The sequence below is a fragment of the Phalacrocorax aristotelis genome, chromosome 11 (genome assembly GCF_949628215.1).
Source record: "Phalacrocorax aristotelis chromosome 11, bGulAri2.1, whole genome shotgun sequence".
NCBI lineage: Eukaryota > Metazoa > Chordata > Aves > Suliformes > Phalacrocoracidae > Phalacrocorax > Phalacrocorax aristotelis.
The window spans coordinates 20,390,696-20,534,874 of NC_134286.1; the positions used below are offsets into that span (position 1 = coordinate 20,390,696).

General features: G+C 40.2%; 1 protein-coding gene and 1 non-coding gene across 4 annotated transcripts; one reads left to right on the forward strand and one right to left on the reverse strand.

The window, feature by feature from the left end:
* Nucleotides 1–836: 836 nt before the first annotated feature.
* AMMECR1 (AMMECR nuclear protein 1) lies at nucleotides 837–81,341 on the reverse strand. Of its 3 annotated transcripts, XM_075107237.1 has the most exons (6): nucleotides 80,794–81,329; nucleotides 44,938–45,048; nucleotides 18,696–18,810; nucleotides 10,282–10,372; nucleotides 8,424–8,520; nucleotides 837–3,500 (listed from the first exon to the last, which is right to left on the reverse strand). In XM_075107237.1, exons 1-6 carry the CDS (start codon nucleotides 81,252–81,254, stop codon nucleotides 3,386–3,388), a joined length of 990 nt encoding a protein of 329 aa, XP_074963338.1. In that variant the 5' UTR covers nucleotides 81,255–81,329; the 3' UTR covers nucleotides 837–3,385. The 3 variants fall into 3 exon arrangements, 2 of the variants coding, with proteins under 2 accessions (XP_074963338.1, XP_074963339.1); XM_075107238.1 differs by lacking the exon at nucleotides 44,938–45,048 and having other exon boundaries at nucleotides 80,794–81,332; XR_012662767.1 differs by lacking the exon at nucleotides 837–3,500 and having other exon boundaries at nucleotides 8,418–8,520; nucleotides 10,168–10,372; nucleotides 80,794–81,341.
* A 42,557-nt stretch (nucleotides 81,342–123,898) lies between these two features.
* On the forward strand, nucleotides 123,899–123,985 carry TRNASTOP-UCA (transfer RNA opal suppressor (anticodon UCA)). Its single transcript has one exon. It is a non-coding gene; the product is annotated as a tRNA-Sec (tRNA).
* Nucleotides 123,986–144,179: the final 20,194 nt, after the last annotated feature.

Genomic DNA, 144,179 nt, shown 5'->3' on the forward strand with positions numbered 1-144,179 from the left:
GGCAGGCTTTAGGAGCAGCATTTGGGCATGGCTGGAGGCTTCTTTGGTTCGATCTAACACACATAAGAGATGTAACCTACTCCAGACAACAATTTCAAAAACCCGCACATTTGAGACAAGTAAAGAGGTCCGTATACAAACGCCAGGGTGTGCAAATGGGTTGGACTGCCTCGCTCTAACAGCACAGCCGAGGTCAGAACTCCAGCGTGCCTCCCCCTGCCACGACCAGCGCTGGGGTCGAGATGGTGGAAAGTCAGTGCTACAGCAGTCTCGGCAGAAGGAAGGCCACTCGGAGCGTGACTGAAGCTCCGTGTCAGGTCTACGGTTCTGCTGCCTAACGCGCTTTCAGAACAGGGGTTTTACGAAGGTTAAGCAAAAGAATTTTAAAAAAACCCCAACAATCTCTTCAATGAATAAGGCAAACTGAGTAGTGCTTATAAAAGAAAATCAGCATTCCAACTGAAAAAACAGTGAAATAAGCTACTTGGTTGTACCTTAACTTTGTATAAAGTACCCCAAATTTTAAAAAAAGAAATTAAAAAAAAATCTGTATCTAAACCCGGCAATATATCTCAAAGGGTACTAAACAGAGCTACGGGGGAACGACGTTTGTGAAAGCAATTGTTGATCGGCTTTAAGCAAACAGACCTATTCTGTCCCAGCGCATGTCACAGTGAACTGCACGTTTTGTACAAACAAACCCACAATGACACAGAAACAATCCATAGCGTTGTCAGCACTCGCATGCTGAGGAGGTAGGTGCCCTAGAAACACTGTGTATAGACTGATTATTCCAATCTTTTTTAAAAAAATATCATACAATCTGATTGAGCACAGACTCTGTAACAGTTTTTTAATTAGTGATACAAAACTCTGGTCCAGAAGGGCCTGGCCGTAACTCGGTTCAGAAGCACACCTTTACAGTTTGTATAACACCCTTTTGACTATATTTTTAAGCAACAGCTACTAAGAGATAGACAAAAATGCACTGTGCATTATGCTGTATACAAAAAGGAGACAAAACTATCCTTTTCCCCCCCAAGCCATGGTGGGAAGTATTGCTGACCTTGTCCTTAAAAACCTGCAGGATTGTTTATTCATCAGTATATCATTATTACACTGGTAAGAAATTCTGTATAACATCTGCATATATCGAAGATTTTTTAAAAAATCTGATATGATTTTAGATCCGCATGACCAGTCACGTGACCTGCTTGAGGTTGATTAGCACCTTTCAATACATATATATTTCTATATATAATAGATCTTTTTAAAAAACTTCTAGCGATGAGCCCGTGCAGAGGCACGAGCGTGCTGTAACGAGATGACGGGTAAAGATGGGGTTGGATGACATTTTTTTTGCAGCAGAATGATTCGGTTTGTGCTCAGTTTCCCTATAAGGGCAAGAAAAAAAAAACCAACACAACTCTATCAGGTAGCCACTTGTTCACAATTTCCACTTGAAGACTAATCCATTTAAAAGTGTTCCCCAAGTAGAAACAAGACAACAGTATCATCCAAAATAGCCTCTGTATAAACATCTATTAAATTTTGCAGCTTCTGGCTGGCATCTCTTGGCTCCTGAAATTTCAGGCCCTCTGCTTATAAATTAAGGCATCACAACTGAAAATGTTAATATTTGGACATCAAATGCTGTGGATGAAGGAACATCAAAGACCTTCTGCGAGAACCTCCATAGAAATTAAGCGGCAAAGCTAACCTCGCGGAAGAGATGAGCGTAACTTATCCGGATCTGGTTTTGAAACCCTATTTTTACAATTAGCCTGATTTTTCTTTTAACAACTGAATTTTAATTCATTTTATCTATTTGAAGTTTAAATACCTAGATATTTACATTCATTATTCGAAATAACTGCAATTTCTGCTTACTGTGGTTTACTCACTCATATTAGGAAGGTCTTTTCGAAAACAGACGGCGTGAATTGTCCCCTAGAACGTGCAGTGACCTGCAACAGGCGCTGCTGGGAGCTCTGCAGGCACGCGGGCGGGGAGGCAGCTCCCACCGCGTACCGGGCTTGCAAAGACACCACGCATACCTCTTGCTAAATCCTATTTTTACAGCAGGAAAAAGTTCCAATCAGTTTTCTTTCTTCTACCGTGTGGAGGGGTATCAGAATTATTACACAGTACTTAGTCTCAAGTACTATTCCTGTAATAGATGAAAACATGTAAAATTATGGCATATTTGTCCTGTGCTCTTCCACAAGTCTTTTTTAAACAATAGTTAATTTTCTCTAACTATTTATGACTTGATAAAACTCAACAAGTTCAAAAGCAGAAGAAAGAACAAAACAGGGATTTTTCTTTTCCAAAATCGGTGTGCTATAAAAAAAAATTCTCACTTTAAAAAAATCCCCCAAAACCTGACACCAGAGCAGACCCAACGGGGTTTGCTAGAATGTCTGGCGTATTTGCTATATTTTTTACTATGAATTTTATATATAAGTATATAGTAACGTCATAGTCAAAGGCACTAAAATCTAAATCCATTTGCTTCCTAATATGACACGTGCTACTCACCAACCTGTTTTTAAAAACAAATGTCACTCCCAATTTGCGATCATCAGAAAGGCATCGTCTCATTACAAATGCTTTACGACTAGTCTTGACAGGGCTGGATCGCCCTCGATTCCCAGCACAGGATGGGAGACAAAGGTACCTGGGGCCGACTGGATGGTGCCCTGCCCTGTCAGCTAGCCCACTTGATTCTGCAAATGCTGCCAAGTTCACATCGCCTCTCACTGTACGTGTAATCGCTTCTCTTCATCCAAAGAAAGCATTTTGTACGTCAGCCTCCACACAGTGGCTGTACGTGCTGCATCGGAAGATCACGTATATAGCTACATGGAGTCTTTACTGTGGGGGTGAGCTACTGTACCCACAACGTTGTTAAGAACGTTATGAAAATGCAATTCATTGTCTAGTATAATACCTGAATCTGATATGTTTCATTCCCTGTCACACCTATTAATGCAAAAGCCATGAATGCCTTTTTGCTAAGCAAAGCATCCCTACCTGTAATCCTTAAACTCTTCCTTCCATCCACAGTCACAGAAAGCCTTGATTGATATAATTCAATGTTAACGAAGTAGAAATTTAAAATTTCATAAAAAACCCAAGGGCTATATATGCTGCAAAAAAATCTGCAGTGACTCAATAATAAAAAAAGTATGGGATCTTTGTAGTAATGCAGTTTTCCCTCCCGTTGCCATGATGAGCTTAACCAACTAAGAAGCCTCAACATGGCAACGGAAACTATCATCATAAAATGGTACAGTAATAGAGATAGCTAGACCAAGAAGGGGCAGGGTCTCCTGGGAAGAGGTCTGCAGAGAGGTCCAGTGACTGGTCATGCGGCTCAGTGTCAGGAATAATGGTTGTACGGCGGAAGGGGGTGCCCAATACCATTCTGGAAGTGATGATGCTGACGATGGGCAAGGTACTCTGTGTAGCTCATCGTCATCTTCTCACTACGGTACCTAGAAAGCAGCAAAGAAGCAAATTCAAGAACGGTTACCAGGAAGCTGAGAGTAGCACTAAAAATACTGCACTGGTGCCATGTTTAATGGTAACAGCTCTGTACTGATGGCAGGGTCAAGACTAACTTCAGCTGCACAAGGGCAGGGAGGGAACCGCCGTGGTTGTCAGGGTCGTTCTTGAACAACTTATGATAAATAAGTGCTTACAAAAAATATTTTAGGCAAACAGAACTGGTAACAATTGTTGCCTACTATGTTGCTCGAAGCAGAGGGAATAGCAGCTCACAACAATCTATTGAGAATGTCCCATGTCTTCAGCCAACTCCCTATATAAAACCTAGGACAAAAACTGAAAAAGCACTACAGATTTTTGGGCTGTTTTTAAACAATCAGTATCAACTGTCTGCCAAATTCTGCTTTTAAATAATCCCAGCTACATTAAATAGAGTTACATTATTTTTAGACGAGAATCATAGAATATCTCAAGTTGGAAAGGACCCATAAGGATCAGAGTCCAACTCCCTGCTCCTCACAGGAGTACCTAAAACTAAACCATATGACTAAGAGCATCGTCCAGACAGTCCTTGAACTCTGGCAGGCTTGTTGCTGCGACCGCATCCCTGGAGAGCCTGTTCCGGTGACGGACCACCCTCTCAGTGAGGAGCCTTTTCTTAATGTCCAACCTGAACTTCCTGACGCAGCTTCCTTCCATTCCCTCGTGTCCTGTCGCTGGTCACCAGAGAGAGGAGATCAGCACCTCCCCATCCGCCGCCCCCTTGAGGAAGCTGATGACTGCGATGAGGTCCCCCCTCAGCCTTCTCTTCTCCAAGCTGAACAAGCTAAGTGACCTCAGCCGCTCCTCAGAAGTCTTGCCCTCAAGGCCTTTCACCATCTTCGTCACCCTCCTCTGGACACACTCTCATAGTTTCATGTCCTCCTTATATCGAGGCACCCAAAACTGCCCACAGCACTCAAGGTGGGGCCGCAGCGGGGCAGTGCTGAGCGGGACAATCCCCTCCCTCGACCGGCTGGCGATGCTGTGCTTGACGCACCCCAGGACGCAGTTTGCCCTTTTGGCTGCCAGAGCACCCTGTTGGCTCATATTCAACTTGCCGTCAACCCAACCCCCCCAGATCTCCTTCTGCAGGGCTGCTCTCCAGCCTCCCCCAGTTTCCATGTATAACCAGGATTATCCCGTCCCAGGTGGAAAATCCTGCAGTTGCTCTTGTTAAATTTCATATAGTTGATGATTGCCCAGCACTCCAGTGTATCCATATCCCTCTGTAAGGCCTCTCCACCCTCCAGGGAGCCCACAGCTCCTCCTAGTTTAGTATCATGGGCAAACTTCACGTACATTTGACTCCTGCATCCAGGTCATTTATAAATAAATACTAAAGAGCACTAACATCGAGCCCTGGGGAGCCCAACTGGTGACTGGATGCCAGCCTGATGTAACCCCATTTACTAAAACTCTTCGAGCCCGACCTGTCAGCCAATTGCTCACCCGATGTATTATGGACTTGTCCAGCTGTGTGCTGGGCATTTTGTCCAGAAGCATCCCGTGAGAAACAGTATCAAAAGCTTTGCTAAAATTAAACCCACATCTACTGTCTTCCCTACTGACACCCAACTAGATGGGTGACCTTGGCATAAAAGGAAATTAAGTCAGTTAAGCAGGACTTTCCCCTTGTGAACCCGTGCTGGCTCTGATCAATGGCTGCGTTGTCTCTCAAGTGTTTTTCAGTAGCTCCCAGAACAACCTTCCCCATAATTTTACCAGGCACTGAAGTGAGACTGACAGGCCTGTAATTGCCAGGGTCTTCCTTCTTACCCTTCCTGAAAAATGCAACAACGTTTGCCAGCTGCCAGTCGACTCAGACCTCTCCAGACTCCCAAGACCTTGGAAAATAACGGGGACAGGTCCCACCATAACATTGGCCAACTATATGTAAGTAAAAGCAGAATCCAGGCCCAAATATTTTGGATATACTTGCATCAGTACTGTTTGCCAACAAGGAACATATTGCCACATTTACACTTATCCGCAGAAGCATCAGATCTACACAAAACCAACACTATTCCACATTTCCACAAGTTTCACTTAGGAAGACCTTGCATAAGAGATCTGACAGATGAGATTTGGTGAATCCAGCTACAGCGATTTAAAATATTGCCACCTCTTCTTTCTGCCATATTTTTCTTCTGGAGTCGCTCTGGTTGTTCTCTCCTCTTTTAGGTCTGAAAAAACCGCAACAGATGGTTCAACCACTTGCACTCACAACCCAACACAGAAGTTTAAACTACTGCGGAGTTGCCAACTGCAGCAGTTAAGGTGGCAAATGCATTCGCTTCCGTTGCCTCTTTGCCAGAGGAACAGAGCAGAACATCTTACACTTGCAGCTTTTGCTTCGGTGGACGTGTTTCCGAGCACCAAAGGTGCCCACGGTTACTTGATGCGACTGTGTTTGTTAATGATGCACTAATTTAACAAATGGCCACTGGTCCTTGCTGTGAGATTAGCTGCAGCTCGCCTTCAATTGATGCGAATGGTGCGCGGCACCCTGCACTCGAGGGGTAAGCTGGCCTGTGAATGAAATCCCCTGCCGCTACGGCACTAAACCATAAGCGTGGCAGTTAATGAAGCTGGTTGTAAGTGGGTCACAAAGCAGGCCAAAGGCAGCCTGGCTAGAATCACATCTGCTCACTTCAGCAGACGGAAGAGAAGACGCAGTTACTGTCCTTACGCATTCTAGGCCCCCAGAATTGGTACGCTTCTTTCGGCTCCACGAGTTTTTCATTCTCCTCTTCAAAACATGGCTAGAACTGCTGGGTATTAACTTGAAGTGAAGGTAGTTAGCAATTGACTAGTTTTGATCAGCTTAAAGCTTTATTCACACACAGGACATTCACTTTAATTCAGAGACTTGAAGAAGAAGTTAAAAGCACTTACTCCACTTTTCCAAGAGATGTTTTACTGTGTGACAAGAAGTTATTAAAATGAGGCTCTAAGAAAGGTTGTCTGATGTTGGGAAATGGTTACTATTTTAATACTCCTGTTTTATAATATGTCAGCAGAAGCTGAGTTTTTAAGCAAGCAAAACAGACAGCCAAAAAATAAATTCTTCTGAACATTAAAAATTATGCTTTGTTTATTCCACTTATCAGGCCAATGATTTTGGTAGCGGCTTGGACGTAGCTGTAAGAAAATGGGTGCTATGCAGAATTTTTGTTTCTTGGAAAAATATTTTCCTTATTTACTGAGGCGTACAGAAATTGTTGTTTAAAAAACTACAGCGCTGTTACTCTTGCCCTCAGCTATCTCCGTATACTCTTTCTCTGAACAGAAGATAACAAGGTGTACAGCTGAAATAAATTAAAGAGAGATTGGGGTTATGTATTTGGAAATTTAGCTGGACTCTGTAAATCCTTCCTCCCTAATTTAACCTTCAGAACAGCATGTTTTCCTTAGCCACAGCTATGCCACAATAATCAGGTTCCTACAAGAATCCAGAATTCTGAGCAGTCATTAAGACAAAGTCTTTATTCTTCAGCCACAAGATCACTGAACAAGTAATTCCTCTAATACTAAAATATTTATTTTTCTACTAAATGCTTTACCTGGTCTAAACATAAACTACTGCTAAGTAATAGCAAGATTTGTAGATGAAGATGACAATTGTGGAAGCTGAAAAGAACCAAAATCTCAGGTCTTTGTCCTATAAAAGTGCATAAACAATCAGGAGAATCCCAGTATTTTCAAATGTCTGAAATGAAAGGATTGGTTTTTAATGACGGACAAGGAAGTCAAGTCTGCCTTACACCTAGCTGCACTAAGGAGGAAAGAATTTCCAAAGACATAAGGACACAGAAACTTTTTAGAGCTAATCTTGCGAATCGATGCGTCCCTAAAATTTGATAAAACGTAGGAAGGATAACAGTTTTGGTCAAAGGATTCTAACTTTGTTATTTGTATTAATAGTACATCAAGTGTGGCCTCCCTGAAGTGGATGAACAGTCAGTACTTCCTTATGGTGGAGGATTTAAAAAATTCTTATTTCTCCAAGCACGGAATAGATAACTCGAGTTTAGCTGTCACTTTATTCTGGAAGCTTATAAAAATATATAGTTTTAGAGGCGTTCTTATAGACATTTACTCCTCCACCTTTCACCATATAACTATAATATTACGCACAGAATATCTGCTGCTAATTCTAAAATATTTTGGCTCCCACCCACTAAGAAGCCCTCAAGACCACATTAAATTAGCAAAATCAAAATACACTAATGTGCAAGAGTGACAGAGTATGAAGTAAGATATTAAATTCATGACCTCACTCCTGAGAATGCGCTGGCATAGTTGAACGAGTACACTGACGGATCGGCTACCTTGCTTGCATAGCCGACACCTGTTAAGGTAAGGGAAACCTGCACCCCACAGGCGATGAGAAAGACCCAGTGCTTTCCCTGAAAACTGAACAGATCACTAGTAGCGAGGGGCCCCCATGACTTCGCAGCAGCAGACCCACAGTGCGCCATCTGCTCACATACAGATTGACAACGGCAAGTAATCCGCGTTATCAGCAGCCCCTGAAGATCTGTTACAGCCAGCCAACAACCTGCAAAAAGCAAGAGCTAATACACTGCGAAGATTTGTCAGGGTTATGAAACAAAGTATGGGGGTACCCCGATATATATGGAGCCTGATATTGAACAACCTCCTTTTCTTTCTTGCTTAGTGCCACTAATCCCTACGCGAGGCACAGAGCTCTCAGAAGTCCGTACTGCTACTGTGAAAAGAAAGAATTCATTAATAACATATACAGGAAAGCTTATTATTAACATCTGAAATAAGCACTTACCGGGAACGAACACATCACAGTACTACAAAAACAGGACTTATCTGTAGTATCCCATGATGCATACCTCGTTAGCTTTATTGTTTTCCTGAATTCATTAGTAATCGGAGCTTTGTAGCCTCCTTTCCTCAATAAGGAATCTATGGTTTGAATGTGGTCCCATCCTGTGGAATTTTACAGTAGTGAAAATTAGTGAGAAGTACAGCACTAAGAAGAGATGTTGCAAAAGCACAGTACAGTATGTGGTGCTACTGATAGCGCGAGTGCTCTGCTGAAGCTCTGTATGAAACAGAGATCGTTCTTCCCTACTTAACAACAGCTGAGGGAAATACAATGTACAGGGTTTCTTTACACACACAGTTCGCTCTACAAACAACATCTATTTTTCTCTCATAGCTGAAATATTTTAAAAGTGGACCCAGTAGATCCAGGCGTCCTAGGGTGGGGGTGAGATACAAAATTAAACTTTTCTGAAACTTTCAGGTATGATTATGTATCATAATCACTTTATACATTACAAATGGCTATGGCAGTAGGAAAAATTAAAATTTAAATATAAATTTAAAAATATAAAATAAATAAATAAAATTTAAAAGAACTATGAGTTGAGCATGTGCAGAGGAATTCAGAGATTACACTTCTCCATAAATATCACTTTACAGTGATATTTCTAATTTCAGAACTATTATATTGTAGGTGGCTGAGTAATAAAGTGATGGATTAAAAGTACAGATTCATTACTGTTCTGCATAAAATCCACATGGTATTCAAAACTCCTATTTACTGATTTTTAAAAGCCTAATATTTTAAGTAGCTGTAAAACATGTTATTTCCAAAAGCTGCAATTACATTAGTCACATTGTTACATTGAAACAAAAAAAAAAAGGTAGTTTGGGTTACATAAAAATACAAATGGGTAGTTTTGGGTACTTTAAAGAGTCAGATTGCAATGCACGGTCTACTAAAACTATTTAGAAATTTAAACACACCCACCCACCCAATTTCTGATTTTAAAAAAGCTTGTTCAGTGATCACCAAAGGTCTTGACAAAAACCCACCTCTCTAACTAGGCAATCTTATATTAGAAAAGCAAAAAAATTATCTTGAAAGCCTCTAAACTTTTAAGTGACTACTCAGAAACAGAATTATCCATTACAGATGATCCTCAGTAAAGGTTTCATCCTACTCCTTAGTAGACCAACTTCAATATAAAAAGGAAAAAAAAGTCCAGATGTAAATGACTGAGAGACATGGTCAAGCTTTGGGAAAAAAAAAAACAAACCTAAACATAGTGAGTAGTCACAGTCAGCTGCTTCACCCAGAAGATCACTGTTCAACCAAATCTACCACAGTTTTTTAACTCACAAACTTCAAACTGTGCCTCTATTAAAAGGACTTTAACAACATTATTTTGGACTTCTATATTGGAAGTGATTCCCTTCCATCCCTCAAAAACCCCAGGAAGCCAGGGTTTATAAACGGGATTAAGTACCAGCAGAAAGTACCTAGTTAAAAAAAAAAAATAAATGTTTGCAAATTTAGGAATAATCAGCTGTTAGTTGACGAGACATCCCATCGCTTAATAGAATTTCTGCACGTCACTAATATGCCAGCATAACAACTATATGAAAATTGACAGCTTTTACCAACTGTAAAGCTGGCTGACAGCACTGTACCACCCCTCCAGATTTTATTTTCCTACAGCTACACTGCATTTATGACTTATTTAAACGACAGCTACAGTTTACTGAATCCCTATAAGGGGATCGACACAGGCATGTAATTGGCATTTTATATAAGAGTCTTCTTACAATTCAATATTGCTCCATCATCTGACATCAGTGCAAGGTCAAATATTGCATTTTAGATTTATATGTATGTTTACATTCTTCACCAGATCATATGAAATAAAGTGCAACAATGACCTTGCTCCTTTGCAACCTCCGGTAAGTAGGTGGCGGTGCGTTTTGATCCTTTTTCGTTGATGAATTCTATTCTAATGCCATGTACACCCACCTGCAAGAAATCGGCAGCTTTATTAGTACTTCAAAAGAAAAAAGATACAAGAGATTTCTAACATGATAAAACCCCAGATGTGAACCTTTCAGCGGTTAATACCATTTTGTAAAGAGTTTCAAGAGGTGGTACTGAAGTGACTGTAATCTCTTTGACAGGTGTTCACCTGAACAGCCCTGTAAGGTCAGTAGCAGCACAAATACGGTCCTCGGCTCCCCCCCCAGAGAGCTTCACTTCTGGACTGAAGGGAAGCCAGCTGAGATGCAAAACTCCTTCTGTCTCCAAGTCTACTCTCTCCCTCTGACGCTGTCAGCAACGTTGCTGCTGATAAAATCACCTGGTCACCAGATACAATCTGCAGGCAACCAAACAGGTGGCAAATCAAATGACGCTTCAATTCAGAGCATTAATTTTGTTCAAAGTAACAACTGCACAAGGAAAGATTTGTCACACTACGACCTCCAGCCCGTAGCCTTCAAAATTTCTGCTAATGTATGACGAGGAAAAGGAGATACTTCAAATCATTCAGCTTTAAACTCCTATTTGCATGCTACTAAGTACTCTAATAGGACAAAATGCCTGCATGGAAACCAAAATTACTAATGCCAAGGAGTTAGATGTATATAAAGTTGAACTGCCAAAAAAAAAAAAATAAAAATTAAGGAGGCCTGGCACCTTTCCAGGGCATTGTTTAAGCACCCGTTTTCAAGGCACAGTAATTCTGTTGATAGTACCTGCACTTGGATCAGGCATGCCATAAAAGATATTCCATTGCCAGTAAGCTTTCAGTTGCTTTTGAGTTCTGTGTGTAAACACAAAGCATTAGTAGACGGACATTTTTATTTGCATGCCCACATAACTAAGACGTTATTTCCATTTAAACCTCAAGTTCCCAACATTGTATGTGGAAATGTATAGTTTATGTTTAAAAGGGTATCGTGTTATTTGGGGTGGCGCTTCTTTTTGGACACAAAAGGAATCGAAAAATGCCATAACAGGTTTTCCAGCGACAACCAATTTTACTATAACTGCATGACAGTCAAAAAGCAAACAAGGAATATTTACAGAGCTCTACCGCTTGTTCAATTAACGTATTGCTTAGATTAAGGTTTTCTTTTTTAACCTTTATAATCTTTATATAAAAGCATGGGGAAACAGGAGGAAGAGTCTCTCCCGTGGCTGGCCATGGCCTCAACAATTGTTCCCCATGAATCCAACATTTCTTAAATATGAAAATTTTTGAGACTAACAAATTAATTCACTGCAAATGTTAACGTGACATTTTGTTACCAAACACTCCTAGACCTAACTTTCATAACATGGATATATAATCACTAGAGAGGTCAAATCGGTACGCTCAGATGACGTAATTATGAACCCAAAGGACCTGAAAGTAAAACGAAACAGCGTTAGAAGCTGAAACGAGGCCACCGAGTTTATCCCAAGAACACAGTAAGTTTTTGTAGTTGGTGATTTTGTAACTGTCTGTATTCAATCACCTAAGCAATGAGATCAAATATTTTCAGGTCTTGCACACCTTCAAATCCTGCAGAATATTAGATTCTAAATTCTACACAACTGTTTTGCTTAATAGTGATCATCCAGTATTCATGAGAGACTAACCAGAAGCACTAGTGATGTACCAAGTATGACGCAGCATTCAAGCAGCAGGTAGCTGCGTTGCCCTGCATGCTTCCCGTTAACCATTTTAATGGACTTTTAGGCCCATGTCTGCAGAAGAAGATCTAGAGCAAAATGAATAAGGCAACACAATTGCACCACAATTCCTCTGGTTGGGAAAATTTCACAGCATTCGTGAAGCATGAATTCCGACGGCATAGCTAAGCAGTATTCTTAGTCCAGTACAAACGGCTTTTCATTGTTTAGCTCCAGTTAATCAAAACCAGGCCCGAGTTCAACAAATGGAAGCCACACACAAGCAAAATAAGAATGATCCATGCCACGACTGGCATGGGCACAGCTAGGAATTTATTTTTACTTCTTCACGAGACTGATATCCCTGCATTGATGAAAACTTCTGTGAAATTTCCCAAAATATTCCTCTCTAAGATGGGAGGTAAGGGGTAGGTACATGTCTGGAAGGCATTAACTGGACTGTAACTAGCTTGCCTACCAGGCTCAGCACAGACCTTTATACAAAGCCTGTGGCATGCTTCTCGAACTAAAAACACTGGCGCACTACAGGCAAGTCTTTGGAGAATAACAACATCTGTGCAGTTCAGAAAAACAAACCGACAATCATCTTCTGCAGATGGAGTTTAAGTTCTGTCTTATCTATTACCATTTATATTAGGGAGATGACTACACACAGGCATCCTTCTGAGCTGCAGAAAGACCACACGATGGCCGTATCAGTCTCCCACATGGACAGGAATCTATTTAGGCTGTTGCTTTGGGGAGAGGAAAGTGAGATAAGGAGAGAGATCTAGACAGGCAACAAAGCAATCTCCTCACACAGAAATATTTCTATAGGGTTTTAGGGCACAAAATACTGTGTACTATGCATGCAACACTTGTGGATATAAACTTTTTGGCCAGAGCCTACTTAAAACTAGGTCCAGTGAAAATATTAATTAAAAACCATAGACCTTTCACTAAATCTAAGAATTGCATTAAACTACTTTTTTAATTTTCCTTCTGAAGTGACCTCAACAGAACTTTAGACTTTGTTGCGTATTTATACACATTCATATTCATCTGTATGCATTCTTTTTTTAATGAATCATTTATTTATGTACACCTTGGGATGGGGGAAAACATGCACACAGCACATTTGTTGCTTTGCCAAGCACTCCTGACGCTTGCTACATTACTGCCCGTAACACATCTGTCTCTAGATCTATCTCAGTTGGGCTAAGAAAAAATTGTTCCAAAACCCACCCCGAACCCGAAGTTCGAGCAGCTCTCATGTTTGACTGTTCTGACTCAAAGTTCCAACCACAGTTTACAAATCTGTTCTTCTTGTACTGACTCTCCAACCGTACTGAGAGGAAGAGAACGTTATTCCCGTTAGACTATCAACACAGAATTTGGATAACATCTAAAACATCAGACCTTGTTGAAATTTAAGCTTCTAGTCCACAGTGGAGTAAATTATCATCAAATAATCATTCTGTCAGTTTTATCTACTGCACTGAAATCTGTAAGAGATTTGCATGCAATTACCACTAACTAGTTTAAGATTGATTAATTGTAAACACTTTTTCAGCAACACATTAAAGCGGATAACAAAGAATCTATTACAAAGAATCCACCCGGAAAACCCCAGAGCCGGAGCAATGCGACACCTCCTTGGGGTAAGAAACAAGTGTCTGCCTGTCCCTGAAGCTCACTCCCCATTAGTTGTTCTCCTCCACTCAAGAGGAGCAGCGTGGCTCGACGTACAGCCCTTATTGCCAGTTAAACTGCGACAAACTGCTTCTCTGCCTCTCGGTTCTGCCGGTAAAAGCGTTCACCTAAGTGCACGACGAAGCCGATCAGGCCGTTCTGGGTAACGGCTAATCCTGCTACTCACGGTTTGTCAGCTCAGCCTTTGCACAGCGGCAAGCTATAAACATTGTCAAACAAAAAAGCTGGCCTATAACCTGTAAAGTGTTCCTTATGATACCACATAACGTAGTGACCTACCACTACCCACCGATGTAGTCCTACGGAAATAGCTGCATACCAACTTGGCTGGAAGCAGAACGCTTCAGGTTAAGCAACTATTGCTGCTTATTAGAAGCTGACCCCACTTTTTATTAGCTGAATTCTCCAGCTTTTTAGCCTTGCATCTGTAGCAAATATGCTGGCTTCTTGCTGATCATCTTTAGTAGCGCTTAAATATTACATTCTGATTTAACAGTGGCAAAAGACTACTCGAGAGATATGCTCTCTACTTCATGACAAGCACTCTTTTTTTGAACGAATCCTTTATTTACATACGTGGAATCACTGAATATCATCCAAAGAGAATAAAATATTGACATCAAGACTCTGTTCTCTGTTCTAAGGAATATAAGCTGCAAAAGTTGCTGGTGCTGCTGCTCTTGCAGGAAGGAAAGAATTTCCACAGCTCTTAAATGTACTAACTTTGTCAACAATGAAAAGCCACCTTTTGGTCAGCATCTTTGGCTACAGCTATTTAAGCTAATATTTAAACCAGGACACACAGGCTAAAGGCCTTTTGCATCAACACAGCAAGCATGCACAGTTCTGCGGATTTTACTTCACTGAAGAACAGCAGCTCAGGGCAAAGATCTCTTTCAAGGTATTTTAAGGAAGAGCCACTGGTCAATTCTAGTTATTTATTACCCTGCTGGAATTACAATAATGTTTTCCAAACATAATGTTTATATTGTTTTAATAAAAACATGGGGAGAGGGTCTGAATTAGCAAGATGGACTTTACCTTCTAGCAAAAGCCCCACAGATTCTTAATTAAATTAATGAGAAAAATTAAAAAGGTGTTCATCTGCTATAACATGAAATAAGGAATGAGTAGAGGCACGCTGCTTTTCTCTTCTGTATTCTAGGAAAAAAAAAAGCAGGCAGGGGATACATTCAATAATTTGCCATCGTAACGTACCTCACAGCCACACGCTCTCAAGGAAGCAGAGCCTGTAGCACCAAGGCTGGAATCGCAAGACCTGCGACATGATCACACCTTATATATGTCACTTCTGGGATCTGAATCCACTCACAAGACCTTCAGAGTGTGGGCTTATTTGCCCAAATTGCAGACTTACAAGCTTCACAAACCAAAGAGAAGTTCTCTCCGAAGGACCCAAAGCCATGATACTTCACAGCAATCTATCCAAACTCTTCTGCATTCCTTCTTCAGGGGGCTGCTAACTGCACACACAGTTCCCAGTGCAACATGAGATGCAAGTGTATCTGCATTAAGAATAAACAGCAAAATTGGCGGCATCCCAAGGCAGGAATTCAAACTGGTGCAGGAAAGAAAGGACTTGGTAGAAGGGCCGATCAAAAAGATGAGCTCAAGGAGAATGGAAATATGGACAAAGCTGAGTTTATGCGGGGAAGGGATGACTGCTGTTAACATCAAACGTGTTTAAAAATAATTGGTCTTTATGACTTGTCTCCCAGGTAGTCCTTTCATATCTGATCTTCAATAAAAAAAAGAAAACTATCTTCGAAATTCTCATGTTGCCCATTTCTTTGAGATGGAAAGGTTGTGAAACTCCACCCAGCAGCAGCTGGACCACAGCAACATTTCACGTGTTCTGTCTAGCAGAAACGGAGAAACAGTTCGCACACCCCAGCGTTCATTTCAAAGCCCTACCTCTGTTCCACTACTAACATGCCCTGCGATTCATGTAAAGTCACATGTAAGTTGGAATGCTAAATTACGTTTTAGGAAGCATCCTCATGAACCATGGCACCAAAGCAGCTCTTTAAAGGTTTGTACTTTCTCCTAGTTACTTTTATAAAAGGTGAAAATGGCAGCAATTTGAAAAATCATATGGGAGCTAATAGTCAATTCACTCGTATCTCCTGTTTCCTTCGTTGAAGCTTCTGCTGCAAAAGGATCTCACGTTGCTTTTTAAAACTGAAATATTTATTTAGTTTGGGAAGATAATTCACTAATCAGAGACAAGAAGATCTATCATTCCGCTTCAGGATATAGGAGACACTTCTGACGTGTCTTCAGATGATCTTGTCTCTAAGCTGCCAGAGCACTGCGAGTTGGCTGAATCAGTAATTTTGAAATAGTGTGACCTCTGTCAGCGAATTGCTGAACTGGCTCCCACAAGATCATGAGTAGCACACCTGCAGAGGTAAGGTCTCCTAACCAGGCTCATGTTTTTCAGGATGATCTGGAAATTAGCATTATAAGAGATAAAAGATGCAGAATCTTTCCTTACGTCATACTCTAGATATCCTGAAATGTCTTTTTGCCTTTAATATTGCATAACTGCAGCTCCCTTAAAAGAAACATGGATGACATAAGCTATTCACTGACAGGGGCACAAACAGCAACGAATCTTTTAAGGACTAACAATTACAAATTTTATCTTTCTCATATTTATACACCCTCCCCCGCTCCTTTTGCATGGAAAGCTTGTGGATCATGCACAACTACATGCGATACAATCACTTGAGAAGCATGTTTAACTTCTAGAAAAAAAGAAGAAAAAAAACAAGTCATGGAACCCATTTCTTAAAATTCCTAGGAATTTTTTAAAGGTTTTAGAAACCTATCATTAAAAAACCTTAAATGAAATAGGAGAGAGCAACTAAGCAAGTAGATAACACAAGGATCATGATATTTTTGACCCCTCCTTTCTTCCCTTGTAGGTCAGGGCTTTCCAATGAAAAGAATCGTGAGAATCCATAAAATTAATCAGAACTGAGGAAGACTGCAGTTCTGCATTAAGCTTGTTTACACTGTTGTTGAAGTCTCAAGGATTCTGCAACAAGATGTAGAAAGGACATAGAAAGTAAAAGCCCCCTTTGTTTCATACAAATATTACAGTTACGAATCGGAAGCCTCCCAAGGAGTAAAGTTATAACCAGTCTTTCCAAGGGAGAGTGGATTTTTGAACTCAGGCTTTTGTTTCAGCTTCTCTTCAAGGATTACTAATTTGGTCATCTCAGAAGTTTATTATTGAGACAATTAAAGCAGTATCTAAAAATATTTATAGACTATTGCAGGGAAAGAGCGAAATGCTATTTCATTATGCACTTCACACTTTTAAAGAGACATTTTGGAGTACGTTCATAGTCTGGTTTTTAATAAGTTATAATAAATGAAATTAAAAAGAAAACATCACTACGGTTACTATCAGAAGTCAACCTAGTAAAGCAGAAAAATTCTACCAGTTTTAATTTTGATTTCTAGCTTGGTTTAGTTTTAAAAGTCACTACAGTTTTGGTTACTTGAAAACGTTGTTTCAAGTAGTCTAAGGGCTCAGTGACAAGACAAACTACTGCTCTGAAAAAAGCTTCTTGTTGAGAACGCACACGCAGTTTCAGCTGAGATTTATTTTTTGGTCTGACATCACATTAAAAAAATGAATAGTTCTGTTTATGGTGAAAATGCTGATAAACTCCAAAGGAAAATTACATTCCTCTCATTCAGAATTACATACATCAGAAGTTAAGAAGTCCCTGTTGTTATGAGTTGAACAGGAAATGCATTTTTATTAGATTTTCAGCTACTGTAAAATTCATAATGCTGAGGTTACTGCCGGCTACCACCATTCGATACAGCAGGTCCTCTTACCGTTTTAACAACAAATGAAATTTCTATTCAATATACATTTGTCATGCATAAATACAACAGAAAGCCTCTTTTTCTCTTAAGAAATCCTAAATAATTAGTAGTGCTAAGTCGTTATTAAAGGGAAATACTGTAACTTGTGTGGCGTCTCTGGCGTTATAACGTCTGCTATCATATATGACAATTTCACTTTTTTTTAATGCCCACTCAAATATAGACTCAAAGAGCAACACAAGGGTCATACTGACTGAGATGAGAAGGTCATCTTAAGTTCAGTAACTTGTTTTTTACAAGCGTCTAATACCAAATAATTTGGGAGAAAGCAGAATACAGAATAACATTTCCTTCAGCACGCCTTCCCAGAAAGAACTCTGATTGCAGCATTTGCTTCTTAATCTCTTTTATGCTGCTGTTCCAAGAGAACGCATGCAGGCTTCCTAGAACCTAACAGTTAAAACAGATGCAGCTCCATGCGTAAGTACCTAAGAAAAACAAAAGCAGTGATTTCCTTGGCCTCATTGTATAAGGGCTTTGTGGGGTCTGTGCAGGCCACTCGCTCTGAAAGCAAAGAAAATTTTGGGAAAGATAAATGGCCCTCTCCTGCAAGCGAAATATAACGTCTTGTTTTGGGATTGCAATTTTTTGCAGTACTTACTTCCAGAAGCATACATCAAACCATTAACTTTCATACCGGAACATCCTCTTTCCAGAATCATGGGCTGATCTACCACATTTCTGTAGACAGCTATGCTGCAAAACAGGTCTCAGGACACCATCATTCAGAGAATACCTTGCTTGGTGGGGTCTTAGACATAAACACAGCTGTGCAGACCACTCTTACTTTGAGTGCAGAAGAGGGCAAGAATACCACCTCATTCCATTTTCATGGCTCAGACTTTTAAGGTGATGACAGTCCTACCACAAGGATCTTTTGATTCCACACACAAAACAATGTGTATATGGTGCAAAACAGTGACAGCTACACTAAATATATGCAGACAATTTAAATGGTGTGACTTCTGCTATACATGTTCATGGTATCAAAGTAATTTTCTTAAAAGATATCTGACATCCTTACCTCCCAGTCCATGTAGTCACATACATCTTCGAAGTTAGTGAGTAGAGACACTGAGCAGAAAAGCCGTGGCAGCTCATCCCTCGTCATTGGGGGGAAACGACTATCTTTAAGGGCACTGTTGGAGACAAAAAAAAAATTTCAAAGGATTTTTTTGTTTGGTTTTTTGGTGTGTTTTTTTGTTGTTTTGGTTTTTTAAGTTCAGGGTTTTTAAGTTCTAATGAATCAACTGAAAAGTATAAAGGCAAAAAAAATCCTGATGGAATGATGACCAGTTTGATAATCCAGTTGCCAGTGTAACACACTGACCAACGTTCCCAACTTTTTCCTTGGACATTTGTTTCAGTCCTTGGCTGGCCAGTCGGGTGGTGTTCTGAGGGTCACTCCTTCCTGAGCTGATTTTGCTACTGTGACAATCTTATTAAAGAACCAGCAGAACGTTTTTGGAAGAAGTTCCAAAAGCAATAGCTCTTCTACCTGCAATTTAGTAAATCCCTTTCAAAAAGGATTAAACTATCCACCATAAAGTAGAGGGGGAAATTCTATAGCCTGCAATAATCAAACACATAATACAGTAACCAAACTGTGGAAGTTAATTATTCAGTGAAAAAAAAATCCAAACAAGTAGAATATTCTCCAAAAAAGAATAATATTCATGATTACAGGCAAAGGTGAATATGAAAAGGTAGAAACATCTAAGGGCTCTACAGACCTGTAAACCTACAGGACTTGAGGATGTTCTGCAAAGCAGAGGTAATGATTAGTGACAGGGAAGCTTGCACACGGCTAAGCTAGTCCTCAGGCTAACGTACCATTCTATAGACAAACACACACCTAATGGGGTAAAATTCAATACAGAGAGGAGCTATCTGTGCACATTCCAGCACGCTTTGAACAACAAAGCGGTTAGCAGACAATAAAGCAGTACCACAAGTAAGAACATTTGTAAAAACCTACTTGCATAAGTTTGGTTAAGAACCAGTTAAATTGGAAAAGGGAAGGTTAAAGTGAGTATGGTATCTCATAATTTTTTATTCTCTTAAGATTTGAAACATGACATGTATGAATACAAACCTGCTCATCTCCTACAAAAACAGTGATCTGCTAACTGAGCTTTTTGATGAGTAAAGAGAATTTAAGATTAAGAGACTTCCTAAAGTACTACCAAGCTCTTCACATCTCTCATTGTTTCATCTGACAACTAGGTTATTCTTATTCGTTTTACTTGGCATAGAGCCAGCGGTTGCCATCAGCAGATATAATTGCAGCCATGACCATGGTGCTCAGAATATGGCTGAAGCCTCTGCATCAGATACCACCATTTTGTACAAGGAGTAGCATAACTTTATGAAAGCAGACCAAATAAGGATGCATAACCCCCAAGAAAGTAAAGTTTAGCTATAGGAAATCATTATGTGTATAACCAGAAATAGCTTTTCATCATTAATTAATACCATACCCTGAAGAGTTAAAACAGAACCATTATTTTTCTGGGGCGGGGGGAAGGCAGGCGTTTTTCCCAGATATTATATAATTTAAAAAAAAAAACCAACCCCATAGTATGGGAATTTGCTTTAGTATTTTTACATGACAAAACAGGTCAGAAATTTAGATTTTCATTAAGACGACAAATTCAATATATAATTAAGTAACAGTTAGCGGGCCTACACTACCCATAATTTCGGAGTAATTCCAGGCAACCCCAGGTAAATTTGCCATAGCTGGGAGAGAAGACCTGTGAAGAACTGGGAACACTAAGGAGATTTAAAGCATAATGCCTGTGATATTTAATTACTTTCACTGACGGTGTATCAAAAGATGTTATTCTCCAAGACTTTGTTGATGGGATTTGCAAAGCTAGCTTTGTAACTGCTGGGAAGCAGGCAAAGTTATCATCCTCTGTTGCCTGGTGTTTCAAAGCAACACCAGAGATCAACTCATAGAGCCAGAGCACAACAGCAACGTATGAAAATATAAACAGCTAATTCAGCCATCGATTCCCTCCATGTAGGGGAAAAGAACACATATATGTAAAGGGAGGATACTCTGAACACAGGGAGAGCCGAAACCAGAAGTCCATCTAAGCCTAGTATTAAGTAATAACCAACAGCAGTTAGCAAAATGAATGAATATAGGAGAGTGGTAAATATCCAGGGGTACCTTCCTGGAATACTCTCCAGGAATCCACCTGTTTATAGCTTCGGTATTTGGAGACAGCGATGATATCTCTGCACTTAAAAGCTCTTCAGTGGTTTATTTAATAAGTGCAGGTACACACACTTTTAATATTTTACCCCACCTTTTACTAAAAACTAAAAAATTATGTTCAGAAACCCCAATCCTCTTAATATCCATTGCTACTACAACTTTGCTTATATGCAAATTTCTCATTTCCCTGAGGTGTGCTGTACCTTTATCATATAATCAATCTATTTGAATACACTACTGAAAAGCACCCAGAGAGACAAGCATTATTTAATTAATAAAGAACAAATTCAGTTATCTTAGGAAACAACTGTATGCATGGATATTGCCAATACTTGTTTAAACTTTTCTCATAATTTATGCAAAAAACTTCCCATGCAAAACGCTTCTCACTTGGCAAGAATTTACAACCTTCAAAAAACCTTTTTTTATTTGCACAACTTGATGCCAGGAGTTTATCTAACTTTCAATTCCCCTTCCTAAAGCTGCCAAAATGCACTTGTGAATTTTAGCTTTTTGAAGAAAAGGTTGTCTACTACGGCTGTGAGCCAGATCCCAAATATGTTAGCAGTAGAAGTCTCAGGCAAATTCCCACTCCCTGAAGATCTGCTGCACTGGCATTACTAGATGAGAAACCATCCTTAATTTAACATACTTTAAGTTGTACGGAAACAAACATCGCGCAATGCACACGTAAGCCACATCTCGGCTAGGCTGCTCAAATGCCGAGATAGCAACCTGAAACAAGATGGGTGAATCATGATAAATTTGGATATTCATAAAAAGCTGAGATACGAAACCTTCAGGTGAACACAGCGAAAGCAGAAAGGCACGCAAAGGCACCAAAGCCTCAGGCACACACAGCACAAAGTGGCGCGGTTTTAGTGAAAGCAGAGCAATGGGGTATTGCACACCCATTAGCAGGCTTCGCTGCCGACTCCAGCATTCAACACACTGGCACAAATACCTTACTTTCGCGTAACTACCTCACGATAACTAAAATCCTGTTCATCAGACAGTAGTGCCATTTCAACTCTACCTGCTTCCTTCAGAACTGCTGGGTGCTACTTAATCTGTACAGCCTGCTGAAAAACCGCTCCCCGGCACCCCGATGGCTGCACACACCCGTGCACGCATCCTGCGGCAGCGCTCACGCTGCTGAAGGGAAGGGAGATGCCTGACAGAACACGACCGCAGATCTGAATCCTCTAACACCACTGTGACTGGTCAATACAGAATATTGCTGCTATTCTATTCCTCCTTTCCCCACCTCCAGACCCCATATTGCAAGTTGTTTCCATTTTTCCAAGCAGCTTTGGCTCGGCTGTTACATAAATAAAACCATCATTTACCTGGAGAAATTTGTGTTGACAAACAATCAGCAAGTGGGCCAAAACGTATCGGAGGAGATGCCAACAAGCAAGCGTTTACTGGTCCTGGTTAGCTACACATGAGATAATCTGCTAATGCAAGCTTTATGAAACTAGAATAATCCAGCAATTATATCAGGTACCAGTTTTAGAACTAGTTTAAAACTTAATAATCCTGCCCTAATTGATCTAGGTGCATCATACACTATATAACTAGGAAATGTAACCTTTTAAGTGCTGTATATTACAGTTACAGTCATCTTCTCAATCCTTCTTTTATTACTACTACGGTTGAGACTCTAAAGTAAGTTCCAGGCACCTTTTGAAAACCTAAGAGCAGGCCAGCTTCGTATCATCTCTTCACAGACTACCTGTTTCCATTTTCGCATTTCTTAATGCTCGGTTAGCAGGAGACGTATGTCATTAGAGATGCTTCCCTTCAGAATTCAGCCATCATCCTTACGCCTGAACTTTATCTCTGTGGGTAGTGAATAAATCACCACCTACTGACTGTTCTGATAATGTCAGAAAAACAAGCGCATGGCATCGGCGGAGCTCCTCAGGGGCAGCTGCCCACACTGAACAAAACCTAAGCTCTCAAGGGTTAACAGACTGGCTCACCCTCAGAAATATCAGCAGATCCCAACACTTACTAAGGATAAAAAACCTTGCAAGAGCATTTACTCTTGTCGTTCCCGTTCTGGGAAGAAAGAATATCAGTTCCTAGAGGCAGCAGTTTGGCGCTTCCATACACTTCATGCGCTCCACAAAGATGTGTGTATGTGAATTCAGACGTTTGCCTCGCTTGCCATGTCAGTACGCCTCTCGGTGACCAGTCCAAAGCAAGCATAAAATACAGACAAGATAGTGTATGTTCTCCTCAAAAGCGTGTTCCTGGTCTGAGCTGATCAGAATGAAGAGTCACTGTGTAACCACGCGTCAACATTCTTAGTTATTAGAGGAGACTTTACTCTGTTTATCTGATGGAAGCATTATTTTTGTAGCCTTAAAATGTGATTTTACTATCTTATTCAATGCCATACTCTCTGCTAATTCTTCTGTTAGAAACACAACAGGATTCTTATGGAACAAAATCTGGCATATTAGATATCACGTTTAAAAAAAATATTAACTCCACAGTTTTTCTGTTAAGCTTAGAATTAAGGAAGGGTAAGTGAAAATAATTAGTAAAGTAAGTTGGAAAAATTAGGAAGAGTTCAAAACTATTTTTAAAGAAAAAAAATACAAGTTTTAAAAGCATTTTCTAACCCGTCTGTTCTTTATTCCTTAATGCCCAGCACTAATTTACATATATTGCTGCTGACTAAATGGAAGTACACGATAGCGAAGCGTTTAAAAAAAGCAGTGCCAAGCAAGGGGAATTCTAATGTCCTTTTATTGGCCAGCTAGTTTTTCCACTCAGAGTTCTGCTCCGCGTTAGAAATGATGCAAGCAAAGTCAAAACTGAATCCTGTTCAAAGAAAACTATTTTTAGACACAAAATGCATGCATGCACACGCACAGCCTTTCTAGTTTAATATACTTTATTTATGCAGTCTTGGGTGTCCTACTAAGATCAAGTAACTGCCAGTCAAGAAAAAACAAAACACCACCACCCCCCCCCCACCACCCCCAAACAAAAAACAACCCCAACACCCCGAAGTGTTACTCAGCTACCAGTTTTTCTTCAGCTGAGCCATGCTACACAAATCTCAGCTTCTCCTCAAATGAAGTTTATTTGGCCATAAGTTCTCCAGAAATGTTTTTTCAACAATTTCATTTTCCAGGTACCACTCCTCCTTGTATTTGGGATACAGAAAAACTTGCAAACACTTCAAAGACGCTGCAAATCTTTAAAGAAAAGGAAATTGTTTGAAGTATTTTAAGTCAGCATGAAGTTTAGTACAAAATAAAATTAAGGTTTATATTCCTTAAGACTAAACCTTGTTTTTGTAAAATACCACCAGATAAGCCCTCAGAATCATCTGAAGAGTATGAGCAGGTGAGCCAAAATGCAATACATCATTGTGTTGTCCATCTCTGATTTCTGTAGGGTATAAAAACGTTTTTTAGAAAAAAAAAAAAACCAAAACCCGTCAGCTTCAGCCTTTAAGAACCTATAGCTCTTAAACGTGATGCGGCAGATGGGTAACAAACAGGAGGATACAAATTGGGGAAAGAAGAAATAGTAACGGAGCTACATTACTCAGTTTGGAAATGCCTGAAAAATCTGTGTGATTGAGTTGAAAGGATTCTTTAAAAGTCTGATAGCATAAGCATCAAAAAAAGTAAAGAAGGATTTAGGTGTAGATGAATGATGGTATTAAATGAATTAAATTCTTAATATTTTATTGTTTGTTATTTAATGACAATTATTAATAATGAAATTTCTCACTAAACCTCTTTTTTGGGAGCAGTCACTTCTACAGACCCAAACTGGATAGAGAGTTTAGGCAAAACTGAATACAATTTTGTACATTACTGGAAGTTACTCTGGGGGCTTAAACATGACACAGGGAAAGGAGATGCAAAGGAAACTGTCAAACACCGGGCACGATACAAGGAATACTCACTTTTATAGGAAGTGTAAATGCAGCAGAGACGTTAAGTGACTCATGCAATTTAGGAGCCTCGCACAGTGAGTCCGTGACAGAATCAAGAATAGAATCCAAGATCCCCGACTCCTAAAAATCTTTTTCTGACAGCCTCTCTTTCACAATCTGCTCAGCGTACCATGTAGAAACAGAGCTCCCAGAGGATTAATCAATCTAGATCTGATAAACTTGATCAAATTAATGACATTTTTTAAAAATTTCCCAAGACTTTTTCGGTTGACTCTGCTATAGTCAATTTTCTCTTAACCAGTTTCCGATATTGAATGCAGCTACACCAAACCATCATTTTTTGGCATCTAAGCAACTCTTCAAATATCATCAGTAGAGTTATGAAAAACAGGCTAAAGATCTCATTTTATGAACTATTACCCTCTTCTGATAAAGAGTACACTGGTACTTTTAAATGGTAGGAAAGGACTTAAATTCGATCTGCTCTGAGCACCCCTTTTCATTTAGCTCCATAAGTATAATCCTGAGGTTCTTGATTCTTTCACCGAGAGAAATGTGCTTAGCAGAATGACTTTCAAAAATGCATTGAACAAAAAAACGGCCCCATGTCAATAACCTGAGCCCAAAGGGCCCAGATCACAGAATCATAGATACTGTTCTTCACTTAATTCAAAACATCCTGAAATTAGTGAGCGGCAAACTCACTGGGTGCGAGATAACAGCAAAGAGATGACAGTGACAAGAGACACTTGGTGCCAGGGCTTCAGGAAGGAAAAAAAAAAGTCAATATTCATTGGTTTTTCCATTGCTGGGTTATTGATCAGTGAGGTTCGTTAAGATTTTTACTTTTTCATTCAGTTAACTTCAATAAGAACAACCCTTAAGCAGATCACCAGTATTTTCCTAATGAAAATCAGCTATCATAACTCAGTTTGGCAGAGACCAGAAAAACCCTAGCAGCTTGCAAGTCACAATTTGCAATTAATTTTTAAGCCAGAAAAACAGGGCAGACTGTGCTCTTCTTCAGAAAGTGGAATTATTATGAATCAAATTCTCCTAGCTTTCAGCACAAGAGATCAGGCAGCCTCACACAACCCACATGACAGGCTTCTAACAACTTTTATTTATGACCAGCAGAGCTTTGCCAACCTAAGAGGAGATTTCAAGGAGTGATTTGCATGCATCATCGAATCACTTGAATTCAAGGAAAAAGAATTTATTTATATTGTGGTTTGGGGTTTTTTTTGGGGGTGGGGGGTGGGGGTGTCAGACTGGAAAAATTTCCAGGAAACAAAACAACTATGAATGACGTGGGTTTTCCTGAACCCTCCCTTGCATTTGGGAGACAGAAAGGGAAAGAACAACATTCATGCTTCCTGCACATTATGTTGCTAAGTGGCAGTCACAGGGTAAAAAAAAGAAATACACACTTCTTGACATTTGGCACAGAAATACTTCTCTGAGGTTCTTAGCTTATTTTATTAGCCCAGGGCAGCAGGCAGTGGCAACTGTGTTTCAGGCAGGAGAAAAAATATTGATCTGGCATTTTGGCTCTTGGATCAATAAACTTTTTTTTTTTTTTGAAGTCCAGAAAACTGAAGTAGGCCAGAAAGTTTCTCTCCCAATCTCTGTCTGGATTCAGACATGTAGTTTAACAGGAAAAAGGAATATTCTGATGCTCTATTTTAAACAGTTAAGCTTTGAAAAGAATAGCATTCCTCTAAAAGACGAGTCAGAGCATGTAGATAAATTGTTTAGAAGGGCTCATCAGAAAAGGCAACCTCCATTCATTGACTAGATAAGACAATTACACCTCTATTTTAGGCAGCCAGAGGTGCCTAAAATAAGCCATGCCCTCCGAAATGCCTTAACCCTCTGGTAAGTGTGGAAATCGTTAATTGGTTAGCATCAGCAAGGCTGCAGCAGTTACAGGACATGATACACTAAGCCAGCAAACACACCTCGCTGGTTTGAATTTACCAAGTCATTCAGCTGCCTTTTTTTTTTTTTGCTTGTTTGTTTTTAACAACTCTGCAGGACGGGATATTGTCAGACTTCTCGCAGATGGCATAACAATGCTATAGAAGACATTAATATAACACACTGTTTTTAAAAAAATATATAATAGATACTAAGAGTAGACCCAGGAATGGAGAGATATAACAAAAAGTTTACAGTGTTCTATTTCAAACATTTTCCTAAGAGAACCCTTTGGTTTGTTCACAATATCCTGAAGGACAAACCAATATACCGAGGTTTTATTACCAGTTTCAAACTGCTGAGTGACAAGGAAGAAAAGAACCTCTGGGCAAAAGAGGAACCATCTACCAAAGAGAGAGAAACCATTATTTGCTCACTTCAATAGTTTCCTGAGCTCCTCTCCCAGTCAGATAACAGTGACAATAGGGACAAGAACAACTACATTTCAAAGATTTTTTTGAATTCAGATGTCAAAAGATCTAAAAACATCATCTTTAGAGAGTTTGCTAAAGTCAAGACACCTGAATTTCTTGGTTGGTAAAATTATTCATCTAAGACATGCTAAAAAAAACAGGGCAAGGCTATGAATCAATGCTGCAGCTTCCTGCCGAATAAAGCCGGGGTAACTCGCACGTTCCCCCATGGGATGCCATCGTTTGTGTTCTAGGACACCTAGGTATTTATTGTATGGACATGTATGTATATCTATGTATTCTGGACATCCAGAGATGTCAGCTGTGGTGTGTGTTAATACTAGTGCTGTGCAAGCCATGACTAAGTGGTTCATGGTCTGGAACAGAAGTGGCTGTTGTGGTGGCGACAGAGCCCAGCAGCACCTTCGCAATCCCCACGTGACGGGACTGCTTTCCAGAAGAATGCTGGGGTAAAAAGAGGGTGTAACACAGGTGAAGTTAACAAAAGCTGTACTAAAAGTGGCGTGTATTTATGGCTGTAAATTAGAGATTTTTGTTAACACTTCATAACTGAACTTGAAATTCTTGAAAGATGTATTTATAAAAATATTAAACATTAATGGGGGGGGGGGGGGTGGAGGAGGGAGTAATTCAGGTATTTTGTTTGGAGTCCTCCTCAAACCTGAACAGAGACAGTAAGGATACACTGCATTCACCTGTTTCCTCATCACTGTTTATTTCCATTGTACATGAGGTTAAGGATTTTTTACCACCTGTTCCTTGTGCTATATGAACTAATTGATTTCACATTTGTGCGGAAGCAGTTCCATTGATAGCAGGCAACACAACAGTCACTAGGGCGTCACAGCAGGCAGGCAAAGGGCTATGGAAACCTTAAAGAAATTCTTTAATACCAAGTTTGATATTGACCGCAATCACAAGTGGAAAATGATTTAATGGCTTCAATTACATTCTTAACAATATTTGTGCGTGTACACACACCTGTATTGTGCTGCCCATACACACAATTAAAAAGCAAACCACACTGGTGTTGCTGATAATGTTCTGGGACCTTGTTTTTCCGCAAAGTAGTTCGCCAAACAAATCCTTATTTTAACCTTGATTTCTCACGCTGGCTAGCTTGACTCCTGGTACGTGCACAGATCAACTCCACAGCACATATGGAATGACTAACGTGGTCTGGGATGCTTTTCAGTGAATCTGCAAGTCAGTGTGAGTATCTGTTGAGACATGGAGCTAATGTGCAGCCGCATAATTGAGCGCTGTCTGAAGCTCCTGGCGTTTAACTACTGCTGGTTCTTCAGCTGGGTCAGTCTTACATAAATACCAGATAAAACCAATCAAACTCCTCACTTACCATTACGAAATTTCTCATAAGAAAAGAAAGCTCATACCCATGGAAGCTGTAAAAGCTAAGGCTTCCATAAATTTAAACAGAGCTTTTTAGAAGAAAAAAGAACAAAGATTTTTTTTTTACTGCTTTGACAATTACTGAGAAAAATATTCCACCACGCTCTGGATTCTTCCAAATAAACCCAGCTCATCATTATGCCATAATACCATTAGACTCTGTGGACATAATGCCTGAAATTCATTTCCCTTTCTTACTGCTATAACGCATAAGGAAATAATGAAGGCTTGTATGGCTAGATCCTTAAATTTTAGGAGAATTTTCTGTATGTGCTGTTATGGCCTTCAAGCGGAAAAGTCTGATCACAAAAGTCGCAGCTCCTGCAATCTGCTCCCATCAGAAAATATAATGCAGTTAGAACTGAAAAAAAATCCAGAGTAATATTGTAGTGCCCTGATTACATTAATAAGCATCAAGTTTCTAGGGCTTCAACTTCCTTACTGTTTCCTGAAGCCAGAAATCTTACACTGTATTGCTTTTGTGGTTCTAAAGGACTTACTTTTCTCCTTGAATGTGAAGAAAGAGCAAACAAGTTAAAGGCTCTGCATTTTTCTCATACTGTTTTAATTCTGCAGGGCATGGGCGGATCGTTTTGCATTACTCTATGTCCTATTACAGTGACAAAAAATTCTTAAATGAACCTAACTGGAGGATGTAGCAGGGCTTCAGTACAGAGGTAGGCCTTCACAAAGCTAAGCTAAATCCAAAGTCTTCGCATGACAGGTCATAACTGAGAGGTACCGCTTACAGCAAATTACAACAAAGTGTGCGATTACTGCACATTTGCCCAGGTGTAGGAGAAAGGCTGTACCTGCTATGTTCCATACACTCGATACTTGGGAATACCCATGCGAAACAGTTGTCTGTACTCTGAATTGCTCAGCATGGACCTTGAACAATATTTTCTGCCTACAGGGGAACATACGGTAAAGCAGCTGTATGCAGTAGTTGCTTCGTAGGTGGTGGCTTCTTTTCTGCCTGTTCCTGTATTGTCCCTCACCCCTCCCTGCACTGCTGGGATAAACGAGGACAATGGAATTCAAAAAGGCGTGACAATTTTTGTGTCATACTCATGCAGGAAGCTGAAAGGTGTCAATTGCCATGAAACTGTCCCGGTTTGATACCTAAAAAGCAAATCCACAGCACTTGAAACAATCTCACAACATAACGCAATAAGCTTGTCAGTCATTCCAGATGCTTACTTAAAAATTGAATAACAAAACTGACCAGGGTTCCGCGTGTAGGTTTTTGTTTGGGGAACACACCATAACAGACTAGTCAGAAAACCCTAATTGAGCTCCAACTGGACTAAATTATAATGTCACTAAAAGGCTCTCCAGCAGATGGCAAAGTTTAGATAATTAACAAAAATGAACTGCTCAATTACATTTAGAACTGTGCAGCTTGAGCAACGCTAACCATTCAGAGCCCCAGGAGTGTAAAAAGAAGTCTCTAGAATTCTTTACATCCCCAGCAAGTCTCTCAGTATTGACCTAAAATCACTACTTTACCCCAAAACAGATATTGAAGTGAAGACAAAAATCTGTGAGGCCACTTTATTTCTGAATGCAACCCTCATTTAATCCATTCACAAAATATCACTCCCCTCTAAAGATGTATTCAAGTAATAATTTTTAAAAAGTGCAAATTAATATGAAGTATTTTTAATTCTTTATGAACTTTAAAAAGCCTCATCTTAAAGCACATATGGAAAAATATGTTCCTAAACACCTCAGCGATGCGATGCAATGCCATATAAATACATGAATATAATTTGAACATTTACATGTCTGATTTCTGCAGCTTGTATTTTTGCAGCTTGTATTTCTGCAGCTTATATTGTCAAAAGTCTGGAGCAAAAGAGTACTTGATTTTCTCAATATTCCTTTTGTCACCATAACTACTATATACTATGTTTTTATATAAATATATGACATAGTTGAATTTTTATCAGTTGCCAACATGATCCACTTTAAAAACAACCAAGACCAGTAAATGCTGGGGATGGAATTCTACAATTAAGGTTAGTTTTGATACTGTTTGTCACAAATACAGAAACTGTGTTTCACGGTCAGGACTTTGAAACCACACTGATGGGCAAATTAAATACAGATAATCAGGTTAAGAACAAGGAAAGCAAAAGGCATGGTAGAACATGCAGCAACTGACTTGAGAAGGAAAAAGATCATATTCACTTACTTGAGGTGTTACACTGAATGTTTCATAGAAAAACATCAAGACAATAAAATATTCTCAATTATTAAGGTATTGATGAATCTAGTCTGATAAATGAAATGAAAGGTGACAGAATCCGGTTCTGAAATTCTTGAACAAGTGCATAAGTTGAGAATAACCGAGGGTGTACGCTGTCCTACAGCCTGGAATATGACCACTCAATAACACAGGGCACTGAATACTATCCTGGCTTGTTTCCTAAGATATGCGTTTCATCAGTATCACTACTCAGCTTGGATTATGTTTAAACCAGCTGGTTTTTATCTAAGTGGAATCTCTTACACATACCGTGAGTACATCTGCAAAGAGATGCAAATCTGAGTGCTGTCAGTGCAAATGTTGGTACGGCTCATGGCGTCTCACTAATTCTCAGTGTTTTTATAAATATAGCAAAAAAGACAGGCACAAGATGAATCCCTTGTGGCACGTCGTATGTAACAAGACCTCAGGGAAAGAAACAGCCACTCCTTATTTCATGGGAACTTGCAGGCACAAAGCAACCGTTTTGGTTTCTAGACTCTTACTCCTGCTATCACGAAGCCATCCTATAGTGCAGGTGTGAGAACTGCTGCATCAGGACAAAACTTCATCCCTTCAATTTCTTATTTAAGGCCACAAACAAGGCTTCTCAACATTTCTTTCTGTTAATTTTGTGCATGTGCAGGGTTTTACTTCCTACATGAAGTAAAATAGAGTATGTTTTAGATACATAAACACATTCTATACAGCTGGGAGCTTTGCTTCCTGCATTCCCTCCCTTGATCATCTTCCACACACAAGTTGTCTGTATGCCACCTTCTCGTTCTCCTTTTAGCAACTCTGCCACTCCTCTTTGAAGCGAGCAGGTCGCCATTCCATCCCTTTATTCCTTCTAGTTTTCTGTCATAATTCTGTCTGCTTGGGTTGCACATTCAGTGCCACCAGCAACTTACCCAGCTGACAGAAGTGACTGGATGGGGCATTCACAAATTGCTGTATTTAAGGTCAAGATGCCCAAGCAACAGAACGTTTGCAAGCTCAGCTGAACGGTACGTTCAGTTCCAAGTCTGCCAGCTGTTGCTCTGTACACGTTTTCCACTCTAAAACAGGTTTTGATAGCAAATAAAAACAGTTGAAGTGGAATGAAAAGGAAGTTCTGAAATGAAGAGGCAAAAGGTTCAGGTTAGGCTACATCGTCTATAGTCCCCAAAAGTATAACCTGAATATTCAAGGAATGCATTTAACCCAACAGCATGACATATATTTGAAAATTCTGCTCAGCTACAGAATAAAGTTTTATAATAAATGTGAAAGTATAAACACGAATGCTTGACTGCAAGATTAACTGCAATGTGAAATTTGTGCTTACTAATTAGATATTGTACATCATATCTTCTTAGAGAAGCTACAGATTAAGTTCTTCTCCCTTTGAAGGTAGTAGGAATTTTGCCATTCACTGCAATAAACCTTAAACCAGCAAATGACTCTGTTCTGTTCTTGTGCTAACTTAGCTTTCAACTACCACTAACGCCCTACGTCGCCATGCATGTTTAACTGAGGGAATTACACCAAGAGCAAGTGAAGCCTGATTATTCAATGTTAAATGAGGATATAACGTGGGCTCACACACAAAAATTGGTTTATTCATAATTATATCCATCAGAGCTACAATTCAACACACCTATCTAAAGTGTTCTGATATTAATTGGAAATAGGTTTCATCACCTCTCTAAAAAGCAACTCAGAAATGTTTCACCTCCTGAACCTCAGGAACGCCTTTAGTCAGACTCACTGTTTTGTGAAGTTGCATGTAACAGCTCTTGGAATCCTACATTTTGATTGGGGGGGGGGGGGGGGGGGCGCGCAGGGAATCGCGTATTGTAGATTTCCACAAACCCAAAGACAGTTTTCTGAGCAAGAAAACAGAAAGTCACACTTTCAGTAATAGAAAAAGCAGAACACAGAAAGAGCGGGTTGCGCTAATGAACGAGGCTGCATGCAGCGCAGAGACCTCCACAGACAAAGCACAGCTGCTGCTCTTTGCAATGAGGGATTAGCAGTCTAGGTCAAAGGAAAAAAAGCCTCTCTGTAGCTAAGTGAGCAAACTGCAGAATGCATCCTCAGCACAGATGAGAAAGGGCCATCTAACCAGCTTGCAAACCGTGCAGAAGCTTCTGGGAACAGAAACAAAACCAGCATCAATTTCTTGACAGAACATGTAAAAATATTTCTGGTGAAAAGCAGTGATGCCCTGTCAGAGGACTGAGGTTGCAATGACCTTTCAGTTATTTTAAAATTACATTTCCCCTTTCCCTTCTTTGTGTTCATATATATAACAAGCACTTTTTCTTCATGGCAAAACCAATGTGCAATCTGTGGAGCTTTAACAATAGCACCTGGAAGTAACTGGCCTGGAGATACCAGAAGCAGCTCTTTTAATTGTCTTTCATTAGAACCAAAGCTGTTAAAAATACACATATGCACACAGAACCTTTATTTATTTAATGCAGACATTCAAATCTCTTTCAACCTTCACACAGTTGAGTCAGAATGCATTTTGGCTTTAAACATTTTTGCCTTTACATCGATACTTCAGTTGAATGGGATAAAAGCCAGTATTTGAAGAAAAAGAATAAACTGGTTTTTACATACTAAATGTATCTTTGTCCTAAATCATTCACTTTAGCAACTTTTCTCATAGAGAAAAAAAATGAACAGTCTTCTAAACTGACAAATATTGTTTGAATGTACCAGTGTGAATGTATTTCTTACCTGGTTTTTGTTTGCAAATAAAACACTGAAAATGAAAATGCCACTGAAAAGTGGCAAACTAATTGCATGTTCAGGTAGCCTGGGACCTATTTCAGTTTGTGGTATTATACAACTATAAGTCGTTAAAATTACTTGAACCAAAAGTATCAAAAAGTTGTACTGTTCAAAAAACCAAGAGCTTTTCTTCTTTTCCCCTGTCAAATCAAACCCAATTCAAACTAAATAAAATTTACTCAACTGGAAAATTCAGTTAAAATAGAAAGGCGTTACATTATTCACTTCAGCAAAGTCACATGTGCTTGCTGGTAAGTTTGATATACCTTGTTTCATACACTGACTTACACACGCGTTACTAATTGCCATTATTGCAAAGGCCCCTTCCAGTGAAGCTGCGGTTGCAGCTCCTGACAGATGGGGAAGTTCCCAAGAGCTGTGCCCATGCTCATCAGAGCACTCCTTAACATCTGTACAAGTTCCCTATGTTCTTGGGGGAGTTAGTTATACACCGTGCTTCTCCAGCCTGAGACTGCTCGCCTGACCATTGGCCCCTTATTACAAGTAATCTGCACTAAGAAAAAGGGGAAAAAAAAAATATTATTGCACTGGAAGAGCAAACCTAAACTTAAGCATGTGAGCTAACAGGCTTTGCAGCCTGCATATTATATTTAAAACACAGGCACATGTCACCATTCTCTCCCACTCCCCAATATCCTTGTTTTAAGAATTGAGTGTTATCAATCCTACTGAAATTGGTATTGACAGCCAAACAAAGCTATCCTCTGTGTGTTAATTACAGCTATATTTAGAAAAGTTTTAATCAAAACTTTTGAAAATTCACTTAAGAGTAGGAATCTGAGAGGTTAGAAACATTTTTTGGATCTACATCAAATATTTCTAAAAAACTGTTTATTTACATACTGTCATTGCATTAGATGCTTTGTAAACTATCAATACATTATTATTTACATAGCTAAGAAATCAAAGGACATTCAATTTGTGTTTCTAAAATAAAAGCTATCACCAACGTACACTCATATGGAGTGTATTTTTCACTCCGTACACTTTTACGGAGTACAGTTGAAAATGGCAGAATTTGAAATGTCCTGAAACAGCTCAAAGGGAACAAAGAGACAAACCTGGAATGTTTTTTTCCCTAATATTATATTTTAAAATAATGTTAGAAAAAAAAACCAAACCTGTTATTTTCAGGTAAATATATATATTCCCTCCTGCAATGTATCAAATCGATAGTAAAACTTCAGTCATTTGTAAATGATGAAATTCAAGACAGCTCAACCCCCCCCACTCAGATCACATGCTCACAAATACACACCTTACATGAGTTGGAATAGCACGGAGTGCTGGGGCCTACAGGACTCTCGGACTACCTCAGAATCTGAGCTGTGTTTAAGCTTAGATCTCATCAGATGTTCTTCGGCATTTGATATGGCTGCTCGTGTCCCACCAGAGGTGGATACGCTATTTCTTCTTCCAAGAGCTTTTCCACCATCTCAGCTATACAGGTCTGTAAAGGACACAACTTCTCTCTTCCTGGTGTCAACAGGAATGATTTTTAGAAACAGGTATCTGTTGGTACTACTTAAAAACACCAGAAAACACTGCTACAGTTCACAGGAGCATTTTAGTTCTCACTACTCTGGTCTATGGAAAATGGTAAATTCTATTTGAAAAGTTTCCCCTTCTTTGGGTTAAAGTGACAGAGATAAGGGCTTTTAGAGCCTGGTCCCCCACACCCAGTTCATGCTATTTCTTCTTTATACAGTCTTAAAAGGAAGAAAAAACCTAAATGGAGGAGGTGCTGACAGACTGAAAACTTTAATTGAGACTGCTTTCCCACAGTGCCTCCTACACAAAGCTGCAGAGTTTAAAGATTTTAACAGCTTATAAGCATAAGAGACAATTCTTTTTCCTTTGACCTTGCTTAATCCCTGATAGCTTGTACTGAAACAGCAGATTTCATAAAAAATTAGTTCCTTGAGCCAAAGAAAGCCTTTACGTTTACTTCTACTGGGCGAGGTATCTAATACACCAGTGCTGCACCTCTATTTCCAGCATCTTAGGAAGTCAGGGACAAAGTACGTGAACATTCTTCTCATATCCAGCGCATGTAAGCACTGGCTTGTATGTGCAGTGGGAAGTTTTGTCCGTGACTAACCCTCCCACCCCAGCAATAACGTTGTGGGAAATGTCCCTTACTCTATATTAAAAATAAACATCTACTGCTAAACTGAGAGCAGCCAGAGAAACTTGCCCAGAAGCAGGTACCTTCTACGCCAACTTCTTCCATCCTGTCCTAGCTAAGAGTTTCCAAATACGCAAAACCTTTCTCTGAGATATACTTCACCTAAACCTCTCTCTGCTGTGTGAGCACACAGTCCTATCTTGGATTCTTCAGCACTGGCCCAATACCCAGTATGTTTTTGTAGTGCTTAAGAAACCAACAAGTCACTGAAAATCTCAAATGAAAGCAAATTCCATTCTGAAGGATTCTTTGGAAATGTTTTGAAGACATTCCCTTCAAGAGTATCCTACAACAACATGAAGAAGTTGACCCAAACCCATGGATACCAACAATCAGCCATACTAGTAATGGAAAAGTAAGAGTTATGGCAAGGTAGAGCTTTGCTAGGAAAACTGGGGCGGCCAGTTCCCCTGACTCCACCCTCCCTCCCAAATACGTACGTCAAGTAACATTCAAAGACACACATGAATCTGACTTTCAACCAAACTAGTGTTCCAACTCAGCTAGAACTGTCTTTGAACTTACAAGGGTGTGCACCTTTTTTTTTTGGGTAACAGAAGGCAACTGTGTGGGAAGAACATGAAACAAGAGCATCGTGGGAAAGACTAGAGTCACAAATGACATGGCTCCTCCCTGAAACCCATCCGGAAAGTCTGAGTAACTGCTGGGTTTCCCCAGTTACTCATTCACACTCAATCAAATTTCAGGAACATCTGATTCATTCAAAATACAAGTTACATCAAGTAATGCAAGTTATTTTGCTTGATCATGGCTTTTTCAAAGCATGCAGTTTATGAGAAGCATATTTTTGAAATGCCCAGATTTTAATGCATGTTTTTGAAAATAAGATGATGAAATAAGTATTTTAATTCTGGACAGTTTCCTTAGTTTTACCGAATTCTGCTGCTGAGACCTCAGACTTATGACAGTCCAGCAAAACCCCCTCCAAACTTCATTGAGCCACTTTATACAGATATAGCAATTTTGTAATCATTTTGAATTCTAAGTTCCATTTTTCCTAGATTTCCAGTTACCTTTCATAAACAGTCAATTCGCAGAGTAAGTTTATTCCGAACACAGTACTATATTCCCCTGTGCCAAAGAATTCATATTCTATAATTCAGTTTTCTGAGCAAAACAGTGAAATGGTTATCAATATTTGCTAACCCTGGACCTACATAAAAAGCTTTGGTAGGGGATTGCCATGCACTTCTCCTTTCATAAAGATAATCTAAGGACTGTCTCCCATTTGTAGTGTTTTCCTTTGCTTTCTTTCAGGAAGTGTTGCTAAGGAAACAGATTATTGTCTACCATTAGGTCCAAGGGTCTAGCAAGGTTTTTCTCAGGAAAACTAGACCAACAATTACAAAACCAGTACCCCTTTTTTCTTTTTTTTTTTTTTTTAATAAAAAAAATTAAGGCAGAATGATGACATCCGCGACACACATAATGTGCAAGAAACACATTCACTAGGGCATGCTCCTTCTCCCACCTAAATGACATTATTTTCATTTCATAATGAAATAAGAAGCATTTAACCCATCATTAAAGCAACAGTTTGGGGATTTTTTTTCCACTTTTAGAGCCAGTATGGTATTTAGCTTTGCCCTTTGAGAACAGGCAGTAGACAGTTCTGTTAAGCAACAGTTCCCTGAAATAATGACCTGGCACTGTGCGCACAAAATCATTACAGACCTACTTACCGAATTGACTCACACAGAGTAAAACTAAGCCTGGCTCAATAAATTCAGATTTGTATACTTCATTTAGAGTTTCTGGTATTGCGAGTTTACATCACAATCCATTTTACTGCTAAATAATTAGATTCCACTATAACAGATCTGAGGATTTACCCAAATTAAAGTAGTGTTATTTGTAAAATTAATGTCTACAATAGTTCAGCAACAAGGTTATTCCGGCTTAGATGAAATTTAGAAATATGAACAGCTCCAAGTTTCAGTAAAGTCTCATCTCTGTACAGATGAAATGGCAGACAGAACACATGAGCCTGTACAAAATATCTATTGTTAAAATAGTTTTGCCTCCGTTTCATTAAAGGTAAATAATTTAAAAGTTAAGGTGCTAATACTTTGATTTAATATTTTATCAGAAGCATTCTGGAAAACAAAAAGGGGGTTCTAAGATTATTAATAACCTCTGGAGGTCAACACTACCGTAAATATATACATATCTATACTATCTTCTAATTTGTTAAGCAAAGGGTACTGCTGAACTGTCTTAATATATTTAGGCCCAGTTCTGACTTAGCATTTAAGACAATTCTACTAAGTCAGCTGCAATTCCTATAAAGATATTAATAAATTATTAACATTAACACAGTGTAACTTTTCTTTCCTAAAACTATAAAGTCAAAACTTTAACAGGCTTCTACTGCGTTTAAGATTAACTTGCCTTCTTAAAAAAGGTTTTCTTAAAAACTTATACAAAGCTTGTATGCTAAAAGCTTATCTAATTTTATGTGGCTGCATCAGCCCAACAGAAGAGATTACATCTCTCTATACATCCCACCTTACTTAGAAACTAGAACAACGCAATTAAATTGCTTTTACTCACCAATCTGAGAAACTTAAAGGATGCATTTTCTACCAAATATGATGCCTTACTGTGCTTGACAGAAATAACTTTCAGTATTTCTGCCCCCTATTTCTGTTTTTAATTGAAATGCCCTCATTTGTGATAGAATCCCCCCACCTTTCCTGCACTGCACGTTGTTTGGGGGCAGAGAAAAGGCACGTTGCCAAGATATGACAGCTGTTGAAGACTGAAAAAAAGAACTCATTTAAGCCTGTTAGCAAAAGCGAGAATTATAGCTACCTTTGCAAACGATTACACACAAAGGTATATCAGGTGCAGCACAGGCCAGCAGAGAGCGACAGCAGACGTAGCATTTATGGAAGAGTAAAACCACCAAAGAGAACAGGAGCATCTCAACTATTCTGTATTTTGGCAGCTCACAAATCCTGTGGCCACACAATAAAAAAAAAAACAACCTTAGAGATGCTGTATTTTAGCCCTTGCACTTTATCTCTGAGTGATGATAGAATATGTTATAAAAATAAGCCTGGTAAAATTGGTTTAAATGTATCTATTGCTTTGATATGGCCTGTTGTTTCCTCGGGTCCATTCCCACCTTCTCTCAAACAGCTACTCCCTCCTCCCTTCAGAGCAATAATGCCACAAGGTTATGGTTACAGTGCTTATGTATTTCCAAACCTCTCTCAAACATGGCTTTGGCTCAGATGCCTCTTTCTTTTGCAAAGGAGTTTTGGTGACTGGAAATTGCTACAAAGTGATGAGAATCACTTACACCACTCTCCTGCTGACTACATGATGAGCAGGACCTGCCTTATGCTGGTTGCTGGAAGATGTCCATGTCAAGGCAACTTCCTCAACTACCAATCTTTTGGTGGGGGACATGGTACACGTTAGCAGCAAAGCAGTTCTTCAGTATCCTTGAGCCTTCCTTAGGGCCAGAGAGACCCCACCCTAGGCTGAGGAAGAAACACTCAGTACGCTGTTTTAAGTGTCAGTTTGGTACCCCAATTCCTACCTCCCCAGGAACGTAGGATGCTCTGAAATCACACATAACTGCAGACTCTCTAGGGCAGAGCCTTGTCACTCAGTGATGGGTGTAAGTGATGACAATGTAAGTGAAAGGCATGTGCTGTGACCACCCGAGGAGCCCCAGATGCCTGCAGTCTTACTGGTTCAAAAGGCTTTGACAGCACATACAGCACTCCTATTATTAAAGCTTAGTGGATTTTATAAGTTGAACCCCCACTAAAAACATAACAGCTAACTGGGGTCACTGGGGCTAAGTGGGAGTTAGGAGTTACACATTCCAGATGGCTATTGCCACAGGCTTCTCACGTGCTCAGTGGGACACACTGGTGGTCCGTCCACTCAACTAGACACAGAACCACACTACCACAGATCTCCCTAAGCACCTTGAGACCCTCCCGCTGCTGCTGATCACCCTCTAGTAGGGGCAAAATCTGTGCCCTCTGCCTCCATAAGATGTCCTTGAAAACTCAGAGGCAACCGGCAGACATCTGCTTTTCACAGAAACGTACAAATGAGAAGGAAGCATCGTGTTGCTTCCTGGCTTTAAAGATTATATTAAACATACAAGAATAGCATAACACTGGTGAATTCAGGCTGTCAAGAGTCTACATTGCTCTCTGCAGAGTTTTATTTTGAAAGGGACAGCGTAAGCTTCATCTCACAATTATCAGGCATTTTTCACTGGTGGCCACCAGATGAAGAGTGGTAATAGAATAAAAAGAAAAGCTGACTTTCAGCAGCGGTCTACTACAAATCAAAGCCACAAAATAAGACAGCCTGCGAAGTATTATCAGTGGGCAACCCAGAAGCAACAACATGCTCTGAAATATTACATGAAATGCTATTTGCAGAATTAATGCAGACCGCGACTTCTGTGAACAGTGAAGACCACAACAAATGTCAACAACATAAAAATGTCCCAACTCTACAGTTCAAAAACTGCAGTCAGATACGCGAGTATGCTTTGCCCTGGATCAATGGCAATGACTATCTACACCCATAGCAACACCGCCTGATAGTAAAGGCTTTGGGAAGTTGTAGGGGTTGATTACAGGGAAGTTTGAACAATCCTGTGATTAGAAAAAAGAAACAGGAATTAAACAGAGTAGTAACTTCAGCTAAACACATGGGGGAAGCTGCCCCGTCTGCACAAATACTTGCCTCTAGTCTTTCGTAAATAAGGCCAACATCAATATTGATGTGATCAGTCATTCTGTGTTTTTCAATTTTACCCCTTAAATTTGCCATACTTAAGTTTGCCATACTGTAGCCTTGCAGTTGGACAGTTAACTTCGCTGCGTGGAACAGGAGGAAAGGGCCAGTGTTTTCACAGAGAGCAGACAGGCGTTATGGCAGCAACAAGGACTAAGACTTGAAATTGCTGACAGCGACAGAGCAAGAGTTGATGCCACTGGTAGCCAAATCCTCATAGGGAATCTACGCCCAAATGCAGTTACTAGAAAGTTGGGTTGCAGGTTTCATTTCCCTCAATCCTGTGCGTCTCATCCCAAGCTGCCCTCTTTGTTTTCATTCCTTGATCAACCACATCCAGGCTGACTGTCTGACAGCAGTCACATTTCTCTCAGGTGGAGTGGTAAGTAGAACACGCAACAAAGGCTGATTACATCACGGAGTCAGTAGAGACAGGCCTATGCTAGTTAAGGAAGGTGGGTTACATATTATTTTAAAACTTAAATCCGGTTTTCAGCCATTATGCTAATCCACTTAAGGCTTGGAGTCCTCCAATTTTTCTTCACTGCTTTCTTCTATGAGAGAAGGCTCTGTCATAAAACATTTCCCTTTAACTGCCTCTTCTCTATGTCCCTCCCCAGCTACATATTCTAGCCTTGATAGGATAAACCAACGCAGAGTTAAAACTTATTTTATACACCTATACTTGTTATACCCACTAGGAATAAAGTATGACTGTACATTATATGAAATGGGTAGAAAAACAAAATGAAAATTAATAGATCAAACCATTTCATTCAGTATCTCAAGCATAAGAGAGAGCAAGAGTTTAAAACTTCCATGCCAAAACCTAAGTCTTACTGCTGAACAGAATACATGAAAAAGTAATTCATCAACCTGTTATGAAATTCTGTGGTAACCTGCTTCCAAGTTCAGTGTATTTTCTTGAAGGAGCTGTAAAACAGAAGGTATTTTTCATAATCTGGATTGGTTTATTTTTAGGCATTCAGGTGGGATATTCAATTAACACATTCAGCCTAAAGGACTATTTTACCCATGATAAACTTCTTATGTCCTAATATACAATATTCAATACTGTAAAACTCTTTGGACAAGGGTAGATTTTTATCCAACTAACCTCTTAGTAAAATTATATAAAAATCACTAAATCTGAATCTATCTTTTCATAAAGCTCTGCAGAAGATTTTAATACTACACTTCCTTTCTCTTGTGTTTCACCAATATAACTGCAGAGAAAATTGAATTATAATAAGTACATTTTATTAGGAATACAGTACTAGCATTTTTAACTACGGGTATTCTCATCCCTCCTCACGACTTAGGCAGATGCATCTAATTAATGATGAATCACTCTACATAAATTTCCTGTTTAGAACATACTGGCAATACCAGCATAACAACCTACAGAGCTCAAAACGGGGAAGAGAAACTCACTTGGTCACACATCATCACCATTTCGTTTATAGACCCCAAAAAAGTATTTGTTTATTTGTTTTTAAGGGGGTGGGTGGAGGTGTCCCAAGAAAAACTGTTCATTTTCAGATTCCTAGATAAACTATAATTATGCTATTTCAAAGAAACTATACTATTGTATGCAGGTAGACACGTATACGCTACACACTGTATACAATATACAACTAAAGATCACTACTAGAATTAAAAAAAATTTAATTTATCCTGATTCAAAGCACTACTCAGCATATTCGTAATAAAATCATGCATGAATGAAATTGAGGATATTTTGATCCTTAAGCACCAGGTTATTTAAGAACAGCTGTTCTTCTGTACCATTTTACTCTCTGAAATCCGGGCCACAATTCCACAGAAGGTGCTGAAAAAGATAAGAATGAACTAGACAAACAAACTGGTTCTGCTTATCCACTCTGTATCTTCAGAGTAACTGAAGAAAAGTGACTCCTGGTGACAAAGTAAAATAAAGTCAGAATATCTGCCTGTATCCTCAAGTGAAAATTTTGGTCAAGTTACACTTTCTGAAGTGGACAGCCATTCTCATTCCTACTTTATTAATTTTTGCCTTCCCTGAAGAAGGTTTGGGGTTTTTTTCCCCTCTTTCAACAATTGTCATATCTTCTGCAGGAGCCTATTGCCCACATACTGCTGGATCAAGCTAGAACGCCCTAGTTTCTGATCCCTCCTGGGGAGGCCTGTGGAGCTCCAAATTTGAAAGTTCAGAGACATTTCAAAGGTGCTTCTTTTATTCCTCAAACGCTCTCCTCTAGAAGCTCTGTCATTGAAAAGAGTAATACCGTGAAGGAAACTGATCACAAGTAACCCTCTCTTGCTTTTTTTTAATAACAATTGATAGAAGGGAACAACTTTTTCATACATTCAGTTATGAACTTTACATTTCAGTGGTCATTTCTGAAGTTTGGTTGGCTAGTTTGTTTGTTGGGTTTTGTTTTGGTTTTTGGTTTTGTGAGTTTTGTGGGTGTTTTTTGGTGGTTTTGTCTGGTTGTTTTTTTTAAAACAACAGAAAACATTTTTGGTGCCATAGACATGAAAAAGGTTCTCCATAAACGGTAATAGAATTCAATATGCCACTGAACAATTAAAAAAAAACAACTGATTTCACAAAGATTTTTTAAATATAGGTTGGTATATAGTTTCATTTCTCTCATCTTAAAAATTACTGAACGCTCCTCTGAATAGCCTAGTATAAACTTCCCCAGCACGTGGCCATCGCTTAAATACTGTGCTGAAAATACTTCAGTTCCCTTTGATTTGCATCACTTTTCATATATTTTTACTTCAGCTTTCAGAGTTAGAATGCAGTGACAGGAATCTTACAAGCATTTTTAAAGAGTTCCGCACTATTTGATTTGTGAGAATGGAAAAATCTATGAGCAACAGAGAGTGCTTTTGGGCCATCACCTTCTTCCTAGTCAAAAGGGGTAATTTTCTGTACAAGCTCATTATTCCTGATCAGGCACTGTACAGAGTACACTTAAATGAAACACTCTCCAGTGCAGGGACAAGTTGTTTTTCCTCCAGTCTGGCTCACTAATGGTTAAGATTTTAAAGATTTTACTTTCAGAGAAATTGCTTTGAATTTTATTATAAACTGCTTCTCATTGACCATTTTGATTGCTGAGGTTTTAAAGGACACAACCAGAAACATTCCAGACCACATAATAAATAAAACCAGCACAATAAAGGTAACTAGGTCTTTCAGAAGTTTGAAAGTACTTCAGGAGATGAGCAGTTGATTTCTTCAAGCTGAGCAAAGCAGCATGAAATAAACTTCAGCTTGGACCAAACTAGTGAGACATGTAAGAACATGTCCCATTTTAATATTACTTAATACTGGGCTTGACAAGGGAATCAACAAGGTGTTTTAACAGCAAAGATCCTGCAATGGAGGAAAGCCTCAAATCTAAAGTAATCTGGAGATACCAATTATTTTACGTGATGACAATTTTACAGATCTACATATACCAGAATACAGTTGCTATTTTAAAGCACTATAAACAATCTATTGTAACTGAGTGGAACAAAATTCCATTGATTCTTTAGAAAACAAATTTAAGAAAACTCTTAGAAAAAACAAGTAGAAAGCTTGCAACTAGCTCTAGTGATAAACTTATTAGTTTTCACTCTATGCAAAGGAAATGGAACAATATTAAGGTGAATGAATTTAGGTGTAGATCAAAAAATGAAGGATTATGCTGCCAGGGAGTGAAGGATTATCATCACTTACCTCCCTCATCCAGAAGCTTCCCACTCAGGGGCTGGGATGTATCTGAAGAGTAACATGTAATGGAAATTTGTAGCATTAAATTAACTGCAGCTGATTGGAAGCACCTGATGGAGAAGAGGTGAGAATACCTGCTGTTTTAGAAGTGTGAATAGGATAATCCCCAAATCTGACTTTCTGGTCTTCTGCCCTGACATTAACTATTAAGGTTAAAATTTGTCTGAACACTGGGAAAAATACTGTAACAGTCAGTTACAATAAGCTACTGGGGAGTAGTTTTCCAGACCAATAATAAAAAAAATAAAAGGCTCAAGTTACGGTTTTTAACTGAAACCACAGCCTCATGACACCAGTAGTCAAATAACCAGGCAATATGCTTAGCATCAAAAGGAGATACAATTTTTTATTGATCAGTACAGTGACACAGCCAAAAAACCCAAAACGAACCAAAGCACACCTATCATCTCCTCAGTAGACTATTTAAATACATAAGTCAAGGCTACAGAAAACAAAATCTTACCTAGTAAGTGTGTACTCCCTGAGTCCTGAATGCAGGTTCATGGCAGAAAAAGTACCTATGCATCCACGCAATCGTTTATCTCGACCAATCTTCCACGTTACAAACAGTGGGCTGTTTTAGGGGAGAAAAAAAGACATGATCACAGAAGCAATATTGACAGTCAGTGTGAAATTTCAGCAACAGAGACCTTCCATTTCAGGCATGGGGGGCCAAATCTCTAAAATAACTGTATCTGAGCAGGCCATAGTATTTAGAAGTGTCCCTTGCAGTTCCTTTTGACCATTCTAGAAACGTTGCTCATGCATTATAATAGAAAATAAGATTACTGGAATAGTTAATGATCAGAATGAAACTGCTTGGTAACAGATATGATTTGCTCAGTCTCTCTCACTGTTACCCGTTAGCCTCCTCCTGTGAAAGGGAACAGCCTCGCCTTCAGACATCCGTACATAAGGAACCCTTTACAGAAGAGAAAAATACTGCTGTCACACTAGCCATCCCTCCACCTGAACACAAATACTTTGGTCCTTAACACTGCTGGCAAGAGACTACCAGAAATCCTTGGAAGACAAGAAAATTTAGGAACACTCTCCAGACTTAAAGAACTGCCTGAGAAAAGGATATTTTCCTCTATGAATCCCAAGCTAGTATTTAAGAATCTCAAAAATGACCAAGAGTGGAGCAAAATCTCTAATAAGTTGCACATCTCATTTATATGAGTGTGACAGTTACAAAGAAATACTTCTTCTATAAACAACTTTGTACCAATCTATACACTAAATTAACAAGAAAGAGACTAACCACACAACTTTTTGGGACCAAAGTTGTCCTTGCAGTTCTACAGCACTGCATCAATACACAAGCAACAGAAACCTACACAAACCTGAATTTCTCAAGGAAGTGAACATGGCTCCTGGCTACCCAGTCCTCTCAACTCTAACAGAGACTTCTGATCCTGAGATAAACAGGGACATATAGAGAAGAAAAGCATAGAAAATTTACTTTTTCCAGAAAGGAGACAAATCAAAGTGGATTATACAAACAGGAGTGCACTTTCCCTTACTGTTAGGCTTAAAAAGAAAAAAAAAAAAAAAGGCATTTCAATTAAACAACCTGACACAAGAGTATTCTTGATCACCAATGGGTTCACATTTCTGCAGAACAAGCAACCCCCCCTGCCCCTCCACCCAGCTGCAGAGCACCTCCCCCTTAAATCCTGAAGTAAATCTGGCATTAATTTTTCTGAGAAGTCATAGGCCATTCAGGCACAAAAATGTATCATTCTTGATATGAAGACTGCCACCACGCTGCACTAAAGCTGACCGAAGGTGCATCTCTGACATTCAGAGCACCTGCGACCACCACATCAACACTTAAGGATGTGCAACTGATTTCTCTCCAAAGCTACCGGATCAGGCGCTGCTCCTCAGCATTATACACGTGTACAAACCGCCATCTGAATTCAGCTTGTTTTTCTTTATAGCTGTTTCCTACTCAGTGTCCTTACTACTATACAGTCCATAGCCACTGCTATGAAGATCAAGAAGCCCAACATGAGGTAACCTACCTCAGGCCAGCATCTGGGAAGCAGGAGACTACAAAGCAAACATAACTATCACATATGCCTTTAAGGAGCGGAGCAGATCCAGCACAGATACTGCCAAAAATTCACAAAAAGTCAAGTTGGCTGCATCAAAAGGTAAGAATCTTCTTCGACCACTACCAGCTGCAAATAATGAGCACATTTACAACAGTGCACTGTCACTGCAAAACAACCTGTGGTAACTATGTCCTGTCTGACTCCTGATCTGAAGGATCAGTAAAATTATAATCTAAATTTCTCTATTTTGTGAAACAGAACTTCCCTTTCTAGCTATGCTAAGATTCTTAAACTATATTAAGGCTAAGAGCTTTATTGTATGAGCAGATCAGTCACTGCACAACTGCATGAATCACTGCACTTTGTAACAGAGATGGATGTAACCGTACTGGGGGTATATACATAGGTATGCGTGTGGTTTTGGACTCTCAAGAACAGCCCGTATTCCTCGTCTCCTTCCATCCCATTCGCTTTGTCTCATGTGGCACAAGACATTCATCATGAATGAAAAGGAATGAAAGGTAGAGAAGGATATGCCTCTCAGTCTCTACAGCACCAGCACCCCGTCCTCTCATAACTTTCCAAAACCTGTTACCATCTGCTGGCAAAGCAACTTCTTCCCTGTTTGATTAAACTGGACAAGTTCCCTTCCTTCAATGACGATGAGTAGAAGAGGAAGCTGAAGTCATATCTTTCTTCTGGATTTCCATTTCCTGTCATTTCCTTTTGCTTCCCCCCCCCCCTTTTTTTTTTTTTAAAGTTGTTTGATAAAAACTGTAGAGCATAAAGCCAGAAGGAACTATTACCTAACATTTAGCAGAATGCAGGTCATCACGCTATTCTCCATTCAGATCAACAAGTGGCATTTTACTGGCATTTGCAAGACAGGTATCCCAGTTCCTCTAAGTTCCAACAAAATTATTAGATCACAATGGCACTGGAGACACTCTCTCCCCTTGTACAGAAACAAGCCAGAAGAAGATTCAAATTGGACTTTAGGATTATTCTCTTGACCTTTATCTTTGGATTATGAGATTTATTAGCTGTAAGACACTTAGTGGAGGGCTATAATTCAGGGAAACATATATGCATTTACTTTCTTGTCAAAACGTAATTCTTTCTAGGATGCATCGCTACTGCTATTAGGACGATAGAAGAAAACATCCACACACCATCACTGAATGTCAAATAGGTTACTGAAACATTTGCATATGCTTTGGAGTCCTTGTCAATGAATACCAACAGAAAAAGTAAAGGTTATATATGTATATTTTTGTACTAATGGTGGTGGTAGTAGTATAAACACACTGTTTGGACTAAATTTAAACTCTATCAATTGGGTAAATGAACCACCACTGGTAGCCATACATGCTATAGGCCACAAAATCTGCTGAAAGCTGTTCTTCCAACCTTTCAACTTACGTATTCCCCCACACTTGCCTCCCTGTTCCCCAGGAGCCACTAAAGGTACCACCATGCCTACCCAGAAGATACAAGTCTACTGAACAGAATTACTTTTCTTAATTACCACCACTGATGTCTTCAAAGAATAATACGGACCAAAGGTTCAGAGCAGTCAGCAAGCCAAGAGGATTCTTAAGATCTTAAGATCCAAGAAATAAGGCCAAAAGGGACCTTCAGGGCTCCTGCTATCATAAGGAATAATTATATTATATAATTGTGTTCATAAATGACCCACATTCTCCATCTTAAAAACTACTAGAAATAACGGGGACAAAACCCCCAAAATGAAAAATTAGGAGGTTGCCTCAAAACCTCACTGAAGTTCAGAACCTCTGGAAACATTCTGATTTCCTGCCGAAATGTTTTCCCAGTCAGCTTGTACCTAGCTATTCTTGTGCCAACATTGTGCTTTAGTTTGAATAGTTCTTTTCCCTTCCTGGTTATTATACCCCAAAGTATTTATAGAAAGAATTTGTATGCCTCTTCAGAATTCACTGCGCTGAGCTAAATGGGTTGTGTTTATGCAGTTTCCTCTCAAAGGGGATCTTTTCATCTGACCATCACAGCTCTTCTCTACACCTTTTTCCAGTTTAAATTCACCTTCCTGAACATCAGCGTCCAGAACTATATGCAGAATTACAGAGGAGGGTCTCGCAGCTGCGCTAATGCTTCCACCTCTGAACTCAAAACACTGACTGCTACATTTTAGGATTAATTCTCACAGCCTAATATAAAGTCCAAGTCTGCCATTCAAAACTTTACAGAGCATTTCTAGTTTTACACTAAATGACGACAACAGAAAGCCTGCTCATAGCTTGCTATGCAGAGAAAAGCATTCATTTCTTTTTAGTTATGTTCTTCAGCTTTTTATCGCCATTCTTGGTTTCAGCTGTTTGCGTATTTTCCCCAAGCCTGCAATGCTTGTGTTTTAAAGCCATAAACCCACAAATAAACTTGCCGTCTAACATAACTACAAATCTGAGCTCTGAGGCGAAGTGCCAAACTCCACAGATATCGATGTCAAGAACAGCTACGTAAATTTTCAACTTGAAAAACATCCTTATTTCCATCTGTTATCTGTTTTTCTTAGAATAGAATGGAGGGTTTTTTTATGAACAACATACTGTTAGACCTAAAATGAAAAGCTGCACCTCCAGGCACTTGAAAAAAAAAAAACCAGAAAAAATAACAGAAGATAAAATCTTCAGTAAAAAGCAGAAGAGGGGGCAGATGTGATGCTGGGAGTCCCTTTTTTCCAATGACATACAGCAAGGATATGCATCGCATGCTGGAGATCCGAGTCCTCTTTTTGCCTAAAGAAGTTTGAACCCACATATCCCACAAGAGTGGGAAAGCATATTGGGGCGGAGCACGCTCCCCTTTCTGACTCTGGCTCCCTCTTAATCTAGTATGAAAGCTGGGGCAGGGGGGGTGTTTGGTTGGGGTTTTCTTTTTTTAAAAACCATTCACTGAACCAGATGCTGCACTTCCCTGGGAGGTCTCCAACAACCAGCTTCAAGTCGTTCTCTTACTCAATTTAGGGTGAAGCATCTTATTAAAAAGCAAAACAGCTCTGAGCTTGGGAGTGAGCCCTCTTGAACCAAGAGACTGGGAAATTTCCTTGTCTGATGGGTTATTCAGCTTCACTTCATGGTGCCAGGAATCACTGACATACCCCGCTGACAGTGTTAACAACAGGAGTGATGCAGAGCACCCCAAATACGCAGTAGCTAAGAGTTGGTGGAAGATGTTTCAAACTGTACAGAAGCAGAAGAAGGGACCAAATCCAGACCCTCAGAAGCATCTGTAAATATCTTAATCATTCTTCTTTCGTAAGGATCTGTTTTTTGTGATTTTTTTTTTTTTTTGCTTATTTGTGAGCCACACAATGAAAAAAATATTTCCATCTAAAACTACTTACAGGTGCCACAACAAATTCACAAGCCACCTGAAGACTATAAACTTTCCATCCAGCCATTGCCTAATTTACTATTTATGGAAAAGTCTTACCCAGATCTAATCTAAAAAACAGGCAACTGGTCAGTTATTTGCTCTAGAGATTGTCAGGCACAACTTCATGAAAACCAGCTGATCATATATTTTTTTTCCCTATTTTCAGTTGCAAAACTGAATTAAAGAGACAGTTGCAACAAAGTAAGGGTTTAAACTAACATTGCTTCCTCATATACAACTGCTGTCAGCAAAAAGGGCATACGTACATATATAGTCTGTCTCTTTGAGAGACTACTGAAATATATGCATGTATCCAACACCCTAAGCACTGACCTTAAAGGCTAGCCAGAAAACATGTGGCTGAAGCACAGGACCATGGGTCACGGGATCAGAATGCTGCCCCATGTGCCACTTCAGCTACTGTTACACTACTTTCATTAATGAAGAAACTAGGACAGCCCTCTACTTTACTTGAGCATTAATCTGTTACAACTTCTGGAGAACTGCAGCACTTCGCATGAAAGTCAAAGTATAAACCTATATAAACACTGAAAGAAAGTAGCAAAATAGTCTCTTACACACCATGCTTACCCATGCCCTAAGCATATTTTTTATTAATGATTTACAATCAAATTCACCTAAACCGATTTTTGACCCGCTTGCTATATGTTACTGAAAATATTTAGACTGCAAGCAAAAGCGTGCAAGCTATTTTGGGAATCAGTCAGCTATCACAGTAAAGAGTCAGCATGCCAATAACTTACACTGACATCATGTAGAAAGCACTCTTTAAAATATCCTTGTTTAATATAACGCAGCACCGGGTACAAGCTGCCTTTTATTTAGCAGTACATTTAATAAAAAAAGTGAAGGGATTCTTTAAGTTGGGGGGTGGGGGGCAAAGGCAAGCAGAGTGAATCCATTGGTCTTTCTCTGGTACCATCAGAAGCAGTATGACGTGTTTCTCTTCCTTGTTACGGATTGGAAGGAAAAGAAAGGGGAGGAAGGTGGGAAGAATAGGGAAAAGGAAGGGGAACAGATCAAGAATATTTCTCTACTTTTTATAAAAGATGAGTGAGAACCTTTTCGGTTTCATTTGAAGACTCCCAAGTATTAAAAAAATCTTGTAGGACTTTGAAGTGAAAAGGATTAAACTTGATGAACTGAAAGGTAAAAAATAATATTTAGACAGACATTTTAATTATAGTTATTTAACCTACCATCTTTTATTACCAGAGAGGGAAGTCTCTACAGCCCTACTGTTACTTGACACCCATGCCTGCAGGATCAGACACTTAGAAAAGTCAGCACGCTCACCCCATTGTAAGACCAGAGTGCTCCAAGGATTTCCAAGCCGCAACACACCCAGAAAATACTCTAAACAAGCAAAGCTGCAATGGCAGTGTCTTCCTTTTTGTTTTACTTAAGTGAACAAGCTACTGCTGTAAATTCTAGAAATTTTACCTTTTATTTGTTATTGTTTTTTAGCATAAACCTTACCGTCTTATTTAGGATCATGCTCCACCTTCAAATAATGCTAAACCCTCGTATAATACTGTTTCAAACTATCAGCATTTGGAGAAAGAAATTAAAGGTTATCATCAGAACAGTACGCTGCGATCCCTCGCACAAGGAACGCCAGTCTTATTCAGAATTGCAGAAAGCAGCCTCCCTGCTAACCGATGCACTCTAAACTTCGTTATACTCCAGGCTGTGGCATTTCCAGATGTCACAATTTGGTGAGCTAATTCACATTACTAAGCCTTATTCTCTTACATTGAGTAATGAAGGAGGCGGGAACATGTACAGCAATAGTTTTATCAAGGGCATCTGTACATACACTCCGAGGCACAGGAGGGGGCAGTTATGTTGAAAGTATCTAGTTTGTGATGAAAGGGGAAACTTGATGGATGGTGTTACGGAGCTGATCAACAACAATAACAAAATCTGGTGAGTGCCTTTCTGCAACAGTCATACAAGCACACAACGTGGTGCCAGGGCATTTTAGCTTACCAGATATATTCTGGAAAAAAGTCTGGTAAGACACAAAAAGGTCAAGGCAAGAGTTCATGAACCTCCAAAGGGGAATAAGGAGAATGGCAACACCAGCCCACCCCCCAAATTTATAAAGACAGAATTTGATAAATGTAGGCAATTAATACATAAGATTTTCTGGAACACAAGAAAATCAAGAGAAGGAAGAAAAAGTCAGTAGCTCCTCACAGGAAAGGAAATTTCCTCAAACAGAACAAGCACAAGTGCAATAAAGACTGACAATCACGGTAATAGATCCACTTAGAGAAATTGGAAATAGATCAGGTTACTGAAAACAAAGAAAAACAGCAAAGCACAAGAGAGAGGCACAATCACAATAACCAATTTGCAATGTGATATATGAATATTAATGAGTACAAAGGAAAAACAGCTCTCATTTATGAGAAGAAAGAGAAAGACAAGGAAATTGTTGGCCAGATACTTGACTCAGACTTAGGGGAACGTCTGGCAACAGAAGATGCTAAGAAACCCAAACTGTAAAACGTTCAATTCAGAAAATCCTAATGGTAAGAAACACGAATGCTGGGACTGACTGCCTGGGAGGACATACAGCTGCCATCAGCAGTGAATCCTCAAAGGCCTCCAAAACCAGGTCAGGGTCAGGAATATTGTAAATGTATTTGATTCCATCCTTTAACAGGAGACAAGACCAAATGCCCTCCCGATGTTTACTGCAGACTCATTTTCTGATTTTGTATGATGCAATGTAAGAGAACAAAGGGGCAATTCAGACACAAAACTATCTGTTAAATTATGGGAGAGACAATTGTCATTACAAACCTCCAGGATCGGGAGGGGGGGGAGGGGGAAGAAGAGACAAAAAAATCCTACATTCATCTTGTTTCCTTCTATGTAGCAGTATTACAGAAGTGAGTAGAGAGATATAACATTAATCATATTCTAAAGATCAGAAAGCATTAATTTATTTATTGCTTCAAAGAATTTAAGCCAGAGTAGTTTCAGAGAGCTTCAAGGTGCTATCCAACGTCTACCTGAGAGCATAAGCACTTTCTGAACCAAGAATAGAAGCCAGTTCCTTCAGCAACTTACCTACAAGTTCAAAGTGGGCTCTGAAGTGAAAATTTAGAGAAGCCCATGGCTGGTATTTTTCCTATTCTGAAAGCCAATATAAAGACCCTTTGAGGGGAAGGGTAAGTATCCCTCTTTTTCCTAGAATTAGCTCACCTTAAAGACTTCAGTTTCTCCTTCAGCCTTTTTAGCCTAGATGCAAAACAAAAAGCTAGTTTTTCCACTACAGTGCCACTTAACACATGTTTTGACATAAGTTAAAAAAGCACTACCTGCCTGGCTACTTTTACACAATCGGAGAAAGAATCGGCTACTGAGTAAAGTGTCCGAAATCCATCACCCTGCCTGTGTCCAGTTACACACATATCCACAAAAAACCCCACCTTACTAGGTAAGTCTAGACTTTTCATCTAGAAAAATTCATGAAGACTGGGGCATGTCAAAACCCCCCATAGATTTCCCCAAAAAGGAGATCATTTATGTTGTGATAAGAGTCTTCTTCCTTGTGGGAGATATGCCAAGATTCTTAAAAATAGTCTATATTGTATTACTCCTTCAGTACATTCAGTCAATGAAGAAGGTTCATTACTGCCAATACACAATGATCCAAGACGATCACTACAATCTATTGCCTTCGGAAGCTGTAAGCAAGATCTCCAATTTTTTTATTTAAAATACTACATAATTACTGAAAAAGTTATTAACTACTTCTGAGGGCACAGCATATTCTTTCAGTTATTCTCAGGAATAAATCATCAAATCAGCAACTCTTCCAACTACTATATTTCAGAAACAAACGTGTAGAAATTTCTTTCTTTACCCATAGAACAGATTTAATATATTTGGTGGTTTTCCTGAAATCTTTATATGCCCTAGAGAGATCAGCCTCACAATCAAAACCGGAGCTCCTAGGTGTGAATTTGCTAGCAAGTTCTGCTTAGCTAAGCAGCTAATCTTAAGGAAGGTCAGAAAGCAGCTACTATTTTAAGAAAATCTAGTTTAAATAACAGTATAATCAGGGTTAAAAATAAGAGGACTGCTTACTGGTAGGTCATTTTCTAAAGCGAACCTACAACAGCTTATTTAAGATTGCATTAAATATATTAAAATTCATTTTGAAAATTTACATGAATTCACAAATACAGCCAGATGATGTGGCTGTTCATTTGGCTGTGGGACCGGTGTTGCTGCTCTTGTATAGTATATAAGACGGGGTGAGGCAGTACGGACAGCATTCCAGAAAAGAGAAGGTAAAAGTAACAATTTACAAGGCAAGGGACAACAACTTTCAGGTATGCCCAGATTGGGTGCTCAGTCAGACCCTACTATGTATTTACAAAGTCGTTCTTTTGCACCTTCTCCCTCCAACTCTTACAAGACAAACCATCAACTTCATGAAAAAAATTGTTTCTATAACATATGTTCTTAAGTTTGCTATTCGCTTTGCTAAAATAAATATTTACATGTAACAAAATCCAGAACTACTCAGAAATCGCATGAGTTGGTTATGTAGGCTTATTTACCACTGCTGAAGAAAGATCTGAATAACTACAGTTCTGCAGAGAAACAAAATTGACAGTAGAAGTTATGTTCTACACAAGCAGAGAATCACGGCTCAGGACAAAAGAGGTTTTACGCACCTTTATACTCAAGACAGTTTTTAATGTTGCCAGCCCACAAGTGTGCCTGAAACTAAACAGATGGACTTGCAGCACGACATAACCGCACTTTCGAAAAACAAGCTTCAAAATCGTAACATCCTCCATAGAGATACTCCTCAGGGCGGTACGGGTGGCAATGTCAGAGCACTTCTGACACCTGGACATTCCTCAGGACGGCACCCTCCATACAGGTCATCTAATTACACGCTTCATTGCTCAGGGTTACTGATGCATCTTTACATCAATATATCTTATTTTAGGGTGAGACACTTGAAGTTTCCTCTGAGATTGAACGTTTCTTCTCCACATTCCCATAATGACAACATCAACCGGGTATAAACTGACTTTGTATGAGGGACTGATTTGTCATGGTGTCTGCACAGACACTCAGCTGAGTACACACACACTAACCAAGAGGACGTACCAGTTCATCAGCTCATACTGCTTCAATTACAATGCTTCGACAATGTTCCAACTGCAGTTCTTGTCCACCACAAACCCAAGATCATCAAGTAGTTTTATATCTCAAATCAGCAGATATCAGGTTTATACATCTGGACTGCTGCTAAATCATTAAATTAAGTCATCTTGAATTGAGTTTCTTCAGAACATCAATCCCTAGGGTAATACTTCAGCCACTAAAGCCATTTGTCTTTCCAAGACATTAAGATCAAGCTTAAGCAAGGATCCAACACAGATCCTGTGCAGTTAGGCCAGAAAGGGTATAGGTATGGCTATATTTTTTAATTAAGTTTTTTTTCATTAAAAAACAAAGCCCACACTGAAAAAAAAACAACCCACAAAACAAACCAAACCTTAAAAATATTTCTAGCCCATACAGCTGTGGAGACAGCTTTCCAAGTATGACCCAAGTATTAGCCAATGCAGTATCACAAGGCTATTCCAGCACCTTGGCCGCCAACCTTAGCAACAGCAGTGTTAAAACAGCCTTAATGTTTACTATTTCTTGTCAGAATCATGCAGGCAATAGAGAAATCATTAGTCATTTTAAATTTAAAATACTCTCTGAAATGATGAACAGTGGCACGAAGCCGACACCTGCACAAGAGAGGCACAGGAAGATATGATTTGAGAGTAGACATGAGGATGAAAAAAGCAAGAAGTAAATTGGAAAATTCATAGCTCCTCCAGAAGAGTCTGGAAGTGAAGGAACAGGGAAGAAAGAGTAGAGTTTTTTGATCATCTTCTGAATGCTAAGTAGAACAAGTCTGCTAATCTTCAATAATAAAAGCTAATGACGTAAAAAGGAACTACCACAATGGGACAAGGGGCTACATCCTCTTTAAAACACAGCAATTGTGATGCCAAGGCCCCTCACCAGGGTTTTATCACCGTACTTTCTGTGATCACGCACACCGTGATCCCCTGCTCTTCCATATTCACCTCTGACTAGCAGCTTAACCTTCTATCTTGTAAACTTCTGCTAATCTCACCCTGACTAGCAAGGTAAATGTACAAACCAATCTCTATATCTATAGATAAATCTCTATTTCAACGCCAAAAATCACTAAAGAGAATAAATAATCAGCTTTGCTTTTTTTAAAAGGCTTACTGGTTTATACATATTCTTTCCATTAAAGATGCCTACAAGTCTCCCAGCACAGGTCTAGAGGGAGCAATGCAGCTTGAAGACAGACATCCCTCAGCTACTTCCAGGCAAGCATGCTTATCTGAGCAATACAACGCCATACCTGTGAAAGCAGATAGGCTGGCTCTGCACTTAGCCTAGTTGATTCTGGCTCTTATTAAGCACTAGATCAGGAATTGCTGAACTGTACAATGTTTTATAACAAAGCCATAACGACATAACACCCCTCTGATCAGCATTACCACCTCACACAATTTGAGATGTGACAAGGCATTACAGAATGGCATAATTAACAACAAAATCACAATTTAACACACACTACAGAAACACAGCAGTAACAGGCACTGTTGACACTACTCAAGGTAAAGGTGATGAAAAGCAGGTGTGAGTTTGGACTCGCCAGCTCCCATCTCTCACAAAGCCAGGGAACGCTCTGACCCACGGATTCCAGCCTTCTCGGCAGCCCAGCATCAGAACGGCATGGACGGAGAAGCCAGAGAAGTGCATCTCTACACAGCTCCTCATGGGAAGCAGTAGGGCACTCATGTATCCTCAGGGCCAAATACCATTGGTATATACAATCTTATTTGAGAACTGACAGCTTAAGTGTGTAGTCCTGCCTCCATCAGACTCTGAACTTGTTACGCTTCAAAATTCCTTCTTCTGCCCACTGTGCTCATTTCTGCATTTCATGTATTTTTATCCCTTGTTTTCCTTCCCCCTTCCATTTCCTTTTCCACTTGTGTCCTCCCTCCTTCTTTTTCACACTTAATCTATCTCCCTGTGTGACCAGCTTTAGAAAGGAAGGGAAGAGTAATACTCAAGCTATTGCATTCCACATGCCCATTACAGGCCAGGGAGGGCTGAGGCCTTTCTCCCTAAATGGCTCACTATTTGCTTTCATAAATTCTGGAACCCTCATTTTGATTAAAACCTCTGGAACATTCAGCACATTCCCCAAAACTCAGTAAAAAGTTACGAGAAAGTGGATTTTGAATTTTGGAATGCAAACGTGAAGACTTAACTCCTTTTATCAAAATAATGCTTAATCTTTCAAGACAGTACACATGCTTATTAAACACCCAGAGTAAGGACTGTACCTCCAGATAAACCTTTGCTCTAATGTCAGAAGCAATGAAGAACAAGTGCTGACATATTCTAGGTTATCAAGACACCATAATTTGTAACATTTAATAAAATTATAAAATAATATGTATATTTACATTCTAAAACTGTTCACATTTATGTTCTGGCCTACTTAAGCAAACTGGTTTTCCCCAATTGCATAATTATGAACCAGAGCAGAAAAATCAGACTTTATGAGGTTAATAAATCAATTCAGTGTCATTACAAGTTATTAACTTCATTACTTCAGAGTCTGCAGTCACCTGATTATGACTTTCTATGGGACATATTTAAATATTTTTAAGAAATGTAATTTTGTTTCCCCAACACCTTTATTATTAGTCATACATTATATTACTTTTAATCAACTCAAACTAACTTCAGATTATACATTGGAACTATTGATTTGTTAACGAAAACTCTTCACAAACATTATTAAAGCAAAACCGGTATTTTCTCCCTGGCTATTCCTACCTTTCTCATACCCTAGAAGACATTAAATTATGTTCCCTTTCATAGCAGTAGACAGAAAAAACAGTAAAATACTGCATCTGAGCCAATAAATAGTTTGTATCAAGTAACTTTGGCTACATTTTAAGTGTTTTGAACTGGATAGGTCCCAGCCAAAGTGACCTCCCCACCCAATCTTCAAAGAAAGTAACTTAAAACCACATGCTGCTCCAGTATCTAAAAATGAGCTCAAAACCCATGTACCCCATGTTCGAGTGTAGTCAGATTAACAAACATGTTAACAAAATAACAAGTGTTCAAATTAACAAGCACTTAAAAGGACTGGCACTACTCATCCTCCCCCAGCAACACTATGCGGTCTCCTCTTGAGGAGGAACAAGTTAGTCCTGAATTAGAGATACTAATGTCAAAGAAAAACATTTTAAATGATGCAACACAGCCACCCTAAAAACATATGATCGGAAGCTTTGCAAGTTGAAGTTGAAACAATTTCAGTACCACCAAAGATCTCATGTACAGTATATGATCATTCTGCTTACAAACTGGAAGTGAGACAGAATATTTCCAGTGAAAGCATTTTCCACCAGCTTTTTGGTTTTGTTTTTTTTTTGTTTTAATCAATGCTTTGAAAGCAGTCAGCAGAACCCTTTCCTTAGATTTCATGAAGTAAAATATATCCAAAACCAAATGTGTTGAGAATGCCAAAATGTTTTGGAAAGCTGCATAAGGTCCCCAGAACTTCTACCCTGTAAAAGAATAGTGAAGATGATACTGAAGGAATCAAAGTAGCTCCAGCTCCCAGATTCTTTTCCTTAGAAGTCACTAGCAAAAACACAGCAAACATTAGTTTTGAGGTGCTAGTATAATGTTTCCCCTTCTATCACTAGCAGGATGATTCAGGCATAAAATTAGTTTTTAAAGTCAGAGGAAAAAAAAGCATTCTCTAGGCACTAAAAGTCTGGAAGTTTAGCGCCACAGCACCATTTCCACTCTCTTCTGAAGAGCAAGCGATTCCGCGCTCACAAGTAGTTGCTGCATATTAACCACAAAACAGGAGCCAGAGAATATTGTTTTGCATAGATTTCAGACAGCAGTTTAACACGTAACTCCTACCTTTAGAGTCTACACATACTACCTTAAAAGAAAGTCTGTTCTCGTTGCCAACGAAGATAATGAATTTTTCCTTTTGATTACTTGACAGTTTTACCCAAACTGCCAGAGACCATTAGCAATGGGGATGCTGGGTTTTCATAAATTCTTTTTTTTGTTCCGCTGATATATTACCTGAAGCAGCTAGTCTTCATCAGTGAAAGCCAGGAGTTTTAGTTATTAAAAGGTCACACAAAATTTTATTAGAGCTATAACTGGGATTCTCCTGCTACAGACAAATCATAACTTATGTTTTAATGAATTTCAGATAACTCTGAGACACGTCGTTCTTTCAAAATATTAGATGAATGAGTAGAAGCAGGCAGAAATGCAGGCAATTTGTTCTGGAAAATAACTTTGTTAATTAAATTCGCACACTTTATACCTACAAGACACTAGGCATACAGTCATAAAGCCATCCATTTGGCCCTTTAAAATGCTTTTTGTTAGTTGCCAAGTGCACAACGCATGCAGAGACACAAGCACCTAGGGGCACAACATAAGCAGCTGAACAAAAAATTTATGCCAATAAGTGAGAATTTGCCAAGCCTGTGAGAAACACACAAGAGTGTTCTGCTTAAGTGGAACTTAGTTCAAAGGAATGAGAAATATTTGAAGAAACCTAAGAAAAAACTGGAACTACACAGGATTTTTTTATAGCAGTAATATGTTACAAAACCTATATGCCAAGGTGTCAGCTGACAGTAGAGACTGCAATTCAGCCAAAAATTAAAAACTATTCCTTGAAAAAAATCATTGATACTTCTTCCTGTTAAACTACATATTCTAAAGGTCCACTGCCTAACAGTAGCATGCAAAGATTTGAAACACTAGGAACTATACAATAACAAGATACATTAAAGTATACCTCAATATTTTAAAAATGCATACCTCTGAAAATTTAATTAACATTTGATTATTTTGATACTGGTTTTAAGCAGCTCATGATAGTGTTGCAAGACAAGCTAAAAAACAACCCTCAGCGGAATTTGAATTTGCCCTCTAATTCAGACTTCACCAACTCTACAGCTGGAATAAATTAATTTTTTGGATCACCAGAATTACTATTAAATCAATGCACTCTAGATTGCACTGCTTGTATAGAACTTAGTCATGTAATTTAACCAATGAGACAATGGTTCAAAGGCAGACGAAATCCAGTGCTGGAGTTAGAGCCAAATGGAATTTATATTTTTGCCACAGAAAAGACATATGAAAGACAGCACTTTTAAGACTGACAAAGACGATTCAAAATCACAGAGTTCTCAGTGGTTTGTAAGTTATGTCTTCTATGGAGACTGGATGTTTTTGAGTAAGACAGACATCTGTCAGTCAGTCAGCACAGGTATAAAATACAGAGATATCATGCCTTCAGATGAACTAGATGATCTCCCAATTTCTTTCCACCCCTTAAATCACAAATGACTACAGAGATGGTTGAGTAACAGTGAAGTTCAGAGCTGTTGCTTAAATAAAAACAGCCTCACCCAATCTTCCCATCCCCAGATAGACAGCCTCCTTTCTCATTCTGGAACAAACACATGCAATTGGGGAACTGATCTGGTTAAAATTCTCTCTCTCCTTTTTGCCAGTTTATCTTAGACCGAGCTTGTTTCTCTGCTCTGTTTCACTGTGCAGGAATGTCAGCTCAAAAAAAGAGGAAGAGGCAAAAGGGGGAGTAAAAAAGGGGCAAGGATGATGACTGCTTAAATCTACACCCCACAAGAAGAAATGCATGCAGTATAGCTTAAAGTAAAAGGAACAGCAGTAAGATTTTTTAAAGAAAATTACTTTTATTAGACCAGCCTACATTGCTGGAAAAAGCAGAAGAGTTTTCAGGCACATTGCTGCTTTCACAGATTAGGCAAAGCACAAGACAGAACAAAACTGCTCAAAATGTAAACATAACCATGCTAACCTTGAACAAGAAAAGCACTCAGCATTTAGGCAACAGAAGTGTGTTAGCAACAGGTCAGATGACGGGTCACTGGTCCCTTTGGAAGAGGGATAAGCTGCAGTTAGTGATAGAATGATGCAGTAATACACAGAGCCAGTGGATCTAATCGAGGCCCCCGTTTTTAGTACGTGGCAGACATGCCTTAGTTACTTTCAGACATGAAAATAACAAAGCATCATTTTGTGAGCAAATATACTGGTTACTACACACTGTCAATGTGTCAAGCCATACAATTAGATAACCAATAAACACAAAGACAATAGCTCTAGTATGGGAAATTACTGGAGGATACAGCAGCATCTTTACAGGCATCCCCTGTTCTTACATTCTTCCAGCGGTATCTGCCATCGGCCATCCCTGGGAGACAACACACAGGGCTAAGTGGATCCTCATTTCGGGCATCAGTTCTTTCACTGTCTCTTACCGAACACAAGTTCACACGGGTAGAGAGGCGCTGTCTAGAATATAGTAATTTTGCTTCCAAAAAATGCACTGTTATTTAAAGACCGACAAGTATAGGGTTATGCTTTTATTACAAGGAATAAAATCTACAAGGTTAAAAAAACAACCACCACAAAACACTATCTTGCATGAACCTCACTGCAGTTTTATAATTGATTACGAGCAACGCCATTGGAAAAGGCACACTCATGCTGCCTACTTGTTTTCTGTTCCATGCTTCATCATGTCTTTTGCCGTCTCAAGCATTTACGTGGGTCAGAGCCAATATCTTAGAAACAATCCACCCTCCAGGATATTACATATTACATATCCCTGGTGAACTAGGGATCCTCCTTGTAGCAGACTGACTTCAAGACGAGGAAGAAGCAGGCGGGGGTATCGGACAGCTTTACTAGAGACAAAGCCAGCTGTATTTGTGGCATCTGACAATCAGCTGGCACATCGCCCATCAGATGCAAAAGAGCAACCTCACAGGGCGTCTATATTGCCTTTGCTGAATCACCAAGTAGTCAACAGTAGTCCACAGGATCCGTGCTAGTAACAGTAGTGTATGGAAACACGGGATGGATGCTCAGGCCATCAAGCAGAAGACAAATTCAAGATATTCATGGTGTTATTTTCAGAAATGTTGTCAGTTCCACATTCGAGGCCCAAGAGGGAGGCTGAGATAGGAAGTCAATTATACAGAGGGACAGGATTTAGGCATGATGGGAGCAGGAAGAACTTGTTAGGCGTGCACATTAGTCATGCCAGAGTCAGCCAGACTGGCATGCTGGTAGGAGTTCTGGAACTCACAAACGCTTCTACACCACTGCTAGAAACCTCAGAAGTAGCACACAGGAAGACCAAATGCTTGGCCTCACCTGACACCCTCAAAGCAACAAGTATCTCCACGACTTGGTGGAAGGAGGACAAATCAATACAGTCTAAAACAGAGACTACCAGCTTACTCAGCAGTTCTAACAGGAACGACAAACAACAGGCAGGTGGGGAACGGCACTGTATGTAAAGAACATGTAAACATTTAATGGCATAAAGTGTTTTAGGAGAAGATAAACCCAATAAACTTCTTATGGTTTAAGTCACATAATCAAGTCAGAGGCATATTACCAACTGTACTACCAATTCAGAGAGATTATAAAGTTACAATTTTAGGAAAGGTAATAGCAGGGGGGAGCAGAAATCTCCTGATATAAAGTGGACCCTGTGCCTCATCAGAATGACAGGTAGATAATTCCTCACCCCACCCCAGGTAATGACTGCTTCCTTGGAAATTAGTGCTAGGACCCACATGAAAAGATGCCATTTTTGGTTTGGTTTTGAGTGGTACACAAGACCTAATTAAAGGCTATCAATAGGAAAGCTGCTCTGTAACTGTGCCTGCAATGCAACCTTGTAGCTGAATACAGCAGGCAGTAAAAATATTTGTCACATGGATAATGAATTTCAAGAAAGGGAGCAGTGTAAAAACCTGGAAGTAATTAGTAATCCTCCCAACCCATTCCCCCTCAAAAAAACCCCAAACAAACAAATCAACTCAAACACACACAAGCCTAAAAGGAGCAACCCAGAACAGCAAAAAGGCTGCGGCAGCCTAGAGGCTGTTAAAAGCAAACCTGCCACACACTGCCCATACCCGCCCCCCCCCCCCCCCCCAAAAAAAAAAAAAAAAAAAAGAAAAAACCACACAAAAGCAGTCAAAATTCTGTGTTAAAAGACCAGGTAAAACATTCACCACAGTTAGAAGATAAAACAAAAGCAGACAAAAGAATACCTCAGCCCCAGCAACAAAATCCTACATCCTGCATGACTGAATAAGGGAGTTAAGGAGGGCATCAGAGAGGTCAGCTTTTAAAAACAGAAAGCTTGCCTAATGAGAGCAGAAGAGGCTATAAAACACATGGTAATTCACAAGTAAACAGTAAATAAGAAACTAAAAATGTTTGGGTAGCACCTTGCAAAGTTACTTAACTACATCAAAAGCAGGAAACCAACCAGAAAAACCAGTGGGATCTCTTGCAGACAGACCAAGGTGAAAAAGGGATACAAGGATGATGGCACCAATGCAGAGAAGCTCGGTGAACACACTGTTTCTGGTCTTACTGGTGAAGCAACTGGGGGGACTTTCACACCTATCTTTATAGTTCAGAGCAACTGGGTTGGTTTGAATTAAGCACAGAGGAGGCATTAGGTGGAACGGACAAGTTAGGCATAGCTCACCCAGACCAGGCATTTACAGGACAGTTCCAAACATGAAACTGAAGAACTGCTGGGCAACAGGTTGCCAGTGTAATTCCGGTGCACACAAAAGACCCCAAAGGGACTGGCACTACAGAAAAGCAAATGTGATTTCCAGCCCTGCAAAGTAACAGCGGATCGGATCAGTGTGCACATAGACAACTACGGTCTGTTGGAAAAAGTATGCACAGCTTCTGTAGAAGGAAATCCTACCAAGACCACGACCCTTCCCCCCCGCTGGTGCCAGTTTACATATCGCTCTGAACTTGGGGACTAAGCTGCTGGATCCACTGAATATCTGGGTTGAACACCAGCTAGCCTTATGGAATGGATCAAATAGGGATTATTTCAGAAAAAAAAATTTAAGTGTAATCTTCAGCCACCCAAAAAGGGCTCAAGACTTTCTGTGACAGCCTGCACATTCCTCTGCTACATATTGCAGGCTCCTGGCAAACTTCATCTTAAAACCATGATGCACAGGTTTGCTGTACATTTCAATGTTTGCAACTACGTGCTTAAAAGCACCATGACGCACCCAGATGAACTCAGTGGAGGGGGAACCACATAACCTTGTTTAGCCTTATATTCCAGCCTGTAAGTTTTGTTCTGATGACTGGGGAATTGGATGTAGGGCAAACACTGGCAATTCTGCCAACAGCAGATACACGAAGGAAAGTTTGTCATATGTGATTGCTTTTTCTTCCACAGCTTCTGGATGTACATGCTGATGGTGCCAAAAGCAGGAAAAAGTCACTGAGGTGAGTCCACAAAAAAAACCCCAGGTTGAAACTCAAGCATTTCTCTCCAGTGGTATCTTTAGTACTGCTGGAGACAATAGCAGGCCACTGGTCTCAACCAGGAGAGCAGTTACATTCTCAGAGCAGAAAACAAATTCAGGTTAAAGCAAAGTAAGCTGCGGTTCTTGGCAGCCTAAAATTAATGATGGCTGGTTGCTAGGGTCCCATCCCTCCCCAGACTGCATGGGAAGACCCAATCCCTTAAGCCTGCTCTGGTATTTAACATGCTAAAAGACTCAGCAAAAAAAGTCTTACAACTCAGCAAAAAAACATAGCCTAACAAAAAGCAGTAGAGTATCTGCTGCTGAGTTATCAAGCAGAAACAGCACAGCAAGCACACACTGATCAATGCAAGTAAGTACAAGTGAGGGTGTGGGGCACATACACGAGCATGTTTTGTTTGTCATGGACATGCAGGCTCATCCAAAAGCTGCATTTAACTCCCATTAGTTCCCCAAACCAGCAGACTACAGTCACACCGTTAATTATGACTGCAATAGATTTGGTATGTAAGTGAAGTCAGATTGTGAAACTCAGGCCAGTTCTATAATGTCATTCAAGTGGCTCACCGGATACAAATACACTGCACAAGGGAGTCAGCTATTCAACACGAACAATAATAGAGGAAAACAAAATTCTAGAAGACCCAGAATTAACCTCAAGCAAAGAAACTACAATGTTTCCACAAAGCTTAAACATTTCTTTCTAAAATTAAATAGTCTCTCAAACACCACATGACATACAAACAGTCATGTGTAACTATGTACAGAACACCTTCAGTAAGATCCCTTCAAACATTAAAACTGAATGTCAAAAACCATCTCATCAGTCTGGAAACACTGGAAAATAACCATGGTGCATTTTTATTTTGAGGCATTAAAACCTGTGTGTTCATGCTTTGGTATCTAGTGAAGAAAAACAAAACAAAACATGAAAGCAAAAAGCTAACTACATTTTCAAATTAACTTTGAAAATTACACAACATTTCTGAAGCTATCTAACACAAAATTATAGCAAAATATATATAGCCTTTCAAAAGTGGTACCGGAATTCTCTGAAAATAACTCTATGTTACAACTCTGTCACAAAAATATAGAGTATAAAATTGCTAGTTTTGTCAAAGATAGTTATTTGGTGTACTACCAAAAAGCTCCCAACAACTCACTACCCATGAGCAGATCCCACACACCATAATTCAATCATTATTCTGGGAATTAACTGCAGTAAAACAGCTGTGGACCAAATCACTGACCTAAAAGGCAATAATTTTTTTGTTATTAAATCTGCACATTGGTTAGTCAATTAAGTTTCTAAAGGCCAAACCACTGAAGATGTATCTTTATTCCAGAATACTAAAGAGTCAGCCATCCTACTGCCTATTGATTATAAATATCAACACACTGAAAATGGTAGATGGCTTTTAAAGGACTACGAAAAAGGCTATAAATTCCTTGAAAACAACAGATAGGTCTAAGTTGTTCCTTTTTGCAGTGCTTCAAGGTGCCAGGCTTCCTATTTTCCTGTCTTCCAGAAGAATTCAACTATCGCCTCACTCACTGACCAGACTCCAGGCTGCAATCCTTATTCACCAGACCTGACAGCTGGAAGTTGACACCTATTTTTCTTTCTGTAACCTGTGCACAGTGGGTCTACACTGTGATAGGCAAGTTCTACTGAAAACTAAAGCATGGATTTACATACATGGGTTTGCTCGGGTACAGCCACTGGCACAGCATCCACCCCATCAACAGCGCTCAGCTCTGTGCCAGAGCATACACGTGAAGAGGAGGTGGCACATTCCACCTCAGCGATTTACCTCATGGTGTGAAGCCAAACTCTTCCTCTGACCATCGTTTCCAGTTTTATCTCCTTAGAGGCTGCCACTCCCTCAACTGCATCCAAGCCCAAACCACAGGTAGTAGTGGCCATCCTTGGGATGAGGGGAAACAGAACAACCACCATTTAAAAACACTGATAAACAACAAACATATCATCTGTGGAATCACCTATCTCACTTCACTGGTTTGGAGATTTTTGGTTGATTGGTTTGTTTTTGTTTGGGGTTTGGGGTTTTTTTTTTGTTTGGTTGGTTTGTTTAAAAAAAAAAAATCACCACAACACCAAAACCCAGTTGTTCACATACCACAATTTCAAAACCTATCAATGAGAAGTCTTCTGACATCTCAAAGTAAACGTGGAATCCCTGACTTCCCCAGATACCTCAGGGTGAGCCTGTCATTTCAGCTCCCTGTTACTCTCTTTCATAGAACCTGTACTCCTAAACTGCTCCATTTCTTTGCTGTCATGAATTGCTGTGCAAATCAAAATCCATTTTAGTTGGCTAAAGTCAAGTAGTAAAGTCTCCAGTATCACTAGTTCAAAAAATTATTGCTTAACAAATACTTTGTTTGCCATTTGAATTGGCATTTCCTTGGGTTTCATTTTGGCAACACTTATTAACAGCGAATATTCTGTGTTCAGAAAAGCAATATCCCCATTCCCTATTTGGAATGAAGCATTACTGAGTTACAGTTCAGTTCCAATGCAGTGAAAAATTATTTATACACATAACATTCTCCAAATTCATTACTTCCACAGAGCTCCGTTACTGACCAATGTTTGTGTCTATTCATCTCCACCTCAAGAAAGACATAAATCTTATGCAAGCCAAAAGCAGGGTGGAAAGAACAGCAAAAGTTCCTCTGCCAAAGCAAAACAGTTTATTAGAAAACAAACCCCACTTACTAAGTTATTAAACCTGCTAGACCTAAACAGGTCACAAAGAGCCAACCTGGGCATCTGTGAACTCACACTGAAACAAATAATCTGTTCAAAAAGTTATTCCACTTTCTATCAGAAGCTGTCTACAGAAAGTTCATCTAACAGACCTTAGAGACAAGATATTAAACTTCATACACCTTCACTCTTCTCCAGTAATAATCTTTCCTTTAAAAGAAAAAAAAAGCATCAGCATCACAGTTTAAAAGACCTACCCCCATATTCAGACACAGCAGCTATTAGTGACAGCACTGAACTATGTCACAAGAATCTGTGGATCATTACTAATATTATGGCTGTACAACAGGATATGAACAATTTACCAAGATCTGCAAGCATCAATTAAAAGAAGAAAAGGAAATTTTAAGCTAGAAATATACTGACAATAATATGATATGGAAAAGATACACTTTGTCACAATAGCCTGATACCTGGAGACTTTCAATGGCAAAACTAATGTTTTCAGTCTTGAAAACTTCATCACCAGAAGATTTATCAATCTAGAACATATTACCAAAGCAGATGCCACTAAGGGACCAGGATTATTGCCATCCATCAGTCCTCTTCCACAGGGGGCCACGAGAAGGTGAAAAACCCCACACTGATACCTAAAGCGCAAATCTACCCCAATGAACTCAGAGAGAATGAGAGACCTTTTAAACCATCCAATCTATTAAGCTCACTTCCAACAGCAATGCATCGTATATTTCTTATCATGAAGTGATCAAGATCTATCTAAACTGTTTGGATTGCTTGCCCCCACTAATCATATTAAAGGTTATTATAAAGCCATACTGCTCCAGTAAGTCAAAACCTTATGCTCTAAATCTAAAAGTTATTCACAGTTATTTTATATCCTTTTGTTCTTCTGGCAGTACTGGCATCTAGTTTAAAGAGCTAATTTGTGTCCCTTTGTCTATCTCTTCCTCTGTGCACACACACCAGTATGTATGCACACGTATACATACACACTGCCCCCAATCAAATTTTGTACCTCTCAGCTATTGTTCTGATCCTCTAAAGCAGCCTAGCTCTTCTCGTCTTCCTTTGCAAGCTGATCTCATTCTTCTTCCAGGCACTCTGAATGCCCTGCTCTGCAAACAGAAAATGTCTTTCTCCTGAGAGTAGCAGAACCATAACATTTTACAAATAAGATCTCAGCCACCCTCTTGTACAATTGTATTTAGTACTTTCCTATTTTATTGAAAATTTCTCCTCAAAATAGCCACATACCTATAGTATAATGAAGGCTAAGAGACAACTGGCAGTCACCTGGTAATTCCTGGAAACCACTAAGGAGGGAAACAAACTCCTAACTTACAGCATCAGCTTCTAATTAATCCTGAAGTACATGAAGCTGCTTTATAAAATACTGGTTTTCATTCCAACAGTATAGTCCCTAAAGTATTTCAATCATTCCTGTATAGCATTCTGATCTTCCTCCCAACTTTGCCTCATTAAAGTTTTGTTACCCATTGCTGGCGCGGTGGGGTGGGTGGGGTGTCGGGGAGCATTACTGATAAAGGATATCACTTCTGGTTCAAGACATCCCAAAGTGCAAGTTGCTGAAGACTAGAAAAACATTTGGGGAAGTATCATTATATTGCCACTGTCTGTACCTTCCTTGCCACCCCACCTCCTCTTTCTGCTCATCTCCATTTTCAATATTCAGTAAATCAAGGAATCTTGTTTCACTACAGAACCATAGTTTACTGGCTCTAACAGGGCAGTGAACAGGCAACTATACCCTCCTCTCAGTTCTCAAATGTCTGTAAAAGAATGGTGTTCATGCAACTAGGACAAACAGGATGTCTAGAGCAGAAACAGTTATGCAATATGATTTTTTGAAAGTCTTGTCTTCAACTTGCGCTAGCAGATTTTAAACTGTCTAAGGTATTCTCCGAGAAAGAATTCACGGAACAGTAGCCTAAAAAGATGGAGGAGGATACTGTGACTAAGAGTACCCAAACTCTTAGTCAGGGTAACCCAGGAGAAAACTATCCTGAAAAAATATTCATTGAAAATTCTGTGACTTAATTGAGCAGCAACAATAGCCTGTGAAGCATTCAAGCTAACGTGAATACAACCGTGAGTCACTTCAGATATAATGGATAACAGTTAAAAAAAAAAGGGTATGCCTCCAAGTTGCCAATTTAGGCAAAAATATCCCAAGTCGAGTCTGGAGAGCTTCCTGGCATGCCTTTTGGGGTAATCCAGTCAAGGGAAAGAACAATCACAACAACAGCCAATTTGTACAGTCCCTCTCACTCTAACTTAACACAGAAAAGTCAGTTGAATTCCATTATTTTTTTCAGTAAGAACACAAGGTAGAGAGATTGAGGGTCTCATCCAGGTTTGTCCACTGTAATGATATGGTCAGGAATAAAACACAAGTCTTCCAAAGCTCACTGCAGTGATTTATCCTTCAAGTCACACTTGCCACCTCTAATAACTTGCATACAGAGGACTCGGACAGAACCTGCAAAACCCTACAAAAACTCAGAGGTCCAACGGCCAATCAATGTTTTCATGTAAGATTACCTCTTATTATTCAATCACTTAAAAACAAATAGAGGCCTTATCTGTGGAACCATCTGAAGATTACTAATCTCTCTGCAACGGCAACTTCCAAGAAATTTCTGGCATCTCCAAAAACCTAAACTTCAGTATTAAAATGTCACTGACCTCACTGGACTGCTCTAGTTTTCTCCTCCAGAGCAATTTCCATTAAACGTTCTACATAAAATGACAACCAAGAAAGTATATTATGCTTGCGTTGCTTAACTTTTGGATGTATGTCTGTGTGATTCATAACTTTGGATGACTACTGCTCAGAGGAAGAGTAAATATCTTGCATCTCCAATTTGTGGCATATGGACTTTTAAGATGAAACTGTATCTAAGCCTGTCTCAATGGCTTAGCATTTTTCCTTGGTGAAAAAAAAAAAAAAAACAAAGACCTTTTGTTTTTTAAACAGTTTTTTTCAGTGAAAACTTCAGAAATAATCAGACCTATAGCATTCATAATTCAATTTATGAATTTTAACAGGCTGCAAAAATTTACAGAAACCATACTAGGAACCATTCAGGAAGAGCCCACTTATTTAGCAGGGAGAAGTTTCTTATTTCCAACCACTTCGCACAAAACACATTGTCCAGCAGAGTGCTCATCACCTTCTATCTTCATCTATCCTGTCTAGCGTAACTACTTCCAGCTTATGACAAATAAGACTCATCTGCTGCTGAGCTTCTCTGACACATTTAAAGAAGAAAAAAAACCACACTTAAATTAGCAGAATGGTATGGGGTAGTAGGCAGTCTGACTAGGTTTTTCCAAGCCACTTACATTCATATGTAAAAAAAGGTAACACCTTGAAATCCTCCAAAAAAGGCGGCAAGGGGGGGAGCAGCTGGCAGCAAATAACACCAAGCAGAGATTTCATATTCTCCCGAAAAGGGGCGCTCCCGGGAGCTACTTTTTGCAGTGGCTTAGATTTCTATGTTAAAATATAGTCCAAGCACAGCAAATTGCAATAACTTATCCTTGAGGTGAAAGGAGACCATAATGGTAAGGTACACGGAAATATTTGTCTCACTTGAATCTTTTTTCTGTGAAACAAGAGAAAGGTAATTTTTGTTCTACTTATCGCTCTTCGTAACCCTTCATTTTTAATGCTTGTTTTTACCCAGCGGTCCTTCCAAACAAACACCACCAATCTTTATCTTCTCTCAACTTTTATTCTCAGTGTTTTACAGGAATTCAGATATTGTGGTGGTGGGTATCCCACACGAGATTTTTGCCACCTGCCTCTGTTTACTCTTCACTTCCAGTTGAACTGAACTAGAGCCAGAATTATGCTCCTATTTCTTCATGGTGAGTCTAATCACTAGAATTTCACATTCTATCAGCATGTCAATAGGGATTAGTCTTGATATTACATTTCCATTTGGTTTTCCAGCATTTGGATAACTGCTTGTACAACACTGTACCAAAAGAACTTGCCTTCTTTCGCTTGGCTTGCGTTTTTTCCATCTGGGTTCGCGGCTTGCTGAAGTTTTGCTCCCCTCGTGCATAAGGGATACATCACTTGCAATTACTCAACTCCCTTCAGGCACTGCAGCAGTCTTTGAAGAAGGCTTCTTTCCTCCCTATGACTACACCTTTTCTGTGGGTTTTTCAACCACCTCCTCAGCCTCCAATACTCTCTCTGCAGAAAGACTACTTGGAGAATGCCGGTGCAACACTTTTCTGGCTGACAACCATTGCCTGCTTAATGTGGCAGTCAAATTAAAAGTACTGAAGACTAGTAAAATATTTTTTTCCCCTTACAAAGCTTACAAGAGACCTCTACCTAGCACACAATCTTCCCCAAAGGTCAATCTTTTAGCACATTTATTTATACAGAAAAGAACTGCCCTGCAACTTGCCATTCACTGGCATCTGAACTTATCCTTGTGCTCACATGCTAGGTAAGGAAAATGGTGTGGCACCCAGCCCTCGTATCCTTACGGTCATCCAGAAAAGGGTCTGGAAGTGACCAGATTTATTTAGTTGGCCCACATTGTTGCCCATTAGTGGGGGATCACACACATTTTTCCACCTTTCCTAATACACCTAAAATTCAAGAACTCTAGAGCTTCATCCACACAATTCCCATCTCTGTGCAAAACACCACAAGGAGAACAAGGGAAATTATTTAACTTTCTGGAAAGGATGAAGCAGAGTATTTCTGATGCTGACCAGGAGAAGATTATGACAAGGATCCTTTCCTCCTTCTCTTCTGTTTCAACATGGACTCCAAGTTCCACCCGGTACAGCAGGCAGTGTCACCGATGCCGGAACCCATCATGTGCCAGCAAAGCCTGGAGAGAGACATCTTTGCTGGCAGAGGGGCAAAGGATAAGTTACAGGAGTATGTCTATGGCTTATATATTACAAACACCACAGCCCTGGGCAGGACCTTGCCGAAAATGCCACAGAGTTCAAGCTAATGGGAAGAAGGGCATAAAATGAGATTTTTCTATGGCATTAAGGATTGTGAGAAGTCACTCCCTAGAACACAGAAAGGCACGAGTGCTCTGGAAGACATACTCATCTCTGTATTGCTGCTGTCCCGCTGACCTTGCCACAACTCAGCCGAGCTGTTCTGTGTTCCATAAGATGTCATTCTCATTAAATTAGCACTTTAAAAACCTTGGCTGCAAGTACTCAGTGTGGCAAAGCAATATCCACATACTCACAGCAAGCACTGCCTTCCAGGAAGCTATCAAAGCCCAGCCAGATCACAAGTATTTAAGACATCCTATAAGGCACAGAAACGTATGTGTAGTCCCGAAGGGGGACAGCAGGAGTGAAGAGAAGTGACAAATGCAACAAATATCTCACCGAATAAATGTTCATGGCAATAGAGCAGGGGGATATCCCACTTAACAAATTAAGCTCTTTGCACTGATCCCTTTTGACAAGATCCCAGTTATGAAAATGAAGGGTTTTTTAAAAGATCATACAAGTAGCCCAGGAAAGATACCTACTGTGGTTTACAGTGCCGGGCTGAAAGTCACCACAGCTTTTGGTCAGTCAACATATACCACAGTACCAACAAACAGCAAGGAAATCTAGATGATGCATCAATCCACGTTCAAATTATTAACTACGTGCTATCTGAATGCAGCACTAGGACCAACTTAACAGCTATGTTCCACTTTATGGCTATTGTACTCCCTAATATTCTCTGTTATTAAGGACATGCTTTTGAGAATTTGTGAAATAACTGCAGTAGGGCTTCCCCATCTTGTTATTTAAATGCAAACTTTGCAATGCTAAACTGAGTAGCAATATAATACCCCACTCTGTAGGAGCATGAACATCATAACAAGGGTCAAATATTTTCATAATGATTTGCTAATGAGGGTCAGGGCCTGACTGGACTTGTTTTGGCCTCCAGCCTAGCAACAGCTCATGTATTGGCCACACTCTGACGAACCTACTATTATTTTTAAATTATTTGCATTTTTCCTGCCTTCCATAGAGACTCTTACCACAGAAACCACCAGTATACGGCTCAAACAACTCCCGTGTTAACATGCTAGCACTTCTACTTCTGAAGAGAAATAATTTGACGCTACGGAAAACCTGCAGTTAACTGTAAACAAGTACTTAATGTAAAAATAGATGGCTTGGCATACAGAGTTTGCTCCATTAATTATGGCATGAGTCTTGAGACCAAAAACTATGGACTAGGTAAATATATTTCATTCATTGACCAGTCACAGCCTAGCTCTTTAAGCTAAGTGGACTGAGCTAGCCTCGACGTCCAAACCTTTGTTTCCTGGTTCTCTCTTAGTTGTCAACAACAGCAACTACTCCCTAACTATCTGGAGATGAGCAGTTAAAATGCTGTTTAGGGTTTGATAACAGAACTGTCCATATACTTAGATGATATTTACTTGTTTCTTAACAGATATGACAAAAAAGTGCCACTAGATTCCTCTTGTTCTAGAGTTCAATGCCAGATAACATTACTATTATAAAGGTGTCATAAGAAACAACGTTTAACTCACAACCGAAGGAGAGGCAGAGCTTTGCACTCTTTAGTAACTCCAAATAAAATATTTGCATTCTTAAATCATTAACTTCAACAATTTCTAGCAAAGAATATTAGATGTGCATATGAAGTAAGGCAAATCCAGACCCAAAACACATTTTTCTCACAGGCTGAGAGACAGGTTAAATAGGAATATATAATGTCAAAAACAATGTCAAAATTTGAATTTGCAAAACCCATGGAAATCTTTATCAGGAGCTTATCCTCAGTATGAGATAAAATAAAAGAAAATATGACAAAAATATGAATATAACTAAAACAAAGGAGGCAATAAAAATGAATGACCAGGCCAATGGCACGGGGAGAGGTGGCTGCTGGCTCCTCCTCACCCTACAAGGGGTGTGAAAACAATTAGCTTCTGCAAGACTAGTATTGCAGTGAATCAGAGCATTTATTACAACTTTGTGGTAACTGCTTTTAGCTGAAGAAACAAAACCAAGGTCCATCGTTAAGACTGTCTATGATGTGATCTCCTGTACTAATAGAAACTATCTCATCTGAACCTAAGAACAGCTCACTAAAATGAGTTTCTGAAGGAAAAAGCCCTCAACCTAATCTGGAGTTTATCATAGCAATATTTTCTCCATTCACCAGTCATATCAGAAGATGAACTTACTGGCAAAGATAAGTTATTTCTGAAGCCAAGCAGCTTTATCCCTTTTCCTCCTCTGCTGTACCAAGACCCGTACCAAGCACCAGTCCTGCTTTCAAATATGCTGGGAATTCCCTGCTAAGCACTGCCAATGTCAGCCAAAATACACATTTTCTACTGCACTTGATTTTTAAAACGTCTACCACAGAATGCCTCTCTGAAAGAGCCACCACTTCATATTCCAACATGACATATACATGAAAAACTGAATGAAATCAGACAGACACAGACACAAGAGAACACTTCTCTGTCTGCCTTTTTTTTGTTGTTTTGTTTTATGACTGGTGTTGATCTTTAGCCATGACCAAGCAATTATTATAGCTGTTGTGTAACGTTACTGAGTGTGACAATAAATACAAACTATTGCACAGAGTCTGCGACACATGTAAGTCTCCAATGCCATACAACTCAGTCCTGCAGAGAAACAACAAAATTTCAAAATTCTGACATCAAGAATAGCAATGTCAATAAGTACAGCTGAATCCTGAGCTAGCACTGCGGAGGAAGAAAGTTCCCTTTTTTAAAAACAATATGAAGTTCCTACCTTGGTAAGCTTCCAGGCAAAGTTTCACAAAAATGCTTGTAACAAAACATATACCAAGGCAAGCAAGGAGTCAAGCACAAGGCTCCAACTTTAAATGTTACAATAAATTGTAGAGACTACAACCGGAAGTCGGGCTGCAGCCAAGACAAAAGAAATTGAGAAAAGCATGTAATCCTATGAACTTGCAAGCCTTAACATTTTTATTTACAGGTATGTGTAAGGAATAAGTACACACCTACAGACAAGCCCAATTTTTCTTCAATGCCTTAAAAGCAAACATTAGACAGTAATTTAACGTCTTGGGAAAAAATCAACTTTGGGACCACACAGGAAGATTTTAAACTATTTCAGTCTAAATTACTCACAAATCACCACCACTAGTGCCAACATAGTATCAAGACACAGTAACTAAGGCAAAAAAATTGGATGGCCAGTAACAAACCCTAGAACCGTTTCTTTACTACAGGGTCAATGTACACACACTGAGCAGAATCACAACTTTTCTTGAGAGTGTGAAAACTAATGGGCACAAGATTAGCTAGCTCCATGTTTTTAAACTGTATTGAATTTAAATGTGTCCAAACTTCAGTAATGAAGAATTAAGGTAGTGCAGTACTGCTACCCCATACCCTTCTAGAATATATGATTTGACAGTTCTTAGACCTGAAAACACAATGAAATACAAAAGGTTAGGCACATCAACACTGCATTGTATCTATATCTCTGCCCTGTAGCCAAAGGGAACCATTGCTGCAAGATACTACAAGTCATCAATGAAGAAAGGAACTGATGGATTTCCAAGCTAAGTCTTTAGGTCAAGACTGGATATCGCGTAGAAAATATTTTAATCCAGAGGGCTTCAATCACAGAAGATGGTCCAGCCATACAGACCATTCCTGTGGCAAAGAACGTGGTTGCCAGCAATGCTTCTGTCTGACAGTGGGAGCCTCCGTGCGTGCAGGGGCCGGGCAGCCTGTGCAGCCACAGCAGGTCTGATGCTCCCCAAAGCACCAGATCTACCGCAGGTATGTGGGCCAGCTATACACACACCATTTAATGCCTCTGGCACAGTCCTCCCCTGCCAGACGAGGAGGATATGAGCAAGCCATCGTTCTAGGCATTCGATGCAAGGCACTCATGGTAAACCTCTTTCCCATGAGCTCCTCAGCCAGATGGGAAGCAGGGCACAGGCAGCCATTCCAGCTGCAAAATCTTGTTCTTGGTTACTATGTGCCAGATGACAGGGGCAGAACAAATGGTTCTCCTCACAAACTACGTCAAGTACGGGTGATCACCAGTAAAATAATTTCTGTTCATTAGCAGGCGACCTTCAGGAAGGGACTTGAAGCAAACAACTGGCAAATGAGTTAACCTGCTGGATTGCCGTACGTCTTCCCCACAAAAACGTCGACACTAACATTAGGTAGGCAAGCTGAAGAGCCTGACGCAGGCACTGTGCAGGATCAAACACTCAGAAGGGTGATTTCTGTGTGCTAAGGGAATCTTTACAGTGAGCAGAGATGTGAGAACCTTTAAGAAAAAAAAGTAGTCTTCATTCCCCACAGCACAGCTTCAACTGACCTCCTCTTCGCACACTTACCCTTCCCACCCTGTCACAACCTTCTTGCACACACTTGCACTTCTGCTCAATCACTTTCCTACCGGAAGAACAGTAGCGAGTATCGTGAACTTTGAGCCATTCTGCACTGGTGGGTGGCCCTTTTCCACTTCCACAACGAAAGGCAGGACACAGTAGTGTTTCCACCAATCATGGGGGCATGGGGTGCATTACACAAGACCAAACCAGAAAGGAAATCAAGGGATGTGAGTTATGTGCCAGAAAGGTAACAAACATAGGAAAAAGGGCTACTAAGTTTTCCTTCTCCCTAAATGAGGAGGGTAAAAAGTTTTTACAACCCTTGCTGCATCCCCTTACAATTTATTTCTATTTCCACTTTAAAAAACCTGCTTTTCACCAATTGCAGTGTTCCATAACTTCACTCATCAAACTGAGTTTCAAGAATAGCATCTGAATGACACTTTGTATAAGCAACAGTTTTTGTATGGGGCAGCAATTTACAAACTTTGTATCCGCTTCCACACCTCCAGGATAATTTTTACATTCCTTCCCCACCAATAGTTCGGGAGCCACCACACTGGTAGAAGCAAGGGGAAAGCACAATACCCCGCAGAACATAGCCCATGAAGAAGGGAAGGGCTGGCTTGGAGAGCAACTCAAAGTGAAGTGAAAAACTATAGGTAAAAGAACACTCTTCAATTAAGACAGTGATAGAATAAAATGTTGGCTGATCAATGGAAGCCTGCAAGAGAAGGACAAGCCTGTGGCTGGAAGGATTTGCTGATCCTGTTCTCACCAAGACACTGCTGGACAGATTCAGTATCTTCCAGCTATCTTGTTTTGACTCCATGAGTCACTCTCTCCAACCCAACAGCTCCCGACCAATGCCCTCGACCAACACCCTGTATCCTGGCCTTTAAGAACTACAGTCAGAGACATGAATATGTGAACTATTTCATTCATGTATGGGCTGTGCTACAGTGTAAAACCTGCACCCGTTCAAAACAGGTATTTCATCTCATTCCTACTAACTGCAAATTTCCTTCCCTCCGAGCCCTGCCACAGTCCTCATCTCGGCATCAAAGTTATAAAAATCTGGAGGTGTCACAAGCAGGTTTTGTTCAAAAGACAACGCACCAGAACCCCCTGTCCAAGTGATTCAGCCACCTGCTTCTCTTTGATCATACCCAGTTTCATTGTTCAAAGACCTGCAAGGAATATGAGTCATGCTTGTGTGAGGATACCTGCTCACAGGTCTTTCATCCTCCCTGTAATTAATGTAATTTTTTAAAAAAATATTTCTAGAATTCACATACAAACTCATATTTAAGACTACTACTCTTAGAACACATATTTTGGTCTACAGGCAAAACTTCCAAAAGGATTAGAGGCAGAAAGCTGCAACACACATTCCCTGAAAAATACCAGCTCTCATTCAGCTTTTTTTTTTTTTTTTTGCTGTACAGGATGAAGCTCAGCTTCAAAGACAACATCATATCTTTGTGAGCTACCCAGTTATCGATAAGACTATCTGCAAATCTTCTGAATGCTAGAAGTCACACTGCCTCTGAACACTTAGCAGGAGCAATTTATTCACCGACCTAGAATTTTCCATGTAATAATGATCAACTTTTTCAAAGTTGCTTCCCCAACTGCACAAACATAATCAGCTCACCAGGCTGCTGAAAGCAGCAGTTCTGCCATCTGTCTGCTTATTCCCACCTCACACTTGTGCAGGCACAAGTGTTTGTGAAGCCCATGATCTAAAGGGAACCAATCTCTGTGAAAACTAACCAGGGAAAAAAATAAAATTTGATTAGATCATTTCTCAATCTGTACAGCCGTGCATGCTGACACAAGCACGGGAATAAGCAGAAATGATGTCACTAATTTTAATGGTAGTGCCATTTTCAGAAGTCCATCGAAGCAGTAACTTTTCACCACGTCTAGCAACTAAATCTGAGGAACACTTAAGCACACATACAAATTTTAGAAAAAATACAAATAATTTTACTTAATTTGCTGCTGTGTTCTTGTCAAAGTAGGAAGTGGGAGAAGAAAGGTCAAGTGATCTACTTGACTAAGAGGAATCAAAGTGCTTACTGAAGAACATTTCAGTGGCAAGATCTTCACCCCTGCCTCAGTTTCCTCCACTGACAGTAGCACTAATCTGTTCAACAAAACATTCTGCATTACAATTTAAAAAAAACCAAAACATAATAACAACAAGGTAATACCGGAACAGAGGGACACAGACAGAATTCAACTCTCTTACAGCAACGAAAGAGTGAAAAGGCACAAAGCTGATGCTGTAACCTATAGTGGTCTGGGATGGAGAACAGATACAGGACAGCGCAAAGCAAAATGGTTACTTAGAGCAGCAGTTCCTACACAGTTGGTATCTACAAAAGGACAGACATGGATTTACAAAAGACCTGGGTAAAGAAACTCACAGTGGAGTCTCCCTGCCCTCCTTTCATTATTGGTACTCTGATGTAATCACATAGGAGTTATGAAGAGCATATAGGGAAGACTTGCTGGGGTGGCAGGTTAAGTAGGAATCCACAGAGCTGGGTTGTCATGACAGCAGCTGAAAGTATGCAAGAGATGTATAGATCCTGGGTGTTAGAATAGCAAGGACTCCAAATAATATCATTAATACATTACATTATTTTAAACACTGAGAAGCATACACTGCATCTCATTAATGAAACAGGCTGCATCGGTGGGGGTGCACAAGGGTCTAGGATACACAAAAAATTTGTATTCATTAGGTACCATGAAAGTACGGGTTCTCACAGATTCAATAGTCATGCTATATATAAGGGGAAACAAGTGACATGCACTCTGGTGGACCAACACACTCGAGTCTCAGCTGAAGCTTGGAAACACCACATGAGCTCCATCCCATTTATAAGCAAAGTAAAAAGGCAGAAACTTAATTTCAACAACCCCTTATGTTAACTTTCCATTCAAACAGACTTGGAGCATGCCGCCACTCAGGAACTCATCCCAGCTGAGAGGAAGTAACTTCCTGTCAGACAGGAGTTATTCACTGAAGTGTCTGAACTCTGCAACTGCACGCCCAGTTCCCCGGTGCAGGCAGGCTGCAGGTGCCGACACGCCGTCCTGGCGGGTCACTTCCGAAGGCGGGAGGGCACTGGGTTCAAGACACACACTGAACAAGAGTGGCCAGGGATGGGAACGCAGCAGGCCCTTGGTGGAGGCTCTCGCAAGGAGGCTTGGGAGGCGGAGGAGAATGGGAGTAACAGGTGTTTATGTGATCTGCTGAAAACTCTGGGAATTTGATGTGGTGGATTACTCGGGGACTCAGGATGCCTAATGTCGAGTGATCTTCAGGGGTCACTGCAAAGCAAGGACTCCGCACAGCCTGAGACCAAAGTGGCATTACGAGCACCTGGCACAGCTACTGGTACACCAGTGTGCACAAATCTAGGATTCACACAACAGGTCTCTTACACTAGGTACTCACCACCCAGCACCGGTGAGGGAGGGGTGCTCATGCAGAACACACGGACAGAGAGAGGCTGCCCAGTGAAGGGGTCCCACTACGGACTACTGGTGAAAGGAGCACGGAGCGGTCTGCTCAGGCACTGCTGCACACAACCGGGAGCGGGGAGCGGGCACTGACCACGGGGCGCTGCGGGAAGTGTCCGCAGCCGGACATCGCGGCCAAGCCCGGGCCCCGCGGAGCCCATGCCGGGGCACAGAGCGGGGAGCCCGGTACGCCGCGCTCACACAAAGGCGGGTTGCTGGGAGCGGGGTTCTGCTGGGGTGTCCGGGAACAGGGGGCCGGGAGGCAGGGGTTACCAGAGCGACCGGCCAACGCGGGGGACACGCCGGCGGAGCGCGGCGCTCCCTGAGACGAGCCGGGCGCGGGAGGGCAGCGCCGGCCCCCATACGGCCGCGGGGCGGGGGCGCCCGCGGGCCGGGCCCCGGGTCAGGCGGGCCAGGCGAGGACAGGGGCCGGGCGGCGGCGGCCGGGAAGGTGCCGGGCGAGGAGGCGGATGCCGGCAGGGAGCCCGGCTGGGGGAGCCGGACGGGACGGGCGCACACGAGAGGGCGGGCTCGGGGCGGCGGGCCGGGGCACGGCGGCGGCGATACTCACTAGGGGTCGTTGGTGAAGCGGGGGCTCCGCGGGGGCTGGTAGCCGTACAGGTGACAGTAGAGCACATCGAAGCAGAAGCAGCACATCTCGGCCGACACCACCATCTTCCTGCAGCCGGGCCCGCCGGAGCCGGCGCCGGGGGACGAGAGCAGCGAGGCGGCCGGCGGGGAGAGGCCGGCGGGGCCCCCGCCGCAGCTGGGCGGCAGCGGCGGGGAGAGGGCGCAGCCGGCGGCGCCCCCCGCCAGCCCCCCAAGGCCGTTGAGGCGGGGGCCCCCCGGCGGGGGCAGCGCCCCCGGCTCGCCCCCCGCCGCCGCCGCCCCGCCGCAGTGGGAGCCGCTGCCGCCGCCTCCCGGGCCGGTCGAGCCCGAGGGAGGGGAACTGGAGAGTTTCTGCTTCTTCACCCCGCAGCAACCCGCCGCCATCTTGGAGCCGTCTCCCCCCACGCAGCGCTTCCGACCCATGGCGGGGGGGCCGGCCGACCGGCCGGGGGACGTGCGGCGGCCCGCTCCGCCTCCTGCCGGGCCCGCTCCGCCTGCAACGGGGAGGGGGCGGGAGGAGGGCGGCGGGGAGGGGGAAGAATGAATGAGGAGGAGGAAGAGGAGGAGGGAGAGGAAGGGGGGGGGGGGGGGGGGAGAGACAGAGAGAGCTGCGTTAGAGCGTCCCGGCGAGCGGCCCCGGCTGGCAGGGCCGGGGCTGAGGGGGCAGCGCGGCCCGCAGGTGTGGCGGCCGCGGCGGGGCCTGGCGGCCTTTCCCCTCCCCTCGCACACGCCGAGCCACCCCTCTCGCCTTCCCTCCCCGTGCTTTTTCTCCTCCTTCTGCCAGGGAAGTGGAGCAACTCCACCCCGCGTGCTAAAAAAAATAAATAACATTTAAAAAATAAAAATAAACCCACAAACCCGAGCTCTGTAGGAGCCGCACGGCAGAAGGAAAGCCCTTGAGATGGTTAAAAACACCTCGCTAAATAATTCAAGTGACCTGAGATGCCTTTCTCTTGGGAAGAGAAGGGAGGAGGGGAAAAAAAGGAGAGAAGCGAGGGGCTGCGTTGGAGTTGGCAGGCTGGGAGCCTGCAGAGAGTGCTTGGATGCACCTATTAAACATGCAATCGTGATGGATAAAAGCCACGGGCTTTATACTTTTTTTTTTTTTTTAAATTACAGCTTTGCCAATTACTTCACATCCAATAAGCAGCGGCTCAGAGCATAGGCCCTCAGCTACAAGCAAGCAGCTGTGACCCTGTGAGACCATAGCTCTCGGTGCCCACGGCCCAGGCTTTCTCATGGCTGAGACCTCTAGGGAAGGGAAGCTCGGCGTGAAAAGGATGTGAGTTCCTGCAGTGCTCCAGACATCTAAAATTAAGCTTACCAAGCTAATGGGGTGGGAAGCAAAATGTGTTTTATATTAGCCTCGCATATAAATATACCTGAATTTATGGAGAGACCATAAAGTACTTTAAAAGAGGTGTGTATGTATGTTTAGAAAATAACACCTCACCCGCTAGTGTTTCGCAGCCATCTCTGGCATGGAAGGTAACAGCTGTTTAACATAGAATAGCAACATTACAATATCAAGGAAGACAAGGGAAGAGGACTGCTGGATAGAGCTAAAATAATGTTGCAAATTTAGAGAGAGACAGTCATTACCCAAGCCCAAATGCAGTCTGCAAGAAAGTTTTCACAGTCGCAAACTACTTAGAGACTCAGTTTTACATTTCTTGTTGGAAATGGTTTCTCCAGTATCTGCATGGTCTTAATTTTGTCTGGATCTTGAATTATCATGGATTTGAAGAGGAAATCCCCAGTTACTAGAGCTCTAATACTAATGGGTTAAAAAGGCCTTTGAGTGTTTCTGGCCAAATACTGGCCTAAACTTCCCTTGCTTCGGCTGTGAATCATAGCCTGAGGTGAAACAGCTGCAGGGAATAATAGGAAACAGAAAAGAGAATTAGATGATGGTGTAAAGCAGTCTTTTCCATTTTAAAATTTAATGTTTATCTTTGGAGCTGGAGAATACTTGAGAAGGGAACCCAGTTCCCCTCTCTCAAACAACTTTCAAGTTTCTTTCAAAACAAAGGCAGTGTTTTCCTCTTGTGGGATTCATTTGTTTAAAATCAGTTAGCAGTGACACCTTCTGTTGCTTTTGGGAAAACAGTTTCTCCAGGTATTGAATTCTGGCATTTTATTTTTTTTTTTTAACCATCCTACATTATTTAACACCAGCATTTGTAAAAATATCAAGTAATTGCAAAAGTTTATGATACAGACACAAATATAAATTGTTCACTGCACTGGGACAGATATCTGTAAGGTTCAGTGCAAGTCTCAGAGCTAGGACTGATATCCTTATGCAGTATCAAGACTGTGATACTATCTGTGATACTATCAAGATGCTATCATAGCCTTTATAGTGCACAGCTATCACTTTTTTATTAAATAATGTATTGCAATGGTCCCTGAATGAAAGGGTAAATTAATATTTTACTTATTCATTAAAAACACCTTACTTTTTCCCACCTCTGCAGATGTTCTGTGCTGTCTTTGCCTACAGTTGTGCTCCTATTTTATCTCAGTGCAATGTCACGTAGATCAAATCTCTCCTTTGTAGAGACAACAGCAAATACACAAGTGCGACTGTGGAAAATATTGTTTAGTGGACAATCGTAGAAACTATTGTTTAGACACAATTGTATTATCAAATATTTTTGTCAGTATCTTAGAGAGAAATGCAGACTTGCAAAACATCTTTCATAGCTCAATGGAAAATTTCCATTTATATTTTAAGAAGAGTTTATTCTTTGGATAAGACAGCTTTAGACACCTGCAACATCTGTTTCATTGGCCTTCTGCTCCAGTTAAGTCTCAAGGACCTTTGCATTTCTTATTACAAGGAACCCTGAATGTGTTTGGCTCCTTCTTGTAGGTAGTACTTCAATATTTTGCTAACTTTAGGAAGTTTTCTCCTGTTGGTTGATGACTATGCTGTGCCTCATATGCAGTCAAATGTACTGAGTGAACTCGGTATAAAAACCAAACTCTTTTAGCAGTATGAACAGAGTCAGTATGGTAGTGCAATTAGATCAGTTTAATTTAGGTGTGATGTAGCTCTCCTTTATGACTCCAGCTGTTTAGCACTATTGCTCACATCCTGTTCTAAAGCCCCAGTGATTTTAGAATTGTCACCTCCTGCAAGTGAGAGATTGAAATTAATTTTTTAATTAAAACTCACAACCCATGATTCTTCAAAAGAGCTGATAGAGAAATGATGATAAGAAAAATAGAATTATTTGCAGAAGGATATTTCTCAGTGATCCAAAGCTGCTCTGAAGGATTGCCTTTCTTAAACAAAAAAAAAATCAGAATGGCTAGCGTCTGGGGGAAATGGTATCCCAACAGACGTGATCCAATTCCTTTCAAATCCAAGGTGAAATTTGCACTGACTGTGGTAGAAGTCAAATAGCTCTCAAGTAGGCCAAAAGATAATCTATGTTCTCAGTATCTTACAGTCTAATTACAAGACAAGAACAACCAGAACAGGGAAACAATGAGCCAAAATTGGGCTGCATTGGCAAGGAGGAGTGACATAATCCTTGCCTTATTCGTATCAATTCTTTTAATAGGCACTGTGACATGTGAGGGATTTAAAAGGGTACTTAAAATAGCACATTTAGGCTGTGGTTCCATGTGCGTTTCTGCAGTAGTAGTAATGTTGGTTTAAGCAGCTCTACCTCAGCTAATTGTTCTCTTTCCTGTCCCACCCATTCTGTTGTGTTCATGCAGCTGTTTGTGCAGAGGTGAGGCAGAAGATCAAGCTGGAAAACAATTATTCTTTTCCTTTGATTATTTTTCAGCCAAATCAGTTCTCCAGTCTGGTTTATCAGAGGGCTGCACAAAAACCTGTGCTGGCCCATTGGGGTGGCTATACAAAATTGAGAATTAATAGCCTTGGGTGGCTTAAACAGTACCGGTGAAAATGAGAAGATGCAGCCTAAAGTGACATTGCATGTTGTTGTGGTTTAAGCTTGCAGGCAGCTAAGCACCACACAGCCATTCGCTCGCTCACTCCCTTGCAGCGGGCTGGTGGAGAGAATCAAAAAAAGGGTAAAACTCATGGGTTGAGATAAAGACAATTTAATAGGACAGAAAAGGAAGGGAAAATATCAACAATGATAAAAAAAGACACAAAAAGTGATGCACGATGCAATTGCTCACCACATGCTGACTGATGCCCAGCCAGTTCCCAAGCAGCGGCCTCACCCCCCCAGCCAACTCTCCCCAGTTTTTTCGTTCAGCATGACATCATATGGTATGGAATATCCCTTGGGTCAGTTGGGGTCAGCTGTCCTGGCCGTGCCCCCTCCCAGCTTCTTGTACATCTTCAGCCTTCTCAGTCAGTAGAGCATGAGAAGCTGAAAAGTCCTTGACTTAGTGTAAGCACTGCTCAGCAAAAACTAGAACATCAGTGTGTTATCAACATTATTCTCATTCTAAATCCCAACCACAGCACTGTACCAGCTACTAGGAGAAAAAATTAACTCTATCCCAGCCGAAACCAGGACACATGTATTTACGGGGAAACTCGGAAATCACAGGAGTGTTTGAATTTTAAGTAATAGGTGAAGAAAGCCAGTTGAGGAAAAATATGAAAGGGGTGGATAAAGGGCCTTGAAAGTGAAGGGAAGTAGTTTATGCTTGAGACTGTAGAAAAGTCAGAGCTAGGGAATGAAAGAGAGGGAAACAGAAAGCCCTTTTCTCAAAATATATAATTTTTCACTTTCTTAGAACTAAAAGAAACATTATACCACAGTTAATTCTGTAAAACCCAAACTCCAAAAATTTGAGCAGTGTAAACAGCTAGCATCTCTGTGAAGTAGTTAGTTATTATTCTAGAGAAGAGTCTGTACTTACATCTCCCAAAATTCAAAGGTTAAATTTAAACTTTATATCTTCCCATCACAGTGATCTTTTCTGGATGGGCCTGCCATGAAACTGGAAGATTTACATGCCGAGAATTCCTTTGGTCTGAGGAGTTTCAACCCGTTGTGGAGACAGTCTAGACAACTCTTGCCTTGCCCTGCAGCCTCCAAGGCATTCCGGGTGTAGCTGGGAAGAAAGTGGGTTTGCCTGTATTACTTTCTCACATTATTCCCAAACTGGTCTATCACACTCTTGAGGCTCATGTGAGTTTTCCTCAGTATATTCTGCTTAGACAGAATAGTTACTGTTCTCCAGTACGTTCCCTGTCTCAACTGTCCCCAGGAGAAATTAAATGCAGCTCTGAATCTAGGCCAGAAAGTATGCACAAAATCCAATAAAGTTAATGAAAGTTAACTTGCACATGTCTGAGAACAGCAATTGTTCCTACCAGTTAGAGGCCATATCCTGCTATTGTTCCATGTATCAAGCCCCTATTGAAGTCCCTTCTAAAAAATCTTGAACAAAAAGTCATCTCAGGATGTGATACCAGCCAGCAGACAAAAGGTCCTCACATGTTGTGTTACTGGAATCCTGGCCCTGTTTCATATTTTGAACTATGTTATAATTTCACCATACTGTGACTTCAATCTGTGTTATTTTAAAATTAACATTGTTTTACAGACATTTTTTCACTCTTACGCAAATTAAGGGTTTGGTCCTGTTAAACCATCTGTGCATGGCGCTTGCACTGCAGAACTGGGCATCAGTTTGTGAAAAAACAAAACCACCACAAAACACCGCAAAACAAAAAAAGCCCCCACAAACGAACCCCCCAAAGCAAACAAACAAGGAAACAAAAAAAAAAACCCCACCATATAGTCTAAAACGTTATTTGTCAAACTAAATATCTAGGACTGGATAGTTTTCTAACTAGAGATAAAAACATTAAATGTGTCAACGGAGCCAGAAAAGTAATTTAATTAAAAAACTAAGGATCAAAGCACTTGCGATAAATGAAAGGTGAGACTAGTAGTATCTTTTTAATGGAATTCTTTTCACTTAATTCTGTGAACTGGAATGTTCCTCAAACATTATGTTAATGCAATATCCTATCCTTTTTGAATGTATTTTTCCATTGTACAGTGATAAAAGAAGATGTAGCTTACACAGCCATATTCGCAGTATAAATTCACCAAGGTTTCACTGAGGTCAGTGGAGCTACAGTGATTTATGCTAGCTGATACATTAATAATAAGCCTTAGGACATATTTTTTGACATGGCTGTTTGTAATTGTTCTCCTTCACAAAATGTTTTCCACCACTGTAGAGCAACCATATGTATTAATAGCATTTCTCATTTCTGAATGAGAAGAGTCATTCAGCCTCTTCTGAATTCAGAATCTTCATTTTCTGAAGAGTCTAAAGTGTTAGCATTAAGAGTTTTAAGTTAATAAATTTAGAACAATATATACATGTCTGTTTATCCAGTGCAGTCATACAGCCACCCTGAATGAAACCTAGGAACAGTCTAATAGGACACAGCAATTGAAGTGTATTAGGAAAAAATGTAAGCATTAATTTTCAAATGAATTAGTAAATTAGGAGGATAGAATGCAATTGCTGAGCATTACAATCTGATCAGGACATCACAATTACATGCCTGTTTGTTTCTAAGAATTGCACTAGAGCTTTGACTACCCCAAGTGGTCAGCACTTGGATTTATATCTCATCTAAAAACACCAAAATGAAACTTTCATGTAAATTTAGGTAGTGCAAGGAGCAGAAATTTCAGAACAGATGAGATTGTTAGCAATGTTAATTGATTGATAAAAATGTTAATTGATTAGGATGACAGAAATGTTCCCACGTAAGGAAGCTGGTGGGCATAAATTTTGATCTTCCTTTTGATGTAAGACTCTGTTGAGCTTCCTTTTCCAGAGGTTATTCAATTTTCTTGTGAAATGATTTAATTTCTTCTGGCTGCTGCTTTTGCTATCTTTTTGCAGATATTATCTAGCTTCTGGTTTGAAGGAATTCCACCTCCATTCCTCTAATGGCCAGTTCTTAGCTTAGGTTCATGCTCCCTTGCTCTGGTATTTTACACTCCTCAGATGGCATTGAAGCTGTAATCTCTCTGTTCCTTTCAGAGAAATGAGATATACTGTTCCTTTCCTCGCAGATTGAAGAACTTTTTTCTTTAATCTTTGTAAGCAGCAAAAAAAATCAGTGAATCCTTGTGCTTGCCCTTTACCATTCTCACTTCTTTAAAAGAACATGTTAGTCTTAAGATGGCCAAGAACGGCTTCCAGGGTTCCAGGTGGGATCATCTAATCACATTATTTATTGGATGTTTTGGGTCAGGCCTCATGAAATATTTTTGCTATTGTTTTCAAGGAACGTTCATTAGCTGCAGTAGACTATTGCAGCTTATAAAAATATGCACATCAGTCGTAAGTATTTCTCCCTCTTCAGTATTGTAACATATTATTATTTTTTTTACTGTATTTTTTCCTTTTCCCCTAGAAATATTATCATTCTTTATACTCAATGCCTAAATTACTTAACTTTATATCTTCCGGTGCTTCTGATCCGTACATGTCACCCTGAATGCCATGTCAATCCTCCTTTCTGCGACTAGTTTTATAAAATCAGCAGTTATGTCACTTTGGTGCACTTATCTTTCTCTTCCTCTGCGCAAAGAAAAAACTGACAAATGACAGTGCTTTGCCATAAAAATGCTGGTGCTCCAGCGCTATCAACCTGTAACTGCTAAAAGCACTAGATACATTGTCTTAAAAGAGCCTAAAGGTATAAATAGAATGTTAATTAATAGCAGATGTTACCCTTTGTGGCAAAAAACTAGCAGGGCCCCTGCAAAACCTTTCTCATTGCAGTTGTTACTTTCATCATTGACAATTTGTGAGTGCAGCCCCAGTAAGGCTGATCCTCACGGCCCTTTGCAGTCACCTCTCACCCTCACGCCTATTCTTTTTTTTTTTTTCCTTTTGGGTGTGGTAGCAAAAACCAAACAGCTCATGTGCACTGACCACATCCATAAATCTTCCTTGTACCCTTAAGGCTTTAGAGGAGATTAGCAAGCCTGAACCCCAAGTCCTGCAAGCTTCCGAATGAAATTGAATCTGTGGGAATTGGTAGCATTCAGTACCTCACTTATTCATAGTTACTTATTCATTAGTTTTATTGCTTCCTTTCTGTAGAATTCATGTTCTCCAGCATAATATTCTCTAATGTACTTTCTATTGCAAAAGTCAGTTCTCCTTTCAGACATGTATAAATCAAATTACTCCAACGAAGTCAACAGAATTACAACGTTACAGAATGATGAGTTCAAAATCAGGCCTTTTAAACCTGTAGGTTCCCTTGTACATTGATGGGTGACTTGTCTGTTCCTAGGTCTCCTGAACCACCCTCTGATTTCAAGGAAAGTGGGATTTATATAGATACACATCCATGCACACACAAATTCCACAAAACAAAACTGTATGTCTTCTCATTCTTCACATCTCCCACATCTGTATTCTCACTCTAGGCAAGGGCTTTCAGGCTGCCTGCTGGTGGTGCTGATAATTTTTGTCACAGTTATTTAACATATAAAATAAATACATTACATTAATTTTGAATAAAAAGCAGCAGATAAACATCTAAGCTTCAAAGAAGTTTTGCCCAAATCTTGGCATACTAGCGTTAGCCCTCTTGTGCACCCTTCCTTTCATTCACTTTTTCTGATATTCCTATTTCTACATTATCTGTATCCAGAATCATAAAATATCCTGAGCTGGACAGGACCCACAAGGCTCACTGAGCCCAGCTCCTGTCCCTGCACAGGACAACCCCAAATTCACACCATGTCTCTGAGAGCCTTGTCCAAGAGCTTCTTGAATATCGCCAGGCTGGTGCCGTGATGCCTCCCTGGGGAGCCTGTTCCAGGGCTCCACCGCCCTCTGGGGAGGGTTGGGTATTTTCCTAATACCCAACCTAAAACTCAGTCCCTCCTATATAACTCAGTTCCTCCTATCTGATATTGCAGCAATTAAAGACAGACCTTTTGTTTTTAACATGACCATTATTTAAACAAAATTAAAAAGTATTTTAAAATAGTAAATAGTATTTCTTTAACTCTAAAAGAAGTCAAAGCATTCAGGAAGCACTGTTGCTTATTATGTTTTTCTGCTAACTGTTATAAAACACGAAGTTACAATCTTTAACATATAGAAATATCTGTGATCACCAAGACTCACATCTGAGCTTTGGTTTGCATGCTTGTTTTTCTTCACGGTTAATATTCTAATAACCTACTGACTGCCAGAGATTGTACAGGGATAACATATTTTGATTTAAACACTGTACATTTGATTTGAGGAAATGACCGTTTCCATGCAGAAAAAACTAATTGAGGTAATCCTTAGCACTAAAAACACATCCTTCTGTTACTTCAACTGAAAAAAAGAACTCCCTTGCTTGTGTATTTTAAAGTAAAACTATAAATATATTAATCAGGTGGTTCCAATTACAAGTGGGATTCTGGATTTATTACCATCTCCCTTGAAAATGCATCTTATTCATTCATTTTAGTTAGCATGTCTAAAGAGCTTTTCACTGTGACATACTGGAGGAGAAGCCTAGCACAGATCTAAGGAACTGTTGCTGAACTATTTCAGAGCTATAATTTCGTGGGGTAAGTCCTTACAGCTAGCATTTAGCTCAGAGTAGGGATTTAGAAGAAATTTAAAATAATTTAATAAAAACCCCAATATATTTAACTCTCTGAAAAAAAAAACGCCAAAACAAACAAAAAACAAATCGAAGCCTGAATTCTGTGTTCTTCTACTGCTTAGTTTGTGTTGTTTTCACAGGTTGAAGTCCCACCGTCCAGTGTCATCACATTCAAATCCTGCGGTGACCTGTAAGTATCTCACCTCTAGATTTTCTCTTGCAATAGAACAGCTGCATGATAACTGTTGTGATCACCTCATGAACACTGAAAATATGTCTTTCATTGAACTATCATTAGGCTTTATATATTGGGGTACAGTTTGTCTTGTTATGTTAAATGCATGTGGTTCAGGCATGTATGCTTACGGTAGAATACATTTTTAAAAACTAGCTTATGATGATCTTGCTTGTTGCATTTTAAATGGAAGACTCACCGCTTATCAAATTTACTTCTGTTTCTAAAGGTATTCTTACTTTAAACCTAGTTCTTTACCTGGTTAAATCAGAACTGAATGTTGTCAAAGAAAAATATTACATTTGCCCTTTGATGAGCAATTACCAAGTGTTACATGTTCAGAGTAAAAAATGGATAGCGTTTGATTTTATGAGTCCACTAACTAATAGTGAATTAGAATAAAACTCCCATGGGAACACATCTGACATTCGCATGAATAACAGATGAGTTCATTATGATCCCCTGCTTATAAAAAGAATGGCAAATGAATTCATAATTATTAAGCATTTAAAAATAACACATTCCCCCAAAAGATACAATTCTGCATTAAATACCCGGCTGTAGTTCAGCTGCAGGGCTTTGAAGAACCTGAAATGAAATGGTAGCACAGCGTATAGCTGAAACTGAACGGCAGACTGACGATGTGGTCATTCGCCACATTCTTTAACTGTGTGGTAACCAAAGTAATAAAGATTCATATTCTATTTAATGCATTTGAATTAATTCTGAAATTTTTAGATTAATCTTACTTCCAAAGCAGAGAATACGGATTAGATATATCGTGCATGAAAAGATTATGCTGGGTGTCTGTACAAAGAGGAGGATTACAGCACATATGGCTACTACCATGTACTCATAAGTGCCTGTGGCCATCTCATTTGAAATATATATTAGAGTTGAATTTTGTAGGGTTTTTTTGTTGATGGATATGTAGTTGTATATATGACAAATACCATTCAGGACAGTTATTTTGCCGGAATTGACATTCTCAAATACTTGCCAAGCTGTCACATTAGCATACTGCTCACAGCCGGGCAGGAGACAGCTCCTCTATGAATCATAACCTCTGCCCTGTGGTGACATGAAGAGCACAAGGGTCCCAAAGGTTGCCGTGTCTGCCAGACAGAGGGGGAAGTGAGAGACACTGAGAACAAAGTTCAGAGAACAGCACAGAGGACTTGCAGAGGAGGAGAAGGGGGATAAGGAAAATGCTATTCTTTGAACTCCCTGCACCAAGGAGTTAAACAGAAGTAGATCAGAGGTAGATCAAATTAAGATTCTTCTAAGTGCTGTCAGCACCTAAAGAGATGCAGAATTCTTGTCTCCCCAAGTCTTACATGTCATCCTGATAGCCTTTATGGAGGTGGAGTGAGGAAGATTGGGATTTTCTGTATGAATTCTGACCCCATGGGTAGCCCTCCTTGGTTATCCAAGGAATAGAGAAGTAATGCGATATGTGACTTCTGTATTCCTGTTCCCAGTATAGAGGTGAGATGTGTGAAAGACCTTGTGTGCATGTAGATTTTAAAGTCACATTGCTACCATGTTTTCCCAAGTTCCCTTTTCCTTAGCAGCAGCCCAGGCTCTAACACAGCTATGTTGCCATCAGCTGTGTGGTCATGCTGATATCAGGGCGAAAAGAAGCTGTGTCAAATGTGATCATACTTGTGTTTCACTCAGAGGTCTGAAGCTGCGGTCCATCATGAGGTGGCCTTTATGACCAACCTAGGCTGTGTGCTTGAGAAAAAGGGCTGTAAAAACAAAAAATGCAGGGGAAGGAGGAAGTAGAGAGAGAAGGGTCTCAGGATTGTGGAGGGTGATGGCGACGCTGTACAGTCATGAAAGGGGTCACGAAGGCTAGAAATATATTAACTAAAACAGAATTCTGTAGCATAATAGTACACTTTCCTAGTTCTACTTTTATAGTTGTCACTGCTAGGGGAAAAGAAATCGAAGTATCAGAAAAGCCATTTGTGCTATACAAAGTTTGTGGAATTATTTGTTAAACTGTTAAATGAAGGTAAAATTATTTCTTTCTGCTTTGGAACAAGAATCACCAGAGGAGCTTTAGAAATTGCATAGCTGCCAGTGGAAGAAAATGATTTATACACTGCTGAATTATATTGCTTTTAACTTTAAAAGTCTGTTGGTACTATCTGATTTAACTTCTGACTTGATCTGGGTGGGTAGAGTTTGGATGTATGTCCAGACACCTAGGGCTAAGCAGATGCTTCAGAAGGGGGTTAAAAATACCCAAACCTAAATCCAATAGATAAAAACTAATTGTGCATCAGGGGAGCTAACTCCTTCCTGAGTCCTGTGGATTGCTGGCTGAAGTATGTGGTTTGATTACAATTATTGCCTTAATGCAGAGCTTCAGTTCTTATAGGCCCCATGAGGACAATGCAGGAAACCTGTTCTATCTGCGATGTATGAAGTGAGTGGTATGAACCGTTGTATTCATACATTCACAGATTCCCAGACCAAGGAGATAATAACAGCCATTCATGCTAACTATCCTACAAGTACCTTTTTTTCACCTGAAAAATAAATTAAAAGTTTGGAGGTTGGTTTGGTGGGACTTTTTTGCAAAGCAACATTTAATATTACAGTCAACACTTGACATAATTGTTATTAGAAACAAGTGCACAAGAAGAGAAATGCTGTGACAGCTCTCCAGCTGATGAGAATGGAAAATGCATGCACTTTTTACTTATGAAAATCTGATGGCATTATCTTACTATACCCACTTAGAAGTTAAGACATCAAAAGACAGCGTGCTTCAAAAATGTTGGTTAAATCACTAAAGTCAATGTCACATCATCTGTGGTCATCAGTGCTGCAGCCATATGCTCCCTCAGCAAGGCCACTGCTGGTCATCACCAAGATCAGCGTGCAAAAACTTATCATGAGAAACATTATCAGGTAGTTTTCTGTTCATTACCAACGCATTAGACTGCAAGGCAGTTATGCCAATGTTTGCTTTTAATTTGCTAGGTAAAACAGGGTGGCCTGTTGCATCACCCTTCTGTTAGAAAGGGAATCCACTCCACGAAGCTTGTAGAAATCTGTAAATGAGTTACTTTTGACAAAATCAGACAACCGTGGTCACTAAGATCCCTTCTGGAAAATTAGGAAAGGAAAAGTGGTAGAAAGGAATTAATACTTGGAACGGGTGGGTCCTGACTAAGAGAATCAGAGGAGCAGCCATCCCTGAGAAAGAAGGGTAAAATTCATACAAGATTTACTCTATTTTTTAAAGGAGATAGGTGCAGTTGTGAGGTGTTTTGAATAATTTATATTAGGATTAAAGTCTTGGCTTCAGAATCAGAATGTGCTTACAGTAAGACAAGTCTCAATCTGAATCACCTCAATTTGTGACGTGTTGTCTTGCAGCAGATAGCAAAACATGTTTGTCCTAAATCTTATGAAACAATAATTATAGTAAGCAAAGGCAATTGCCAGTGATTGAAATACTAATAATACACTGCATTTCAAACATTTGTTTAAAGTGACCTCAGCCTGTTATTCTACCACTAGAGAACAAACCTCTCTCAAATTGCATTTGTCTACCGCTGAAATGCTCTGATAGTATACACTGCCCCAATTAAGGCTAATTGCTAAAAATTTATTCACCAGAAGATTTGCTATTATCAGCTTTGATTATGTGAAATTGACATTAAAAATAGTCCTTTCTTGCAAACTGCTGTGCAAATTTCATCTGCTCTTATTAGATGTCATTATCTCATAGGAATGATTTGAGATTCCTCTCGTAACAGGAAAAAAGGTAACCAAATATAATACTGGACTCAAAAAAATCTTTGGATTTGAGTTGGTAGAACACTATTTACATGTGTTAAATCTGTAATATATGTTATAATCTTTCTGTTCTAATTCCAAGTAATGCTACCATAAAAAGTCATGCCAAGAAAGGAATAAAGCCTGTGAATATAGTATGTATATACCATGTATTTAGCAGAAAACATATACACATTTTCTGCTAAATACATGGTATATACATACTAGATTTTTTTTCCTTTTTAAATTTTTAATTTTTGCATTACCCCATCTTACGTCCAAGTGCTTTTTGCTGCTCTGATTCAAAATGTCAAGAACTCAGAGATAGGTTCATTAAGAAAACATACATATCCACTGCATCTCTACGCTTGTATTAAATAATGTAAAATCACATCTTCACTCTTGTGAAGATGTGCTGTCTGAAATTTGAAATTTCAAAGACGTTAAATCATGTGAGTTGCTCTGAGAATGATTACTTTTAGCTACTATTTTGATAATTATAATTTTCTTTATCACTTATCTTAGTGATTCTCAGTTGCATTTGTTTCAAAGGATGGGGGGCTCTCTTAAAATAAGTGGTATTTTTACTTAGAAAATTTAAAAGAAGAAAAAAGATAAAAGCTCCTCATCATAAAGTTCAAGCTACTTGATGGCCTCAGGACGTAACTCCTTCCTTTTCCAGAATGTTGTCCTTTCTCAGTACTAAGGAACACACAATATGCTTCTCATAGCCAACAGACAAGATGAGGAGAATCCAATTTGTTCCTTACCCTCTGCAATTTAGGAACCATATTTGCTAGGTGATTAAAATTCAGCTATATACACCATTACATTTATTAACATGCAAACGCATTTAAATTCCTTATTTATGAGCTTGCACATCACTGCTTGTTCACCAGTACTACAGGAAAACGTAGTTTTAGGTTACTTTCTAATGAATTTGTTCTTGCTTGCAAGCACTGGAAATGTGGTGCAATGTTTGTGTGGCAAACACTGCAAAAGAATTTTAAAATCCAAGTAATTTCTTTATTTTAGTAGGCTGCTTGGACACATTTGCGCTATTTTTTTATGTTGTAGCAGCTTTGTACTGATTTTCCTTCTCTACCCATGAAAATTAAATGCAGAGGTTTAATGTTGTAGATCATGTTCTTTCAGGCAACTGAATACACACCTACATGTTAACTACATGTTAAAATCTCAATAAATACACTGCCTGTTTTCAAAGACAAAAATCTTGGGGAAATAGCCATTCCTCTTCCAGAGGTAAATTCACCGTTGTGGGGTTTTGTTTTTGTTTTCCTGTTGTTATTCTGCAGAGATATTTGGTTAGGGTTTTATGCAAGGATTTTTGAAATCAGTGGAAAGGTTGTGGGCTTTGGATTGAGGTCTCAGGGGTGGAAGAATATAAATATAGTCTTTCCTGTGTCAGAGCCAGCCCAAAAAGGAGGGAGGAAGGTCCCAAGGTGTTCATGGTTTAACTATCCTGCTCTCAGCACGGATTAGAGGTGTTCAGTGTCAGTATGTGAATGAAGAACGGGACGTGGGATTCTGCCATAACCATCCCGTTTTTCCATCATCATTACACTGGGACAAGCGTGGAGTGGTAGGTGCAGCAGCCAAACCCAACAGTCTCCTTCCTCAGCAGAAATTCTCCCCTGGCAATCTGCAAGCAAAGTCCGGCTTGTGCTGCCTGTAGATCCGGTGCCTGCCTGAGCAGAGAGCCAGCCCCTGGGTGGCTGGACGGGGCAGCCCTTCCCGCGGAGAGGTGCATGAAGGGCTGCAGAAGGGCAGAGCTCCGCCTGCTGTTGTTTCCTTTATTTCCAAACGCTGTCAGTGCGAAGCAGTGCTGCACGTCTGTGCCGATGCAGACTTTGCTGCATAACTTCTAGTTGACTGGAGAGATAAAAATAATCCCTGACATAAATCAACTTCATTCTGCCTCAGGACATAATTTAAATACCTTCTCCTGGGTGTTCTTCCCTCTTTATAAAAGCAGCGAGTTCACTTTCTAGCCTTCACATTCTAATTCTAGAAAATCTTTAATGAGGGTCTCTGCCACGGTGAGGGCAGAGCTACTGCTGCACAGGGGTACAAGCAGTATCAACTCGGGACACAGTGGCAGGAAATGGAAAGGTATTTCAGAAAGGCTCTTGAATATTTCTTTTCCCAAGATTGTAGGGCCAAAATGTTGCTTGAATTTATGAATAGAGCTGGACAAAAATTTTGAATAGATTTTAAATTCCTAGAATGACAGAGGTTTGAAAGGACCAGGACCATTTTTGAGATTAGGTTGAACTAGACAAAGAGTTTAAAGTGAAAGGAGAGGAAAAATATGAAAACATTTTCTCAGTTTTTAAAGGAAATATTTTAACATGCTTAAAATGACATTTTTCATCTTTTGAAACTGAAATGCCATTTCCACTTGAAAATCAGTCTAAATAAAAAAAGTAAAATATGTTTTTTTTAAAAAATGGCATGAAACATTTTATTTTTGATTAAATGTAATAATTCGGGTTTACCCCAAATTAAAATTACTAGTTTTTTATTTTGTAAGAAAAACAGTATTCTGTGTGAGCTCTATGTGAACTGAGGTTTCTGCTTGCTTCCTTCTGACTTTTTGGTTTAGTTACTGAACTGGAGAAACTTCTCTTGCTCAGCTCTATTTATGAAATCTTCATGAGACACTTTCCTGATAATTTTCAGGTGACTTGTGAGAAGGCATTTGCCTACACCTCTGTTAGTGTGTAAGGGTAATAGTTCCTCCCTTGTGCTGTCCCAGTGTTAGACCTTGAGCCTTGCCACATACTCTGCCGGTGCTGTACTCCTCTTCTGTGGGACGAAAATGTGGTGTGCAAGGATTTGTGATTTCAGCAGGCTGCACATGAAAAGAAGGATCTCTTAGTTCTGACGTGACTGTGGGATACCTACCTAACGTGTCATTAGCTCAGTATACGCTGAGAAAAGGAGACTCATATGGTAGTCATTTGGGTGCTGGGTTTTTTAAAATGGTTTTTAAAATCGTATTTCAAAGAATAGGTAATAGGGTTGGTCTAGTAGCTAAAATATTCAGCAAGAGGATGACACTATGGACAGTGAAAAAGTATTACTAAGAGCTAGCCTCTGTAATCAAAACAACTAAAGAAGCTTGCGATCTGAAGAGACAAAAATGAGCAAAAAGAGAGAGGAAGGGAGTGCTGTCAGTGCTGTTCTACAGATGGAGAAGGGGCCAAGCCTTGATTCAGTAAAGTACGGAGGCAGAACCTGATTTTTAGCATTTCCAAATGTGTACATTTCAACATATTCTGTTTGATACTGGCAATGCTTTATGCCTACGCATGTCTAATTTTAACTGTTCTGATTTTTTTTTACTATCAAAGAGAGGGACTTTTATAGTTTCTCTTCAAACTGATTTCTTAAATACAGCAGAGCATCTCCATTCTCAGCACAACAGCAGGTTTTGCATAGGTATGTGAGTTTTTTCCCCCAAAGTTTACTGCAGCTGTTCATCTGCATGCATCCAGCAGAGAGAGAAGCAGGGAGGGACTGATTTGCATACATTGACTGGATGTGCTGACTTTTCAATACAAAATAACAGGATTATTGTATTGCATCAAAGTAAGAGTCTTAGCCTGGAAGGGATATTTCATCGACATTGAACTGAAAACACAGGCACAGTGTAATGGATCTTAAAATTGGCTGGACTGTTTCTGGATGCCTGTGTTGTTCAGTGTTCATATGAAAACCCCTGTGCCTGGCATAAGCAGGGTAATGGAATGAAACCTTCCTCAATAGTCTAACCTTTAAGACAAGTTCTAGCAGTCAAGCAGGAAATCAGAAAAATGGCACATTCAAGCTGCTTGTGTGTGTCCAACGGTTTGGCCATAGTTTGAATCAACAATGCGGAGTGTGAGGAGGTTTAGTCCTCACATATGCCTTGACGCACTCTAGTGGCAGAAACTTGCAGTGCGTTTAACAAATGAAGCCCAGTCGATTTCTTCTCTTTTTGAGGTGAAGCAATAGTTAGAGTGGGCAAAAAACGTGGGTGATGGTTATTGAAACTAACCTAGCAGTTCAGAAACTACTGATCGAGTCCTGTGCTTTTATGAATCTTTTATTACTTTTTATTTTTTAATGTATAAAATACTAATTCAAGGATCTCACTTGTTCGACATTTGTAGAGAGCAACACACCCTGATCTGACTGAGTCATTGAGGTATGGCCATAATATTTATGCGATATATCAAAGTCAATAAACAGCATCTATCCACAAGTTCTAGGCCCTTATCCTTTAATGGTAATGGATACAGATCTTGGGCAACCTCATCTTTTAACAAACCATAATTAAATAGTAGATCAATAACCACATAAAAAAATGTATTTATACCTAAGCTTTAAAACCAGTGGTTTTGCTTATCAAACTGACCATAAATGACTCACTCTTTTGTCTTCTGAGGAGACATAATGGACTGCTTGGCTGCCTCAGTTCTCTCTTCATTTTTCCCTTTATAGAGTTACTCTGTGGCAAAATCCCTCAGATAATACAGTAAAGTATCTAAATGTATGCTTCATCATCACAGCAATTTTCATGATAGCCCAAACTATGGGAAAGTGTTTTCTCCAGGATCAAGAACTTTCTGTTGTAATACTCCTGGTTTAGCTGTGGGCTACTACTGATCCTCTAGCCTCATGGTTTGGGTTGCAGTAGGGTGGAGTATCTTTTTGTGTTTTACTGCAGGTCACACAGTAACTGAAGTATTTTGCATAGCACAACTCAAAAGTTCCCTTCCTCAGGAAATTTTGGTGTTTTGAAACTCATTTTGTTGCGTCACAATGAAAACAAAATCCTGTTTCCCGCAAAACAAAAAGTAGAAATTCCTTCTGATTTAATGTTTGAATTTATTATTATTGCTTACACAACCCAATCAGATTACATGTATCTAAGGCTCTGCCTGTTCTTTCTTCCTCATTATTCTTTATTTTAGGGACTCCTCCTATTCTTTCCTCAGCTTAACATGACCACAGGTTTCCTCTGCAGTAATCCTGTCTACTATAGTCAGGATCATGGCGGGGAGCTCGATGTACCCAAATTTCCCATTATCTTACATTTTCTTTTTGCTAAGGATTTGTACCTTCTCCCACCTGACATTCAGAGCCATTGCCATCAAACTGTATGTTATTTTGCTAAGCCATTAAGCAACTTTTGAGTCTTGTTTTCTGGTTATCTGGGTATAGAAGAGTCACATAGATATTTTATACTGGTTCTTGCTGCTTTACCTCTGAGGCTTTTAAATTTTACTTTTTAAAGAACTTTTCTCTTTATATGGGTAAGTTACTCCAACAACAGTAAATTTAAATGTTCTGTCTAAATGTAGATACTTACATGAAAATATGCCTTTCCCCCAGCTCCCTGGAGATGCTTTCTTTGGATTTAAGAATGAGTAGTTTTTAGGCTGGTGCAACCCAATGCTAAATATTGTAAAGATGCTGACCCAAAATTAGAACTGGGGTGAACAAGTAAATCTCCAGTTGAAGTCAATGGCTATACTGCCAGTTTACACTGGGAATGAATTAGACCTGGGGTTTTTGAATTATCATCCTAAATTAGCATTGTCAGACTAGATATATCATATACTTGTAGTTATGCCATAATAATTATGTCATTATTAGTTATTATATCAGCTTTAGAGTTTTTTTTCCTTGTCCTGTTGCCAAGTTCCATGAGGACACAAGCTGTGCATTAGAGTAGAGCTCTGAGCTCTTTTTTCTAGTGGAGTGGACAAGGCACTTCCAACACCAGGTATCTGTTATGCATTCATACATATCTATGTGCAGCCCTATTTGGGTAATAGATTATTTTTTCTCACTGTTCTGTAGTGATATAATTAGAAATGGCATGGCATTTACCATTCCCTGGGAGCTGTGCTCTCTGGAGATCTGTGTTCCTGGTTAGCACAGCTCAGAGGGCCTAACTTTGTGGGACAACTCACTGCTCAGATAGTTAATGCCACGCTCTCCAATGTATGTCTCACGTATCCCAGGATTACAAACATTCTTTTACATGCTGTCCATTTTTGGTCTAGACTCTAATCCAAGCAAAGAGTAAATCAAATCATAAGAAAGAATAAGAAAATGATGGATGAGTGAACATCCAAAGAATACCACCTTGAAAGATTAAATCACTTGTATCTAATGAAGCGTCAGTCTGGACTTTGTAAAGCTGCAGCATGGAGATTATGTCCTGGCATTCACTGATGCAATAATCAGCATTGAACTCTTCAACTTTTGATAATTTATGTGCTTGCTTTGTCCATCTTTGCATTTTAAACTAATTTCAGATGACTTTATAATTTATTTTTGCATCCACTTTAGGCTCCAATTATAAATAAATAAACGTTTCAGTATTGCATGTCAATGCCTTAGAAGTCCCCCTAGGGACTTCCTTGACAGGAGGAGTTCTTTATCCCTTTAAGAGAGAAAGGGTCAGATTTAGAGCACAGAAGTTATAATCCAGAGAAGGCTAGAAAATTTGTATACTTTCAATGGGCAATGAGAAAAAATTTAAATAAACATATAACTAACTCGATTACCTTTGGGCAAATCATCTCAGCTACACTGAGGATTTATGTCCTCTGGTGCAGTCAAATGAATATGACTGCCCTGCACTCAGAGCTAATTCGGATTCTAAAATAATATAGCTCTTTTCCCTGCCAGTTTAATAACAGAGATTGGTTGACAGATTCTTCCATCTGGTATGCCCAGACCATACCTTGCAGTGTAGGTTTTACTAACCACGTTATCGGTTATTTCTTTGCAAAGTAAGAAATCAAGCTTCCTTCTTTCTTCCCTTTCGCCTGAACAGTGAAGATTTTTTTTTTAAAAAAAACATCACCACATAAAGATACTTTGGGCTGTGAGACTACAAGCTTTGTTATGTGGCTACGGTTCCATTCTTTTACTTCAACGTACTATAGTAGGAGGCTTAATTTGGAAGTTTTAAATAGTTCTTCCTTCTGTTTAAAGAGTCGGTTTGCCTTCATGAAAAAGGTAAGTTATGTTAAAACTGAGGAAATGTATTATAAAAGTGCACAGGGATTATGAGGGGAGCCAGTGTATTGCAATCTAAAAATACTGTGAAGTGGCTCATTTATTTGCCCCGTGACTCTGTAAAGTCACTAGATAGACAAATGCATTATGCAGATAGAGAACTGGAGACAGAGGTTATGTGATGCCGAAGGCCATTCAGTGAGTCAAAGCTGAACCAGGGTGAAGTTCCCATTTTAGTGTGCCTATTAATAACACCAGCACAGACAAACTACATGAAAGAACTAAATTTCGGGGCTGTGTGATGTCGCATGCTCTGCAAGGCTGAAATATAATTTCTTTCCATCTACCTCTAAAATGGTTAAATTATTAGCCATAAATATGACTAGATCAATATCTTATCTGAAGACCTTCTCATACTTAGTGGTGATAATCTTTTTCCTCTTTCCCAGCTGAGGCCTTTTGTTTTTCCTTTGTAAACAGAAAAATATTTTGTTTCAACCTGTTTATACCTTCACATTTTGAGGACTGACAGCTGAATACTGTGTCTGGCATCGAGAAAGACATAGTCCCAGCAGAATTGAGAGACAATGCTAATGAGAGCCAACTTTTGTCAAAAATAGCATTTACGTTTAGTAGAGCATTGCTGCATTGATATATTCTTTGAGTTTGTATATTTATCTAGCTTTAGATAAAGTTAGTGACTTACAGAAGGTGGCAGAAGAAATTATATTGCTTAATGAGAAGTCGAGTTAGGATCTGCTGTATCTCAGTATCTGTCAGTGACTTGCCTTAGTGACTTGGGCTTGGACTTTCAAGAATTAATACCATTTTTAGCTGCCTTTGCTAAAGGTTCTTCTTCTTCTTATGATTGCTGGCCTGATCATCATATGTAGTAAAAGTGAAGTCAATGAAGAGTCAGCCAGATTAGAGAAATATCCACTAAAGAAGGTTTGACAGATTTGATGGGGAAGGTTAAGGTGTATATTGTAGCTGTGTTTAACTGGGACCAATGTCTAGAAAGCCAAAAGATGGTATCAGGGATTATATCTCCCTGTCTTGCAGACTACAAAGCATTATCACTGAAATTCATGAAACGTTAATGACAAGGGTTTGTTTTCCCAAGTAGTTTTAAGGAAATTTATTAAGTGATTCAACTTAGTCAGTCTTTATATAGGTAACATTTTCAAGTGCCCAGCTTACCTGTTTTAACAATTTTACTTATTTTTTGGCAACAAATTAGGTGTCTTAAATGCCAGACATCTAGTCTTTTTGTCCAATGGATTTATATCTTTTCAGTGCAGCTAAGGTAAAATTACCCAGTGACTGCAGTTGAACTGTTTCTTGTCGCCACTTTTATGTAGCCTCAGACATGTCATCTTTAAATGGATCTCTTTGATATATTGCACTCCCTGTTGCTGCTGTGAAAGCTCACTGCCTTACAATTTCAGGATAATTAAAATGCTTGAATATTATGGAATTTGCAATGACTGCTTCCAGTTTTAGGGATGGAATTTCAGTCATAAATTTCAGAAGGATATCTTTCAAAAGTTAATTTGGAAAGAACAGCCATCCATTTCTAAAGGTTAATGGCAATAGAAATGCTGATCTGTTGAAGGCTACTTAGAGCCTTCTCTTTATTGATACTGCAGCCTGTGAAAAGACCTCTGAAGAATACAAGTCAAACATGCCATTATCTATATGGCAGCTGTAGAATATACACAGAAACTGAGTTACGCTCCTCTGACATGATTTTGACAAAAATTTTAGCTTTGGTGCTTGAGGTCTGTTGCTTTGGTGTCAAACAGACAAATCAGTCCAGATCTATACTATAGACTCTTGTCCATGTGGCATTAAATTCCATTTTCTTTTGGGGAGAAAGGAAGAAAGGGTCTTGTGCTCTCAGTCTTCCCCTCCCTCCACAGTCTGTTGGACTATCAGGTCAACTTGGTTTTTGAGCAAAAGAGGAAAAACCTTCACATGAAAATAATTTTTTGTTTCTTGTTTACATTTAAAATACATTCAATATACCCTGACCTGTGCAGCCTCATAACAGATTTCCTAGATTCTTCAGAATATCAACAAGAACCAAGTTTGCTCCATTCATTCTTCTCTTCCTTGAAGTGCTAGTTTCATTTGTATGTCTTAAAGAGGCTGATGTTATTGCATCAATGTTATCTTAGTCTTTCTACAGAGACACAAGTGATGTCAAAAGGAGCAACACCTGCTAAAGTAAATTATAGCATCTATCCATTCATCCATGCATTACATCCAGGAACTGATTCTTATCCCATATTAACATATATCACAGTGACCTGGAAAACACTCCTGGAGTGATTATAGTGTTGCAGCAACTTGCAAAAACATACAGTGCTTTTGGTAACCTATCATGCTCCATCTTAAAAAACAAGATAGTGGGGATTCTTGCTCCCATCTCATTGCTTCAGTGTACCCTCCTAATTCTAGTTGTTATTCTTGATTTGTATCTGTTTGTTCTTGGGGCAACATTGACATACATCTTAAATAATTAATTTCCCTGATTATACCTTTAGCAATAGTGCTCATATTCCTGGCTTATTATGGTATGTATTGATCTTTCTGTACCGTGAGTGACAAGAACTATATAATTCCAAATAGGGACTTACCCATACTTAGAGGATCCCATCGGTGCTATACTGTCCCTAGTGTCTTTATCTAGTCCTACCCCAGCCAAAACCAGCACAGTGTTAGCGGCATACTGTAAAATGGATTTGTCTTTTTCTCAGCTGTCTCACACTGGGAAGTGTTGGGTGGAAGCAGCTGCACTTTACTTGTCTCCCTGTCTCTTCCCACACTCCTCCCAGGACGTCCATCTCCATTCCTGTGTCACTCCCACCCTGCTGTCCAGGCCCTGTAGCCCCTGTCTCATCCTTCCCAGGTAGCCCTTACTACCTCCCTGTGCTTCTCTGTTACTAGAGGTGCAGGCTGAAGTTGAGGTTGAGGTGAGAGCCAGAAGCAGACCAAGGCTTACTGCTGCTGTGGGATGATGTGGGAAGAAATGGAGATGGGAGGATCTGAGAGAAATGGGCTGCAGAGCATCTTCTTGCTTCTGCTGCCACCTGGGAGAAGGCTGGGGACTGCTGGTGCTGCGAGGGGTCAGCAGCTGCAGAGAAGACAGAGCTGAGCTACTCGCACTAGCCAAGCTAGTGCCTACCTCCTCACACGTGTCTGCAGCTTCCTGCTCTAGGCTGCTCCTTCATTTGCTTATTCCTGCCTCTGATGAGCCTTAAATTTCTACTACATTTCCTCTAATTTCTGTTGCTCTGTGACATTCCTCCCTTAAATTGATGCTGCCTCCCAACACATCACCAGCAAATTGTGTCAGTATATTCCGGGTTTTTGTTGCAGAGCCCCCACTATGAGACTCTTAAAATTCAGACCCAGTCCTTGACAAATTCTTGTACTATTCACTTTTTGTTGATGATTCCTCTTTCAACACAGTCCCTCAGCTGGATTTAATAGAATTAGTCTGGTCCAAAGTAACAGTCAAGAAAAATAAAACTGTTCCTTCAATTTTAATGAAGGGCTCAACCATCTGATCAGGTTATTGCAGCGTACTAAGTTACTGCCTGTCAGTGGAGCCATTGAGACTATAGACGCTTTTAGTCCAGCCATTTAGAGAGTACTGCACAACCAACTAAACCTTTTTTTTAAACTGAATTTTTAGCTAAAAGTGAAAAGAGTAAACTTAAAAAGAAAATTGGAGGGACCCACTTCTGTGGTTGCTCAGGTGAAGGAATAATTGTGGTTTTGACTCATATTCTGACTCTAGAATGAGTTCTAGTGTAGGTCAGCGTGGGTTCCACTGTAGCCATTGCCCTTATTGATATCTATTAGCCCTTTATACTTGTCTCTAGGCAAGGACCAGCAAGTATGAGTTATGAAGTGCCTGACATCATAGCTGCTGTTGACTTATAAATGAGTACATTTATAGAATCAGTTAATCTTTACTGTCTTGCGCATGGCTGATTTAATGTATATGCACCAAAAAAAAAAAAAAGTGTATTGACGTAGCAGGAGTGTATCCTCGGTTGGGAATGTCTGGAGAGTTGCCAATCCCCATAGTCTATATTCCTTCTCTTAACAAAGGTGGGGTTTTCAACTCCCAGAAAGCTCCTGTATGCAACAGTTTGTTTCAAAAATAAAAAGTTAATGTATCCCAGAAGGCATCTGCTTTTTCATTACTCACATTATTTCCTTTCTGCACATATTGTGAAATAACATGCATTGTCTTTCCAGTAATAGTTTTTAACAATGGCACAATTTAGTATGATGTTTTCTAAAATGAGCCCGGACAAGCACCACTTGAATGATTGTCTGTACAGGTGTATCGCTGCATTGAGTTTTATCTCACTGAAATCCCAAAAACTCAGTTCTGCACAGCCCTGTCCTGTCAGTAGAACTTCTTTAATTGACTTCTGTTTGTGCTGAGAGTAACTTTTTTTGAGAGGGAGAAATACGGGATCTAGATGTACATGCATGCCTTGAAACTTGTCTAATGCCAATCAGTTCCTCTGTTAACAGTAAACAGTCAAATGCTTTGCTAACTTTTAGCAAAACACATCCAGTTATAATAATTTCTTTCTTCTCACAGTCTCTGGGAAATGTGTTGAGTCTCAAGATTTCCAGCAAGCTGAGTGCTAACATTTGGGATTGAGTTTAAGATGGAAGTAAGACTAAAGGATTGATTTGTATTTCTCCTCAAGCTAATTTGATATTAGTGACTTCAGTGAAACTGAGGCAGAGATTCACTGGTGGGAGGAGAGAGCCCGGCTCAAAGATCGTCTTATGTTCAGCAACAACATAGACAGTGTCAGAGAAATTGTTTCAAAATTGGCAAGAGGCTTTCAGAAGGAAAAATACCACTTTCAGAGCCTGATCCTAACTCACTGACACCAGTTTAGATTATCACTTTTTGCTTCTCGTGTTCTGAGTTGTAAGTCATTATATCCTGGATGGCTTTTTTTTTTTAAACTCTTTGCATATCAACATCAGAACTTTTCCCATACTGAAAACTGAGCCGTAAAGACCTTCAGTCCACTCATGTGCACATACAGCATTTACCCCATCCCTCCAGTTTTATAAATCACTGAAGAAACATTTACAAGCTAGAAAATAATAAAAAAATCTGCCATAATGAAAAGGTGAAAGGTGCAGTTTGAGTAAGTTCCTAAAATACTGTTTCAAAGGCTGTGCTAACTTTTGTTTCTGCTGCAGACTGTAACATCTAAGCATTTTGATAGGAAATCTTACAGAGCTACAGTTGTGCAGTATGCTCTTGTCTGTTCTGGCAGCAGACACAGGTAGCTTTCAACTGCTTATTCTGTCCGAAGGCCTCCCTCCCTCTAGTGCAAAGTCAGGCTTTCTAAAACCTCTCTTAGTAGGACAACAAACACTGAGTTGCAGTTAAATATTTGGATGATGTACATTAGACCCTCAGGGGAATTCTCTGTTTGCAACTGTCATATTAGTGAACATGAAAGGCTAAAGCATAAAGCAATTCCAGTTTTTCTAAATAGCCTTAAGTACAGGAAAGGACCAAAAGAATCCCCTTTCCAGTTTCTGTCACCAGAGATTCCCAGGATTTGGATTGTACATTCATTAGACATGTACTGGGTTCATCCTCCTGCAGCAGTATGTAAAAGTCAAACACCTCTGAGGATGTTAAACTATTTTTACAAGTATTTCAATAAAATAATATGTCCTATAAAATTGGAATCTCACCATTCTTGCAGAACTTAATTGATGCATTTCTGTGAGCATATATAAAAAAAACTGCATGATAAAACCTACTCATTTTTATTACAGCTCGGTCTGCTGCACTGATTTTATGCTGTATATGTCTTTGTAGTGTTAGCGCACTGCTGTGTGACAGCTTAAAGGTATTATAGCAGAGCTGGTACACAAGACAAGCAAGCTACGTATATAACTATAAATCAGCTGTAGCAGGTCTTTTTTATAATGTTTCCACCTATTGTACATAAAACCATTCCCTGATTTGAATAATTTGCTGAGCTAAATAATAAGACTAGCAATATACCTAAAATAGGGAAGATCAGGCAATAGAAATACCCACAGTTTCAGTCAGGATTACAAATTACAGATCTGCAAAAGACGCTAAAATGTAAGGAAAAAAACCCAACCCCTGGGACTGATCAAAATCAGTGTCAGTCATTGATTTCTAGAACACACAAAGAGACGGTGAGTATAAATGTGTTACTTACAAGTGCTGAGGATTTTAGGGAATGAAAATGGAGACCAGGAGCTGGAGACTGCCTGCCATGCCAGCAGTGTTGATTTGGAAGCGATGGACACGAATAAACGTTCAGCAAAGCTTAAAAAACTGCAATGCAAGGCTAGCCAAAAGTGTCCATCTCCTTACCGTGCTGTGGCTGGCAGGCAATCCGTGTCTGGGAGCCTTCGGTCCCTCTAATCAGGCTCCGGGGACTTTGTTTGCTAGAGAGATTGTCCTTTAAGTGATCAGTGCAGGAAAACAGAGAAATAAAGAGAAATGAGCAAATTGTACAAGGCAAATAGCTGCAGGTCTTTAGCATGCTCCCTGCGTTTTCCTGAGCTGCATCTGCAGTAGAGAAAATATCCCAAAAATAGCTCAGGCTGCCAATGACTTGCTGAAACCTGAGAAAGAATTGCTGAATTTAAAGATCTGGGTTGCTGTGGGTGTATGATTAAAGTGAGAAATTGCTGGCAGGAAGAACCTGGGATGAAACCACATGCTTAAGGAGTAACTTGTGAGTTCACTGGTATCAGAACAAGAGCTGACCTCTGATTTCCCCCTCCTCCATACAATGCCAGTTAACCCTTAAGAGTTCAGCTTGGAAGAAAGTTCTGCAATAGCAGATGGAAGAGGAAATATGACCAAAGAAAGTTCTTTTCAACTCTAATACCTGTGATGTGACTATTTTACAGCAGTGCCCTACTTCCTAAATTTCAAAGCAGTCAGGCAAGCTGATGTTTGGCAGAGGTCTTGGAAACTGCACAGTTCTAACTTCTGGAAAGCTGAGTCTTGTGTGGGGTATATGCTAAATACCCCCTTTACGCTGTTTGTGATTCCATAGAGTGAAAGGGATTTCAAATAAAGTTGGAAGGAAGGAGGGAAGGGAAAGGAAGGGAAGGGAAGGGAAGGGAAGGGAAGGGAAGGGAAGGGAAGGGAAGGGAAGGGAAGGGAAGGAAGGAAGGAAGGAAGGAAGGAAGGAAGGAAGGAAGGAAGGAAGGAAGGAAGGAAGGAAGGAAGGAAGGAAGGAAGGAAGGAAGGAAGGAAGGAAGGAAGGAAAACATAACACTTTAGGAAGTTTTCTGCAGACACTGACTTATGGACAAAATATCAAGAATTGCCAGAGTATTTGGCACAGCCTCACACAAGGCACTGGTATCTCTATACTGTGCCCAGAACAAATTGCAGTAGCTTAAGGACTAGTCCAGGCTGTTCTGGTCTATAAGTGTCCCCTGTGGATTCCTTGTGCTTACACAGATCACCAGAGTGTAGCATACTTTAGCCCCAGTCCTCGGCTTGCTCCCTGGCACCTTTTTATGTTACTTCCCTGTTTAGAAGAGAACAACAAGCAGTTGGCACAAAGCTAGGTACATTGGCTTGACATCAGTTAAGTTTCCCAAGTAGTGCCAAAAGTAATCCTCGGTAACCTATTTAGGACAGTATTAAGGCTGCCAGAGCATGGACTAGGAGCTATTCTCCAGTTTTCTTTGTACTGACACTGAAAAGGGAAAAAGCTTCAGTACTATAACTGGGTTAGATTCGAGCCACATGGGACTCGATTATGAGAAGCTGCTGCTTTGGAAGGCAGCTGTGCATCTGAGAAAAGAGCTGAATAGCGCCCTTGCTTCAGAATGTGCATTTGTTTTAACATCAGTTTTTTAAGATGTGCCAAACGATAATGGCACCATAGGGAGAACAAAATATTTAACGTGCTTCAGCCATCGTGGTATGTGATCACTTAATCATAATTCTGATAGGACTGTCTGCTTTACGCGATGAAGTTATACTTCTTTAAGAGTACCTGAGCATTTTATCTTGAAGATGCCATGTGGACGTGAATGTATTTGATATACACTAGTTGCTGTAGTTTCACACTCACAGCGACATTCTGTGGGTCTAAGGAGCTAAGCATTTGTCCTATAAAAATGAGTAGGCGTTTAAGTCGCACATGTACGAGGGCAGCTGAGAATGCCTAGCTATGACCTTCCTTTTGTAGGTGCTTTGGAGAAAAAGGCCCATTACCAGGTCTTTCGGTCTATCTACAGTTCTAACTGTTCTGCTCGTAAGTGTTCTTTTAGGAGTCAGAAGAGTAGACAATCCCTGAAGTAGGCCGGTCATTTTATTTGTATTTATACCCCAGCAGGCACTTTCTGAAGTACTTCTGCTGACCAAAAGGAAACGTAGAATGCTAGAAATCATGGCCTAAATAATTATGACTCATGTTGCAGCATTCACTCTCAGACAAGAGGCAGAAAGCACTTACACATAGCTAGTGTTGGTATATATTATCTCATAAATTTCATGGTGAGCTCAAGAGGTCTGATTACTAATCTCCTAAAACTCCTAATACAAACCTCTGTTCCTGTCTTTGAAGCAGCAAGTGATAATACAAAAGACTTTGTGGGCACCTTTTCTGTAAGTTAATAAAACCTAAAGCCAGTAATAATGACAGCTAGTGGGTAATTCATTATGTATGGTAGACTGTTAGGGATATAGCAGCATAAGGCTATCATTAGAGGCTTGTGTCTGTGTGTTAGCAGATGAACTATGCATTAAAAAATGAGATTTTTTCCCTCCACAAATGAGATCATTAATTCAAACACTCTTTTTGTCTCTCCTTGTTATGAAGAGGCTGCTAATGCAACACAATAAAGCAGTGCTTCATCTTGAACAATTGGAAACTTAGTATTCTGAACCATTTTCTCTTTGTTCCATTCTCTCTTTGTTGAATTTCATTAAACTGAGAGTCTAGATCATAAATTATATATACGAGATAATGCATATTTTTGTATTTTTTAACTTAAATATAACATAGGGCAAAAGTGAATAGAAAAAAAGCATGACAAAATTCTGAGCAGAGAACAGATGGGTGGTTTGGCATGGAAACAAAGATGTTAGCATACATTCATCATTCTTATAGTGAAATACTAATGCTTATGGGGGCTATCAAATAGATGTATGGAGAAAATATATCTCCCACTAGTCATGATGCTTTATATCATACCTCAAAATTATCTGACATGCTCTTGAGGGCTAAATCTTTGAATGCTCTTGTTCTTTTCTTCAATTCAGTAATTTCTTTATTATCATATGACTTGAGTTTTGTCTGAGCACCCTGTGTAAGCTAAGTACTGGCTTTCATCTTTAATTTCCCTGGAAAGAAGGGGAGAAGTACCCAAAACTAGTGCTATCCCATCAGGACTGACTTAGCTGTGAGCCTACTGGATAGTCTAGTGTGATCAAGAAATCATCTGCCGTCGTGTCTGTATGCACATCAGGATTTGGATTTCAGCGTCCAGTAACGTTTGACAGTCCTTGCCTGCAGGTGTTGGTTGATCCGGAGAAACAAAGTCCTGTTTCTACCAGTGCAGTTGAGCCACCAGCCTAGTGTGGCTGTAAATGAGAACCCCGTTACAGAAACTTGTTGAGCAAAATAAACCGGGATATGGAGGTGAATGTTCTACACACTTCACTGGGGCAGGATGTCACCAGTTATTTTTCCTATTAGACAGCCTCTTGTTCAGGGAGCTCTTAAAGCATGAACTTCAAAATTATGTCTGGCACATGTAAATCTCTGAAGTAGGAAAATTTCCAGTGGATTGACAGATAATTATCTTTTTATGACAATGCTAGAGTTGGTACAAAAATGATATTTTACATTATCCAAAACTGTGACCATGATTTGAAAAAAAAGGCCTCAAATGTCAGCCCTGGGCAGATCAGCAGGAAGAGAAAGAGCACAGTACCTTACACTGCAGTATGAAAACTTTAAGGATGAACTTACCTGAAGTAACTTGGAGTTAAAAAAAAGACCAAAACTCATATGAAAGCTTTCTGAAGTCAAAACAAGCTAATCATTACATTAATATAATGCCTTGGCTAGTAGGTTGGAGAAAATCCTGGATTTAATAACACGAAGGATCATTGGCCAAATCTTGGTCCCATTGAAATAAATGGGAAAGCTCCTTTCGATTGAGGGTTCTAGATGAGGTCCTAATTAAAGTAGTAAACTTGGAAAAGATCTGCTGAAAGTGTCTGCTAATGGTGAAATAATTAATGGCCTTGAGAATAAAATAACATATTGGCTTTTGTATAATTCCAGAAGTGTAATGTGCAGCTCAGGCACCTATGTAGGACCCACAAAGGCAGCTATCTTCTGCTCAGTGCTACCCTGTGGAATTTTAGTAGTTGTGCTGAATGCATGTAGTTTATATAAAACCTTTGTTAAAGCAGCTACGGTAGTGAGTAGAGCTTAACCATAAAATATTGCTTGAAACAGTTATAGGTATGATCCCAATTCTTCACTGACGAGGTGGATTTAACTGTCTAATACCTGATGTATTTCTTTTTCTTATGAAATAACATGGAATGTTGAATGATAGGAACAAAGCAGCAAAATTAATAAATCTTGATATTTTATTTGCTAAAATTTATTTTAGTCTTTTTCCCTTAGAACCAAAAAATATCAGCATTCAGAGCAATTTTCATGGTTTTTACTATGCTATAACTACACCCACAGCAAAATATTTTTACCAAAGTCTAATAGTGTGGGGTTAAACTGGATCTATTGAATCAAAACAACTAAGGGTTCCTTGGGCTATTTAAAAGGTTTTCCCCATTTCATTTAAGGTATCAGATCAACCTTCTTCTGTGATGACTTTCATGTAGTACGTTCCTAGATGCTTTGTTTGATATTAGGTGACAATTCAAACACAGTCGTTTGGAAAATGCCAATCTAAATGTCTAAACATAAGGTCCACTGGATCTTGGAATAATCAGTTGCTCAGTACTATACGATAAATAAACTTAATAAACTACTGTTGAAGCCATTCAGCTGGACACGTTCTTGAAGAATGGTTTCAACAGTAAGGGTCGGGGTTTGATAGGATAGGGCAACCTGAGGTTAATGCCTTGATTATTACCACTGTCTATTCCTTGTTTGAGTACAGCGATCCGTAGCTAGTACTGTTTATCTAGGCAGTGTGCAAAAATGTGCAAAATATCTTGTTTTATGACAGGAACCTGAAAAGAAAGGCCCCTTCCTGGAGCTGACAACTGATTCACATGGGATTGCTACAGTATATCTCTCCTGTTCTAGTTAAGGCCAATTAGGCACAGACATTTGCTGTTATCTACTGTATTGGGTTGGCTTGGCAAGGTTTGGCAACAGGGGGCTGCAGGGATGCCTTCTGTGAGAAGCTGCCAGAAGCTCCCCCACATCTGACAGAGCCAACGCTGGCTGGCTCCAAGATGGACCCGCTGCTGGCCAAGGCTGAGCCCATCAGCGACAGGCACAGCGCCTCTGGGATAACATGTTTAAGAAGGTGGGGAAAAACTGCTGCGCAACAGCAGCCAAGAGAGAGGAGTGAGAATATGTGAGAGAAACAGCCCCTGCAGACACCAAGGCCAGGGAAGGAGGAGGGGGAGGAGGTGCTCCAGGTGACAGAGCAGACATTCCCCTACAGCCCCTGGTGAAGACCATGGTGAGGCAGGCTGTGCCCCTGCAGCCCGTGGAGGTCCATAGTGGAGCAGAGATCCACCTGCAGCCCGTGGAGGAGCCCACGTTGGAGCAGGTGGATGCCCAAGGGAGGCTGGGACCCCGTGGAGAGCCCACACTGGATCAGGCTCCTGGCAGGACCTGTGGACCGAGGAGCCCACGCTGGAGCAGTCTGTTCCTGAAGGACTGCACCCTGTGGGAGGCACCTACACTGGAGCAGTTTGTGAAGAGCTGCAGCCTGTGGGAAAGACCCATGCTGGAGAAGCTCATGGAGGACTGTCTCCCATGGGAGGGACCCCACACTGGAGCAGGGGAAGAGTGTGAGGAGGAAGGAGGATCAGAGACAAGGTGTGATGAACTGACAGCAACCCCATTCCCCCAGTCCCTGTGCCACTGAGGGGAGGAGGTAGAGAAATCAGGAGTGAAATTGCCGCTGAGGAGGGGAGTGACAAAGCAGTTGGTGGTCACCTGGTGTCCAGCCAGGGTCAACCCACCACACTACCAGAAGGTCTTCACTTTTTTTTTTCTCCACTCTGGTTTTTCCCTTCCTGCCCTACTGTCTGGGACTTTCTTCTTTGTGTTTAAAACACACTTTCAATCCTCATCTCCCTTGCCAAGTGCATTCTGATTGTGGCTCATCCCACCCTACTCTATTTGAGACCCATATTCCTGCCCTGTATTTTGGTTTACTTGTTTAGCTGGAAGCCTGCTGTTGGGATGGATAAGCCTTATCCTGTATAACTACAGGAAAGGTGCCAGTATAATAGAAACTCTTCGTAAAATCAGTTTTCTTCTCTGTAGAGGACTGCCTGGTAGACTTTGTGAGATCCCTATACAGATTCTGCCACAATCAGTGAAAAATAAAATAATAAAACAAACAAACAAACAAACAAACAAACAAAACCAGAGGAAAGCCACAACCCTGCCCTCCATCTAGGCACGGAGTTTCTCATCAGTTGTCGTTGCAACTTTCCACAACTGCCTTTGGCACCATTTTAAAAATCCTAACTCTGTGCTGTGCTTTGTTTGATTAATGACGAGCTGCAGAGATTTCCTCTGGTGATCCTCATATGAGACATAAAGAAATGAATTGCCTCAGCAATGTCTGAAAGCAGAGTGTGCCAAGGATATAGTTTTCTTCCCCGAGTTTATAACGAAATATCTTATTGTATTCCTTGCCCTAAGGTACTAATTTGATACATTGTGCATCTGCTTGGCCCAAGCATTGCAGGTTTGCCTTAGCAAAGTGAGAGAATATAGTAAGAAATTGATATTAACAGCCACCAAAGCCACAATTATTCCTGTGCTATGAAGCATTCAATTTGGCTTTACTATATTTGTTCAAGCAACTGACTCCTGGATACTAACAACTCCATTACCAAAAGTTTTATTCTGAATGTTAGGGGAAATAGTGAGCAGAATGGTCCTGGTTCTGCTCCATTGTACAGCTGTAAATCCATATAATTCTTTCTAAACTTATACGTTTCAGATCAGTGTAGAAGTTGAGTTAGATAATTGGTACATCCTTTCTTGAGACGAGCTTCACATTGACAAAAAAGAAAGATGCTTTATCTCATAGTTGTGATTAGCCCAGTTGCCAAGCGCATGGACTCCTGTGAAAGAGATAGGGCTTTTTTGTTGGACTTGTTTTTACTCAGAAGTGTGCAAATCAGGGAAGGTTCCATTAAAAGTCAGCTGCAGCCTGAGGCCCATCAGTGTCATTCTGTCTGATACGTTGACTGTGGGGAAAAATTGCTATTGCAGTTGCTGCATTGCCTTTCCCTTCTTTCATCATGATTATCTGTCTCCAGTGCAGTGATTCTGTGCTAGGATGGCTTAGAGGTTCATCTTGTTTAAACATACTTTTTATATCTCTGCTGCCTGCAGTCAGACTACCTAAATATCCTGGGAAAGTATGCATAGCAAAATGGTATCGCAGTAGTCCTTTGAGGTAGGGTAGCAATTTTATAATGGAGAAGAAACAGAGCAGAGAAGTTAAATGCCGTGTCAAGAGCTGCCCCAGAAGAATATGCCAGGATCGAGACTGGAGCCCAAGCGTGTGCTTCTTTTACAATCTATAGCTGATTTGTGGTACCTTTTGAAACTGGGGAAATTTGGTAGTGTCCAAAACCAGTTTACAAAAAAACCAACAGCAACCAAAACGCAAAGAGGAATAAGATACAATGTCTGTAAGCTTTCATGGTGTGTACCATCATTCCAAGATTTCCCTTCACCCCAGAGACTTGCTGCTACCTACCTTTTCTCCCTCAGAGCTCTTTGCATCTAATTTCTCCATGGCAGTGGAATTTTTATCACCTCATGGTGTTTTTCCTATAAGTGAAGATGTCAAACATCTTCTGTGGCTACGTGTACTCTTGAAGCTTTGTATTTCCCAGTTTAGGTAGTACTGTCTATAGGAAGCATTGTGTTCATGAATAATTTGAATCAGGAAACCACTGAAGCATGTACTTGAAGACAAGTTTATATTGCAGTAGGACCATATTTAGGACTATAGTAGGATTATATTTAACCATTCTTTTGATCAAATGTAATTTTCGTATCTGAGGTTCTTCAGTGCTATTCTGAGGTATTTTCAGAATATGCAAATTTTTTATTTCCAGAGGCAAGACTTTGCAGGAGGTGAAACAGAGGTCTGACTGGGTAAGATAGTTCTTCCATTCCTATTCAAATAGCCTGCCAGTTCCAACACCAGTTCATCTGATGTGTAAACTGGCCAGCAGGGCTTCGTAAAATTATTCTTTTCCTTCAACAGTTTAATCCCGTGGTCTTTTCTAAAGAAAAATTCTCATGACTACAGTAGGAATTTTGCCTGAGACCTGCAGAATCCTACCTGAGATTTAACTGTGCCGGTCAACAATTATCGGTTTTAACACACTGAAAAAATATCTAGTATGAATCCCTAGTGGATCTAATTCTGACCTTTCAGCAAATTGGGTGTGGACAAGAAGCTGAAAGTTTCAGAAAGTGTTGTTACTAATATTATGCAAGGGAAATAATTCTATGGTATTTTAAGTACGTCCCATTGGTTAGTTAAAAAGAGAAACACAAAAGTAATATTTAAAAGCAGTTCCACATAATCAGCCTCAAAGACTGTGGTGTAGGATTCCTGTATTAAGGTTAATGGAAAAGAACATTTGGGCAAATAGAGGTGGTGGTTTTAATCTACTGATTTGTTCCATGTAACACATTTTTCCACTCCTGCACCATGCTTTTCAGTAGCATCACTTCTAAACCCCTCCTAAGGTTTAAGTTTATCGGGGAAAGGTTAGTAGAGATGCTTTAAGTTTAATATGAAGTTCTTAGCAGATGCAATGTAGCAGTTTACTGTAAAATGAAATTTCAGTACCCTGGTGTCGCTAAGGCAGATATATTACCATGCCTTCGCCCCTCGTATGTTTATTTAATGTTTGATATTTAATGATCAAGTCTGCTGTTCTGTTTGGGCAATACCAAAGCCTCCTCAAATACACAGCTGAGATTTTCTAGTGCAGATGTGCTCTTCCTGATAGTCATACCCCCTCCTCTTGGGCTGTCTACAAAAGACATTGAGAAGCGAGAGGGTAAGAAGGACATGTAGGTCAGTATGGCCACCTCGAGTCACCAAGCCTATGGGTGCTATAGCCTATGGCAGTCTAATTCAGCTTGGGATAATGGCAGGAAGGGAAGCAGGGAGCCAAATGCATCCTACTGATGTCTTCCTCTCAATGCTTCCTCAGCTCAACTGAATTCACATGGCAGCAGTGATCTTTTGCTAGGTCCTTAGGGAGTATTCTCTGCGAAACACAAATTTCTTTGCCTTTTGAAGTATGTTTCTATTGATGCCTGGCCTTCGCTATAACTTTCCAATTCTGCATAAATTCAAAGAACAGTTTGGTCTACAGGGAGTTGAAGAGCCTCCCTTAGCCTGGTGGCTGCCAGCTCACCTTCATTGTCTTGTCAGCATTTCTCATGCTTTCCCTGAGGTGGGTTTGGGTTTTTTATAACAGAAAATTTGGCTTATGTATTTTTTGTAATCATGGAAGTCATTTAATCACAGTATTTAATTATGTTTCTCTCCAGTTTAGGTCTGGAGCCAGTTTGGGTTTGTTTTAATTAGAACAAGATTTTCTAAACGCAGCCCTTTTTCAGTGGCTTTCAACTCAATTAGAGATCAGAATCTTAACTTCTGTTTAGGGAAGGCATTCACAAAAGTCTGTAAGTCTGTCTTTACCACTGCAGTCAGTATGAGTTACTGTTCAGGGTGCCTTGGAGATGAACACATGCTTCGATGCCTTGCTAGCCTAGGCCTGAATATCAACACAGGGCTTGGGAATTTTAATGTGTTTTACCAGGCCAAAGAAGAAAGGAAATTATAACTATTTGTCTTATAACCGCCCTTACAAACTACTGATTTAATTCTTAATTTCAATGAATATGTATTTTATTGGCATCTTAATTCCCAGGTGGATTGAGTTAGCAGCAGAGGGTGATCACAAGTTATCGGGGAGGGACGTGTGGGAGAGGCAGAATGGATTAGGATGTGTCAGATGCCATGAGTGTGGTCTAGTGTGGTTGGGTTTTATAATTCCAGCCTTGAACTGGAATGTGCCCTGTACATGTAGCATTAGAAAAACTGACAAGCTATTACCTAGGTCTTTGGAAGTATGTAGAGCCCCTGCTTGAGTTCACTGGCACCAGACTGTTTTTCTTACAGTGCAGTTTGCACTGAGTAAGCAAAGGGCTGGAGCCAGATTCCCAGATGCATTATCAGGGAATCAGGTAGTCTAATGGGGCAAAGGTTAGTCAGGTATATACATCTTTGTAAAGCAGCAGCTATCTCCAAACATGTTTAACTTTCACCATTGCAAGTAAGTAGCCAGTTTTGCTGTTTCTCTTCAGCTACGAGAAACACTAGTGTAGAATATATAAAAAATAAGAGCTTTAAAATGCAGTTTAAAGCATAGAAGTGGCAAACAGCAAACACTTTTTAAAGGAAAAGACAACCTCTGTCCTGAGAAAAACTTTCACGAATCCCGGGGACTGGTTTTCTGTTGTAGCGATGCTGCTAGAGGGCAGCATTGTATAAACAATTGGAGTATGACATCCTAAAGTCTGTAAGCATCTAATCTGAGTTTTAAATGTAGTACTTCTCAAGGATATCAGTGGTTTCTCAGTTTTATGATCAGGGTTTAATTAAAAAGCTGTTTCAGCTTTGATTGCTGTCTCAGTGATGTTAACATTCATGTATCTATATTTTCCCTGTTTCTTTTTGGCTTATCATAAATGCTGAAGAAACAGTTGCCTTGGTCACTTTTCTTCTTGCAACAGCTAACATAAGTAAAGAAATTATGAGTTTTTTAGGAATAGTTTCCAAATTTACTACATGAAAATCATGTACAATTAATTTTCCTGCATCCCCAGCAGATGGCACCTGCAAAATATTTATGTATTGGCCCCCAAAACAGAGAACAGCAAGGTATAAAATTTGTGAGGAATTATTTACTTCTTACTTATGGGTGTTGTTTTGCATTCTGTCCCAGAAGGGTGTGCCTCTGCTTTATGTTGCTCCTTTTGGGCTATTCCTTGATTTGCTAATGCAATGCTTGCTGTACATGCATTTTAAAACTGAGTATAGAATCAGTTTTGTTCACAGTTCTCATAAACAACCAAGCACTTGAACAATACTTACAATAAATTTTCATTTCAAATATTTGTACAACCCAATTTTCCATTATAAATGATTATAAAATGTGAAGATCTGAAATTCCTGCAGTTTTAGTAAAATTACTGAGCTCTTTATGATTAGATAGAGCTCTTTGTGGCATAGAAGTCAGCATAAGGCAAGCAGTCTTCTAAAATGTGGCAACTGATTTGGGGATTCTGGGTGGGACATCTTTACCAGGCATCTAAAACCTAAGAAGTTCTCCAGACTGGGAACTACTTATGAATATTTGACTATAGTTGCTCTGGATGCTGCTGCTTTTTGGTTGTTGCTCATGTAACACATTTCGTAGAAATAGCCAAAAGCATCTACAGGGCTGCCCTAAACTTTCCTCAGCTAGGCTCACTCTCAGGCACGCTCCCTGTGTCTGGGAAGGGCTCGACTTCACATTCCAGCCCCGACCCTGACCGTGCACTTTGCACTGAAAAGCTGTCGGCATGCTCGATGTGAAACTGGATGTGAGTGATTGCTTATGCAGAGTTTATCTTGCTAGGCAAACCATGTTTCGTAGGAGAATCCGCAATGTCTTTTTAGGGAAACTATGTATGTGTAAACTAGTGTGAATCTAAGGGAAGATACCAAAAGAACATTGGTCTCAAAGTTTCTTCCATATTGTCCCAGATGCTCTCCCTGCGACTTTTAAGCTCTACTGATGCCCCTCAAGATCCATGAGGCCAGGGTTATTTCTATAAATTCCTCTGCTGCTTGATGGCCTACAGGACACCACCTGTTTCCATGGGAGCCTGACATACAAGTAGCATTTCTTTCCTGCAGAGTCAAAGATGGTCCCTCATCCTACCTGGTCACTCTCATTCCCCCCGCCCCCCAAACCTGCTTCTTACTCCTGAGTGCAGCAAGGAGAAATCTGTCGGAGGAAAGCTGAGACATAAGATCCCCTCTGAATGTGAGGACCATCATTACTTATGCATAGTAGATATTGAATGAATGTCATTACTTAGGTGTAGTAGATGTTGATGCTGATGCAAATTTCTTTCGCTCAGATGAAAAAGAAGCATTTAACTGTTTTAAATTAAGTTACAAAACCAAGGCCAGCTTCTAAAAACGTGCAACATAGCATAGTACTGTTGAAACCAATGGGGTGAACTGGCTTACACCAGCAACAAATATGCTCCTGCTGGCCTCTTGTGTTTTGCCAGTAATGTCTGCTAATAAAAATACAGCCTGTAATTTGAAAACTTTTTGGTTTTAAAAAACCTAAATTAAGGAATTAATTTGTATTTAATGTAATGATGAGATGGATGGCAAGTCAGAAAAAGTTCAGTAGGTGTTGAACTTTTGATCGTTTATTTGCTTGAGCTGCTGAGTTGCAAGACCTGTTTTTGGGTATGGTCAACCACTTCCCAGTACGCTGAGGGCAGTCTGCCTAAATCACTATGGTCCAACTCTGCAAGAAGCTCCATGTAGACAAACCCTTCCAGCCAGAGAGCGCTGCTCTTCAGACTAGGTGCCAGGCTCTGGCCTGTCAGGATGGCGTTCCTAGTGATTGAGAATATGAAACCTTATCAGACACCAGTGTAAAATAAGTAGGGTTTTAGTTCAGGCTTTCATTTCCTAGCCTTTTGCCACCAATCAACCAACTCGACCAGAATTAGAATCTACTGACACCCACTACAGACAGTCTCACGGAAGGAACTATGGGGACTGGTATTGTGAGTCCAGCTGCTTGGGTGTGAAGCACTGTGGCGCTGAGACAACCACCTGAGCCTCTCCTGTGCCTGTGGCAGCTCCTTCTACAGCCAACAGCAGTCTTTCCATTTCTTACAGTGGGAGCTGAGACATGTTTCTGGTACCTTCCAGTTTTTGCATGCTAGAACAAACTTTCCCGGGGAAGGTCACCCCACCGCTGTCTATTGTGTGGTGTCTTCCTCTTCTCCCCTGTACCTGCCATAAACCAACTTACCCTGGCAAGAGAGTTCTGGAGTGGATACTACACGGTTCTAATCTCCAACATGTTTCTGCAGGGGTGAGCAGCAGACTTCAGTCTCTACAGGCTGGCAATCTCCTTCCTTTCACCAGCGCTACAATCAGGTCATTTTATAACTCTATGCCTTTATTTGCAGGCTCTCGGTATGAAATTTCGTTTGGTTGTTTGTCTAGTTTTTAGTTTCACAACTAAAGAACAAAAAACACTTTTAGACCTTCTTTTTAAAACCTTTTTTTTTTTACTTCTGGGAAGCAAAAAGCAACCAAAGACACACAGTACTGAATAAGTCCAATTATACTGCATTCTTGTGGTTGAGTAAGACACAGAGCAACTAAAACAAACTAACATAAACAGGGAAAGCCAAATTAAATACTTACATTTGTATAGTGCAAGAGGATCCTGGGCTCAGGAATGTAATTCAATCTTTATTTATTTTTTAAGTAGGCAGTGCATAAAATAGTTGGGGATCTCTGCAATGCAACTCTAAGGTAGTGGAATACTTTTTGACTAAAGAGTCAGCTAATACAGTATTGTAGGGGGACTAAGTGTTTGCTCAGCGTGCAAGAGAGCTCTGACAAATCTAAAGAAAGGATCCCCAAGTCAGTCGTGGCTCTTCATAATGCAAAAGCAATTTATAAAATGGATACCTGACACCAAACGGGGAGAGAGAATTTGGGTGTCTAATTGACACGTACACAATCTGCTTAGCATTGGAAGTGTGAAGTTCTACTTGAAGCAAAAATGATTGTGGTATGTAAGGAATGCAGATGTTTATCTATATATCATTGCCACTGGGCCTTCTCACAGTCCTCCTAATAACTGTGCTGCAGGAAGAGCTTTTGGACTTTTCCAAAACAAATCTGACCTTCCCATCACTCCCCACTTCAAGGTCCTTTGTATATAAGAAGATACACAAAAAAGTAGCTGCAGCATAATATGGATGTTAGGGAATAGCTGCAGCACATTATTTTATAGCTCAAGATTGGGGTAGAAAGATTTAATTTGGAGGTAGTGCAATTTACTCACAAATTATTCACTCTATGCCAGTAATTCCTGCACTGCTTCTAAGGTCTACCCACGTTGTATCAGGTGCTGGCAGTTGGTCCCTGGAGCACTGACACACACAACGGCTATTTCCTGCTGTTATGTTGAAGAAGCTGCAAAGTATTAAATATGTTACTAGTTACTTTTCTGTACACAGAAATGTCAGCAGCCATCACCGGGATGTTCGGGGAATGAAGGGAATGTGGTACATATTCACAAACGAAACGGACGGTGAATTATAACCTTCATTAAGCAGTGGTCTAGATAAGGACTATGTCAGTGATCAGTAGTTCCAGATTCATCTACCTTTATGAAAAGGGTTGGTTTCTGCTTCAACGTGAAGGTTGTTTTCTGCTCAGTGTTGATCTCAGTAACAATAATCATCAGGAATACCAAATCCATGAAATCCACACCCAGACTCCAGATTTACTCTGTTATAATTATTTGTGTATAGAATTTGCCTTGAAGGCTGTCATAAAATGATAGATCCACAATGCTACTATGGCTTAATGTAAATATTGGGGGGTGGTGGTGTAGTCTCTCGTTGTCTCCCTTGGCCAAACTGTCGCTCCAGTCATGGTAAAGAATCTTTGTAAATGCTTTTTATTTCTTTGAATCAGTCACTAAAGGAAGATGTCAGAGAGTGGAACCATTTGGTGTCCTGTCCTGAGGTTTACACCTTACAGCCTTCTGGGGGAATAATCCCCGTAGCTCTGGCACTTTGCCTTGTATCAGGGACAAAATTCTCAAGCTAGCAGGCCCAAGTGTTTGCCAGGAATTTTAAAATGTTGCCATCCTGAATTATTTAAGCCTATCAGTCTATCAAAGAATGTTTAGCTTCCCGTTTTCCTTCCCCCCATTTTTCCTTTCTTTGAACGTCTGTTTTCTTCTGCTTCCCCCTCCCCAACAGGCTGCAGCAAAGAAAATCTGTCAGGTTTTTTTTCTGGAGTTTTTCTCCTTTAATATTCAGTCTGCACAGCCTCCACATAAAAGGTTACCAACCTTGGCTTTCACTTATACAGTTAATACTGGCTTTACATTGTAATCCCACTTCAGTTTGATGATCAGCCTTGCACCATCCCCAACTGTTATGGTATGTATATCAAAATGTCGAGACATCGTTGTTAAGAACAGTGGCCTAGCTTTAGCTATTCAAATGCATATTTAGTCCCTTGTGAGAAGCTAGATTTTTATATAGCAGTTTTCACAGATACTGCTGGAGACTCAGTGGTTCTGGAAGTCAGGCCCTTCATTAGTGTGCCTACATATAAATACAAGCACTTTATTAGAGCTGAAAAATAAAAAGACCTAATATTAGACTTATTACTAGTTATTTTGTCTCTTGCATCTCTGGTTCATATCCCATGTTGTTGCTTTGGCATCTGTGTTACCCAGCCAGCTCCAGTGCCTGAGTGGCTTCCCCCACCAAACCAGGCCAGAAGTGATCTATCCTTTGGCAGTAGCATTTAAACAGAGTCCAAGGCTCTGGACTGCTCTCATCTCTCAGCTGAGGATCATGCTGTCTCTGTGTATGTATACCAGGGTTACTCAAGTGATGGACTCCAATACGGATTTAGAAAAGAGGCAGTTCTACCTAGACATTGTGTAGATCCCATACAAGATTTTCCCCTACATCTTTTTTTTTTTCTGACTAATTTTCCTTGTGCACATTCACACTGTGCACATTCGTACACTTAACCATGGAAATGTATGGAAGACCCGGATTTTTCAGCTCTGCTAGCATCTTCTCCTCTCAGTGTTGAATTCCAACCATGATTTTTCAGTGGGGAAAAAGTGATAAGCTTTGTCACAGCTGAGTGCCTATTCCTGTGGGACATCCCTGTTTGGCTCTACTATTGTGTTGGGTTTGTGCAGCAAGGTTTTGGTAAGGGTGGGGGGGCTGCAGGGCCCAGATGACCCTCAGTGGTCTGGGGGGCAGGCTTCAAACGTGCAGCTGTCTAGCAACAGAGTGGGTCATTTCGACCTTTCGGGTACCAAAAAGGACTGTGGTGGGCTGACCCTGGCTGGCCAACAGGTGAGCACCAACCACTGTATCAGTCCCCTCCTCATCTGGACAGGGGAAGGAAAATACAATGAAAGGCTCATGAGTCCAGATAAAGGACAGGCGGATCACTCGCCAGTTACCATCATGGGCAAACCAGACTTGACTCAGGGAAATGAATTTAATTTATCGTCAGTCAAATCCACATAGGGTAATAAGAAATAAAACCAAACCTTAAAACACCTTCCCCCCACTCCTCCATTCTTCCCGGGCTCAATTTCACTCCTGATTTTCTCTACCTCCTCCCCTCAGTGGCACAGGGAGTGGGGGAATGGGGTTGCTGTCAGTTCATCACACCTTGTCTCTGATCCTCCTTCCTCCTCACACTCTTCCCCTGCTCCAGTGTGGGGTCCCTCCCATGGGAGACAGTCCTCCATGAGCTTCTCCAGCATGGGTCTTTCCCACAGGCTGCAGCTCTTCACAAACTGCTCCAGTGTAGGTGCCTCCCACAGGGTGCAGTCCTTCAGGAACAGACTGCTCCAGCGTGGGCTCCTCGGTCCACAGGTCCTGCCAGGAGCCTGATCCAGTGTGGGCTCTCCACGGGGTCCCAGCCTCCCTTGGGCATCCACCTGCTCCAACGTGGGCTCCTCCACGGGCTGCAGGTGGATCTCTGCTCCACCATTAACCTCCTTGGGCTGCAGGTGGATCTTTGTTCCACCATTAACCTCCTTGGGCTGCAGGTGGATCTTTGTTCCACCATTAACCTCCATGGGCTGCAGGTGTATCTCTGATCCACCATTAATCTCCATGGGCTGCAGGGGCACAGCCTGCCTTACCATGGTCTTCACCAGGGGCTGTAGGGGAATCTCTGCTCTGTCACCTGGAGCACCTCCTCCTCCTCCTCCTTCCCTGGCCTTGGTGTCTGCAGGGCTGTTTCTCTCACATATTCTCACTCCTCTCTCTTAGCTGCTGCTGCCCAGCAGTTTTCCCTGCAGAAAGCATGCAATTTGCAAAGCCACTATATAGTTCTCTATTTCCACTAGACAATGTGCTATTACAGAAGCTTCTGGGGCTGCTGTAATTCTTTATTGGATTGTCCTTTTCACTGTCTCTGTATTTCATTTTGAGGTCCAGGAGTTTCTTGTCCAAGTAATCTACACCGGTGGAGTGGGAAATTCAGACAGAAAGCATCCTAAGAGTGCAAGGCCGCATATGGACAATCACTCGAGACAGAAAGGGAGATGGTTTACTAGAGTATATGTTGAGATATATAAATTCCCAGCTTACCTGCCCTTTTCTCTACCTTCAAACCTCATTAGAGAGTTAAGAGTCTTAGAGTTGAGTGGAGCTGACACCACAAAGTGCATTGCACCCATTTACACTGCATATGCAGCCCATATGACGAGGCAGGACATAAGCATTCCTCCATGGATACTGAGAAGTGCCAAAAAATTGTTCTATCTGGAATACTTGGGCATATACATAGGATCAAGAAGCCTTTGGGCTTCAGACCCAATGGACTTTCCGGGCCTAAGTAAGTAACCTCCATTTTATACTGTTGTCAGGGAGCAGCTTGCGGGGTTTTGCTGCTACCTGCAGATGTGAAGGGAGCGCCAGGCTTGTCTGGCAGCACTGCCTCCTGCGCACTCATCTGCTTCCCAACAAGGGAACCTCCACGTTCTACCCAGTGGACCACGGTAAAAATTTACAGAGTAAACTTGATGTTCAGGATCAGCTCCTCTGCAGTATTCTAGCAAATTGGGTACCTGAATTCCTAAAGGGCTGGGATATTCTAGCTATAATTGCCAGTTTTGGGGGTGCTCACAGGATGTCCAGCGTAATCAATGCCCAAGGGAAAGCCAAGAGAACAGCTGGAGCCTTGCTCATAGTGACAGAGCTCTATTCTGTGAAAGGTAATGGAAAACTTTACTGCTCTGTTTTGGTGCTGAGTAACTTGATCTATGTGGTTATTTTTACTCTTTTCTGTTTACATTCTTAGTGCCTTTTCTGATTTTTAGACATATATGTACTTTTTTCTTCTATCGCCTATGAGCTTCTGGACAGAATTCTGCTGAAACTCTTTCCCCCTAAAAACACAGACAAATGCAGATTAAAGGTATGTGCTTTTGCAAAAGGTCTGTACTCACACTGTCACTCTCTGGATTAAGATTGCTGTGGTTTATGTATGTGCAGCTGCTTTCTAATTAAAGCCCACATCTGCCCTGGCTTTAACACCAGTCAACTGTAGTGAGGCCATTAACCCTCTCTGTTACTTCCACCCTTTGTCCTATGGGCACGTGAAAGGATAAATAGATTGGGAAATGAAAAACCAAAAGCGCAGTTCTCAGTCTTGCTGGGTTTGTGCTCAGTAAATCTGAAGAGGGAAGAATGTGGAAGCCAGATCTCTTTCTGTTCTCTCAGTGAGAGTCTGGTTATTAGTCTAATTTAGCACACATTCAGGACTGGGCTGCAGTCCTCCATTCTGCTGCTCAAAGACTTTTTGCATTATTATGTCAGCTCCCAATCCATTTAGTTGCTTACATCCCCTGACAGGCTCCTTCTGGGAAGGACATGCATTTGTTGTGCAAAAGGGGTTGCCCTGTCATCCGTCCACCCAAAGGATCCCCTGTGTCAAGGGAAGGAATCCTTAGTAATTTCTCACTTGCTTTGTGTTGCTTCAGCTGTACGAAAGAAGTAGGAGAGCCCTGCGGTCTGGCTCTGGAGACTCTGCTCTTTGCTCACGTAAGGCAGAGCCTCACTTCCAGTTCATAGAATTCAGGAGGCCATGTCATCCAGAAGGGATTTCTGCATGATTCCTCTGAATGATGGATGAGATACATGAGCGCAGATGAAAGTTTTCTCTCATTTCCTTGGGACTGAGCAATAAAATAGGGAATCTGTAATATGAATTTAAAAAACACCAAAACCAAAAACTAAGGAAAATTTAACCTCTTTGGCTCTTTGAGTACTGTTTAGACTTTCAGAACTGAATCAGTCCAAGTTTGTGGCTTATTATGCAGGCTGCTCTTGATAACTTCTGAAACTTCATCCAAATGAACTATTCAGATCCTGGGTGGAGTAGCACTAATGGTGATGTAACAGACCTGAGGTCAGTGCATCTCCTCCCAGTGTGTGGTCTGTGAATAATATGTGGGCCTGTGGGTCCCAGAAGCGGTGATCTCTCTGTGAAAGAATTTGAAAAAAAAGGGTAGCTGTATCACAGTTAATACTCCCATTTCCTCAAAGAATCCATTCTCTGCAAAGGAGGAAGGAACATGCATTTTCCACATTTGTCTTTTAAAGAGCACTCAAAAGTGAAGGCGGTCTGGCTGACTAAAGCTGGGTACACCTGAGGAAAGTCTCTCTTTGAAATAAGTGCCTGCAAAAGAAACAGAAGTCGATGTATGATGCAGGCGGCTGACAGTTTCTGAGGTCAGAACATTTTTGGTTTGATGCCTACAAATGGATTTAATTGTAATGTGTGAGCTGTGATAATCCCAGAATATAAGAGAGGGTATTGAACAATCTATTCTCTCTGGACATGACGTTAAAAGCATTGCTTTAGATGTTGCAGATTTTAGAACTTTAGTCCTGGTGGCTTCTTCCTTCACTTGACAAATGTACTGTGTAGAAATGAATGGCTACACAGTAGTTTTAAGGGGAAGCTAGTGGAATATTTTTTAACCGAATGAAAGTTTAGCCATCCTGTGTGTGTTCTGTTCCTCAAAACGCTGTTTAGATTTGAAATGTTAAGTACCAAAGTTAAATGGAAGGGTTCTAAATCTCTCTCTGTAATACTGTCTCTTCCTATGTATAGCAGAATTATTGGTATAATTATTTTATCCTGTGGTATTATTTATATCCTGTAGTTCCAGGTTGTGAACTTAATACTGTAAAAATTATTCTTGACTTATGTGGTTGAGGTAAAGCTTGTGTACTGATTCAAAGTAACAGTGGGCCTGAGGGATGTATGTATGTCTTTGTGGATTTTCAGATGGACATTTTTCAAATGTCTTAAATGAGGAAGTTTTATATTTGCATGAACATGATCCCCCTTGCTTATGTCACGGCCCATGGAGAAGTTCAGATGGGAACCAGGGCACCACCTTGACAAAACTTAATGTATGCAGGAAGCAGTGAAGCTAGCCCACAGCACGCTTAAAGCTTTAGAGTAGCTGCTTCCCATATACTTCTTGAAGGCAAATGGATGTTACATGCAACATTTAAGATAAATATCATCACATAAATTCTTATTTGTCAGTAGGTCCCCTGCAAGCCATCGGCCAAGTTTTGCAACCACTCACCAACTTTCTGAGGTGTAATAGCATCTAAGGACTAGAGCCATTGGCAGACAGATTAGTCATTTTGGACTGGTATTACAGTCCTATTTTGTTAGCAGAAAGATACATTTTTCAGATGATATTTCTATTTGCTTTTACCTCAAGTATATCCCTCATAAGTGCCTTTGTATGCATCTGTCTATATGTTTGCTCGAGCCTAGAATCCACTATATTTATTCAAGAATGGTATCCAGTTCTTCAGCTACGTAAAGGAATTGAGCATTTAACAGCCTTGCAGCTTAGAAGGTAAATTGTGTCTGTTGCCTGATTAAGAATTTGTAAAAAGAGGGATTAGCTCACTGGAAGTGTCTTTAAGGACAGTGTTTCTAGGCTATTCTCTCTAAGAAGAGATTGATAGAGCTGATATAACCAAGAGAGAAAAGTAGGCTCTTCTGGAGAATGATTCAGAAAAGGATCCTCATGTCCTTTTTAATTGTCATTTGCATGCTCAGTCCTGAAAATTCCTGGGGTTTTCACCAGTAGTTATTGGAATATTAAGTATCACAAGCAGAGTGGATTTCAATTAGAGATCTAGAGGAAGAGAGAAAATAAATAACATTTCAACTACCCACTGAGGCTTGGGCAAGAAAACCCATGATTTTGAAGGCAAAAAAGAGACCTTGAGAAATTCTTGCTGTAGATGAAAACTGGGGACCTTGTGGCTGATAGTTGTCAGGAGGAGTCTGTTTTCCCCACATTAGGTAATCATATTTTGATTTATTCAATTGACATTATCTGTTATCTGCTTTGATCTGGAGCTGAATTGGATAAGCATGTTTTCAGAGATTAAGAGCATACATTTTCATGTATCTGCCCTGGTCTGGTGATAAGTATGAAGCACAATAGCATGTAATAATGAAAAACGAATAATCAAATGCAGTTTTTTCTCTTAGTCTTAATAATTCATAATATGGCCCCTGCCTTAGGAATTTATACATGTAAGATGACCTTGGCAAGCTGGGTCTCTGAGGAGATATTATGTCTGAATAAGCAAGGTTTATCTATCAAAAAAATTTAAGTGGCTGTTTTATATATTGATATTTGACAGGGAATGAACTGAAAGCAAGAGCGCACATAATTTTTTAGAGGTATGGATGGATTAGTCTGAGTTGTTATTTTGTATTAAAATTATACAGTAATGCTTAGTCATAGCTTAGATGCAGTTACTGGAATAAAGGTAGATTATGCCCTAGAGGTAAGAATCCCTTTATTCCATTGGTGCCTGTGCAATTAAAACCACATTGGAGGGTTCATATTGCTTTAATTCATTGGTACAATCTTTGGACAAGGCCTTTCTCTAAATTAATGAACAAGCAGACCTTATCTCCTAATGGCCAAGTCTGTGTCCCATTTTACTGTGGTAACTAAAACAACTGTGTTTTATTTTTTGAGTCTTACTCTGTTCGGTAACTGCATTTCCAGCCATTGTTCCATGTGAATCTGGAAAAGAGAAAGCGATCTTCCTTTTCTGTAAGTAGAATGCAGCTCCAAGCCGGCAGTTTTTACTGATGCATATTTGATTAACAGAATAAAAAAAAGTTTTGAGGAATAGCTCCACAACCACACCTGCCACCTCAGTGAAGGGTCCCAGGCTGGAAAGGACTTACTTGTGGATAAATTCACGTGTCTTAGGGGAACAGTCACTTCTGTCGCATGGACGGGAAATCCTGCATGACCAGGTTTTGTGAAATTTTTATTATATAGCAGCCTTTGAGAGTTTGCTAGCATCAGACTGAAAACACAGAGCTGTCGCTGCTCTGGGTCCAAATGCTTGGAGGAATGTGAGTCAGTGATGAATAAGGAGAGGAATAAAAAGTCTAGCAGCAAGCAGTTTTCTTATTTTAGATAACAACCAGATCAGCACCTATACCATATAGTCACTCTATACTTGCACAAAGGTCCTTTTCATATTGCAGTAATTAAAACTGACCGTAAACAAGGAGTGAGTATAACTGGCAGTTTTGAAGACTCCTGACCTGCTACAGCAATAGCAAGACTCAGTGTGAAAATGAGAATCTGTCCCTGTGAAATTTTTAATATTGAATACATAGTTGCTTTTGAGATGACATATCTTTTTGGGTTGGTATTTGTTTTGAGGAAGAAAAGTTCCTAGAAATTTCTGATGCTTTAACTAACTAAATTCAGTGTATGTGTTGCTGGTACTGATTTTTGTGACTATTGAAAATAATTTTGAAGACTTTCTCCAAGTCATGTTTTCAACTCTCAAAAGTGTATTGCTGCACTTGCTTCAAGTCTTGCCTCTTTATTGCAGATTATCAAATTGTAGATGAAATCTCCTGTCCAGCATTTATTCACAGATTGGCTTTCGACCAAAAATGACCCCTTTATTTGCTCATGACACACCTTACTTATGCAAGAATATTGTATTATTTTCTCAATGAACAGCTGCATTTTAATAGCATGTTTTGGGAATATCCATCAACTGCTGAAATCCAGTGTGCTCAGGCTTCACTGAATGAATGCGATCACCACTCTGTTGTCACAGAAAACCAAATTTTCTTGTATCTTTTTTGTCTGAAATGGTTGCAGCAGCATTCCTTAAAAGAACATTTCTGAAGGGAGCTAGGTCTCTGAACTGGCTAACCCAACAGCAATCCCCTTCCTATTCTTATCCATTATGAAAATAACCTGAATTAACAGGGCCCTCTAGTCAGGGCAGAAGCCTGCAGAAGTATGAAATACTCACAATTGAATGATAAGCCTTATAAAAAGAAGTTCCATATTTCAGAAAACATATTTTCTCTGGCTTTGAACTGGCATGAATGGTAATTCTAAATCTGTAAGGCATACAGAAATAGCTAATAATTTTTTAATGAGTTTTAGTATTTTTTTCCCTAAAGCCTCAGCTGCTAGAATAATTTGGTTCTGCAAACATCTTAGTTTTCAAAATAAGTTCCTGAGCTCCCTATTGTGAGTAAAGCTCGGAAGCTCAAGCCTCAAAGACTTAAAATCTATTTTAAAAAAAGCTGAAGGTCTATTAAAAAGGGTATTTTGATTTGGCTCATTCTTTAGGGAAGAAGTTGATTTATTTCTTGAATGCTTGAGACAGACAGTCCTTAGTATCTCTCACACTTTATCACAGTATAATTATGTCCCTTCTGAAATGGCAAGAGACACTCAAACTGTAGCAGAAAGTAACCAGTTCCTACTAAAACCTGTTTTTGTTGGCTCTACAAAAAAGTCTCTTCATATATTGCCACCAGTAGTTGCTTTACTGAAACCGGGCTGACTCACAGAGCTGAGACACCTTCTTGCAGCTGCTGAATTCAAAGGCATATATCCCCATAGCGCTGCTACTTCTTATGGGATTCTTCTAGTGCACTTAGTGCCAAAAGCAAAATAAGAGCTCTTTCCTTGTAGCCTTTAATTGAGCTAAGCTCTCTTTGATTCAGGAGTTAGTTTTGCCTGAGCAATGAGTGCAGAACTAGGCCATACAAATAGTTTCAGTGTAGATCAAAAGATTATTGTGTGTAGATATTAACAACTAACATTACTGATATTAATGAAGAGACATACTGTGCTTACCATCTGCAGATGTTGGAGTGGGTGGATAAGATTTGGGTTTTAGGGAATTGGAAACAACCTGATTTTTTTTTCCATTTAGTTAATTATGAAATTATTCTTAAAACAGTAACAGTGACTAATTTGGCCAATGAATTTAATAGGATTAAAGGCAAGAACAGAGACAAAGCAAAGAAAGAAAGGAATAAAAAACCAACGCAGGAGCTTTAGCTTATATTTAATGATGGATAATTGCTGTTGGTACCAGAAGGAAACTTTTTTCCATAACTAGTAAGGTCAGTTTTAGATGTTAAAATTTCAGTCAGCATTTGAACACATGATAAATATCAAGGTTGTTGTTTCTGACTTGTACAAGGTTTAGAATACTTATGTTTCCTGTGTCAGCCCATAGATCTGTGGTTCAAAGGAGGAAAGGTGTGTATGAGTGTTGTTACCTATCTTATTATATAACTAATTAATATTTTCTGTTCATAGGCTGTTGCATTTTAAGTTTTTGATACAGAAAGCAAATCATATTGTATTTTGTTTGGGGATTTGTGTAGTTTTTTGCTAGTGTTTCTTTCTGCCGGCTGCTGTGAGAAAAATCTTCAGTACATTTTCTATGTGCTACCTGTGGCGGTGTTGCTTTCCTGACATTTTGCTTGTTTTAAAGAGCGAAACAGTCCCCAACCCAAGGAGCACGGGTGTCAGTCCTGACTGCTGCTAGAGCAAGGGTCTGCTTCTAAAGGGAAAGGTGACTGTGAATTTTCTTGGCATTATAGGTCATGTACCATCAAACTCAGATGATAGCAGATTTGCTTAAACACAGGTTGAAGAATCATAGCTAATTTGTGGCAGTTTCTGGCACACAGGGCCAATTTATTGTTATGGTCCTTTAAGAGAGATTTTTTTTTTGTGAACACAGTCCCCTTGTCTTCTTTCTCTATGTCTCCTCTTCCATCATCAGTCCCTCATCTTTTCTGGGCCACTTTGCCTTTCCTTCGGTTAGTTATCTGTTGGGGATTTTTTCCTCCTTCTTAGATCTCACTGGGACAATGCCTCTCTGGGCAAGAAGGATACCACTTGTTGAATCCAAGAATTGCTGTGCTATGTTCCTCAGAGAACCTCTCAGCTGTAGGAGAGAACCAGTGCTGCGTTAACAGGGTAGCATGTCGTGTCATGGTTCTGCGGGGAACCCTTCGTCTTCCAGAAGTGCCAGTACAACATAGTTCACTTCAAATCTAGCTATGTTTTTCATGTTCAGTGAAATATGTGGGACACTGGGGTGGGTGTATGTGAGACACCTGTTTTCACCTCTTAAACTAACATTGTATCCAGGGCTTTTCTCTCCTCATGTACAAAGGTGAATTATCACAGTACTTGTGTTGTCCAAGTATACAGCTTGGTTTATTCAGGAGCGGGCACTAACAGACTCTGCCGAGGAACAGGCCTAGACAGAAGAGCAAACGCAGCACGGCCAATGCTATAACTACTACTAGCAGTGTGGCTCCAAGGAGAAAACTGCTCTATTCACGTTCTGACGCAGCTGAGAGACCGAGGCTAAGAGCAAGGGCCGAACCAGCCCCAGACCAGCCAGAGTGTAACAGAGCTCTTTCCTCTCAGTCTGCACAGCACAAAGGAGATGCCACAAAGATGAAGTGAGTTGCTTGAGGCTCCACAGAAAATCAGTGGCAGCATTCGGCGCTGGATCTCCTGAGGCAAATGAGCGCTTATGCTTCAAACCACAGTGCTGCTCTGTAGGTCTTCTCTCAGCGCATTACATAATGTTAGTCTTATTAATTATGACCGTTTTTATCTAACCAGAGCCAATGAACCTTAGGCTGCTTTGGGGAGGAGGGATGCATTACATGATAATTACAGGATGCTAGAGCTGTCCAAGAACATTTTAAGTTGAATCTATTTGATATTATGCAGATATAAAAAGGCTGCAGGTGGCTGCTCTCTCAGCTTCACCTCTTGACTTTTGGACTGTGCCTCAACAGAGGATTTTCAAACACTTCTATGCCGGGACAACAGACAGTGGAAGGCTGCCCAGATACAACTTGTGTCCTACTGGGAGGAGAAGAAATGACCATCTTCATGTCCGGCTTCTCTGTGCATGAGTATTTCATTCTGGCCAACAGACATAGAAAAGAAATAAACAAAGGAACTGCACTTTCAGTAAAAGCTCCTACTTAAATAGCTTGTTAGAACAAAGAGCTTCAAGCAATCTCAGTGATAAGCAATAAGCCACTATTGACTGTAGAAGAAAAATTTGAAATTGTGGCAATATCTTATTCTATATAGAAGGATTTTAGTTGACCTACCTAAAAAGGCACATATTATTCATTAGGTTTTGTTTTCTTTTAGTACTGCTAGAGGGGTGGGACTGAGAAAAACTGTTTTGCATTGCCTTTTATTAAGTGCTGAATCCCATCAATTGTGTATGCTTTTATCATACTTTATTGTAGGGATAATTTTAAGTTTTATAAGAAAACTTCTTCTATTAGACTAATCCAGTCTAGACATTGATTTCAGTGGGCATTAGAAATTTCTTAAGTATTTCCCAGAAGGGTTTCTTTCATCACTAGTAAATCTGGACAGCAGGCAGATGAAATGGATGAAAAATATGTATTTGGATCATGGCATGTAAGAAAGGGATCTCAGTGCATAGCTTGTCACCAAGATATTTGCTTTTGAAGTAGTTGTTTTTTTAGAAAATCCTTCACTTGCTGTAAAATGTATTATTAGTGAGAAGCTTCAAAGCAAAACATTCTTCCCTCCCACTTTTGATTATTTGATAAAGAAAGGATTCTTAACATAATCATATGGTTAAACTGATTATGTAAAATAGCTTTTTAGCAATTAATATTTGAGTGAAAGCCTGGTCTAAAGTGAAACCATAATGGATCTTTGTTATGCTATCAGATTTCATAAAGAGGCTGTTTAGCTGAGCTTTTTCCGTACAAACAAAACAAGAAGAAACAAGTGTGAAAAACTCATCATTTTAGGACTTTTCTGCTGTGGAATATCAGTCTCTTTGCTGACACGGGGGCAGATTTCTCTATAATTCCAAATCTTTTATCTTGGAATATTTTAGCATAATCAGTGCTTTTCACTGTGATCATAAGCTTTCATTAATTTTTTTTAAAGCTGTTAAAAGAGAGAGTGGTACTTTGGCATGGATTCGCAACAAGCTTTGATGAGTTCCAGAAAAGTGACTGTTATACAAATACAAGGAATGAAAAGAACTTGTTATCTTTAACAAGAGCTTGATTGGATGTAATAAAAGTTCCTTGTTAATTTACTGAAGTTAGCAGCTATGCTGGTAATGAATTTATAATCAACAACATTTGATCTTCTGCGGAAGCTTTTGCCCCTTTCTCCCCCCAAAAATGTTTCTGGAGAGAGTCCAGATAATTTCCTTTAATAGGGATTAAAACTTTAAAGGAGTATTGCTTTATACTGACCCTTTTTGGCAGTTTATCAGAACACTTATGCAGCTGGTAAATGTAACTACAAAATTCTGTGGAGGGATGACTGTTTTCCTTAAACAATCTCTCCTCTCCCCTCCCTGCCATGGGCAGCACATTGTTTACAGCAACACTGACAAAATAAAGAATCAGAAAAATGAGTTACATGAACAGGAAAGCTTTGATTCTATGGGAATAGCTCCAAAAATGTCTTTTGTGTAACTCATGTTAAATGAAGTCATTATCCTAGAACTTTGAAATAATTCTACCCAAATAGACATAACTTGTTTTTTAAGTAATTACATTTAGAGTTCTGAGAAATTGTCTGTGATTTTAACATGAATTAGGACTGACATCCACATGGGTACTCACACAAAGGCTGTTGAAAAGTTGTGCTGTGTTTGTAGAGAAGTTTTCCTGTTGACTCATTTTGATTTTACAGGCCTTTTTACAAACTGGTAGTGTTGGAATTCAGTGTTTTAGTGGGGAGGAGGTTGTATGTCTCTTGTTGTTTTGTTAATTTTTAAAAAAGTCTCTCAATAGCCTCTATATTCCCTTAAGTTCCAACCCCTGCCAAGTACTATCCTGGTCTACGGGGGTAAAAACCAATAGCATAGCGACAGATGGACCGGGTAGACAGACGTCCCATATAATCCATCCTATGCTGGTTTTATAAGTCTATAAAAATGCAATAAAGAAAAGGGTCTCATTAGGTAGAGGCAGGGGGCTGATTGATTTGCAGGCCACACTCAGTTTATAGCTGCCTTCTGTGTGAAACTCCACCTTACAGTGTGAGTTGCCATGGCTTGTTTAGTTAGACTTAATTTACTTCTGGTAACATTGAGCATTATTCATGTTTTTGTGGTGACTTTTACCCCAATTCGGCACCTAAGTATGGACTCACTCTCATTTTACCCTGTAGAAATAAAACCATTAAGCCAGAGGTCAGGAGGAAAGCTGAGTGCAATGCTCCTACCAAGCGTGGGTTGTCTGAGAAGGCAGGAGCTGTTTAATTGAAAGGGAAACTTAATACTGTCAAAGCTCATTTCAATTTGCGTGTATTTTCCTGCATTGCAACAAACATCACCTAAAATATTGAAAGAGGCTAAAGGACAAATACTTTGTACATAATCAGTCTCACTGATTCTCAGAACAAACCCTTTACTCTTTTGTTGTAGAGTCTTTCTAGGGAAGAGGTTTTTTTCCTGTAAAAGAAATAAAAGCATGTGATTTTAAAAATTATTAAAAAAGCAATGGGGCTGAGAGGGCTGGCTGCATCAGTGATGAGGCTTTCTTCAACTAAGGCCCATCGTTCTCAGTGTTGCCAAACACTGTTTCAGGTGGATTCGGGGAGAGGAGCGAGTTCGCCTGGCCCCTGCACTGCAGAGCATGAGAGGCACGTTAGCACCGAGCAATGGGTAATCTGTTCTAGTACCTAGTCATGGACGTGGAGCAGGCAGTTCCTGACATGTGGGGGGTAAGGGCCAGATCCTGACTCTGCTGCTGACCTTGGGCAAACTGCATTCTCCTCCTGAGCCTCAGTTTCCCAATCTGCAAAATGGGACTAAGGACCATTGTCATCAAGAGGTTAAAAGTATCTCTGTTTCAGAAAAGTATGAAAGAAGTTTTTATCTTAGAGAAGACTGGGAAAACATGTGTTGCCCATACACAATATATTTTTTGAGAATCCCACCTAAATGACAGGTTCCTAAGATGAACGGTTGATCCACTCTTATGGAACCATGGATATTTTTGTTCATGTAACCATTTAATATTTCAGTGAATCCCATTAGGCTCTTCCTCAATGACTTCCTGTGTCTATGAGTTGCAGAGATTCTTGTTCTGCATTAAATATTTTCCTTTTATTGATTTTTAAGTTGTTGCCTCTAAGTTTTATTGGATATTACCAATACTTACTAAGAACAGCAGTTCATAAACATCTGTAATAATTTAAGGAAAGGATCAGTCTTAAATTAAAAATGCTTTTTAAGTCCAGTTGGTGGAAATTGTTTCAAAGTGCTCAGGATTATTAATGTTAAAAAAAATTTATTCATCCTTAAGAGGGCTGTCACTCGGATAGTCGAAAGTTCTCACCATTTACTTTCATGACATTTTAATTATTTTTTTCTTTCTTCCTGGATACCTAAAAGCTTATCTTTGACCTTAAGAGAATACATTGAAAAAACTGGCAAACTTAAAAATAAGTGTGTTTCAGTCAGAGAATTCCAGTTACCATTATAAAACCTTCCACAGTGCTTGAAGTGTTTAAAGCCCATTGGGAAAAATCTGAGTATTTAGTTCAATATCTATTATTATTATTATTATTATATATAATATATGTTTTATATATAATAATAATCTCTAGTATTATTTTTGTTGTTGTCTTCCTTCCCCCCCCTTGCCTTTTATTCAGACAAACAAATAAACAGACAAGTAACCCCCATGTGATGCAGTTAACCATACAACTCATCCCTACCCTTTGATACTACATATTACCCCCACGGAGTTGATTCTTCAAAGCCATTGACTGGGTTGAGGAGCCAGTTTCTGTTAATTTTAATGGGGATTAGACATGCAGCCCCTAAGGCAGCTTTGAAAAATCTCCACCAGATTCTTTATGGTTCGTCTTGGAGGCAACAAAATGTTTACCCAGTTATGGAGCTGCATTTCCCAAAACACTGCTAACATAAAGTTAGAGATCATCTTACTTCCTCAAGCTTAAAGAGCCCCATTTTTCTGTTGAGCTAAATTTTCTATTTCATTTCTACCGAGACCTCTATATGACACAGTTTCAAAGGGAAGGCCTGTTTTGGAAAGGAACTAGTAGATCACCCTTTTCTGCATGCAAGGAAGATTATACCTTGTTTTTTGACATGCACCCTGTAACCATCAGTTTATATCCCATTCTCCTTCTCTGGATGTTACATTGACAGCCTTCTTCAGAAAACTGATTTCTTTCCATCCTGCTCTGAATGATGTATTTAAATTGTGCTTCACCTTCAATATGCAGGCTTGCAAAACAAAATTACTGAACCAGACAAGGGGGAGGGAAGAGGAGAATTGCCCATTCCAACAGAACTAAAAAGCAGCAAACCCCAGTACATTTTCCATTCATTGACACACATACCCCAGCAGCAGTCTGGATTCCCTTTCTCATGCGTTGCCATCCCTTCCATCTGAATAGACTCTGGGAAATAATAAAAGCAAACCTCAATTCTTATGTTAGGCCAGCTTCCTTAGAGGTATCTGCTCTGCAAACATTTCCTTTGAAAAAAAGTAAGAAGTTTGCCATGTATATAAACAGAAGTATCCTTAGTAATAGCAACATGGACGGCTGCTAAATTGCGTTTAAATTGTCCTTGTTTAATTTATGTTCTGTGCCGTCTTCCCTGTATACATCCCTTAGTTATGTTTTTGTCAGTTGTGTTTCTTTAAATGTATTATAAATCTGTATTTCCCTCATAAACCAGTCTGGAAAAGGGCATCTGTACTGGAAACTGGTTTTAGTGACTTGACACTTTGGCTCTTTTATGTTGTGAAAGGAGTTTTAATTTTCTTAACATAGGCCAGGCATGGTACATAAACCCCTTTGCCCCAGGGAGGCTTTTATGTTTGATTCCTTTAGTGGCAAAGCTTTTGAATTTCTCCCCTTGATTGACTTGATTATGATCTTCCCAGTATATATCCTTCATGTTGATGAATTCCTGGTAGGGATCCTCAAAGGAGTTTACAAGCCTCAATGCAAGATGAAACAGAAGAATTAAATTATCCCTGCAAAAGCTGCTACTAGTGAAAATAGGAAGTTGAATATTAGTGCTGCAGATTTATTTATTCTCTGGGTGTCCAATTTGAGATATTGGGGAAAGATTCATTTTTAGAGAATAGGTGCTCTGATGTTTCTGCCGGGTGACTCTGAATCTGCACAGTTTGGACACGTAGGTCAAAACCACTGTAAACAATGTCCTGGCTTTCTCTGCTCTTGTGCTTTGTTAATGCTGGGACAGAGCGGATCTAACCATCCTTGTGAGGGTCTTCTACTCACTTAGGAGAAAATTGTTGGTAGAATCTCACTGCTGCAGGGATCAGCTAATCCAACAGTCCGTAAGAGAACTAAGTGTGTAGCCACCATGGGGACATCTTACAGACCTGAATACGCACTTTGCTAGAAAGGATGCTGCTTGGAGCATATACCTGGCAGGCAGTGCTTCTGTCTTCTGTTACTCAAGCTGTCAAATCAGAAAAGGCTAGATTTTGCACTAGGAAATGTGTCCAAACCTTCAGAATACAGTTGGCTTCCTTAATAATTGGCTCTTGCGGCTCATTGCAGCCCAGCTTCCATTCAGCTGTAAGCATGTCACACAAGAAAGCAGCTCAAGTTATCTTGAATCTCACTTTGTTCGCTGGTGTGGACTCAGCCACGCAGCAACAACACAACTGTCCTACTCAGAGTCTTTTTTAGGTGAAAGGCAGATTACCTGGGGATGGAAAATGCTGTCAGAACTGACCACGATGACATAAGGGCGATAAATAACATACAGTGCCTATGTACCAATATGGTACATAGGTACCATACCTATCCATTTCCTTATACGTTTGTTCATGATAGGTGTGGCCAGGGGTACTCTGAGATGCTGCTCCTAGAGCTGAGAGAACCACGATGAACTCAGCAACTCTGGAATGTACATGCCAAGAAACAAAACCAGGGCAAGATATTTTGACCCTAATGTAGTTTTCCTTGTTGGGTTTCCAGTGTAAATATTCACAGGTTTTTATATGCAGGGAAGAGAATCTTCATTGACTCTGTCTAACAGTTGGTAAGCCATCCTGGTCAAAGGATCAGTAATTTTTGGTACTCAGCTTTACAGTCTTTATGGATATATAACTTTTTGAAAATTAGCACTTTTGTAACTGATCAAGTTGGATGCCACAAATAAACTAGCAGGGACTTAAGAAAATATGGCAGATAGGTAGTGATAAGTCTGGGTGCTGCACCTTTAGCTGTAAGATGCCAGCTTTGCACAAGAAGGGACTGAGAAGCATTTCCAGTAGGAGACTGGAGACAGACAGGACTGCTTCTTCCCCTTTTGTGCTTTCACATCCATTCTTTTCTTTTTCTTCATGTAAAATAAATAGAGAGCCGGTGGAACGGGGGAGAGAATTGGAAGTGTAAAAGTGAGAAAACTCATGGTTGAGATAAAACAGTTTTAATAACAACAACAACAACAATAAATAAATGTAAGGAAAACAAAAAAAAAAAACATGGAGAAAAATAAAACCCAAGAAAGACAAGTGATGCAAATGAAAGCAATTGCTCACCACCAACCAACTGATGCCCAGGCAGTCCCCGAGGAGCTGCCCCTCCACCAACCTCCCTCCAAGTTTTACTGCAGAGCATGACACCATGTGGTGTGGGACATCCCTGGGGTCAGTTGGGGTCACTGTCCCAGCCGTGTCCCGTCCCAGCTCCTTGTGCCCTCCCAGCCCCTCGCTGGTGGGGTGAGGGGCAGAAAGGCCTTGGCTCTGTGCAAGCCCTGCTCAGCAGGAACAGAAACATCCCCTTGTTATCAACACTGTTTCCAGCACAAATCCAAAACACAGCCCCAACCAGCTACTATGAAGAAAATTAACTCTATCCCAGCCAAAACCAGCATATTTGGAAAAGGAAACTAAGTGGAGAAAGGCAGGATGAATGTAATATTTTTCACAAATTTTTTTTCCTTATCAGAAAACTATAATTGGGGCTTTTTCACAAATTAACTCAGATAGACTGGAGCTGATAAGAACTGGAAGGCCAGTCAGGACAGACAGAGCTATAACTTGCCTGAAAACAGGTATGAATTTAGGCCTGGACATCTATGGGTACAAATGCTTTTCTAAACACATAAAATAGAAATAACACAGAAATGAAATACAGGAAAGCATGAATCCCTCACAGTGCAAAGCTCGCTCTCCCTCCTACATTGCCTTTTAGTCTCTCAGCTGTCGTTTGTCATTGTTGTTAGAGCTGGCTGAAAATTGTCCAAATTTTATGAAAACTGTCGTGACCTTTTTTCCTGACTTGACAAATAAAAGGATGTTTTTTCAGGGTGGGGAGAAATGTTATTATCTCTAGTGAAAGCAAGTTTATTTTTTTAAACTGTTTTAATGGTTGTTGTTTCTATTTTGGTAGATCTGTGTCTATGGAAAATGATGCCAGAATGCTAACACTGCATACTGCCAGAAATCAGTTCTGATCTGCTTCTTTCTTGCTGTCCCATTATAAAAGTGAAATGATTAGGGTTTTAATTATTGATTACCTTATTCACATAAGTTTCTAATCTACTTTTAACACTCCGGACTCCTGTGTGTGGTCTCCTGCAGCAACGACTGCTGGCAGAAGAGGTTTTTTTTAACCAGTTTTGAATTTGCTGCTGTTCAGTAGATCAAAGAAGGAGAAAAGCAAGGATTTGTTAAGGTCTTGGGGTGTAGCTAGTTCCTGGTGGTAACTTTTTGACCTTAATGTAGTGGCACACTTACATCCCATCCCTACCTATTTTCCTGGGGAACCTCTTGCTGACTTCTGCTGTGTATTGAGGCAAATCTATGCTACAGAGCATAGGTTTGTTTTTCCTCCAGATCAAAGGTTATTAACTCTATAAATGGTTCCAAACGAAGATCAGAACGTGTCTAATACAGAGCTAGATTTTCAGATGGCAGGATTAATAAATGAATGTGGATTGCATAAAAATAACTCCAGAGAGAAAACTTTTGAGTTAGCCATGGTTTTTGGAATTTGCAGGCCAGAGAAACGTACAGTATGAGAAAATATTTCTCCGTGCAGTTTCTGGTGAGGTTCTGATGTTTTCAGAGCTTTGTCAATGTTTTAAGACCCCAAAAAATGAAATCTGATGATCCAGATAAATTCTGGGGTTTGCATTTTTGGAGTGAGACCACAATGAAGTTTGAGCTGTCTTGTTTGTTTATTTCAGCATGGGCTGGGGATGATGTGCTTGATGACAGGGAAACTTGAGCTGTAAAAGCTGGGGTTTGGCCCAATATAGCTCTTAGAGGTAGGACTGGTAGATATCTGCTATCTGCCCTTCTCCCCAAGGGCATCATGCTGTTACTATGCCATATATATTGATGTTTGTGAGCAATCCAAGGGAATAATTTTTGTGCTGTGACCAGGCGTGTGGCTGTGAATATTTCATAGTCCACTCTAATGGTTGTGGTGAGGGAAGTATGTCTGGGAATAAGGTTCACCCTAGAGAGGAAGGATGCCAAATGTGGGAGCCAAGACCACAGCAGAAAGGCTTGCATGCAAACAGCCAATGAAGTGCTGCACAGGAAACTGCTCAAGAATTTGCAAAGTCAATCGACTGTAGTTGTTCAGCAAGAGACAGGACAAGACTGGTGTGGTGGTTTCTTCACCCTTTCTTTTCCATTATAGATCCTTCCCTCATGTTTGCCATCTGCACAACTGTGAAAGTTCTCTTTCCCCTCTCCTTTGCTTCCTCCCTTCTTACCATCTCCTATCAGGAGTGAATGTCTATGTCTCAGAAAGGTAGATCTGAGGAAAGCAGAATAAGCACTCCCAAATGTCCAGCCTCTAAAACCACAGGTGCATTATAGGAGTTTCAGTCACTGTTTTGCCTCATTTCTGTTTTTATTCTTCAGGCTAACTTTTTAACAGCAACCCTTGCCAATAGGATGACAGAAAAAAACCCCACTGTTCTCCAGTAGCCTTCAGCATTTTTGAGTTGGTGGCCAAAACTAATTGAATTTGTGGAAAGAGAAAATAATGAGGAAAAATGCAGATGAGGTAAGGGAAAAGCTTCAGGGACTGGAACAGAATGTAGATGAGGGAAGTAAGATCTTGGGAATAGTCAATTCTAGAATGGCTTTGAGTTTATTAACGAGTGTGAATGGAAAAATACATATTTATTATTGCCTTGTTTAATGATGTAGTGTGTTAACAATTTAACTGTCACCTAGAGGCACTTTCCTGAATAACAGAACAGGCTAATGGGACTAGTTCTTCCCCACTGTACAGTGTGACACTGCGCTTTCCCCCTTCAGCTATGCTCTTTCTTTTTGGCACAAGTTTATTCAAAATTATCTATCACCACTGCCATTTCACTGATATGATCAACTGCATACATAAGATGTTTGAAAAGAAATGTGCTTTGCAGTCTGACGGGCAGAGGAACTGAAAGGCAAAGAGGACTGACAAGCCTAAGGAAAATGATAAGGCCTGTTAGCAGGAGCAATAGGGGCAGGGAAGAGAATTAGGGTGATGGTACAGGGCTGAGGCAGCTGAGCACAGCAAGAAGCAGGAGACTGAGTGCAAAACAAGAGTGCAGCTTTGGGACTGAAGGCTGTACTAAACAGGAGGAATATCCCATTCATATATGCTGGATGTGAGATTGAATTAGCTATAGTGGTGACATGGGGACTATATAGTGCTACAGCTTCTGCTCAGTCGCATGGGTGAAGCATATACTCCACTGGGCTGCCTGCAAGTACATTAGACCTCCTTATTCCCCCCTCCAGGAAATCTGCGTCTCATGTAACAAGTTAACAGGTTTTCAGAACTTCCTGAATTCTTTCTTGCTGGTTTATCACCAATGTTTTGACATATTTTGCTAAGGAAGAATATCCACTGAGAAAATGGAGATTTGAAAATTCAACACAGAAATTATGTAAATGCCCACCATGGTACTGGATGACTTCTGTAGTTCTCTTCCCCCCATCCCTATTCTCCTTGGTGGGGCAGGTGAGCTGTATGTCTCAAGATGCAGCATGGGCAGGTGCTGCTGTGGTGCGTCACCTCTCTGAGAGCAGGTTGTGCGTGATGGGAAATGTGATCTGA

Coding starts and splice junctions, on each gene's coding strand:
- AMMECR1 (XM_075107237.1), bottom strand. CDS start 81,254: ATGGGTCGGAAGCGCTGCGTGGGGGGAGACGGCTCCAAGATGGCGGCG. Junction 18,811..44,937: donor AGGGAGTACACACTTACTAG/GTAAGATTTTGT, acceptor TGTCTCCAACAG/TGCCCTTAAAGATAGTCGTT. Junction 8,521..10,281: donor GGAGGTTGCAAAGGAGCAAG/GTCATTGTTGCA, acceptor AAAATTCCACAG/GATGGGACCACATTCAAACC.